This window comes from Pan troglodytes, chromosome 1 (assembly GCF_028858775.2).
Source record: "Pan troglodytes isolate AG18354 chromosome 1, NHGRI_mPanTro3-v2.0_pri, whole genome shotgun sequence".
Lineage (NCBI taxonomy): Eukaryota > Metazoa > Chordata > Mammalia > Primates > Hominidae > Pan > Pan troglodytes.
In genome coordinates this window covers 82,088,254-82,228,963 of record NC_072398.2, presented here as the reverse complement: position 1 = coordinate 82,228,963, position 140,710 = coordinate 82,088,254, and the positions used below count along the sequence as shown (strand labels likewise).

The 140,710-nt window shown below is 40.7% G+C and overlaps 2 protein-coding genes and 1 pseudogene across 15 annotated transcripts; 2 read left to right on the top strand and 1 right to left on the bottom strand.

Annotated features, from left to right (window-relative positions):
- Nucleotides 1-23,393: 23,393 nt before the first annotated feature.
- ILDR2 (immunoglobulin like domain containing receptor 2) lies at nucleotides 23,394-82,519 on the bottom strand. 7 transcript variants are annotated; one of them, XM_513968.9, is made up of 10 exons: nucleotides 82,313-82,517; nucleotides 64,887-65,219; nucleotides 63,851-63,970; nucleotides 46,633-46,689; nucleotides 43,709-43,855; nucleotides 42,420-42,596; nucleotides 34,173-34,286; nucleotides 29,694-29,910; nucleotides 27,786-28,458; nucleotides 23,394-26,468 (listed from the first exon to the last, which is right to left on the bottom strand). In XM_513968.9, exons 1-10 carry the CDS (start codon nucleotides 82,356-82,358, stop codon nucleotides 26,433-26,435), a joined length of 1,920 nt encoding a protein of 639 aa, XP_513968.2. In that variant the 5' UTR covers nucleotides 82,359-82,517; the 3' UTR covers nucleotides 23,394-26,432. The 7 variants fall into 7 exon arrangements, with proteins under 7 accessions (XP_513968.2, XP_054511322.1, XP_054511327.1 ...); XM_054655347.2 differs by lacking the exon at nucleotides 82,313-82,517 and adding an exon at nucleotides 79,995-80,171; XM_054655352.2 differs by lacking the exon at nucleotides 46,633-46,689 and having other exon boundaries at nucleotides 82,313-82,519.
- Nucleotides 82,520-82,620: 101 nt separating this feature from the next.
- MAEL (maelstrom spermatogenic transposon silencer) lies at nucleotides 82,621-129,286 on the top strand. 8 transcript variants are annotated; one of them, XM_063787018.1, is made up of 14 exons: nucleotides 82,822-83,144; nucleotides 86,249-86,346; nucleotides 96,485-96,568; nucleotides 96,821-96,913; nucleotides 98,448-98,547; nucleotides 99,758-99,913; nucleotides 101,102-101,143; nucleotides 111,282-111,406; nucleotides 112,181-112,235; nucleotides 112,361-112,502; nucleotides 123,298-123,360; nucleotides 124,901-125,033; nucleotides 128,157-128,232; nucleotides 128,740-129,286. In XM_063787018.1, the coding sequence occupies exons 4-14, from the start codon at nucleotides 96,857-96,859 to the stop codon at nucleotides 128,925-128,927; spliced, it is 1,137 nt and encodes a 378-aa protein (XP_063643088.1). In that variant the 5' UTR covers nucleotides 82,822-83,144; nucleotides 86,249-86,346; nucleotides 96,485-96,568; nucleotides 96,821-96,856; the 3' UTR covers nucleotides 128,928-129,286.
- LOC112207205 (5S ribosomal RNA) lies at nucleotides 113,064-113,182 on the top strand (annotated as a pseudogene).
- Nucleotides 129,287-140,710: the final 11,424 nt, after the last annotated feature.

The window sequence follows — 140,710 nt, the reverse complement described above, 5'->3', positions numbered from 1 at the left end:
GCCCACTGATCTCCTTCCAGTACTTTCTACTGGCCAAACTGAAATGGCAAGGAAGCACAAAAGAGGCAGTCTGCAGAGCACAGCATGCAGTAGATCTAGAGAGTAGCAACTGAAAATCCCAGCACCATAATGAAATAAAAATTACTGTAAACAATAACTATTTTAAACAAGGTAATAAATGAAAGCATACAAGAGACAGCTGCTGAATTGCTTCACCTAGACAACCAAGGCTAAAAACAATTCATTTGCTGTGGGGCTTTGTTAAATCACAAAAGTAAAAGAGAGCATTAAGATCATCCAACCCAAGTGCTTTCTCATTCCGTTCATCAAGAACAGGCTTGCAGAGATTGGTGACTTGTGCACCTTCAGTCAGTAGGTAAGGGAAGGAGTTGGGCCTGAAACAAGATCCGCCCAAATCTCCATCAGTTTCCCCATGGCTGATGTGTTATTTTCCTCATCTACAGAGATTTCTTTCCATCAAGAACTCCATCATAGTGTTTTTACTTTCTCCATTTTTATGCTGTTTGCAGAAACAGAAACTGTCCTTTTCAGATGGGGTCTCAAGCACAGCCCAACATACCACAGGAAGAAATTGCCCCATCTTCCCTGGAGAAAATGCCACTTGTAGCATCAGGCACCACTGATTTCCTGCAGAACTGTACTATGAGGTGTCCAGAGGTATGGCTGGAGTCAGCATGCTTTAGGACAGCTAGCTAGCTGTCCACACCCTGATTCGCTGATTGAGCACGTGTGCATTAATAGGTGCCAGGCCTTGCACCAGACAATGAAGGTGCAGCACCAAAACCAAACACAGTCTTTGCCCTCAAGGGTCTCACAGTCTAGCAGAGAAGATGAATGGCAAATGTGTGAATTGGGGGGTGGCAGGTGTAGGGAGTACCTACCTCACACAGCTTGGGATTCAGGGAGGCTTCTGAGCCATGGAGAATGTAGGAAACTACTTTTTCCTCAAGCACCACAGAAGCTCATGAACAGATATTTTCCTCATTCAATGGCATTGATTTTTTTAATACAATTTATCTCTAGAACAATTTGGGGTTCACAGCAAAATTGAGCAGAAAGTATAGATTTCACATGTATCCCCTTCCCCCTATATACACATAAGCTCCCTCACTATCAACATCCCCTGTTAGAGTGGTTCATTGTTACAGTGAACCTACACTGATGTATCATTATCGCCCAAAGTTCATAGTTTACATTAGGCTTCCCTCTTGATGTACGTTCTATGAGTTTTGACAAATGTATGATGACATATATTCACCATTAAAGTTTAATACAGAATACTTTCACTGCCCTAAACATCCTCTGTGTTCCACCTATCACCCCTTCCTCCCCACTAACCTCTGGCAACCACTGATCTTTTTCCTGTCTCCATAGTTTTGCCTTTTCCAGAATGTCATATAGTTGGGAACCTACAGTATATAGCCCTTTTCAGATTGGCTTCTTTCACTTAGTAATATGCATTTAAATTCCCTCCACATCTTTTCATGACTTGATAACTAATTTGTTTTTAGCATTGAGTAATATTCCATTGTCTGGATATCCCACAATTTATCCATTTACCTACTGAAGGGTATCTTTGTTACTTGCAAATTTTGGCAATAAAGCTTCTATAAACATTTGCGTGCAGATTTTTGTGTGGACACGTTTTCAACTCATTTGAGTAAATGCCAAAGAATGTGATTGCTAGATCATATGGTAGGAGTATGCTTAATCTTGTAGGAAACTGCCAAACTGACTTCCAAAGTAGCTGTACTATGGTTTCTTTCTGAAACGACTTAATCTTGTACCCAGCAGTACCTGGGTATACACGAGGTATGCTTTCAGCAACTCCAACAAAAAACCTCCCTGCTGGCCAGGTTCTTCCTTCTAATTGTAAGATGTCTCTCCCTCTGTCCTTTATATTTTGTCTTCTTAGTCTAAGTCAGAATGTAAAACCCTGTACAATTGGTAACAGTTTTTATTGTCATTGATTATGTATACCTTGAATAGGAACGAACATTCTAGGAATGTTTTAATAAAGCAAAATGCAGTGAAAGTTAAGGGAAAGAAGAAGCAGCGTACACAGTAGATTCATGAACTTCCTGTCCCAGGAGTATTTGCTATATGCAAGGGGAGAGATTTGTCCCGTTTAATCTAATAAGTGGGGAAGGAGCTAACAGCCACCAGGCATTGAACTAGAACTGGGGATACAAAGGTGAGAAACTGTGTCCTTGAGAAGCTCGCCACTCAGGCATGTACAAACACAATTTCAATATCATATGATAAGTACTATAATTGCAAAAACCATTTTTCCTTTATTTTCAATAGTCTGCCTAGTTGTGAATAGAGGTGTCACATCATGTGTTGCAATCTTTGATGCAGAAAATATAATTTACTCCAAAAGAGGTATTAAAGCACCACAGAAGTGCAGAGGCTTAGAGGAACCTCAGTCTGGAATGCCTGAGATAGCTTCACTGAGGAGGCAAAATCAGGCCTTAATGCTGTAGGGGATGAAAGAATATCTTTTCTTCCCATCTTAAGTTTATGGCCGAGGCCCCTATAATGAAAGACAGGTTTACAAGAGAAAAGCATATACATTTATTTAATATATTTATGAACATGGGAGGCTTTGGAAATGAAGACCCAAAGAAACACGTAGACTTGTATATTATTATGTTTAGGTTTGATGAATCATGGACAGTCATAGAGAAATACAAAGGGAGGACAAAATTGTATAATCTAATGCCAATAAACTGCAGGGAACTTAGCAAGCCCTGTTTGTTCAGATTCTTCTCTGTGTTCTCATGTCTTCAGAGATAAGCACACTCCCTTCTTCTCGGTGTTCCCATGTCTTCATAGATAAGCATACTCCATTCTTCTCGATGTTCCTATGTCTTCAGAGATAAGAATGTTCCTTTATCTTCAGAGATAAGGAAGGGCACCTCTCAAATGAGGGTCTTATGTCCTGCTTCAGGGCAGACGAGTGATGGGGAGGTGAGGGTAGCTTCTGCTTCTGCTGTTTTCTGAAATGCCAAGGTACCATATTTTAAAGTAGCACGTCCTGAACTCCATCAATGCTCAACAATATATGTCACTTTTTCTAGCTCTGTTACTGAGAGAAAGAACTTTTAAGGCAGACAAGTCAGCATCGACAAAGGTGTAGAAATGAGAAATAGAATGGTCTATTTGGAGGAAGAGCAGATGGTTTGGTGTGGCCAGAGAAGGTGCTGGTGCTGCTGCTGTTGGCAGGAGGTATGGGATGGCAGGAGATGGGATACAGGTGGACAGGAGTCAGCATGTGAAGGAGTTGGATGCCACAAGCTGGAAGTTTTCTTTGTACTGTAGGCTTGTGCTATTGAACAAGACAGTCAGTGGCTCTCAAGTAGGTAAAATGTGGCTTCTACAACTAAGCGGAAGAATTTTAATTTTATTTAATTCTGTTCATGTAAAGTTAAAAATGGAAACATATATATATATATCTCATGTTGAAATGATATTTTAGAAATTTTGGATCAAATAAATTATATTACTAAAATTAACTTCATCTACTTTTTTTTTTTTTTTTTGAGACAGATTCTCACTCTTGTTGCCCAGGCTGGAGAGCAATGGCACGATTTTGGCTCACTGCAACCTCTGCCTGCCAGGTTCAAGTGATTCTCCTGCCTCAGCCTCCTCAGTAGCTGGGATTACAGGCACATGTCACCACACCCAGCTAACTTTTTATTTTTAATAGAGATGGGGTTTCACTATGTTGGCCAGGCTGGTCTTGAACTCCTGACCTCAGGTGGTCCACCCACCTCAGCCTCCCAAAGTGCTGGGATTACAGGTGTGAGCCACCATGCCCAGCCTACTTTTTTTACTTTAAAAAAATTAGGCTCCCAGAAACTTTGAAATTACATATGCAGCTTACATTATGTTTCTATTGCACATTGCTGCTATACGCAATTGGGAACCATTGAGAGTTTTTGTGCAGGACAAGAATATGATCATGTTGGGGCTTTAGAATAACAACTCTGATAGCAGAGTAAAGGAAGACTTGGTGGGAAAATACAACTAGCAGTAAGGTGACCAGTTAAGAGGCTATTGCTATAGTCCACATTAGAGCTAATATAGACCTACACAGTGTCAGTAGAGATGGAACAGAGGAGCTGTATTTAAAAGATATTTAGGAGGGGAAGTTGGCTTGGCTTGGTAATGGGTTGGCTGTGGGTGTGTGTTGTATATTAAATAATTTTGCTGGTCTTTATCTCTGGTTCCGGGGAGGTAAACTCTAAACTTCGGGATTTCCTGAGTGACAGGAGTGTCTTTGTTATTTATGCTGGGCTTCCTGGACCACCCCTAATTTATGCTAATGAGGTGATTGACGGTGTGCCACTAGATGATTTCAGGATGGGGGCTGGCCATGCCAGTAAGATTAACTATGTGATTAAAAGTTTGGAGTTTTGAGCCAAGTGAAACCGACCGGACCTCCCAACCTTAGGGAGGGGAGGAGTGGGGACTTGGAGATTGAGTTCAATCACATGGACAATGGTTCAATCAATCATGCCTATTTAATGACACCCCAATAAAAACTCTGGACAACAGTGCTCAGGTGAGCCTCCTCGTTGGTAATATACATCAATGTCCTGGGAGAGTGACACATTCTGAGGACAGAGAAACTTCACATTTGGGACCTCCCCAGGCTTTGTTCTATGCATCTTTCTTTTGGCTAGCCCTGATTTGTACCTTGATAATAAAATTGTAATTGGAAGCATAATGTTTCCCTGAGTTCCATAAGTTGTTCTAGTAAATTATTAAACCTGAAGTCATCATGGGAAACTCCAAAATTTGTAGCCAGTTGGTCAAAAGTGCAGGTGGCCTGGGAACCCTTGAGCTTGCAGCTGGCATCTGAGATAAGGGCAGTCTTGTGATGGAACGTGCCCTTAACCTGTGACATTTGAATTCATTCTGGGTAGCTAGCATCAGGGTTGCACTGCACAATGAAAGAAAACAAGTTGACAATGACTCCACAGTTTCTAGATTAAACAGTATAAGACACCCATAGGAAATGAAGTCTAGTTGGGGCACGAATTTGGTATTATGCCTGTTGTTTTTGAAGAGTCTATAGTCTTCAGGGTTGAGATGTCTAGGAAGCAGTGCAGGTGGAATTCAGGAAAGAGTCCAGGCTGGAGACAAAGATTTAGAAGTGTTCCATATACAGGATGTTGAAATAGAAATATTTCTGCCTCAGGGTTCTCTAAAGCCCCTTGATCCCCACATCCACTTTCCTCGGACTCTGCAGATCATTCTGTGTCTTTGTCTTTTCTACCAAAACTCCACCCCAAAGCTATTCTTTTCTCTTTGTGGTCTTCCCACCCTGGCCCAAAGTAGCTCCCAGAACTCTTCCAGCCTGTGTCCAGCCAAAGGTCCAGAATGGCTGGATAACCAGGTGGCTCAAAGCACACCCTCCCTACCTGGTGTGTAATGTAGCTTCTGCTCTCACCAGTTTTTCATCTGACAATCTTTCCACCTCTTCTGGATAAGGAGGGCACACTCTGAAGCTTTGCATGTTATTTCTCTTATCATTTGTACATGATATGACATGATGAGATCATTTACTTTTCTTAATGCCAAAGACATTCATTTTTTTTCCTAACAAATATTTGGGTCCCTAGTATGTACTTAGTGTTAAGGAAACAAAGACAAAAAGGAGGCCAGATGCAGTAGCTGACACCTGTAATCTCAGCACTTTGGGAGGCCAAAGCGGTAGATTGCTTGAAGCCAGGAGCTCAAAGACCAGCCTGAGCAACATAGGAAGATCCCATCTTAAAAAAAAAAAAAGAAATTAGCTGGACATGGTGGCACATACCTGTAGTCCCAACTTCGGAGGCTGAGGTGGGAGAATCCCTTGAGCCTGGGAGGTAAAGTCTGCAGTGAGCCATGATTGCCCCACTGCATTTCAGCCTGGGTGACAACGCAAGACCCTTCTCTCAAAAAGCCAATAATTATGATAATAATAAAAAGATGAAAAAGACATGATTGGCCGGGTGCAATGGCTCACGCCTGTAATCCCAGCACTTTGGGAGGCCAAGGCAGGTGGATCACCTGAGGTCTAGGAGTTTGAGACCAGCCTGACCAATATGGTGAAACTCCGTCTCTACTAAAAATACAAAAATTGGCCGGGCATGGTGGTGGGCACCTGTAGTCCCAGCTACTTGGGAGGCTGAGACAGGAGACTTGCTTGAACCTGGGAGGCAGAGGTTGCAGTGAGCCAAGATCGTGCCACTGCACTCCAGCCTAGGTGACAGAATGAGACTCCGTCTCAAAAAAAAAAAAAAAAAAAAGAAAAGAAAAGAAAAAGAAAAAGACACGATTGCTATTCTCAAGGAGTTTACAGTCTGGGGGAATTTGAACATACACGTGCTAACCAAATTCTTTGGTTATGTGATTGTGTAAGTTGTAATTGAGTGTAATCTATTTCACTTTACAAGCTGACAGGGGTTAGCAGATTCAAGATGAGCCACGGGCCTTTTTGCTGTCCTCTCAAGAACTTGTTCATAGAAAAAGCTGGATTTCAGAAAATCAAATATTTCTTCATGTTTTATGGCTAAGTTGATACCAAACATTCAAGCATTTAGATCTGCTTTTAAAATCATTTCAAAATATGTATATATTAGCTTTTTTCAATACAACCCTTCTTCTCCTTGCTCTGGTACTTATGTGAATATCTACAAGAGGGCTAGGGGAAGATGAAGAATTATTTTGGGACAAGCTCCATGAGAGCAGAATGCAAACAGATCTGTAAGAGTTCCAAAGATGGCTACATAGGTCAAAGGACAATGCAAGGATTGGCTCTACTCCCTTGATACTTTGAGTCATTCAAAATCCAGCACAATCGACATCATCTGGGAGGCTGTTAGAAATGCAGAATCTCAGGCCCCACCTAAATTGTGCTGAATCCTAGTTTGTATTTTCAACAAGACAGCCAGGTCATTCAAATGTCAGTATATATCTCTCTCCAAAGTTCCACACTCAGGTCAGCCTCCCAGCCTCTCTTCTCTCTATTGCTACCCTTTCATACCCCCCATGGCAGCCTCCTTCTCTCTATTGCTATCCTTTCATGCCCTCCACAGCAGGCTCCTTCTCTCTATTGCTACCCTTTCATGCCCCCCCCCATGGCAGCCTCCTTCTCTCTATTGCCATCTTTCATGCCCTCCACCCCAGGGCTGCCTCACCCATCGCCCTCCTCAAAAACCCTGAGTTGTTCATGTCTGTCCCTTTTCCATTTCCCACTATTCTTTTGCTCTCTGATGTCTTTTCTCATAAGCATCCTACCCCCACAAATAAAACATTTCATCTCATTGCACACACTTTGAGATTGCCATAGATAACAAATGCAACAGATATTGAAAAGGTAAAATCAACAGGACTCAGTAATTGCTTGGATAATTATAATATATTCTAATATTTATTTCTTTCTATGAAGCAGATAGGGTTGTTATCCATATTCAAAGATGGGTAAACCACAGCTCAGAAAGGCTACATAACTTGTTTAATTCACAGACCTGGAAAGTGGCAAAGACGGGATTTGAATTCAGGAGTTCTGACTCTGGGACTTGGACATTTGACTCCTGTACTGGTGTGAGAAAGTAAGAGAAGTCTGTGATGATTCCTAGGACTTATATTAATTAACTGCAGTTGATGAGGCCACCAACAGAAGTAGAAAAAATAGATGAAAGTGTAGAGCTTTTGTTTTGTGGGGTGGTATGGGTAGTTCTAAGTTACTGTTACTTTTATGTTAAAACTCCAGTTTATTTCTAAGGTTAAATGAAAAATTGCTTGCTTTGGATTTTCCCACCTTCTCCATTCGACTTTTGTAACAATTTACTCTGATGTTTAAAATCCCTAGACCAAGCTCTTCCTGAAGGAATACAAGATGACAGGTGGAGCACACCAAAAGCACATTCAAAAGCAGAAGCAAAGCCCCAATAGCTTTATAGCTTTGCCTGGTCTCTTTGGTCACCTTCCATTTTTAGCAATCAGAGTTGGTGGCCTGGAAGTATAGTCTGGGGCTACAAGGGGCTCACACTCTGTATATCTAACACAAACTAATTGAGCAATGCCTCAAATGCTCCACATTCCCCGAGTTTCTCAGGTTCTTGGCAGCAACACCAACGATTGAAAATAAACTCTGCTCCCTTCCTCTTGGGGGAAAACAGATGGCCGGATCCCCATCAACCTTACAATCACTAGGTCCCTCAGGGTTATTACAAATATTAACTAAGTACTTCTCCTACAGCTCCTCTCCATGGCCAACTATGAACAGCTTTTGAACAAGTTTCTTATTCATAGAATGACAAGCAAGAAAGCCCCCCAACCAGAGAATCTGTCTGCCTGGAGAGCAGGTGAGGCTTTGACACCAAGACATTATTCTTGCTGGTCCTCTCCTCTTCTCTCCCTCATCCTGAACCAAGGCTCCTTTTGCCCTCAATGGCACTGTCCCAATTTGTTTTTTTTATATTCAAGGCCTGATTTCTCAAATGTTATAGACGTGACTTCCAAAAGGGAGACAGTTTTAGAATCCTCTGTGATCATTCTCTCACAGGCCAAAAGACTGGATTTCTAAAACACAAAAACCAGGGCCAGCAGGGTTTTATTTTTCTGCCTTCTTCCCTAGTTCCCCTACAGGGCTGCTTAGGCTCATTGGTTGCAGACAGATATCTGTGTTAACAAAATACAGCCACTGACATTCACATTACTTCATCCATGCAGCAGTTTTGTCGTATGGGTCCCTTTGATATTAGGAGTGACCTTCCCCCTTGGTGCCAGAGAGATTTTAGCTGGAGTGCAGTGGCGTGATCTTGGCTCACTGCAACCTCCGCCTCCCGGGTTCAGGCGATTCTCCTGCCTCAGCCTCCCGAGTAGCAGGGATTACAGGCATGCGCCAGCATGCCCGGCTAATTTTTCATTTTTAGTAGATATGAGGTTTCTCCATGTTGGTCAGGCCGGTCTCAAACTCCCGACCTCAGGTGATACACCCGCCTTGGCCTCCCAAAGTGCTGGGATTACAGGCATGAGCCACCAGGCCCAGCCAGTTTCTTTCTTTTGACAGATGCAAAAGTCTCTCTTTTTCTGTGAGATCCTGGACCTCCTCTGTCTGCCAAGGCTGCACATATCTCTCTCCCCACTTTACAGATTAGGAAGAAGAAATAAAAAGCTAAAGTGCATAACATAAACTCTGAATCAACCCTTCTTCCTGTCCTTCCCAACAGAACCTGAATTTGCCTGGGTGTCATATACTGCACTCTATGCAACAGCTATGACTCAGAGAGCAGTAACTCCAGGCCTATTCCTTATTCATCTAAGCCAATCAGAGGGCAGTTAACTCCAAGCCTATTCCTTATTCATCTAAGCCAATCAGAGGGCAGTAACTCCAAGCCTATTCCTTATTCATCTAAACCAATCAGAGGGCAGTAACTCCAAGCCTATTCCTTATTCATCTAAGCCAATCAGAACATGACAAGCTAAGTCAGAAAGTTCAGGCTACAAAGACTTGTATTATATAATTAGAGAAATGACTTCTCTCTTCCTTGTTGGAGGTGAGTGAGGAAACACATTGTCTCAGTCACCGACCACAAGAGGAACCAGCATTAGAATGAAGCTTAAACTTGAATGGCAAAGAGTAGAGTTAAAAAGATATTGGCAACATATTTAAACTTTTGGAAAAACCAATTATTGTAGCCCATTCTACATTTTGTAGGCTAATAAATGTCCTTATTGTTTTTGCCAGTTTATGTCAAGTTTTCTGAGTTTTGTTTGTTTTGCAGTCAAAGCATCCTATCCTACCCTGCACTTCAGTTTTGTCCACCTCAAGAAATTCCACTGCTGTTTCATTAGTTATTCAAGTCAAAGACCTAGGAATCATTTTTTTTCCTTTTCCTTCACTGTCTCCAAAATTGAATAAATCAACAAGCCTATTTTCTCTACCTCCAAAATACATCCATAATCTATCCTGTATATCCTTCCCCACTGCCATCGTCTTATTCCATTGTCCCCCACACAAAATCTGCATTCGCCCTCCAACAGTTCTCACTTCTTCCACTCTCGTCTTCCTGTAATCTGTTCTCCATACAGAAGTCAGAATGGTCTTTTTCAAACATAGGCCACATCATTCATCTGTTTGAAACTTTCTAATGGTTTCCAACTTAGAAAAAAGTCCACATTTCTCATTGATTTAATTATAGTAAAGACTATATCACTATAATAAAGACCTCAAAATGCAGTGGCTTAAATAAAAGAGAAGTGTATTTCTCTTTCACTTAGTCCAGCCAGGCAGGCCAGTTCTCCATGAGGTCATTTGGGAGCCAGGTTCCTCCCATCTTGTTGCTCCACCATGCCTAAGGCTAGTACACTGTCCTTATTTGCATGGTTGGTCACTCAAGGGAAGGAAGTTAAAGGCAAGTAATTTCCCTTCAGTCAAGTAAGGTGGGTGTTGCACGTATCTCTTCTGTTCACATTCCTTTGGCAATAACTCTAGTCACATGGCCACAACTCACAATAAGGAAGGCTGGGAAATTTAGTCTCTGGTTAGCTATCCAGATAAGAATCTTTTTCTAAGGACAAAAAAGAGAAGAGATTTGGGGAGGGTGCCTAGCAGTCTGGCATCTTTATAATGGCCTTCTCAGCCTAAATGATCTAGGTAATGTTGGGGGCCCCTGCAGCCTCTTCAACATCAGCTCCTACGTCCTTCCTTGTTCACTAATTTTGAACCATGATGGCTTGCCTTCTGTTCCTCAAACATTCTGAAATCATGCTTACCTCAAGCACTGTTCACTTGTTCTCCCTTTCCTTGGAACTCTGCCCGATGGTCCTCTCAATCTCAGTTTCTTCTTATCCTTCAAGTAACAGTTTGAAAATGTCCCATCCTTTGAGAGGCCTTCTCTGACCACTCTTCTAATATTTTCCTCCTCTTAACAGTCAATGTCCATGATCCTGAGTTATTTTCAACACTGATCCTTTTATGAAATCATTTGAGTATTTGTGTATTGGCTGTCTCCCTCGCTGGAGTTTGAACTCCATAAGGGTAGGGGGCCTTATTTGTCTTAATCTTATTCACTGCTGTAAGCTCAGTGCCAAACAATTGTATAGACATAATTAGTGCCCAACAAATACTTTTTAAAATAACTTGAATAAAAGGATAAGAGTATCCTAAGCAATATCTCCCCATCTTGTCCTTGTGCAATTATCTCTCAGATCAAAATGTGAGATTTTGCATTTATCCCTTCTCATTTCATCTTGTTAGATCTGGCCCATTGCCCTCATCTATAGATCTCTCTTGGGTGTGACTCTGAACCTGCCCCCTGCCAGTGGATCTGCAGGCCCTTCTTACCACTGCATGTTAGTAGGCAGGCAGCCACATGGCTTGCACTGTATCAATTGACACTCAAGGTTCCACACTTCTTTAATCTACACTTCTTGTTCATTGCAACCCCTTTTCATATGAGCTTCTACAATCTCCGTAGTTGTTTACAAAGCAAGAACTGAGTGTCATGGGGAATAATGAACAAGGATTCAGGAGATCTGGATGCTAGCTCCAATTCCACTGCTGTTTGTTGCTATTTTCTAAGTCACCTTGAGAAGTCATTCCCCTCTTTGTGGTCTTGACTATTGGATCTGTAAAACAGAGAAAATCATGCCTGTTTTGCTTTACTCAGAGGCTCAGATAACAATGTACATAAATATACTGTGGAACAATTTAAAATTCTGTTGGAGTAGAGGGTAGTATTCCAGGACAGCCAGGGCCAGATCACAGGAGTCAGAGAGAGTCTGTGCAACATGGGGAGATTGTGGGGGCCCAGATGCCATTCTCTGGAGCACATCTTCCAAAACCCCACTTCACTGTACACAGTAGGGCATCTTGTATTTTCCTCCCCTGGTTTTCATGCCAAGCATGGAGACACCTCCTCAAAAAAACTGCAAAAGAAAAAATCCCTTTGTGCTAGGTAACAAGATAAAGGTCTTACTCAGAAGGGAGACTTAAATATTGTTATAACCAGTTTAACCTATGGCCCTATATTGCACATTCTAAAGTCTCTCAAAAATCCCAAAGGGGATTGTATTTGTAATAAAAGTTGAAAAACTTTAAAAGCTTCTTTTTATCTCTCAAAATCTCATATAAATACTGGTTATACTCAAAATCTACTTTTTTTCCTCTCCAAACTCTGCTAGCCCATTCTGGCCATGATCTCTTTCATCCTCTTCTCTCCCACGGTCAGCTGGTTCCATGTAAATCAATTGAGCCGAGCCAGGTTCCACTGGATTCTTTCCTTGTGAACCCATTAAATCGTTTAATACCACAAAATTGCAGAAGCTGAGCCAGCTGTTCAGCATTTGGTGTGCACTGAAGGAGAAAGTGTTTGAGGAGTGCTCATAACATTTAAGTCTTCTACCTATCACACTGATTTGTTACCTTTTAGACTAAATGAAACTGAGGCTAAGATATGGTGGAAAGGGAGCAGACCCAGGGTCTACCAGAGATTAAGTAGCTTTCTCTAGTAGTTCAGTGGTTTACCCTCCCCTCTACCTCAACAGGATGTTTTCCAGGCCCCTCTGAGATGTCCAACCCTGATGTCTCTAACTTATACACATAGCTTATACTTTTTTGTGGTTCTCTGGAGCTTGGGAATAGTAATTGTATGTGCTGATAAAAACACATACAAACACCTTTTGGACTGGTTGCCTCCTTCATGTCCCAGCCACAGCATCATTTAGAACCTCTATAGCTACAAATAAATCATCAGTTGGAGTGAGCAGCCAAGGTTGGAAACTGATAGAGGGCCTCTGGTGTTTCTACTTCCAAAATCTGTGGCCATACTCTATCTCAGAATCTCTTTTGCCCACGGCTTATAAGTGAAAACAATCCTCATCGCTTGCCTTCCTCACTCCTCCAGGTTTTTATGTGAAAGGAATCAGTTTTTTGGCAAGTCCCTTTGAAAAGTTTTCCAACCTCTGTTCTAGGGTATGACTAAGCTGAAAGTCTTAAAGTGACTGAGATCATTTGTACTGGCTGAGATGTGACCTGGATGTAAAAGTGTTTGCGCTTATTCAACCTGCATGGGAGTGACTGCTCCGCAGCCTTCCTGAGGTCAGAGCTCTCAGGATATCATAAAATGATCTCATTTTGGTTTAGTTAAGCTCACACTACAAGACCTACTGCGTGCCACATACCACAGTGGTATGAAGGATACCAAGAAAAAGAATACTTTCAAAGAACTTGCATTCCAGTGGGCAACCAGACACAAAAATAGATCATTTTGTGTTTATGCATTGAACATGGTGACAGGGCGAACACTGCAGGGGAAGCATGGACCTGGGGCTCTTAGCTCAGCCTGGTGGGAGTGGGGCTTCCTAAAAGATGCAACATCCAAGCTGAATCTTAAAATGTATGTAAGAAAGTGCTCAGAGAAGGGGAGGAAGGTATTCTGGAATAAAGGAACAGAGGTATAGAGCAACACAGTGTAGTCAAGCTCTACAAATGTTTCTGTGTATTACAGCATAGCAAAGAAGTAGAAAAGAAGTAGAGGTAGAGACTGGCAATGAAGCTGTGATGGCAGAAAGGGGTGGGATCACAAAGAGTTTTGTGTGTTCTAAGGCACTTGACAATATGTGAAAAAGACTATGGAGAGCCAGAAGGGTTTTAAGCAGAAAGTGGCAAAGTCAGACTTCAGTCTTGCCAGGTATCTTAATTTCAACTGAACCACTTGTTATTTGAGTTTTCTGCTTAGGAAACGTTTGGAGGTCTGGAATTTCATGACTAAGAGTCCTTATCAAGATATGACGTGGCTGTATGTGAGAGTTCAGATGTACCCTCAGGCTCACCCTCACGAATAAACTGTGTGATGCTCTAGGGTTTCGCCTGGACCTAGGGGGCCCAGCCACCCATCAGTTCAGGGCCTCCATGGCATGCAGCCCAGTGCCCCATTGCCCCTGTCCTCTGTGCAGGTCAGCACTGCCCACTGCCAGACTGCCCTCTACCAAAAACCAGGGTTAAGTAGCTCCCTTTCACCACTTACAATTCTTACAGCGCAAGTCTTTAGGTCAATTTTTTCTTTCTGATACTGTGAGGATAATTTGGCAGCATTATCAAAGCTGCTGGTCTCCTTAAGTCAAGAATTTAAATCATTCCATTTAGTTCTGAACTTCCTTGAGAGAGAGAAAAAAAAATGTGTTGATGAGTTCCTTGGAATGAGAAATATATTTGCTGTGATGAACAGCTGTTTGCCAGTTCTTCAAGACGTTTCTCTCTGAAGCAATGAAAATATACACAAGAGCCCTCAAGTGTCTGGAGAAGAGGTTTCCTTTTGAAAATTCCCCATGGCCTACTGTGACTGACTTGAGTATGGATCACTGTGAAAATCCACCTTCATGTGAGAGAGTTATTTACGTCTCAGGAATCGCCATGGAACAATGAGCACTCTCCAAGTTCTCTTCATGGAGCGTGCTGTAGGCCTGTTCATTTCTTTTGAGGGAACATCTCTTAATAAATGGAGTCTCCCCACTCCACAATCTGTTGCTCTAAATTTGCTAAAACATTTTCAATATTTTGTCTGAATTCCTGTATCAAATTCTGGAATCGAAAGAAAGTTTAGTATCATGGGTAATCAATAATCAGAGGAATGTGAGATATCGGTTGCTTGGAAGCAATTAACAAGTTTTTTTTAAGAAAACATATTTTAAAAGTTATATAATGTAATGTAAAAATTATACATATTTTGAGTGACATAGTCCTATTCTTCCATGACCAATGCTGTACATACATAAAGGCTACGAATTAAATGGGAGCTCACCAAAGAACAACCAACTCCCAAAATGCAGGGTTTCTGATAACCATGTTAGAGAAGGCCGCTTTGGTCTGAAGCTGAGATGCACAGAAAGGACTCTGCCCAAGTCACATGTTCTCCTTCACATGAGAGAAGGAAGCACAAACGTGCTGGCCATCCCTGAGAACAGGAAGTGAAAGGTGTAGGACCAAAAAAGAGAATGTGGGGTGCGTAAACGCTTACTTTACACTGGGAAATGTGGCATGATGAACTTCAGACACTCAAGGAATCCAAGTAGTTCTCCTTTCCTGTTTATACAGAAAGGAATGAAGAGGTGGATAGGTGTCTTAGTCACTTCAGGCTGCTGTAACAAAAATACCATAGACTAGGTGGCTTAAATATCAGAAATTTATTTCTCACAGTTCTAGAATCTGGGAAGTCCAAGCTCAGTGCACCAATACATTCAGTTCCTGGCGAAGGTCCTTTTCCTGGTTTGCAGACAGATACCTTGCTGTATCCTCACATGGCAGAGAAAGAGAGGAAGTAATCTCTCTCCTGTCTCTTCTTATAAGGACACTAATTCCATCATAAGAGCTCCACCCTACTGACCTAATCACCTCCCAAAGGCCTCATGCCCAAATACCATCACATTAGGGATTAGGATTTTGACATAAAAATTTGGGGAAGACACAAAACACTCAGTCCATAGCAACAGAGAAGCAAAATGTCCCCTGTTCTATGGAACTTAGAGAGGAAGGGAGAAGCACCTTGCCCAGCATTAAGTATTTTTATTGAAACTGTCTGGAACCTCTAACAAAAAAAGTAGAAGGTGAATAATTAGGAGACAACAGGAAGTAGGAGACAAGAAATGAGGGTACCGGAAGAATCCAGGGAGGAGACGAAAGGTCCTAATGAAGGCAGTGACACAGAGATGGATTTCTAAATTCAGAACGAGACAAGTATAACCAAGGACATTCACTGGTATATGGAAGGCTCTGGTAGGATTGGTCACTGAACTGTGGTAAAAACAGCCTCCCTGAAGCCTTGGGTCGGAATAATACGTGTGAGGGAATTGGCAACAAAAGGAAGCCGGAAAGGCTGGTTGTTCAGGGCTCTGTGGCTGCAGATAAAGAATCTTTTTGGATGCAGTAGCAGATAGCTGTTGGTGTTGTGTATGTGTTTTGTCTGCCCAGCATCACTATTCTCACTTCTTCTATTAATAACAACTCTCTTCTCTCTTTGGAGAAATCTTCCTATCCCACTATCCAGTCCATCGCAGTCTCACCTTCCTGGTCATAAACAGACTGGCCACATCTCTGGCCACATGATTAGCTCAGATATGGGCACATGACTCAATATGAGTTGACCGCAGTCTTTCTCCAGGATTGTTCTCATGAGTAAAGCCTTTTGCCTGCTTGGTCAAATGAGCTGGAAAGTTGTGACTCTCAGACTGCTAGTGGCTATATTCCTGCCTTTTGGAGTAAGTCTATCCTCACTGAGAAAATGTATTGATGTAAAAACACAAGTAGGTGTGGATGATGGACAGGGAATCTTAAATCTTACTACACTGAGACCCAGGTTTGTTCTCAGTTCCTACAGCTCTTCCAGCCTGTGAGCTACTCCAGGATCTCTCTAATAGATGAGCTCCATTTCTCCTTTTCTTGTTCTTAAGCTAGTCTGAGCTATCTTCCTGTCATTTGCAACCAAAAATTTTTTTACTAATACAGCTGCCAAAGGAATGAAACATAAGAGGCTATCGCCTTGGCCTGAGGGAATGAGAAAAGCTCGGTGCCTAAGTCATACCAGCAACAAAAAGAGGCTGGGAGGGTGGGGTTGTATATTAATGTCCATTATAATTTAACTACATTCAGTTGAACAAAGCGTTTTTCCAAAAACAAGGTTAATAGAAATTGACATATATATATATGTGTGTGTATACATACATATGTGTGTGTATACATACATATGTGTGTGTATACATACATATGTGTGTGTATACATACATATGTGTGTGTATACATACATATGTGTGTGTATACATACATATGTGTGTGTATACATACATATATATATATATATATATATATCCTTCTAGCTTTGCTCTACTGGACATTAACGTCTCAGAGAAAGAAAAAGAGCCAGAAAAAATCCACTGTGGCTATGCTTCTACACAAAATTTGTAACAAAATGTGAGAAAATATCTCCAGAGAGCAAGGATTGTTTTAAAAAAAAGTAAAGTGTTTTAACATGTCTGGAATTTTCTCCTCTGCTTGGTTTTTAGAGACAGTGAGAGAGAGAACAAGAGACAGAGAGATTGATTCATCTTTGTACAGCTAAAGACTAGGGAATGGACTATTTAGGTCCTTTGGTTGTACAGTTTGATGACACGGTTTTTGCTTGTTAAAGAGAAACTGGCTTCACCATAATTCTGCAGAATCAGAGTCCTGACCTGACTTCAGAAAACAATTGTAATTCCATGGTGTTAAAAGCACACTTTAAAATAGCTTTAAATCACAAAAGGCATGTACCTAAATCCCACTTGATCCCAAGCAAAAACCTCATGGTTTTCCCCACATTATATCCACAGAAGCCTGCCTCAAAAACATAATACGGCAAGTTCTAAACTTGCAAAGTGTAAGAAAAACATATCACTTTTAAAGAAAAAATTCCTAATGCACTTAATTTGTTTTTCAAAAGCCAAATTCATCTATATAAATTCATATATAGCATTAAAATAAGCTATATAAATGCATATGTAGCTTCTCCCTTATGTGAGGCACACCTCCATCCAATACTGGAAGGTTAGCAATAGAGTCACTCTCTTGGATGTGTGCCACTAGATGGCGTGTCAGACCAACTCACTCACCTCTAAGCAACTTCCTAGCTACTTCTACACCTCATGCCATTTTTGGTGAGTCATCTTAGGCCACCTGATACGTATTCAGGAAATGCTTATAACCAATTCAGCAGAAAATATAATTTTCACCTAAGTGGTGTGATGAGTATGATTAGGATGTCTCTGCCAAGATTTTCTAAGAGAACCTGAAATTAGCCTACTTCTTATTTCTTGAAATGAAAGCATATAAAAATTGGATTAGAATTAGATAATCATAGGGAAAAATGAATTATTTGTTTTGCCTAATTTTAATCCATCCTATGAGTCTAGTCCTTCCTTGCTGCTTCTTTTTTTTCTTGTCTTTTTAAATTTTTACCTTTTTGTGGAGGATGGGATCTCACTATACTGCCCAGGTAGGTCTTGAACTCCTGGCTCAAGCTATCCTCCCACCTTTGTCTCCCTAACTGTTGGGATTTCAGGTGTGAGCCACAGGGCCCGGCCTTCCTTGCCTCTTGAATGAAATCTACATCCATAATTTATTTGGCCACTCTTAACAATTAATAGCCTTCTGTTCACTCTTAAACCCTAAAACAGTCTATGTCTATAATTAAGACAGCCATTCTCTTATATTATCAAACTCTAAAGAATATGTAAAGTTAAAGCCTCTTGCCCTCCCCATCTTAAGATTTTGTTTGCAGTCTACAGGTTGCATTAGAAAGAAATGCACGATGCATGTATGTGTGCCTTTTTCATTTTTTCCCATTTAGCACACTTACTTCTTCCTTACTCAATCATTCACTCTTCCTGGCTCCCCCAGGGTTGCTGTGTATATATAGAGTCATTATGGAGAAATGTAAGGCAGATAAGGAGCAAGAAAGGTTTTTCTTAACAATGTAATATGGCATTGCACCACACATGAGCTTAAAATAAAAAACTATAAAACCCATAAAGAAACAAAAAACTGTAAGTGAAAGTTAGCAGAAGTAACAAACTCTAAAAGTAGACCCACAAAGACTGTAGATATTGGAATTACTGGATATAAAATTTTAAGTTAGTATCTTTAAGATATTCAGATAAATAAGAGGGCATTGTAAAAAAAAAAAAAGAGTAAGTCACAAGACAACAGGGACTATGTAGATTTGAAAAAGAACTAAACTCCTAGAAATGAAATACATATTAATTAAAATTAAAACTCAAATAAAGGAGATTAGAGCTAGCTGAAAAGAAAATTAGTGAGCTGGAAGATAAACCTGAAGAAATTTACCTGAATAGGGAATAGAAAACACAGAGAGAGGAAATACAAAATATAGATTAAACAATATGGGGCATAGAATGAAAAAAAACCTAACACTTAATTGGAATTCTCAAGAGAGAGTTTAAAAAGAAGAGGAAATATTTGATGTGTTAATATAGCTGAGAGTTTTCCATATTTAATGGGAAATCCAATCCACGGATTTAGGAAACACCACAAATCCTAATTTGGATAAATAAAAAGAAATCCACACCTGGTCACATGTTAATTAAACCAAAGAACACTAGAGACAAAAAAATCTTTAGAACAGTCAGAGAGACCTGACAGATTAGGAAGAATAATTAAACTGGTAATTGACTTCTTAAAAGCAAAAATAAAAGTCAGAAGGGAGTGTAATAATAACTTCAATGTCCTGAAAGAAAATAACTATCAATCTAGAATCATAATCAGTGAAATTATCTTTCAAGAACAAGAATGAAATAAAGACTTTTACATCAACAAAGACTGATGAGTATCCTACCAACAAATCATTACTGAAGTAAACTTCCTTCAGAAAGAAAATATTTCAAAAGGAAGATCTGAAATATAGGAAAAAAAGATGTGTAGAAAAAACATGTGGGTGATTCTAAACAAATACTTTATAAATAAAAACAAAAATATTTTATAAAGCTGAAAAACCTAAATGGAATTAAAACACAAAATAATACAAAATCCAGAGGTAATCAAACTGTTTTAGAGTCTATCTTTAAGTTAAATCTACATGTTAACATTTTTAAGTTAACTACTTAAAAAAAATTGAGCCCAGATGCTTCAAGCAAAAACAGATTTTCTGCTTGACAAGGCCACTAAAATCTGGAATTCCCTTGAGAGGGCTTAGCCATCCAAAACAGGATTAATAGTTCTCAGAGGTATTTATCACTTCTCTTGCTAACAAAGGTTTTTAATTGCCTCCTCTTAATTATGGTGCTGTGGAATTTCTCAAATCTTAACAGAACTTGAAATGTCCTCCCACGAATAGCTTCCTTCCTCCCTTCCCCAAGTGTAATTTCTAGCAGGCATATGCTTGTGCCCATCTTCGAAATGAGCTAGGTACCATCACCTTATCCAACCACCTTTCCTACCCTTCATCTCCTTCTGAATGTTACAGTCTGTGGAGAGCAGTAAGAGTGACAACAGAATTTATCTAGCTTATTACAATCTGTAAAAGCATACCTTTTGCTCTGTCAGTACCAGCCCCCTCTGTAACCCCACAATATGTATTCCTCTATTACTGTACTTACAACAATCAGAGAAGGACATGTATCATATGATTCTTTCTCTTGCTGAGGTCATTTAATGTCAGATCATGATTAACCATAGTTGTGTTAATTATGAGTTCTTGGTAACAAATGTAGGTAAGAATTCTTTATTACGTTTAAAACATTACAACCAAATTCAATTTGTATGTCTGACACAGAAAAAAAAAGTCATGGACAACAGTAATACAAACATTTCAGTTTTGATGTCACAAACAAGGCACAAAAACAACTGACAGGTGGCCCTCACGAAGCCAACTTCTCACCCTTCTCTGTCCCACCCTCCTACTCCCTTGTTCTTTATTCTCACAAAGCAAATTTCTTATGCAGTCGTGTCTACTACTTTTGTTAATAAAACGGCTTTTCCTTAAAGCCAAGGTAAAAGAGAAGCTATCTGTGTCTCTTTTAGCCTTCCCAGAAGAAATGAGTCAGACTAGTTACTTCATGGCCAGCCCCACCAAGAAACTCTAAGAAAAATTTAGCGAAACTACTATATCTTTTTCCTTCTCACATTCCTTATTCCTCTATATCTGATCCCTCTTAGTTCTACCTAAAATCTTAAAATGTAGTGAAGATGCCAGATTTTTGCTGTTAAGCAGCTTCTGCTTGGAGTTCTGAATCCAGATGAATCTGTCGTTTCGTTCAGAAACTTCTCTGCAAGAAGGATTCTCCAGAAAACCTGAAGCACATATTACCCCTCACAGCACAGCTGATGAAAGTGAGGCTCTCAGCTGGGTTCAGTGGCTCATGTCTGTAATACCAGCACTTTAGGCAGCCAAGGTGGGAGGATCACTTGAGGCCAGGAGTTTGAGACAAGCCTGGGAAATATAACAAGACCCCATCTCTACAAACAAACAAAATTTGCTGGACGTGGTGGCATATATCTGTAGTCCTACCTACTTGGGAGGCTGAGGGAGGAGGATTGCTTGAGCTAGGAGTTTGAGACTGCAGTGAGCTGACAGCACCACTGCACTGCACTGCACCATGGGCCACAGAGCAAGATCCTGTCTCAAAAAAAAAAAAGAAAGAAAAAGAAAACAAAACTCTCCTTGAGTGAAGCCACAACTCCCTCTTAGATTAGCATTTGAGGAATGAATGGTCCTTAGTTGGATGAAGCAGCAACGGTATCTGTCTTCATAGCTTCGCCACATCCATGACATATGAACAAGCATCAAGTCTACGGCTCTTCTCACCAGATGTCTGGCTGTGAAGAGAAACTGGAATCTGGAATACCCAGATTCCAGTCCCATGAGTATTTAAGGAATTGGAAAGGACACTAGACAAGACAGTCAGAAGGCCTGGCTTTATAATTTTAAAAACCATTTGACTACAGACAAGTCACTTAGTATTTTTCAACCTCAGTTTTACATTCTGTGTAATGAGACCACAACATCTGCCCTGCCTCTATCACAGCAGTTGATGTTGGGATCAAATGAAAGTGTTCTGTAAACAGTAATATATCATAAAAATAACACAAATATTATTAGTATTAACCTTCTCTCCTTCAAATAGTGCTAAAGCTCAGGCTGCTGCTTAAAGCATCTCAACACTGCCCTTGCACCACTCTGATGTTAAATGCCCCTTCTTCAAGCTTCATAGATCAATTCCCCAGATGACTAGGGGGTAGGATAATGGCAGAAAAACGAGGCACTTTTTCCTTCTAGGACTTTATGTAGCTGGCCCCCTATTTTAGTGAATTTGGATTTCTACATCCTATCAATCAATTTCAGACTTCCATTAAGATGCTGGCAGCATTTAAATCTGATTTTGGAAGGATATAAAATGAGGACTTTTATTATTCTTGTCCACCCAACTTTAGGTAAGACCAAAGTGGAAGTGCTATTGGCCAGTCATCCTTATGATTTGTATGCTTTATAAAATGATTGAGTTTTTCTATTTCCCCAATGGCATCTTTTCCTTCTATTCATGATTTAAGTTTTGCTAAAAATATATCAAGAGAATGAGAAAATTACCTGTAATTCTTGTTGTCTGTTCTGAGACTGTCACAATAGATCACTGTTCTGGGAATGGAAATATCTACAACAGCCTCCCTGGGAGTGCTCCTGACACTCCTTTCTCTCTGCCTGTTTTCCCACTACCACTAGCGTACTCTGGTGAGCCCATCCAGGTCACAGCAAGACTTCTGAGTGACTCACCACAGCCAGCCCCAAAGGATTGAGAGGGACCTCACCAGGACATTTGAAGAAAAAATTCTAAGGCCCAAGGAAGCCTCAGGACTAGCTGTTTGGAGTACCCAGAGGTATGACTTAGTGCAACGATTTCCAAATGCATCTGATCACAGGAGTCTCCTGGAATGCATATTAAAAATATGAATTCTGGCTCTAGACCCACCCAATCTCCAAAACAGGGTCCAACAATACCTTTTTAACAGCAGCTATCAAGTTAATTCTTATGGTTAGGCAATTTTGGGAAACACTAATCAGCAGAAAAGATCCAGAGGTTGGGAGTCTAAAGACCTAATAGGTTTGTGACTTCATTAATGGGAGTGATGGTTTCTTCACCTATTAAAAAAAATTGGGTGAGGGGCGGTGGTAAATTACAACAGTATCTGTGACTTCAGCTTCTCTCAAAGGCAAGATCTAATCAGACTACCTATGTGAAATTTTGTGGACTATTCAGAAATATTTACAGATGTGGTCAGGTGCCTTGGGTTTGGGTGGCAGCCTTTTCCCATCTCCAGTATGCCTAATCCTATGTCAAGTGCACAGTGAGGATCATGAGAAGGGGGATGTGAGGCCTAGCATCTCCGTGAGACCTGCCCTGTGTTGGTGAATATGGGCAGCAGCACTCACAGCTGCAGAACTGAGCCCCAGGAGCAGCTACGCTGAGCTCCCCTGTGAACGTGCTTGGATGGAATAGCTGCCATGCACCAGGTCCATGGCCATTGTCTCCAACTTCCTAATGAATCCATGCATGGCCTAGAGAGGCAGCTCATCTACCAGGGGACACCTCCCTGCCACCTGCATCCACACTCCCTCCTCCAGCGTGTTCCTGACTCAGTAGTGACTCACAGGCAAGCACAGCAGCTTATGCATCATCCCTCTGGGACCCCTGCTGCTCACCCTTTCCTGATCCTAATTCACCTCTTTTCAGTTCAGACTTTTGAGTATTGGCTTTTCAGATCACCGAGTCTATGTTTAAATAAGATGATGGACAAACACATACAACACTTTAATATCAAAGTATTCTCATTTAAGTTTTTAAAAAAACTAAATCTCTGGTTTTATTATAATTTATCCATAGCACTATTTCATACTCTATGTATAAAATCTCCTTTCTTGAGCATGTCTTATTTCCCCTATTAAATTACGGGGTCCTAGTGGACAGAGATTATGTCTTACACAAGATTTACTTTGTACCCCAATAAGACCTAGGAAAGAAGCTAACAAATATAACCATTTCCTATTCAGGACACACTATTCAAGGGAGAATAAACAAAAGGACACATAGAGGAAAGTCAGGGGTGCTGAGGACAAGAAGTTTTGACTTGTCAACTCAGCCTTAACTCCTGTCCATATACCCAGAAACAACTGCTTTTTCTCTCTACTGAAAGCCTGGAAGTCTGAATGATTTATCCAGTTCTACAAAGGACAACCTGGTCCCAACTCCCAAGGTTAATTCAGTAGCCTGCTATCTTCTTTGTACTTTTCAGTCTATCTGTAGTTTTGTTGTCTTTGGAATTGCAGGTTTCCAATTTTAATAATTCTTTAATTCTTTCCCATTGCTACCCTCAACCTTCACCAAAATCATACGTCTGTAGCTTTAAAAAAAACATTATTTTTGGTCTCTGAAGCTGGTGCTATGAGGCTCTTTGGTGGTGAAAAGCCTGACACAGTGCTCAGTATAAAGCGATAATAGCTACCACAGCTACCCAATATTCTCCAAAATTGCCTGAGCAAGTTGAAATCCAAAGCTGGTGACTAAGAAATGTTTTTTATCATCTTTTCCATCTGAACTGGGGTCCAAACAGACAGGCTAGACCTAGGCTTTCAGAGGCCAGGGACACCAGCAAGTCTAAAACTCAGCACCAGGGTTATGGCTTGTGTCTTCCAGCCCTTGGAAGTGCCAGCACTGGGTTCAACTGTTCTCCCGATTTCTCTGGGACTGGCCAAAGCAACACGGAAGTCCTTTGGTAGGTCAATTCTCCAAGCAATGACACATACCAGCTCATCCCTCTGACCCTCACCCAGCCACTTTCTTATTTCATTGCAAACATAGGACTTTTTTTGGAAATGTCATGAAGTACAAATGGATACTAGAGGAATGGTACTTTGAGAATAGGGTCTAGCTCCAGTCGGGTGGCTCTGGAGAAGACCAAAAAGATGGTAAAGAAGAGATCTTCAGAGGTTGTCCACGGATCCACAGACAGGGAAGAAACCACTGCTGGATTAAGGGATAGCAAAGTCAAGCATTATCCTCCACTCCACAAGAGTGCAGGGTGAAAAGCTTTGATAAAAATCTGTCAACAATAGTGGAGGCTATGAGAAACACAAGTTTGGATGGAGTAAGAGGTTCAGGGATGAACATTCAGACAAGAACGAGTCAGGTTTGTTCTTAAAGAGAAATGAACGTAAAGAATGCATCAACTTCTCATGCCTCGAGTAGGAATCAGAAATTTGGGCTGGGTTCAGCTAGGCAGTTCTTCTATTGGTATCACCTGGACTCACCCATGTCTGCATCAGCTGGAAGTTGACGGGCTGTCAGATAGGGTGACAGGGGTAACTGGGCCCTTTTGTTTTGTCATGCAGCAGGATAGTCCAGGCTTGTTCACCTGATGGTAGTTGCAAGGTTCCCAAGAGCAGCAAAAGAGGACAAGCCCCATGCACAAGAACTTTTCAAGTCTCTGCTTGTGTCACATTTGTTGGGCTACTGGCTAAATCAAATCACATAGCCAACTCCAGATTCAAGGGGTTGGAAAAAAGATGGCACCTCTTGATGAGAAGGAAAGAGTTTGTGGCCATTTTTGCTATCTACACAAACGATAAAATCCAGAGATCTAGCTTTGGGATTTAGGCAAAATCTATCATTTAGGCAAGGGTGGGAATAGGAAGTACTCCTTCCTGAGAAAGCAGTATCTCTAATCTCTTGAAAGCAGCCATAGTGGCAGTCTAGTCAGGCCAAATGCTGTATGTTCCACATCCCCCATGTCCTAGAATGGCAGAACTGGGATGGCAGAAACAATTAACGGCAAGTGAAGCACAAAACCAGAAAAGACTGAGTGAAGTTTGTGGGTGAAATGGTCCACATTCAAAATATAATGAGATGATGTTATTTCCCTTTTAAATTCCTTCTCATTCTTTTCTATATGCATTACTGCTTTCTCCTCTTTCCTCCCTCTTCTCTTTCATGTGTATATTTTAAGCATTTATCACAAGGCATTCAATGACAATCTAATCAGAGTGCAGAGGGAGGCAGGGCTCTGTGTGTGGCACCAACCTGTGGGAAGTCCAGGAGAGGGGAGGAAGAGAAGAGCCCTTAATGTCTAAGACTCAGATATTGACATGTGCAGCAGAAAAGGAAAAAGCAGTTTACGTTCTCAGAATGGAAAAGGAAATACCACTTAGACAGCTTTTCAAAAAGGTATACTCGCTTTTGCTTTGTCCTAGCCACTTAAGAATTGTCATTCAGAACAGCAGTGAAGTCATTTCTGTGATTGTCCCAGAGGTCACTGTCACTGAGCTCACCAAAGGCCTTTTGATTTTAGTGTAACAACAGTCATTGACTAGTGACTGGAAAGTGATGGGGATAAAAGGTATATTTTGACTTGAAGCTATCTTCCCTTGTCAGAAGAAGGCCTTCTAATAGTAGTAATAAATTCTTCTGTCTCTAAGTATAGCACAGGAGGTATAGAAAAGCATATTGTAGGCATAGGCAATTTCTGGAGTTTAGCAGTCCAGAGCTAACTCTCTTTCAGAATTGCAAATGGAGTCCTGGTTCTGTTAAGGGAGGAGGCTGGGCAGGATAAACGCTATAGTTGAGAAACTCTGTATGTAGGAATGTTCTCACACATTCTTGCTTTCTTGGTAAGCTTCTCAAACTAGTTAGATGGGCACAGAGGTTTGAAATCAGCCTCCCTTAAAGGCTGCCTGCCATCCCTTGCCAAAGCAGAGATCAGCAAATCTTCCAAGGTGATGGCCAGAGAAGGTCCTGGGCCTGCTGGTTCTTGGATTTATGTCTTGTCCCCGTAGTCCATGTCTGATTTCTCATTATCCAGAGAAATGTTGACAACATCAGACCACAAGGGACATCCTGGTTGGAAAGTCATTCTAGGAAAGAGCAGAAAGAGCCCAACATTAAGCCACATGCTAGTTAAAGAAAACAACGAATAACAGATGGTTCTCTGGGCAGAGTCCACAACCCGTTCAGTGCCAGGCACCCCTGATTCTCAGAACCTTTCATTAGACCTGTGATGGTTGATCCTAAGCCTCAGTAGAGGCTAAAGCCAGCGTACATCTGATAGGCTTAGTTCCATGGTCACAGAATAACTTCTCACCCCCTTTAGGATAACTACTATGTTTAGAGCTCCACAACAGCAAGTGTGGTTGGTATTCCATAAACCTGAAATCGCCTGAAAGTTTCTTCCCTACTCATAGTACTTTGGTTATTGCATTTTTTTATTTAAGGAAAAATAAAATACACTGAATTCCTTTGGAAGGGTTAATAATTGTGTCAAAACCTTTTTCTGTTTATATTCCTTCTCCCCATACTAAACACGAAAGAAAACGTCCAGCTTGGATTCATAAAAAACGGAATGGTGGGGAGGCAGGGTAATTGCGAAGGGGGAGAAGCAGTTGTGCTTGGAGAGTGATCTCCAAAGCATGGGGGTCAGAGGCCCTTGGTACCCCACAGCGGACATTTGTGACTGTCCCCCAACATTTCTCTGAGGTCCAGGGCTCCCATTTTGGGGCTGTGGGATGGAGTAGGCAGCTCTTGGCATTTTGAAAATAATGAAGTCTATATAAGACCACTTACAAAAGAGACAATGAACTGGGTAGGGACCAAAGGATTTCCTTCACATATACGGGCACAATGCAGTTTACACTCAATAAAACGTCAAAAGAGGACAGACATGAGTTGTCGTTTGCAAACAGCAGTGGCTCTTAGCCTTCTCTGGGATGTGGATTCTTGGAAATCGGATGCAAGTTACAAACCCTCGCCCCAAGCAGGGCTGGGGAGGAATGCACATAGAAGGATGCATTGAAGATTCTGCACACAGACCTCAGAAGCCCACTAAAGGCCGGTGGTGGTGATGGCTCCTGGGATCCCTGATGCTAAAGGCTTCTGAGTTGGTTAAATACCTAATGATCCCTGTAAAACCATGTACACGCCTTCAACTTTCTGCCTGTTTTTCACCTCTCCCAGCCCTTGCTTCCTTCCTTCATCTGGCCTTGGACAGAGTGAGGCTGAAAAAGCCCCTGGCCTAGCATCCGCGGACGAACTCGCCCAGGCAGGCCCCTGCGGCCTCTCCGGGAAGGACCCTCACGCCTCGCCACCTCCCCGGCCCCCAGACAGCGACACTGCCCGCCCTGCCTGGAGGCTCCCGCTCAGTCCCCTCGGAGGAGGGGAGGCAGACGCAGTCTCACGGTTTTCTTGGCGGGCTCCTTTTTCCTCTTCTTCTCCGAGTTGCTGTGGTAGGGCAGGTCGCGGCCGCGGTAGGACGGGCCGCGGGTCAGCTCCAGCTCGCTGTAGGGCGGCAGCGCGTCGTCGGACGCGTCCTCCTGGTCGTCCTGCGACGAGCCGGCCTTGTAGGTGCCGGGCGGCGACCAAGCGTAGTAGGAGGCGCTGCGCGGGCCGAGCTGCGCGCTCCGCTTGGATGGCGTCTCCAGGCTGCCACCGCGGCTGGCGCCCTCGGGCCGCGCCTGGCGCTCCCGCGCGCTGCCCAGGTACGAGTGGTCGTATTTGGGTGCGGTGCCTGGCGTGCGGCTCACCAGCCGCGGCAGGTGCGCGTCCTCGGCGGGTCTGCGGCGCGCGGGGCTGAAGGCCCAGCCGCGGTCAGCATCGGTCAGGGGCTCACGGCTGCGGCTGCGCTGACCGTAGTACTCCTCCAAGGAGTCGTCCTGGTAGAAGCCGCTGTGCGCCCGCGACTCCGAGCGCTCGAAGCGGCTCCCGCCCCGCGCCTCGTGACTGTTGCCGTCGGCCCGGCGGGGCCGCTGGCCGTAGGAGTCAGCGAAGGCCGCCAGCTCGTCCATGGAAACGGCCGGCACCCCCGTGGCGAAGTTCTTCCGCGACAGCATCTCGGACTTGGAGCGCGGCTGGCTGCGGGCAGAGAAGGAGGGGGTCAGACGGCCGGTCCCTCCCTGGAGCTCGAGGTAGGGCTCCCTGGAGCTCGAGGTAGGGCTCCCAAGAGCACCCATCGTGTCCTGGGGCCACGCTCAGGAGACCTCGGCCTGAGCCTCAGCTCCGCTCCAGGCTGGATGAAGCATTCCAGGCTCCTCTCACACCCCAGAACGTCAAGTAGGGGCAACCGAGTCTATTCCACTCGTGTGCCACGCATCAAAATGGGGTTGTGTGGATAGAACATATTCTGTATCCTATGGAATACTGACCCACTGTGGGGCTGCCTTCTGGTCATTATGTTGTGACCTCTGGTTGACAGCCACACGTCTCCACCCTCAAGGCCAGCGCAGGTGTCAGTACACACAGTTATGGTCCCAGGAGTCCCTGTAATGTGTGGTGACACACAGAGAGGCCTTTTCTTCCCTCAGAGCCAAGGGCCAAGTTACCTACTGGGGCAGGAGGGGAGAAGGACACTTGCAATTTGTAAGGGAAAGGCAATGTTCACTGTCTTTTAAGGTAAAGGACAGATGAGTGGTGAAGGTGCTATTTAGGGGGAATAGCAAATCTTAGCCTCCCACAATTGTTGTGGGAGGCCACATCACCTGGGTAAGTGCCTTAGCACCTAGAAGTTTCCATTTTCCCAGCTTAAAATAGGGGCATTAATAGTAGCTGCCCTTTAGCGTTATGAGAATTAAATGTAAGAGAAGTGTTTGGCATTTTACCTTTCATATACTAAATGATCAAAAATGAGGGAGATGGCCAGGCATGATGGCTCATGCCTGTAATCCCAGCACTTTGGGAGGCCAAGGTGGGTGGATCGCTTGAGCTCAGGAGTTCAAGACCAGTCTGTCAACGTGGCAAAACCCTGTCTCTACCGAAAAAAACAAAAAAAAGATGGAGATGATGGGTGGGATTTTTTAGAGGTTATAGGATAAAATATATGAGAAGGGCAGAGATATATTAATGTTCATTAAAGGGTCTAGGGGACCCATTTCAAAGGTCTTGAATAATTACTTCTACACATGTTGTCACAAGTGTTCCCTGTCTTGACAAATGTGAGATGTTCAATATCCTGTAGAAAGAGAGATGTGTCAGGATAACCTGGAATGGGAGACAGAGATGCTACTGGATGGCATCTTCCTTGCCTCCGATCTACCCTGCCTTCCAGCTCCTGCCCCCTCACACCGACCAGACCTGCCCCTCACAGCCATCACCTGTGCCTGAAGCTCTCTCGATCCTCTTTGTTATACTCCATGGCTGAGGGCCCGCGGCTTGCCCCACTGCTGCCTCCCATGACACCTGACCAATAGTCAGGATTGCTCTCCAAGTCCCCAGACACAGGGAACTGCTTGCTTCTCATCTGATGGAAAGACTGGCGGAAATTGCTGTCCTCCTCATGTAGGGAGCTGAGTTCTGAGATGGTGTTGTTATCTGCAGGGACAAAATCAGGCATGATAGAGCTTTTTGTGTTACTCTGTTTTAGACAGGAAGAGAATCCTGTTAAGGGCTGAGACCCTAGGCTCCAGGAAACTCCTGCCTCATTCCTGTCCAGGGTGGGTTGTAAACCTGAACTAGTGGTGTTTGTATTCTTAGCTCAGCAGGAATTGGCTCCAGTTTGAAGCCTACTTGCTTACAGAGAGGGAGGTTCCTACATGCTCTGTTCTTGGAATAGGAGAACAAGTTTGTTATTGTTGCACCTAAGGCAGGCTTTCCAGAACTCAGGATCTCTGTTGCTGGCCTCCTCCTAGTACATCATCATCCTTGTTCAAATGTTTTCTTCTTCCTTTATAATTCTGTGATGAGCTGTGTTGATCCTAGACATGTTAAGCCAAAAACAGAAAAAGAGAGACAGAAGCCATAGATCACAGCATCTTCCTTACTGCTGGCCCAGTCCTAAGATGGACCTTCAGAGCCAATACTGCCATATGCTGTAGAGGCACTGCATTCTGGCCTCCTTTGGCTGTGCCCCTCCCCACAGAGCAGGAAGTCCACAGAATAGTTGAATAGTCAAGGGGAAATCTGTACCTAGTATCCATATACCCCCTGCCTTAGCCCATGCTCATTTAGGAACCTGGAAGATCCTGCTCAAGTAGCACCAAGCCTACTTCCAGCACTTGGGCAGACCTCTTCCCCTCTCCCAAAAAAGTTTTCCAGGGGTATGTGTCCATGAGTGGCTAGGCCAGCATTTTGGAAGTATGGAAAGAAGAGGAGGGTGTGCTGTACTTATACCTGTGGGCCTCTACTTATACTCTGGCCCCAGCCCAAAAATACAAATGGGGGTATCTAGTCACAGCTTTCTAATTTCCTAAAGTGGCCTAAGTAGCTTTTTGCAAAAGCACTTGTGAACAAGGACCAGAATCACAGTCTGGAAAGGAAAAAATAAGCAAAAACTCAACTATTTATTTATAAAACTTTGAAATGTATTGAATTTCATTGTACTTAAAAAATAAATCTACTGAATCTATTTGCAATGTAACTGAATCCATTGGTTTTCTAAAGTCCTTTAATTAGAACTTCAAAATATTATCAAAAACAACATTTACCAAATTTCAGGCCTAGCTGTTGAGTGAGAGGTGGGCCAAGATAAGATGTGGAAATATGTGCCTCAGATTCCCTCTACTTTCCCCCCTCGCTATCCCCAAGAGTCCTTGGAGGAACAGGGGATTTTTGCACAAAGATGAGGGAGGGTCTCCCAACACAGCCTCCTAGTTCTGTTTCACCAGGGGCAGAGCGTTTACCACGAATGCCATTCAATTTTATCATGCAATCAGTTGATTTTTAATTATAATTTAATTTTTAACCTTTTCTTCCATCTAAGAAGAAGGGACTATGCCTATTTTAAGGAAAATAACTCAGATACTATTGATTAATAAAATCTAGAACTTTCCCTTTCTCATGATCCCCATGAATTCCAGTATCCCAGGGATCACACAGAAGAGGCCTTTAAAATGCACCAAATGACCCTACTGAAAAATAGCATTGTTGGCTCAGAACTTTCCTTAAACTTCAGGGAATACTTGACTTTTTTTATTTATCTAGATAATGAGGACGATCTATGTTTCACTATTCACAGTGATGGATTGTCTAAGTTGTATATTGTGCTAAAATTTCTGCCAAGTTGAACACAAACATCGACCTGCCCCCATCTCACAGACATCCACAATGTAACTCTAGGATAGGGGTAAGCAAACTTCGTTTTGTAAAGGGCCAGAGAGTAAATATTTTAGGTTTTGCAAGCCATACTGGCACAAATATTCAATTCTGCCACTGTAGCATGAAAGCAGTCATAAATGCAACATAAGTGAATTGGCATGGCTATATTCCAATAAACCTTTATTTATAAAAATAGGAAGTGGGGCTGGGCATGGTGGCTCATGCCCATAATCCCAGCACTTTGTGAGACCAATGAGGGAGGATTGCTTGAGCCCAGGAGTTTGAGACCAGCCTGGGAAACATGGCAAGATCTTCATCTTTATAAAAAATTAAAAAATTAGTTGTGCATGGTGGCACATGCCTGTGGTCCCAGCTACTGGGGAGGCTGAGGTGGAAGGATCCCTTGAGCCCAGGAAGTCGAGGCTGCAGTGAGCTGTGTTTGCGCCACTGCACTCCAGCCTGGGTGACAGAGCAAGACCTTGTCTCAAAAAAAAAGGAAGTGAAATATATTTGGCCCGGGAGATATAGTTTGCTGAGCCCTATACTAGAACTTCCCAGACTAAAAACATCCCCTAAACAACCCCCACCATTTAGAAGGGCAAAGCAAATGAGGACCATACTGGCTAGCAAATTCATGAGCCTGGACCTCAAACTCAATTCTTACAGAATCTGTTACTCTCCTGCCCCAACCTGAAACCATGAGATCCATTTTATAATGAGATTTCAAGATTGCCCAGTTCCATGATCCAGCCCATGGTTTACTATGTTCTTCAGGAACAGGACTTCTCAAAGTAAACAGTATTCCTACTTTATCTCTATGCAGTTGTTATAATATTAACTTGCAGGTTCCAGGAGATCAGGGTTCCAGTTCTGGCACTGGCACTGAGTACTGGTGCTTGTTACTTTCCCTTTCTACCTTAGTGAAGGGGACGGATTCAACAACCTCAGAGTCCCTTCCAGCTCTGGCATTCTAAAGTCCTACTAGCTAGAAGGCTGTGGTCTCTGAACAGAATGGAGCCATGGAGCCATCCACATTACAGCCATGGAGCCATCCACAGTTTGCCCAAGAGTTTCTTCTGGAAAGACCACAGGACTGGGAATCAGAAGAGCTGGAATCTGGTCCTAATTGTTTCACCGCATCCCTAGGCTTCTGTTTCCTCACCTGCACACTACAAAGGTTAACCTAGGCCATCTCTAAGACCCCCTTTGACTCTTAAGAGTCCATTACCTTATGACCATTAAGCCCCTAGAGACCATTTTAATCAAGTAGAGAGACAGGAGACATCACCTAAACCAGAATTCTTCCTTTAGTTTTAACCTTAGCTGTTAACTTTTTCTCTGAGCTGTGAGATTCGCAAATTTCCTGCACAGACTCCTCTGTGGTCCCTGACTCACTCTGTCTCTGGCCCCTTACAGGGATCCATGACAACATTGTTACAACTAGCTTGTCAAGTGCAGTGACATCTGCATTCCTGACATTCCAATCTGGAAATGGTCTTTTTATAGTCGGTGTGGTGGGAGGATACAGCAATGGATACAACGCAGACAGGATGAATTTAGAATTGCAAACTGGGTGGAATATGTTGTCCTTAATCTGAATAAAGCTCCTCTAGTCTGGGACTGTTTCCCCAACAATTCCGTCAAGTCTCTCGTTAGTTCCAAGAAGAGGAGGGTAAAGAGACAGCATAATGACCTCACTTCCACACCCACCAGCACCCTCTGATAATGAGCCTGTCCATGTGGGACCTGCCCGGTGTTACCTCCCATGATACATAAGTTGGAATCCACCCCAAGAATCAGCTGTGTCAGTTGCAGAGTATCCAAGGGCTGGGGGTGAGTTAAGGGTTGGGGCCCGGCCACCTCAGACTTAGTATTCAAAAAGTTCTTTTGACAAGAGGATCAGCCTCTTTGCTTGCCCCTTAATCTCTGTTGTTTGGCATCTTCAAGGAGCAACAACCTCTTTTTTCCAGATTCACGTGCCAGACTTGTTCTTTCACTTTCAGGAGGCCTCCATGCAGCGAGTTGGTGGTTGTATTATCCAAGGCTAGCACCCTTCACGTTGGAAAAAACTGATACTTAAGCTTCCACATCTTAAGACATTACTTTGAATATATTTTAAAGGGAGTAGAAGGGAAAGACTATTTGGAATGCTTTATTAAAATAGTCTTTCCCTTCTATTCCTTTTAAAATATATTCAAAGAAAGTTGGTTCTTTATTCAAAGAAAGTTTGAATAAACTATATTCAAAGAATGTTGGTTCTATCCATGGGGCATGGATAACACAGCCCCAGAAATACTGACTGCCCCATGGAGAAAACCAACATAAACCAAGATGCTACCGAATTGCTCTACTCGTCACACCAGAAGACCTTTTTTTCCCCTCTGTGTACTGAGAGCTACTTTCTTCAGTAGTGTCACCAGCACCCCTGCTAATTCTAAGCCTGCAAGCTCAGGGCTGCCCAAGTTTGGTGACCCCCAAATCCCCTTTACACACTAACTCCTGCATAATGCACAGATCACAGAAAACTAACAGATGCTCACATCTGCCTCTCATCCTTCTGGCTGGATCAAACTGAGCCAGCTCCTTCTCAACATAGTACAGGACCTTCATGGAGTCTCTCTCTTTGTCAGCCTGGATCCGGTAACCTTTGCGAACTGTTGAGAAAAGCACAAGAAGGTGAGCTGAAAAAGGAAAATATCAGGAGAAGGAGGCCTCCATTTATTTTACCAAGTAGAAAATAGGGTTTCCAATTATAACAACTCTTTTTGAAATCACCCAGAAATAACGATCTATATTTATACATATGGGACCATATCTGTGATCCCCTTTATCAGATGGCGCCACTGGAATGGAGGACCTAAAGGTCAACAACAAAATTCCATTACAGTCTATTTTTAGTCATTTGTTAACTTCTGCTTCCTATCTTTTGACCTCTTACAGCTCCACTTAGCGCTCATCTTCTCAGCGCTTTTGCGTTCCATTGGAGGAGCGTATTCACACTAAAAAAAGACCACTTTCTAGATTGAGGACATGCGTCACTCTAGCATCTGAGGATCCCACCTTCACTTTGTGAGAGCACAGGTAACTTACAGATACTCAAACCTCAAGGACCTTGACAAAGTTGGCCTGAAAGCTTTGAGTTGCCTAGGAGATAGTGCAAAAGTTCCTTAAACTGAGTTTTGTATAAGAGCTAATATTAATTTCTAGACCATATACATAGTAGTACAAAACAAAATTCAAACTATGTGGATTTTTAATTATGGTTCCATTTCATTTCTTTAGCATTTTCCTTTTAGGAGAAGGAATACTGTGTTTTAGACATGATTAATTTGACCTGCTGCGATGTGGTTACAAGCAGCTGTTATTTTCAGGGCTTAATAAAAAACAAAACTAAAGCAGGAGAGAGAACATCTCTTACATCTCTATCACTCATATTGTCAGAGACAAAGGCTATTTAAGCCCCATATCACTTAAGTATCAGTCTAGCCCAATACCAGCCCCAAGAGTGATAGATACCAGTGGGCCTAATTTACAGATAAGAGAAAGAGGAAAAAACGAAAGAGAGAAGGGAATGATGGGATGGGTACTGAAAAATAATGGTAATTAGTCAGTACTTACTGGGCACTGAAATTGTGCTAGGTACTGTGCTAAATGCTTTACATGGACATTTGTTCCTCAGAACCACCTAAAACAGTACTGTTATCAGCCACATTTTATGTTTGAGAAAATTTCGGGTCAGAGGGGTTTCATAACTTGCCCAGGAAAAATTTAGCAGTGCCAGGGCTGGAACCATGTAGTCTGATGGAAGCTTAACCATATTTGGGCATCTTGCCTCTCTAGAGTCTAAGAAGAGAGGTAGTGAGAAGAGACAGGTGAGAAAAACAAGGAAGGAAAGCCCAGAGTAAGAACTGCTTTAGCTATGCCATGGGTTGTATGGTCTGCACAGCATGGTCCTATATTCCAGCTATTAAGGACTTTTCAATGGGATGTAAGCTAGTGACCTAACTCCAACATTCCCTGTTCCCAAAGTGGGGCAAACACCATAAAGAAACCATATGACTGCATGTAAATTCAGAGAAAACCCTGCTGTATAGTGTCTGGCCATGTTACCCTGGCTGCGGACAAAACCCTCCCACGCAAGCTATTTACATGGAAGATTAAAATATAAAATTCCATAGCACTCTAATTGTAGTCCAAGCACTAAAAACAGAAGTCACCCACACACCCATTTGCAGGTACACTGATTTTCTATATGAGAATATACTGGGCAGTCCACATTCATCTCAAATTGTGGCATTACTTAGAAAAAAAATTAATGAATCTCAGCACACACTTTTTAGTGGCACTTTCTCCCAGAGGTTAGATCCATAATCCTTGTGTGGAAGCAATGATTAGCAGAAATAATTTTATTTATCAAGCTAAACATTCTTCCATCTCTACAAAGGCATTTACTGAGTCGTACAGACAGTTCAATTAAAATGCAATTATCCCACAGAACTGCTGTGTCTGTTCTGGAGGCAGTTATGTCTGATGGATGAGACTCCAGCCTGGGAAGTGGGGAACTGGGCAATGTGTAGGCATGCAGTGCTATTTATTGAGGGACCTCAAAGAAATGGTGACCTATGTAGGACTCAGTTATCATGTCTATAAAATGCAATGAATACTTGCCAACCTTTAAATAATCTCTTAAAGATGAGAGGACAACTAAGACCAAATCAGTGGAGCACTTTGAATTCTCTATCATTATCAGGAGCTGCTCAAATGCTGCCTCAGCCAAAGGGCTTTCTTTGATTCTCATAGCTTGAAAAGTTCTGTCTCTCTCTCTCTAACTTACAAATCATTCAGTTTGAATTTTATTATGGCCCTTAATATATTCTAGTTTGTTTCAAGTTATCTGTATAAATGTCTAATCTTCTCAAAGATTCCTGAAGGAAAAGAATCCTTACGGTTCTGGATCTCCATGTGCCTAAAACCATGCTTTACACATAGTGGGGAACTTAAAAAATGTTCGTTGCATTGCTGTCAGCCTGGGAATTGGGGCAGGGTTAATGGTTTCTTTAAGAAGTGCATTTTCAGTAGAGTTTTCCCCTCTAGACTGCAAACTTCCTGAGAGCAAGGACTAGGTTCACTTCTGTATCCCCAGCACCTAGCATAGAGCCTGGCACATTGTAGACATTTGAAATATGTGTGTTTGTAATGAATGAAGGAATGAGTGAATGAATGAGGAGAAACTGGGAATAGAAACCATATTATAAGAGACTACAACATATAGCAGATGAGGCCATATGGGCGGTTTATTGGAGAATTTTGACCAGGAAGGGAAAGGCTTGGATCGTAGAAAAGTTTGGGTAAGTATCATGATTATTATTATTATTAATTTTTTTAAGGAAAACTAGCATGTCTGTATGCATTATGAAAAGGGCCTACCCTACCTGGAGCTGTGGTTTTATCTAGGTGTTCTAATTTCTGAAGCACTGTTATGGTAAACATTCGGTGATACTGCGCTAGAGGTCATGGGGGAGGGGGCCCATAAAGTTGTTGCTATATGGAACAATGTACCAGCTGTGCCCTGGCAGACAGACATGGTCGGTGAGAGATGGCTGCCACCCTGAGAAGCAGCTGGAGGATCCTCAGTTAATTGCCACTTGGACTAGAGCATAGTTTTCTATGTCATTATAACAAATTACACTCCTCATTATGATACAGATTTGATTGTGTATGCATAGGTTATCATGTCCCTGAAAAGTTACAGTAACCATTTATAGCCTCAAATGAAGATGATAGTTTTGCCTTCAGTGCTGGCATTATAAAGAGACTCCACTGTACCAGATACTTTCAGCCTTGACTTCTTAGTCACAGCAGCCCATGACTTCAGAAATCTAAATTCCTCTAATTTGTCAAAAAAGACAGAGGCAAAGTATTGATCTTTTGACTTTAGGAGTATCATCCATTTGGTTTCAGTAGCTAAAAACCTGGGCAATTCTCCTTCTAAAAGCTATTGGACTTTTTAAAAATGATAAGCTACAAGTTCAAATATACTAAACTATTCTCTGATCCTGGTAGAATCTGGCTCTATGTCACATACATTCTGAGGAGCATATGAAACACCAGAAAACCTTTCCTGGTCCCTCCTCTCCAAGGATGAGATTTTCCTTTCTGAGCTGGCATTATGGATCAATCTTATACTGCCTTGTATTACTTACTCATTTTATTTCCACTTACAAGCCCCAGCAACCACCTGGTAGACTGTACATTCCTTGACGGCAGGTAAAATTTGTTAGCATTCATTAAATTTTTCTTGATTTGAAAGCAAACAGCATGGTGTCAAATTGATTTTTATCTGTAATTTGTCTGAAGATCACAGAACTGTCTGGGACGTATGGTGATGTTTTAATAAGAAATGTCCTAGACTATTGGCCAAAGTTCAGCATATTTGGAAAATGACCTTTTTCCCCAGTGATGTTTCAGTTTAAGATTGATGGATGATTTATCTGTTTTCAAGTTCAGTCTGGCCCAAGTCATTTGGTTGCTGTGGCTCTTCATACTTCACCTCCTCTAATTTATTAGCCTTGCCAACTTCAATTTTACTGGAGAGGGGATATTGGGATATTCACTTTGATGCCAAACTATAATTTTAAAAATTCTTATTGTTAAAGGATTTTTGCTGATACTTTTGACCCAATTAAGGTTTAGGTAGTTTTCAGCTAATTTCCTCATTACAGCCAAAATCCAACTTGTAAAACTTGCAAAAGAAGTCTCCGAGGCAGATACTCATGGATATAGCCTTGTTCTTCCTGTCCTATCTTAATAAGCTAAGTAAAGCTGTTTATGGATGATGGAACAGCTGCCAGATTCCACCCCCAAGGTGACAGCAGCTCAGCTGTGGGAGAAGTGATTCTTAAAATTTGCATATTCTCTGTATACATACAGTAGGCATATATATAGATACACATCCTTATTAATTTTGAAAATGACATTTCAAAACCCTACTTGCCTACTCAATTCTTTTGCATGAAGAATGGGTGGAGGACAGGTAGATGTGGAAACAAAATGGATTAGAGCAAAGCAGAGTAGATGTGGAAGGACCAGGTGGGAGATGATTGTGTTAAGCAAGGTGGGAGGTAATGGCAGCAAGGACTAGGACAGTTTCAGTAGAGATGGAGAAAAGGAAACCAACTCAAGGTTATTTTGAGTTACAATCTAAAGGACTTGGTGACCAATTGGATGAGGGAAGTGGGGGAGAAGGAAGGGATAAGGATGAAGTCTCTGCTTCTGGTTTGGGCTAAAAGGTGGACAACAATGCCATCCACTGAGATAAGATATGTAGAAGCTGGTTCGAAGTGAAGAAGCAGCAGATTAATTCAATTTCCTAGGGGCTGAGGTTGAAATGCCTGCAAAACACCCAGGTGGAGATGTCCAGAAGACAGTTGGATATACGGTATTGAGGAGCAAAAGAGAGGCTGGAGATAATGATCAGAAGTCATCAGCATATAGATGATGATTGAAGCCACAGGAGTGAATAAGGTTGCCCAGGGAGAGGACCTCAAACAAAACAGGAACATCTGGAGGATGTACAGTGGAAGAACACCCAGCATACACAGAGATAGGTAAGAAAAATTACAAAGTACAGTGCTGAGAAAGGCAAAGAAAGATGAGCGCCTCAGAGTGGCAAATGCTTTTGAGAAGTCAAAGGAGGTAATGATTGAAAAGGATCCATTAAATTTAGCAATCAGACAATCTTAGCAAGAGCTGGTTTCTGGAATGGTGAAAGCAATAGCAAGATGGAAGGGAGCTGGGGAGTTGGTGAGAGCAGAGGGAAAGGAAACATTTAATATTCAAAAACTCTTTCAAGGAGTTTGGCTGTGAAGAAGAGTAAAGGGACAGGAAAGCAACATCTGAGGACCACAGGATTTTTGTGAATTGTTGTATTTTAATGGGAGAGACTTTAGCATATTTTGAATGCTGACAGGAAGGAGTCACTAAAGATGAAAAGAATGGAGATGTGAGGTGGGAACAGGGCAGAGTGTGGGTGTTCAACACAGAGAGAGCCTTGACAAAGCTTAAAGGGATGGATCCAGAGCAGCACAGGAGCAGGCAGTCTTCCTGCATGGTAACAAGGTCTCAAGTAGCTGCCTTGAAGAATGGGAGAAGGAACTAGAGTGCCTCTTACCTCTTCCATTCAGGAACCAACTGGCTATACTATACATAGTTCATCAAAGATGCCCTTTTCAACCACACAGTGTTCAACAGACTATTGTGTACAAATGTAATCTGAAAAATTACTGTTGTGAAATAATTACCCTAAAACTGAAGTAGTATATAAATATAAAATAGGCTAAATTGACATTTTTGTAAATTAACATTTCTTAACATTTTTAATGTTCTTTAAAGAATAATCTACATGGAACACTGGCACAAGCCACCTTTGCTAAAGGAGGACTAGCCAAACACCATCACTAACACTCCCCATGGGACCATGAGTACAGAAGCATGCCTGGTGAGGATCATGAAGAAGTCTGTCCTGGCTCCACCAGCCAGACCATGACAGCATGGGCCAGACTAGCTGCGGTGACACTGATTGCCACCCTTCCTCTTCTTCCTTGCTAACAGAACCGTGATTTTGTTCACTTCCAAAGTAAATAGTTGTTTAGGACTAAGAGGTGCATCTTGAGTAGTTCAAGCCAATTTTGTTTATGAATGGGCATGAGCCCAATTCTTGCTGATAAAACTAAAAGGGAAAGTCTGCTGGAAAAGTTTTTCTCACTCTTGAGAAAAGTGATACAAGGAAGAGAATACCACTTTCAGTCTCTGAATTTGCTTAATTACCTGGAACTATGCAGTCATCAAGAGATCATGAGGTAAGCCAGCTGAGGAGGACAGGGGATGTGCTCAGGATAACAGAAGAAAAGACAGAGGAACTAGGTCCTTCAGGGCTGCCACCTGAACTGTTCTATTAACCAACCCTGGAACTACCTTACCTTGACATTTCTATTTTAATGCCACTTCTAATTACAATTGGTTAGTATGGCAGAATGAGACCAAAATGGTTGAACTGCAACAAAGAGAAACTGGAAAAAGACAGAAAATGACAGAGAGTAAGTATTTGCTATTCTATGAATAAGAACAGTTTTATTAGATAATCCATTAAATAAAAAATAAGGGGGAAAGGATTCTGGTGGGAAGAAAGATTAGAAAAAAGACAAAGAGTATGAGATAAGTTCCACTAATGTCTCTTTTGCCCACTTCATCTTTCATGGAAATGGACTATATCGTCTTTATTTCTCTAATTCTCTGTGTGTCACTGATCATTAACTTTTACTTCTCAGTCTGTGACTCATTCTGTATCAGATGTCAGAATTCTACTAATAGCTCCTGGGAGAGAAAAATACAAATCCTAATTACTCACTGAGGATAGCCACTCATTCTACAATCAGGCACTGGCAGCTCATTAGGTGGGCTAGATACCCTTCCCCACTTCACAATGGAGGCAGTCCAGATACCTCCAGGGAAGAAATGTCTGTTTTACCAACTCCAGCGGCTCATCTACATCTAGGGATTTAAAAATCACCTTCTAAATCTATAGCACATACAATCCTAACCTTCACTGCCCTGTAATCCTGTTCAAATGCCTCAAGAAGAGCTATATTTTAATGCCCCTCCACCTCTCCACCCTACCCTGCCCCTCCACCTACACCTCCTACCTACCCCTGCCTATAACCACAAATTAATAGTGCCTCAAATGGGGCTAACCTTCAGCTAAATCAGCTCTCCTTACCACTTATTTCAATTCTGTCTTATGATCTATGATCTAGACAACTTGGGGTCATCCTGAAGCCTCCTTTTCCTTCATTCCGCAATATCTCATTATTTCTTTCACAGTGTCTCTCAGCTTTACCCACACATTTCACTCCCATTGTCTCCATCATAATCTAGATGCTCACATATCTCAACCACTTCAACCACACCTTAGCTCATGGTCTCTGGCTCTACTGTCTCCCACTTGCCACTCCCTTTGTCATGGTGCCACCTCTGCCCTCAGGAGCCTGCCCACAGTGGCTCTCACACCAAGCCCCAGATCTTCTGGAGGGGTTTCAAGGCCCTCCCCAATCTGGCTCCGTCATATCCTTCTACCTTCTTCCAGTCAATCTGACAAATTGGACACTGTCACATACTCACACTGTGTTCTCCCAGCTCTGGGATTTCATCACGCTGACCTTCCCACTTGGGGTGCTCAGCATCCCCTGAATGTGCTTTCCTAAATCCTATTCATTCCTCTAGGCTCAGCTCAAATTTCACCTCCTCCCTGAAGATTCTGTGACCAGTCCAGTTCTTTCTTCTTCGAACTGATTGTCTTTAGCATACTCTTTAGCATCTGATTATCCTAATAAAGGTCCGTTCTCTCCCTGACCAGGCCATGCTGCTTGTCAGAGAAACCATGTCCTACACTTCTTGCAGGCCCTCACAGTAGTAGTGGACTCCTATAGGTAGGGATGAAACAACTATTTGCTAACTGAATAATCAACATTCAAGGGATATCTTGTCTCTTTTCTTACAGTTCTAGTAATTGAGGAGTCTAGGGAGGAGGCAGGGGTCAGCAATGTCCTGCAGCCTTTGGAAAGCATGAATGTACCCTAAAAGATATCTGACATAGCTGGAAGGATCCCATTTCTGGAACAGAGAAAACTATTTTCCAAAGACACATCACTGAACTGACTGTTCTTAACAACAAGGAACCACTGTGGGGGCCCGAGACAAGCATGGGCAGGGCAGTCTGGAACTACATTTACCACTGTGGCTTCCTCCAGTGGAGTCACTTGGTGCCAAGGGAGGTGGATGCGGCTTGTCCATCAGCATGCCAGATGAGGGGGCTCCTCCCAAAGGGACAGAGGGGATGGAGTAAGGGCCGGGGACACCGGAGACAGAGGGAGGGTACCCGGCCTTTGCTGCTTTCCCTGCTTCATACACTGTGGAGGGAGATCAAGAGCAAGAGAGATTACGTCGTCCCACCCTCCACAACCCTCACACCAAAAATCCCTGAGGATGCACTTCAGGGAGCTCCTGGATGTGTGTATGTGCATGTGTGAGCGTTTGTTCTTCTAAAACTGAACTGATTCATCAGAATCACTCTCCCCCACTCCCTTGGACTCTCCAGCTCCACCAAACGGCAACGACAAAAGGAATTACAATGTTTAGTACCTGGCAACTAAATAATTAAGTGGTTCTGGGAGCTGTCACAGCAGCATCCCCAGTGACAGCAGCAGCCCACTCTTACCACACTGTCTGGAGGCTGCCTCGGCCCCTCTGGAGGCAGCCTAGCACAGGGACTGCCCAGGGCTGCTTCAAGGAGAATCCTGAACCTTCTCTTGAGAAGGAAAGCAAGTAATGGGCTTGCACATGGTCCTTGCTCTGTGATTTCAAAAGCAGAGCAAATAACCTGAGTCTTCCTAGAAACTGCTTTATTCCTGAAGACACTAAAGATAACTGGTGTGCCTCTCTCTTTCAAGATGTGTTTGGTTTATGGGAGGGGTACCAAACTTAATGTCTATATGGGCTTGGCCAGTAAGGTAAAAATTGTGAATCCTCAAATAAGAACTGGGCCCTATTGTGGCCCATGTCATCATGGGAGTAAACAAAACAAATCTGTGGCTGGGTGGGTGCCCAAAGGCCACAGTTTGCACACTCTTCTTATATAAAAAGGAAGTTCTCTGCATAGGAAGGGAATGACCAGAGAAGGTTTCCTCTAGTTTGAATGCCCCAGGGAGAGGGAACAGTCTTACACCACAAGCTCACCACGCCAAACCTGCCCTTCCATTTTATCAATAGTGTCCATGAGAATTCCAAATGCATGGAGTGATAGATATGGATAAGAAGTGTGGAGAGGTGTATGTAGGTGAAACGGCAAATGAGAATGGTCATCCCTGAGGCCAGGGGCACCCAGCGGAGAAGAGTCTGGAATGACCAATCTTGGGGGTGGCAGGACAGGAGGTGGAGGAGGAACCCAGCGCACACAGCTGTCAGGTAGAGAGGTAGACATTTCTCTCGATCGCTCTGTCTCCCCAGCGGTCACTGTACTCACAGGCTTGAGGGCAGCAGCAGGAATCTGGGCAGCATGGGCAGCGGACATAGCAGCAGCAGCTGTGAGGGCAGCACTGGCACCAGCAGATCCCCACCAGGACGAAGAAGAGGAAGACGCCCAGGAGCACCAGGCCAACAAACACCCACTCTGGAAGGATGCACAAAGAAATCCACACTCGAGGCAGCCCACCTCCAGGGCAGGGTGCACTTTGATTGGCATCTCCCGGTGAAAGGGGGAGAGGAGGAGGGACCTAGGGAAGAAAGCTTCTCTTAACAGGAGACAGAGCCCCCACACTCAAGAGGAACTCTGAGAGTCAGGAGTGCAGACCCTCAGTCCCGGGGAATGGAGAAGAGGGAAGAAGGTTATCTATGTTACATTGGGTACATGTAATAACCGGCACAAAACAATGTGGGGATTTCAGAGTCCTATACTGGGGAAAGGATTTACACTATTGACTGTAGCATCAGAATAAGGATGGGACCAGAGCTGAAAGAATCCTGGCTGGGGGGAAGGAGAACCTTGTCTGCTGGGCTACGAAGTGGTGGGTTCTGTGAATACTTATTTTTATTTTTGTCAAGTTAATCCTCTCTATAAAAGTCTAAGTCCTGAGGAAACAGTCTCTATGTCTAGGGGTCTAGATGTAGTTTATAGTTAGGTGGTTCCAGGCCCCTTATGTAATGTATTCACCTGCTTTCCCTGCTGATTGTCCCTAGAACAGCTTTCCTGTACTCAGCACCAGTTCTGAGATCCAAACTTTTTGCTTATACCAGGACAACAATCCATGGCTAGAGAAAACTAGAGACATGGTCTCCATAGAGAAGACACTGTCCCCGTGAACAGAGAATGAGTTTGGTTTGATCACACTCAAGCTGCCCATGTTAGGCAGCCAACATAGCCAAGGGCTCAAGTGGCTCTGAGCTTGGATAAATGGCAAGGCTGACATGTATGTCTGGGTATGTTTGTTAACTCCGCCTCTTCCACAGCTCTGCCAGAAGCTGAATGTGAATTCCATTTCATTTGCCCATCCAAAAGATTAAGAGAAAGGAAACAAATTGCGAGTGGCTTAGATAAAAATTACTGTGGCCCACAGGTGACTTGTCTCAGCATCATACTTTAGAGACTTGGCTACAGGACCCAACTTCCCCCTGGAGGCCTGGACAGACTGGGGAGAGCCATGCTTTCCTTTAAAAGCCAAAAAGACTAAAGCAATTCATTTTGGTTAAAAGCCATCTATCCCAAATCCCTTTACAATGAAACTCAAGCACACATTGTTTTTCTTAGATTTTGATTATCAAATATTCCTTCAATTAAATGGACATTCCTGGGAGCTTGAGAATATGATATTTTTATTAAATAATGGGTTGTATAATAATGGTTAACAAAATGACTTTGTTTAGATCATAATTTCCTCAGAGAGGAAACAAACAACATGTTTCCTGAATGTCCCTCCTCACTAATCTTTCTGAAATACATTCAAATTAAACAGGTCAACATCTCTTCAGTGAGGGAATGGGAAGGCCTTCTGCCTGGCTGGAGTGGCCTAGAGAGCATTCATGCCGAGGACAATCGATAGCAGAAGGCTTTGGCCTAAGCCTTAGTAACAACACAATAATGCAACATAGCCTGAGATAGATATGAGCTCTTAGGTTTAGATGAGCTGTATGAAGTGGTGGCTACAACTTGGGTCAAGCAGTCAAGGATAAGACTGGAAAGTTATATGTGAGAAACAAAAGAATATTATCTGTGAAAGGATTCTTGGAATCAAAGGGAGGGAAATTTAGCCATATGGGGCCAGATATGAAAAACACAGTAACTCTTTCTTGAGACTGGGACATGTAACATCTAGTTTCAAGCACTGCAATGTAACATTGTTTTTGTGATGAACAAATGCTTACAAATTGAGGGAATTCTGGATAAGGGGATTACAAAGAGGCATACATTTGTGTCCTTGGGAGCAACATCAGTAAAAAGAATGTCTGTGTTTGGGTTGGCCACCTAATGGAAAGGGACTAGAATTCATAGACGAATAATTAGTGAAGCTCAATGGTGAAGAATCTGGATGTTTTTAAAAATTTGAATTAAGCTAAAAACCAATACCCGGGAATATTTTATATCTCTGTTGCTATTAGGCAGCTCTTAAAACTTTGGCAGAAACCCTCCAAGACAAGACTAAATCATCCCTTTTCCTACTGTTTGAGTTTAGATATGTTCTTCCCCACAGTTCATTCTTGCTTCTCTCTGTGCCTCCCTCAACTGCAGACCATAAAGCTGTACCAAACTGATGTTGTCTTGTCTAGGTTGGTGGATTCAACTGAAGGTACATAAAAAGACAGAGATGTATATTTGTCCCAGATGTCCTTCACATATGGTCCGTGGACCCATAGGGATTCGAAGGGACTAATAAGTCCCTGAAATTGTGTACAAAGTAATGTAGGTCTGCAAATTTGTATTTTTCAAGGGAGGAGGGGTACATAGCTTTCCTAAGGTTTGAAAAAAAAGTTTGATGATGTTATAAAAGGCAATTCAGAGTAACATGGTTGTACAATAATGAACCAGTAAACATATAACTTAGGAAATAAGGAAGGCAGATAAATACTGATTCTATTAAAAATACTTTTAGGTATATGGGTACAGCTGAAATACTGAAATGGGCATGGAGATTGCCAAAGAGCCTGCATGCCTGACACTGAAGGACTGGGTTGCCATCTCAGCCTATTTTTAATTATCATTATTCTTTTAAGGCCTAGTAACAGAAGGAATGCAATTTAAAAGCCCTTCCAATGGGTTTAGTTAATCCTGGAAAAGATCAGAGACATATAGACAAATGTGGCAATAAAGTAAAGAAGCAATTAGTGACTAATGCAAAAGCAAGACAGATGGAATAACAGCAAATCAAGCAAATAAAGAGTTAAATGACCGAATACCTGGCATAATCTCCACAGCAAAACTGGGCAAGAGATCAGCAAGCAGCCCTGTCCTGCCTAGAAGAAGTGGAAGGAAAAGAAGAAGGAAAGTGGTTATTCCAAAGGAAAACGTAGCCTAAAGCCTGGCTCCAGTTGGTACCATCCACACGTGGGGCCATTAGTGCATGCTCTTTGTGATATGAGAAGCACATCACCAAAGCTAGGCTGAGACAAGAGAATGACTTTCCCTGTCAATCTTTGGCAGCCATCTAAGTGAACTCTGCACCTAAACTAAGCGGAAGCAGAAACAGAACTTTCTCTCCAACTATTTATAGGAGGAGGAAATCTCTGCTTGAGCAGACTGACATACACTATCTCCATTCATTTATACATCCGTCTCCATACACTTCATTGGAAAGTCAAGCCCGTCTGTATCCAAATGTTCAATCTACATTTTCATACATCCATACACAGTCCTATGTCCATATAAAAACAAAAGTACATATTTGGTTTTAACTCAGAATTATCTCACTACATGATTCTATTTGTGGCCTAAAGATATTTCAATGATTAAAATTTTCAAAGGCAAGGGAAAGATAAAACTAGATCAGTTACACATTCCTCTACACTCCTTCTGGCTTCTGAAATACACTGTACATATGTAGATGGTATGGCTTTTCCATATGGCACCCACAGCTGGCATTATATGGACCCAAGTGCCTTCTGCGTAATATGGCAAAGAAACTTAAAAGCTGGATTCAGAACAGGTGCCCCTCAAGGACTCTGGGAAGCAAAGAGCTGTGCAGGAAACAAGAGGCTGGAAGACATAAGGGAGCAGATTAGTCCGTTTTAAAACTAGCCTGATTTACAGAAAGACATGATGAATGCTTTCATCATGTTCTCATATCAAGGTGAAGTCCTGTTATGAACTTCTGCCCCTGATATTATATCTCTACCACACTGAAGCCTTGCTAATAAACTAGTAGTACTGTAAACAACTAGCAAATTTCCCTCCTTTCAGACTTGTGATGGTGGTAAAAAGTCACAGTAGCACCTAAACACGCAACTAAATTCTACTTCATTTAGGTACCTGACATATACCTCTAGAACAGCACCAGCCAACAGAAATATAATGCAAGCAATGTGGATAATTTTAGCTTTTCCAGGAAGTACAATAAAAAGTAAAAATAAACAAAGGAAATTAATGTGATACTATTTTTAGCTTATGTGACTATCACTAAAATATTGTCATTTCAAGGACTTAGTAGACACATGTTGCTATTGGACAGCACAGCTCTGGTGATCTGTTTCATGCATGTAGATATGGCTCATTTAGAAAACAATTCCTTCATGTTAAAGTTTGTTGAGGTGCATTAGAGAAAAGTTTACTCATATGTGTGGTTCATATTTTAAATCTAAGGTCATGGTTGGTCACTTGTCCCTTCCTCTATCAAGTCACCCACAGAAAAGAAGCTCTGACAAAGGTCAAAGAAAAAGGGGCTCCTCCAGGACACTAGGGGAGTATGCTGGAGCTGGGGTAAGATTTAGTGAGCAGGGTAGAGGGGTCTTTGCTCACTTTTTCTTGGCTCTCCTCAACTCTACAAGGCCAGTGTGGTAACATGTGTCCTAGTCTATGTGGGTGATGGTCCCATATTTAAAAAGCTAATGGGGACCAGAGTATATTCCAAGGTAAGGAAGTATGGGATGGGTGACTTAGGCCAACTCTGCTTTTGGCCTTGGCAAATACAGCTTCCTTCTTTCTGTCCCCCATCTCATGCAGCTGACACGGTAAGATTGCTCTGCTGCTTGCAAGGTCTCTTGGAAGGACAAGTAGGAGTCAAGTGGGACATTGGAAAAAGGTGTCTTCTCAGGCTAGTCTTTGACCTAAGCCTTCATAAAAGACTAAGAGATGCCCCTAAGGCTTACGCAGTTCCCTAGGGTAGGAAACTAGTAAAGATTTGGGGCCAAAGCTTGAGAAAGTGATTAAGAGACAGCATGCATTGGTCTCCTCTGAGTGTTCTCTATAAAAATATCTCTTGGAAACTCAATGAGGTAATAAACACCTAATCAAAGATTTGGGAATTTGGGCTCCTGGAGATTTCTTGAAGACCAGGCAATAATCAATGATCAAGAAGTCAATACATACTGTTTTTTTAGCAATCCAGTTATCAGATATGTACTTGATGGTGGATTTTTGTTTTTTTCAATCTGCATAATTAGCACTTGTAAATATATATCTTGGTGTATCTTGTAAAATCAGAAACTTTGCTAGTGTTTACTCTCCACTTCTCAAGATTACCAATGTTTTAAACATCTCTGGATATGCTATGATCCAAATCATTACTTAAATTCATGATAGAAATGTCACTGATGATATAAGCTACCAATTCGTGGGCTCCTATAGCAAACTGTGATAATTAATTAACTATAAAAATCCATACATTCAAGGAGGATGTGGTGCTTATACATATTATATAGAGCATGTTATATTGGAAAAAGCAGTGAACTGGGAGTCAGAATACTCAGGGCAACTTTATCATTACTTCACTTGGTGATTACTACAGGCAAATTACTTTCCCTTTCAGGGTCTCAGTTTTTTCATTAGTAAAATGAAGGGGTTGAATGGAGTAGTCTACAAACAGAAAGACCATCTATCTTGGTTTGTCTAGGACAGTTGTGGATTATGCCTATGGTCCAGGTGTAATTTTTAATAGCACCCCTTTTTACTCTCAAAGTATTCTAGTTTGGACAATTAATTATGTGGTCACTCTATTTTATATCACTTTTAGTTCCCAAATCTGATACTCAGTGATTGGAGTTAAAAACTCAAATGTCTATGGGCACCAGCAGGTAATGCAAATGAGTGCAGCTGGCCAGATATAATATAACAGGGAGTAGCTAGAGATGTCATCAGGAGGCTGCTACTAGTCACCTCTAGCCACTTGTGGCCCCATAGAAATGTGTCTTCAGGGTTTCAGATCATCCTATTTTTCAATATTTTCCAGGCCCCAGATTTTATGTGAAATAACTTGATTTTCAAATGTTGGCAACCAGTTCATTATTTTTAAAACACTGGGTGAGCCATACACAGTATGTCTGCAGGCTGCATAGAGCCCAGAAATCATGAGTTTGCAACCTCTGAAGGGTATACACACACAGATAAATTTATGGGATGGTAAAACACAAAGCTGCATTTCCCCACAGGCTGTTTAGGTTACCTTGATGGTGTTCTAACATTACTTCCACACACAGAATAACAGTAAATACAAGATCTAGTCACCTATGTTCAAATTAAAATTGGAAACAATAGTATTATGCACGAAATTGATAGCCCTTCTTATTTCTAGGGAGCTAGAATGAGCAGCATGGAAGAACAATGAAGGAACTTGCATTTTTTTACTTTAGACTTTTTTACTTTTGTAATGGAAAAAATTAAAATAAGGAAAGGGTGTATCAGACATATGGACAGGTGATTCACAAAGCTTTTCACTCCAACAGGAAGACATACATCAAGCTTCTCATTCTCCCTGAAGCAACAGTCAATATCTGATGCTTCAGAAGGTGAAGCCTTCCCATAATGCACCTGTGTAGTGTTAGCCACAGGGTAGTGTAGGTGATATGTGCAGTAAAGTGGGTGAAATTAAATATCTTCAGAATTCAAAACATAGTAGGAGTTTTGGGAGAGCAGACAATACCAATATATCATGTCAACAGGAGGGACGGTGCAAAGCTCTATAGCTTTGGCCGGGCGCGGTGGCTCACGCCTGTAATCCCAGCACTTTGGGAGGCAGAGGCGGGTGGATCATGAGGTCAGGAGATCGAGACCATCCTGGCTAACACAGTGAAACCCCGTCTCTACTAAAAATACAAAAAATTAGCTGGGCGTGGTGGCGGGCGCCTGTAGTCCCAGCTACTCGGGAGGCTGAGGCAGGAGAATGGCGTGAACCCGGGAGGCGGAGCTTGCAGTGAGCCGAGACTGCGCCACTGCACTCCAGCCTGGGCGACAGAGCGAGACTCCGTCTCAAAAAAAAAAAAAAGGCTCTATAGCTTTTACACCATTACTTATATTTTATTGGAGCTAAAGGCATTTTAAAAAGTGGATTTATGCTGAATATTTATGCTGAATATTTCTGAAAATATTCCACTTCCAACTTCTTCCCTAACAATTCCTAAGAAATGTTATTGCTAGTTAGAAATGCTTTATCTTTTCTTCTATCATATCCAATGAAGGCCTGATCTTACAGAGTCTAAACAATTGCAGTAAATACATTCCAGATTTCAGCAGCACTTTACCAACACTTGTGAATCGCTGTCATTCTTCCAGGATTCAGTTTAAGAGTGGCAATTACAAGTCACTTTAATGTCTGAGGAAAGGATGGAAAGCAAGCCCTGCAAATAGAAGGCCACATTTACTCTTTTCAAACCACAGCTCAAACTATCCGTGGAAAATACAGTTTTTATGTAAGCGCTCAAACAGTTTTCCCCAAATCTTGCAGAATCCATTACTTTTAAGAAATTTCCACATGAATAGACCAAACGAATCAGGCATACTAATACTTTGTACATGCACACACACAAGTGCCAGTTCCATATCATACTGTCACAAACTCTAAACACATTCACACGCTTCGGATGAAATGATCAGGGTAGAAATATGCATTGTGAATAAAATAACTTACCTATCTTACCCATAAAATTCCCCATTTCAGTTGTTTTCTGCCACTGCCACTTTTGAAGTTATCCTCAACTGAACTCTTTGTACACATTCCTGCAAACCAGCTCACTGTTGGAATGTCTCTCATTTATTCATTCATCATTCATTCATTCAACAAAGAAATTTATATTTAGCTAGGTGGAGACACAGGGGACAAGATGTGTTCCCTTGAGACACTTGAGAGGCTCACAGTCTAGCCCGCACAGAACTCAGCTTTAGTTATCTGCTTCTGTGCCACAAGAACTATTAAATCTTCCCGCCAAATTAGTTTTCATCAGCCCTCTTTGCATTTTTGACATCAGGTTCTGCCTGGTCATGGGGCCTTTCCCTAGAGACCTAGTCCTTGCCTGGTTTCCCACTTCTACTCAGAACATTATCTTTGCACATTTCACAACCAATTATGTCCTAGTGGCATTTCCCCAAGTTTTTTTACACCTTTTTCTTGGTAGGTTAGCCCCCTCAAAGCAAACTTGATTTACTTTCTTTGCTCAGATAAGCATTTCAGTTGCTTTGTTCAATTCCTTACCACAAAGACCACAAGACTGAGATATGTTCTGACACAGCCCTGTAAGAATGCTGCACTAAGAAGGTGCTTCCTCCTCCATGCTCCCTAGGACCACTGCACATGCCTTCACTAAAGCAGTTATCTCGTGGCTGCAATGTGCCTTTACTTTTACGAGTGCCTCCACTACCAAGATGGAAACCCCTCCAGAGCAGGGACTATGCTCTACGCTTGGCATCTCCAGAAGCCCAGCGTGAGGAGGCACCTCACCCACCCATCAGGAACTTGAAGTGTTTCCAAAAGCAAATCCCCTTGTTCAGTATGCAGGGTTTCTAGCTGGACTTATGATTTGCTGCGCATTATAGTGACTTTATCAACCTCAGGTGGAAGTAGGCTTTTAATGAAAATATGAAAGAACTATTCATTTATTCATGCAGCATTATTCTATATACTGCACAATGTTTAACACTTCTGAACTCAGGGAAGAATGCCAGGAGCATTCTCCAGTCATTGGAATATCCCCAAATGCCATCTTGCTATCTAAGGAGACAAAAGCACCACCCTATCCCACACCAAAAAGTTGAATAGACCAAACGAATCAGGCATACTAATACTTTGTACATGCACACACACAAGTGCCAGTTTCATATCATACTGTCACAAACTCTAGAGCTAAACACATTCACACGCTTTGGATGAAATGATCAGGGTAGAAATATGCATTGTGAATAAAATAACTTACCTATCTTACCTATAAAATTCCCCATTTCAGTTGTTTTCTGCCACTGCCACTTTTGAAGTTATCCTAGGGTATTTTTGAGGAAGTCATTACAGAGATAAAATACACATAAAACTTTCAGCCAAAAAGACTGTTTTGGTCTCTACTCTTCAAACTTAAATCCAAGCTCTAATCATTTCCAAGCCTTCAAAGTTACAATGGAAGGTAAAGAAGTTCAGGATTTAGGACAAACCTGTTTTCAGAACCTGCTTACTCAATCACTTGATAACACATTGTTTAATGCATTGGAACTTAGGAAAAGGAAGTATAACATTTCCTTTATCTTTATGACACCACTGCTGACAGCAGAGTTACCTCCATTTCTTTAAACTTATTAAGTTGGAGTCCTTCTAGGGTTTGCCAACACACTATACAGATGAACTTTCTGTTTAGGACAGTGAGGAATGCCTTTCTTCCCCAGCTCCGTGTGGTTCCCCTCTTCTCCCTTATGTTTAATGCACATCTCAGCTTCATCCCACTTTCAAGCTTTCCTCAGATGCCCTAGATCCATTTTCAGGGATGTACTGTATCCACCCCCTGTTCTGTCAGCTCCTAACCCTCCAAAATGTTTCACTCCTATGTCTTTGAGGAGAACAGATGCCTTTCTCTGGCCCTTTTAAGTGTAAAGATGTTTCTATGGCTATGCTTTTAAGTGTTAAGTTGTTTCTATGGCTATTTGGAATCCCAAATAGATTGGAAATTTCCCAAGGGCACACACATCCCAGTTTTTATTCTATATTCCCATGGTAACCATGCATTTAATAAATATAGTTTATGACTATCACAAATGTGGATATAGCCCCCTTTTCTTTTATATATATTTATAAACTATGTTCTTAAGCATTTCATATGTTTACTTTTTCTTTCTGTGTCCTTTACAGTTTAGTTCACTTTAAATTATAGTCTTAAAGGAGAATAATTCTGAAACCGAATTCTATCCATAAAATAACTAGTATTGGACCATCTACAATTAACTGTTAATAAATGCTTTGAGGTTGGTTTTTTGTTTTTTGTTTTTGTTTTTGGCAGTAGTTATAAGCTTGGCCTAAGGAGCTGACTTCTATTCCCACAGAATCCTAGAATCAGATTTTATAACTAGAAAGGATCTTAGAGGTCATCTAGTCCATATTCTACCCTATGTTTCAGGGATCTGAGGCTCTGAGAGGTTAAGAATCTTACCCCAAGTCACACAATTCACTAATGATCAAGCCAAGAATACAACCAGGTGTACTCACCCCAATTCCAGTTTTTTTCCCAATATCTCACCACCCCAAAACTTTGCTTATCTTTCATCTAGAAATGTGCACCAACTGCTTTCTAGTCTCCTAATATTTGTAGTGAATGACCCTGAAATGTGTTCATGTTTTTGGCACTACTGCTCTACTTATGTAATTAAAATACAATTTTTGGATGTAGGAAATGTTGGAGATAACTGAAATTTTCAGCACCTTTTAAAGTTGCAACCGGAAAAAATGATCACTGAATACATCATAACACAGTATGGGCTAATTGAAAGGCATTCACCATGCTGCTACAAACTAATAAACAACAAAAATGATTGCAAAGTAATCTGACTTCACAAAGTGCTATAGTGATTCAACCTCCACCCCCAGAGAGCGAATAAATACAAAATATTATTAGAAATATAACATGGTCGACTTGGCCTGAAGTGAAATGCAGAAGACTGCTAGATTGACTTTAAAATGCCGTGGAGGAGCGTGGGATGTCATGGAACGGGGAAAGTGAGTTTCTTGGAGCCCAGTGTGGTGTCTTGAAGTCACCGTGCTCCATCCATCAGACTGCCGCAGATACAAAGATAGCAAGAATGGCCACTTTCTTTAACCAAAAAAGGCCCTGGCGGTCTCAGGCAGACACAGAGGGGCACACACTTGGTAGGTCTCAAACTGTCAGAGTTCCTGCCCTTTCCTCCGTGGCCAGCCCCCTTAGTGTGAAGGGGTTGGCCATGGGGCCTTTCCCAGACCCTCTCATGGGAAGCCAATTCAGCAAAGTCGGAGGCACAGCCCCCGTGTGAACGCAAACCTGCACGCCTGAATAGCGGCAGCTGGCTTTGGAGAAAAATGGGACAACTGTCTCCTGCCCGGCTTTCAAGAGCTGCCATTCTTTCTTTCCAGGGGCTGAGCCGATTTCTCGGTGCCACCCACTCTCGCGCCTGCCCCCCGCCCCCGTTTCCTCCCCCGCTTGGGCCGGCGCGGGTCCACCCGACTACAATGCAGCGCGCGGCTGACCCAGCTGCTCCGGCTCCTGCCCGGGGTAACCACGGTAACCGCGGGCCGCCAGGAATGCGCGCTAATTGAAGGCCGAGTTTCCTCCCACAGTGATGAGCAACAAGTGAAGCAAAAATAGTGAGGCGGAATAAAGGCTGCGAGGAGGGGGCGGCGGGCGCGACCGGGGTGGCTGGGGGCTTAGGGAAGGGGAAATAGCGCCTGCAAGACCGCATTTGTTCTCTTAACACAGGGCAGTGAACGGCCGCGAACGACGTCATTTATGGTTCAAAAATCTTAGGGCAAATTTTTCAGAAAACAACTATTACGTCAAACCCCCACCTCTTTGCTGGACCCCTTTGCTCGATTCAGGTACCTAGATGAATGGAGATGTACGTGCACATACATAGGTCCCCAGGAACGAAATGCCAGCTAGCAGCAGGGTTCAGCAGGTGGAGGTGAGCCGACACTAATTTCCCCCCCAACCCTCTGGATCTTCTGTTCTCTTCAATCTATGGGAGACCCTTCAAGGTGGTCAGCAGCTAAAGATGGGTGACCATCATACCAGTTGGCCTAGACAGTTCCAGTTTATGCCTGTTGTCTTGCCAGAAATTATTAAAAGTCCCCCCTTTTCACTCTCAAGAGTATCCTAGTTTGGATGATAAGTTGTAAAGTCACCCTATCTAAAGTCTTCCCAAGCTCACCCAGATCCTAATCCAAGTCCAGTGTTCTTCAGATCCCTCCAGACTTCATCAAATGGCCTGGCCTGTGTGACCTAATCCTTGTATTTAGGTTAGGCAGTAAACACCCTGCAATTAACTAAGGGTCATCCACTGAGAAATGGGGGCTTCCAACAGCAACCAAAAGATAGCATGCTGGGACAGAATGCTTTCAAACCCACTAGCAGGAAGATTTCCACTGGGCTGATTAGGGTCACCACTGGCAAAACACAGTACAGATGTCATTGAGAAAATGTGAATCTATTAGCAATAGGATTGCCAATTCACAGACGGCCATTAAAGCCTCTGCCCGTGGAATGGGCTAAAGGAAAATCAGCTCTTTAGCAGGAGTCTCCAAATGTAGAATTCCCTAAAGAGGGTTCCCTCAGATTAGGGATGAAACACTGGCGATGTGGTGTGGGGAGTGGTAAGGGGTGGGAGAAGGGAGCTAACATTTACTAAGTTCTTTGTGCATTTAATCTTCACAATAGGTCTTCCGTGTAAATTTTATTACCCCTCCCCATTTATTCAGCTAAGGAAACCCATGCTCATAGACGTTGACTTGTCCAAGTTCATATTGCTGCACTGAGTCCAGGGCTGTCTGACCCTGAAGCCTCTGCTGTTCACAGTGGACTTTATCCAATATCCAGAGAGACCTTTGGTCAAGATCAGTTTCACAGCCTCAGCACTATTTCTATCTGGAGCCAGATAATTCCTTTGGGGAATGGGAGAGCTGCCTTGCATATTGTAGAATGCTTAGCAGCCTCCCTAGTCTCTACCCACTAGATGCCACAGCATCCCACAAGTTGTGACAACCAAAAACTATCTCCAAACATTGCCAAATATCTCCTGGAAAGGCAACAATTGCCCCTTCTTGAGAATCAATGGCCTACATATTTAATATCCAAATACAGCTTTAATATTTTCTTGTATTGTTCTCTAACTGCTTCAGAAATATATCTTTTATCTTCACCAAAAGACAGTAATTTTTATAGAGACAAGACACTGTCATTTATTTTGTATCCTCACTGTGCTAGGGATATAATATGCAAAAAATAATCATTTTTTAAAATCATAATTTAAATACAAATCATACTTGAAGCAAAACTGACTCCACTCCATGGTGCCTATCAAAGAGCAAGGTTGAGATTATGGAGTAGAAAGGTCTGAAGGCCAAAGGAAGATTCTTGCAAAGAATGAAAGGCATGATCCCACATCTTTGAAGGAACCACAAGCCCTACTCCACTCTTCATTCAGTAGAATGAATGTTATTGGCAGTCATTAACCAGAATCAGATTCTAGCTGACACTTGGCTAACTTTTCTGGCTCTTCCCTCTCCTCCATCCCTTCAGTGCATTTTTTTCTGGTTCTTTTTAAAAACAAGACCAGCAGAGGCATCTAGGTAAGCTCAGGGCAGAGCAGGCCAAAGCTAGGAGAGAGTGCTGGGAGAAAAGGCAGTGGGGCTGAGGCCTGAAAAGCCACTCCTCATTTGTTTTCTGTCTCTCATGGAAAACTATGGAGTTATTTCAGCTGTTCTGGAAACCTGAAGGCACAGGTGTCTGCTGATGATAGAAAGGATGATTCTGCTTTCTTTGGGGAATCAACTCTACTGACGCATAATCTGAAGCATATCTGATGCATAATTGAGTTTACAAATGAAAATGTAGGTACAGCTCAAGTCAAAAGATGTTCCAAAGAAGTAGCCTCCAAATTTATGGCGAAAGTGTGGCTCTGTAATTAATTCCTTTTCTCCCTTCTGCCAGGAGTAAACTTTTTCTTCCTTCTCCCTCATTCTTTTTCCCTCTTCCTCTGTTTGCAAATCTTAGAAAGAAACAGCAGCAGCCACTCTCAGAGATCAAAGTTTTAGCAGGCAACAAAGACCTCCAAGGAGGCTGTTGCCATGGGAACTCTGGGAGCTGAGGCCCTTTTAATCGTCAAATCTCCTTGGTTAGCAGCACCAGGCTGGGGCTGGCAAAGAGAAGGAGAAGGAGAAAGGGGAAACATTGGCAACAAGTAGCCTTTCTGAAGAGACTGAACTAAAGTCACAGGGGTAGGGGGTGGACAGGATTCAAACTGAGGCAGCAGTAACACAGGGGTAGGTGCGGGGGCATTTCTGCATAGCCTTAAGACACATGCTCCCATTAAACATCCCTAAAGTCAACTGCAAATTCTGAGACGTCCCCTCCCAAGAATTCACTGATTTTATACTATATGGCTTTTTAATACTAGTGGATGGAGAAGTTTATTTTAAAGCAGAATAACAATTTCAGGCACAGTATTGTGAATAATTTGATCTAAAATACACACACACACACACACACACACACACGCCTGCCCATTCCTTTACCACTTATCTATGTAATATAACTGTACTTCTGGTTAAATCACAGGAGGAGATAGAAGAAAAAAATAGGAGCGTGACAGGAAAACAAAGGCAATTCTGTGGGCTTACATTCATGGGGAAGAATCAATCCCAAATGAGTGCCTTACTCACAAGGACCTGCTGGGAGCATACCTATTTCTGGCCTCCTGGATTAGCATTGCATTTGGACCATAAAGAAGCACAAATGGATGAATTCCCCAAAATGTTCATGTTTGTTATTTGCCTGCCTGACATTGTTTTCTTCATTTGGAAACAAATTGCCAGAGTTTCCTTTAGGAAGTTACTCTTTTTCACTTTTCCCTTCAGTTCATAGGTTCAGTTGGGGTTGGGTGGTATACTACAGTCCTCTCACACACAGGCCACCCCCAACAACAGGACTTTTACTGAAACTATGGGGAAAGAGGCACTTTATCCTCTTGAGATGGAAGGTGCTAAAGACCATGGAAGGGTGGATCTGCTGGGGGCCATCATCTCTGCCCCATGCAGAGAGATCCTGACTGGAAATGATGCTAACACAGAGAGTGCAGAGCCAGGAGATGGAGATGAGGAGACAGAGATTCTTTAACACATAATCTGAAAACCAGGACTTAGCCATGCTTGAAGCTAGGAATACCCCCAGATTTATCTGTTACGTAAATCAAATTATCTGTTACCAGAGTTCCCCTAAGCCAGTTTGAGCCTCTATCCCTTACAATAAAAGAGTTCTGAAAAATACAACAGTTACCTTTGGATAGTGAGATCTTTAGGAGATACTTTCTTTTGTACTTTTCTGTTTTGTTTGAAATTTTTACAATAAGCATGTATCTTTTTTTCTAAAACAGAAACAATATTAAAACAACACAAAACAGCAGTATTTGAGGTATCACCCTCAACAGGGAATTAATTCTGCCATCTATGGATCTTTTAAATAAAGCCAGAATCATAGAAAGTATTCCAAAAAACCATCTTGTTTATCGTAATATCCCCGACAAGAGAACCTGTTCCATATTAAAAGTTCATCAGAGGAGTTTCTTATAATTTCCCTCAACCATCCATAGTTTCCAAAAATTGTTATTTACCATTAGGAATGTCTTCCTTAGGATGAATCTAAACACCCCTTCCCTCATATCCTCTTATTCTATTCTTGGCCCACAGGCAGGGGTGTTCATCCAGTCACATTTCCTCCCAGGCCTTTTTCCCCTTTTTCTAATTAAAGGCCTTTAAAAAATAAGCTACCACATAGGACATCAGAAAGAAGGGGTCAAGCCCTCAGATTGTACATCGAAAGACATAAGAACAAGGAGAGCTGCTTTTAGATTTTAAAATAACTTCCCTGTTTGAGCCTTCCTGAAATGGTGAAGTCCTTTGCCTGCCAGCTGGAGATGCCCCAGGGAACTTTATTCCTGTCCAAACAGTGGCGTGGTTCCAGATTATAAACAGCCTGTCCTTACCATGGATCCTAGACAAATTCCTAATCTTGGATGGCAGATTTCTAGACACTCCCATCTTCTGTGACTGCTGGTATGGCCCTGTGATCCCAAATGACTGTCTAAATATTTCTAAGGTACCTGTCACTGTCATCTTAAAGCACCAAAACACTATGCATTTCCATCTTCACAATGACTTTACCTTCTGAATCATCAAAAAGACATTAAAGGGTGTTCAGTATAGTTTTTGTGTTTAATGTTGAATCAGTGGTTGTCCTCCCATTTCTGTGAATCACATATCTTTGGATATTTCTGAAACCACTGAAAGAGCCATCCATAGCGATTTGTGGATGGTCAGACGTATAGGGTGGAAGGAGGGGTGAGTCATGCTCAGTGGGAAGGAATGCAATCTAGACAATAACAACTATGCCTTTGAAGTTAGAGCTTCGGTCAATGGTTGTGGGCAGTTTGACTAAGAAATAAAGTGAAATACTGAAGCAAACCTGGAACAAGTAACAAACATTACCCACGGCCTCAAGCAGTAACCACATTTTTTTTTTAACATAGCTTATTCTATAGCTTCTTCATACAGACAGGTCATGTGGTATTGTGGAAAGAGATAAGGCTAGGAATCAAAACACTTGAGTTTGATCGATGACACTTTTTTAACTAGGATATTAGGCATAAAACACAGACATCACTTTTTTCATTTGGAAAATAATACCTGCCCTCCTACCTTACAAGATTATTACAGAACAATTTTATAAACTACAACTTATTTTCAGTGTACATTAGTATTAGTGCTAGATGTAGTAATGGCATCCTCTGGTAGACACATATTGTTTTTTTGGCATCCCAAATCTATTCTTCTTTTATGTAACAGTGTCTTAATTTACTTTGGAGAATTAATTCTTCTCTGTGTCTTGATAAAGTAACTATGAAGAGCCCCTGGTCTCAAAAGGCTAAGCAGGGGACAACTGACCAAAGTGAGTCAACAGGAACTTCACCTACCCTGCTTGCTAATAATTGTTCTGACCCTAAGATCTAATCCGATTCCTCTGTTAAGATTTCTTCACTGGTTCCCCTAACTCTTCAGAATCTAGTCCAAACTTCTTAGTCTTGCATATAAGATACTTCACAATCTTGCTCCATCAACTTTTCCATCCTTACCTTTCTGAGTATAATGAAGAAACCAAATTCTTCTTAACTTTGCCTCTAATTTACATCTTTAACCCATCTTTTCTTACTAATTAATCTTCTGTAATTTCAACCTGTTTTCTGCTCCCCATTTTGTGATCATCTCCAAGAAAAGCTACAGCAGTTGACTCTTTCAAGCCACCATCAATAGTTTTTTTCTTCACTCTTGAGGGATTAGTCCTCTTAGCCCTGACCTACTGCAAAAGACCACAGTTTATTCTTCTGGGTTCCTTGTGAATGAACATCAATCACCCTGCATGTTCTTGTAACCAATCTGTTACTCTGTTTTTCTCTGTCATGAGGATTGATTTCCTGGGAGATCATTTTCTTATTCATCAAGGGAGTCACATCAACCATGTTCATCTACTTTTTAAACCAAGAACTTTACAATAGAAATAAAGCTCAAAAGTAACTTAACTGAATACCTTTTCCTGTGCATAAGTACCTCCAGGGACATAGAACTCATTTCTGAGAATACTTATTCCATCTTTAGATGTCTCCAGTTGTTAATGTTAGATGTCGCCAGCTCTTCTTTTACAGTGAGATAGACTCCCTCCCTTTGTTACTTCCACTCCTGATTCCATTTTATCTAGCCAGACAGAGTATGTTTCCATTCTCTCTTCTATATAATTTCACTTCAAATATTTGGAGACACTTCTCATGCTCACTGTTCCAAGTCCACTTTTGCTAGACCAAATCCTCCAATCATTCCTCATATAAAATTCAATGACTGAGCCAGTGGTTCATGAACATTATAATTAGCAAACTGTGGGTCCCAGTTATCTTCTCACAGAGGTCTTCATCTCCTTAGAAATAAACTCAGAAATCAGCTTGCTCTCCTGGTCTCACATAAAAAGAATACTTAACAAATAGGCCAGCAGGATGAAATAATCCCAAAATAAGAAATTTTACAACTGTGATGGCATTTTGAAATATTGTATAAAGGGATGTGAAGACAAAAAAGACTCAGAATTTTGTATTTGGAAAGTAAATACAGTGCTTTATGGACTCAGAAAAATTTTTGTAGATTTCTAACTAACCCCTTTAAATAAGTAACACAGCTAGTGTTGCCCTAAAAAGTTTCCATGACAAATTTATCATGCTTTGAATATCTCTAATGTTGAACAAAAGAGAACAATGTGTTTCTTCCCTACCAAGAGCCCTAGCATGTCTCTGTTTCATAGACAGGCTGCTTCTACTGCAACGAGTTTGGATTTGCAGCCTTGGTAAGTTTTCCTTTATGATTCCTTTAGAGTAATACTGATTTTTTTTCTTCATCTTTCCTCCCATAATTGGCGACTACTGTCATCTGAACTTCTGTTTTACTCACCTCTCTGCTGCTGGCCCTTTTTTTCCTTGAGAATAGCATTTTTGCCCAAGTTGCTTTGCATGTTTTGATCCAGAGGAATGCCCTTCATACACTTCAACACATCCTCAGATGACAAAGCTTTCACTCTATTTATTTCCCCATGTTTGCAGAACAACTGGGACCAAATTATTTAAAGTGGTTTTTACCTGGCCTCCTTTTCCTGCACAGGCAACTACTTCTCTGCAAATGGCTGCCCTGGCCAAATAACTATGTTCACAATTAGCTAATTGTGGGCTCAATGAGCCACTTGTTCCTTCAAACTTGGCTATTAGGGTTGTGATTAAGCAAAAATGTGTCTTTTTATTCCTTTTTGATTTATAGAGTCACAGCAGATCCCAGATCTGATCTCCCTGTGTTCTTTACAATGTCAATATAAGCCTTTTACTTTTTCATTTCCTGCTGAATATCAGTCATATTTCCATTCTTTTACAAGTCACAAGTTACACTTTATATATTGGACCCAAAGACTTTGTTTGAATTAAGTCAACCTTCTAATAAGGCAGACCATTATCACCTTAATCCAATTTACAAAATATTATGAGGCTGGGTGGGCGAGGTGGCTCACACCTGTAATCCCAGCACTTTTGGGAGGCCAGGGTGGGCAGATCACTTGAGGACAGGAGTTGGATACCAGCCTGGCCAACATAGCAAAACCCTGTCTGTACTAAAAAATACAAAAACTTATCAGGGCATGGTGGTACACGCCTGTAGTCCCAGCTACTTGGAGGCACGAGAGTCACTTGAACCTGAGAGGCAGAGGTTGCAATGAGCTGAGATTGAGCCACTGCAATCCATCCTGGGCGACAGAGTGAGACTCTGTCTCAAAAATAAAATCAAATAAAATAATTTTTAAAAATAAAACAATAAAAAACATAATGCTAAGGCATCAGAATAGTTGTTTTGCCAAAGTCACACAATCATGATAAAGACTAAAACTAAAAATCCTAAATAACAACTGCCACTTTCTCCCTAGGGATTGAGTTTCTACAATTTTTATATAGGGTACAAATCTACCTTCAACCTCATTTACTTTTAATAGGAGGCACCCTTACAAATTACTCCAAATTGCTATCACCTGGTTTCTTGGAAGCTATAAAAATGTAATTTCTTTTGAAAATGGCTTTAAGTGTATATCCTGAACTACCTTTTTCCCTACAATTATGCAGTTTCTTTTCTTATTTCTGTATGTTCTAATTTTCTTGTTCAAACAACATTAATAGAGCACAAAATATGTGCTCAATTTTCAGTTTCATACAGAGGTCAGCTCCCACTGACATTCCTCCAATCCACAAAAAAGGAAAGTAGCCAAAAATAATGAGTTTTCACTTATGAGGAGATTAATATTAATAAGGATTAGATGTATTTGCTTTGAGCATAACTTGGACACTTTCAGGTTTCAAGATATCTGGCTTCCAATTAAACACTAGTACATCTCCCAAGCAGCTCTTTTTATTGGGCATCTTTTATTACCAAACTCTCTAGTTTACAGCTGTCTTTTCTTATGATTGTTTTAAGTGGAGATAATCCAGTGGGAAAAGATTCCTGATGTCTCCGGAGGTTCTGACACATCAGTGAATTCTTATCTGTGTAATCTCTACCTTGCTTCAAAGGCCTCTAGCATTTTCTTCAAAATTAGCATATAACAAGACAAAGAGAGAAATCAAGGTTAAAGGTGAAAGTAGAAAGGAGAGAAAAAAATGAAGAAAGCAGAAGAAATATTCAGGACAATGATAAAAGGTGGGGGCGGGGGGTCATAGCTTTCAAGAAGTAAGACATAATAAGTACAGCTACTGCTCATAAAGAGCATATTCTAAAAGGGAGTGTGCATGAAAGATAAGACTGTGTATGCAACCTGCTAATGCACACAGGGGAGAAGTGAGAAGAGGGATAGGATACAGTGCAAGTGCAAGCGGTCTAAGATGAAAATGTCACCTGTTGTTTTCACTTACCCAACACCAGCAGTTCCACTGAGTCCTCATTTTTCCCCTCCAGGTCATCTGGGGTGGTGATAATACAGTAATAGAGTCCGCTGTCTCCCCACATAAGCTTTCCAATTTGAAGATCTGCATCTGTTATCACAAAAAGAAGGACTCAGTCCTAAAACTCTGTCCTCTGAAAGAAAAACACTAAACAATGGGGGTTAGGAAGGGAGAAACCTTCTGGGGTATCTGCAGTATTTTCTTTCTTTATCTGGATGGTGGTTGAAAGATGTGTGCTTTGCTTAAAACAAACAAACAAGACCAACAGAACCATAACAGAAACTAGCATCTCTAAGGAAGGACAACTAGAGCCTGTCAGAAACCAGTCTAGTTCTAGTGCAGTTTCAGGAGTAGGAGATGGCTTTGAACCAGGCCTGCAGAGGCCCCTAAGAGCCAGGAAAATGCCAGAATTATTCTGAACTCATGGAAATAAGCTAAAATCACAGGAGTTCTTCAAAATTCAAATAATCGAATAGATCATATCGGACTCTTGGGACCTTTTGAGGTCCAGAGCTTTAGAGAGCAAGAGAAAGGGTGGAATTGATGCAAAGCCACCTGGGGCTTGGGCCAAGCATCTACCTGGCTCTGTTATTTGTATGCATACGTCCCTTCTCCCAGCAAAAAAGTCTGCTTTCCACATTTGGGAAAGGACCCTAAAGGCTGATGTCAAGGTATAGGATGTTTGGCTGAAGAAGTTTTTCCCCTAAAACCCGTGTCAATTCAGCTCTAAAAACAAGCTCCTGAGGCTTGATGCTGGGCTCTGTAAAGACTCTTTCCAAAGTTCATCTGTATGTCTTCAGGAGATTTTACACGATCCACCCTTTTCCCCCTCACCATCCCGTTAGGGCAATGATAGGTCTCTTGATGCTCCCATTTCCAATAAAATAAAAGTCTTGAGGGTCTGAAAGGGTGAGAGGCTAGAATATCACCATATTGACATAAGGGAAGGGAAGAATGAAACTAACCTCCCTCCCATTTCCTAGACTCAAAATAGGGGCATTATTACCATGAACAATCGTGATCTCTCTGCCCCTGTAGAAATCTCCCAGGGTGACAGTCGAGCCCTGTTTTGAAGCTACTACTCGAACAGTCCTCCTGCTGTCCAAACAATCCAAGTAGGGGTCCCATTCCAGGTTTCTCTTGCTGAGAGATTGGGCCCGGGTAGAGGACATGCCCAAGGATTCTCCCATGCGATCCTGGCAGTAGGACTTGAACTTCCACTGCACAACTGCAGGCTGATGGGAGGATGTTGAGAAGTGGCAGCGAAGCACAGTGGGCTGGAAGAGCATGGCCACCTTCTTCTTGTCGGGCACTGTGACCTGAAGGCCTTCGACCATGGCTGCAAAACAGAATAAACATGTCCGAACAGTGTCCATATCCTGGACCTCACCTTCCATCACATGATCACACCTTTCCATTTCAATTCCCTAACTTGTGTCCCCTCAACCTCATTTTCACAATTATAATTAATGGCATTAATATCCATCTGGTTGCTTTGTGCAGAAATATGCCCTCTAATACAGTTTGGATTTGTGTCCCTGCCCAAATCTCATATCAAATTGGAAGAGTGGCCTGATGGGAGGTCACTGGATTATGGGGGTGGGTTTCCCCTGTGCTGTTCTCGTGGTAGGGAGTGAGTTCTCACGAGATCTGATGGTTTAAAAGTGTGTGGTACTTCCCCCTTCACTCTCTTTCTCTCCTGCTGCCATGTGAAGAAGGTGCTTGTTTCCCCTTTGCCTTCCACCATGATTGTAAGTTTCCTGAGTCTTCTCAGTCATGCCTCCTGTTAAACCTGTGGAACTGTCAGTCAATTAAACCTCCTTTCTTCACAAATTACCCAGTCTCAGACAGTTCTTTATAGCAGTGTGAGAGCGGACCAATACAACCTCACTCCCTATATCCAGTCACGCATTAAGTCACATCAACTTAATCTCTTAACATCTTTAATATTTCTTCCCTCCTCTTTAACCCCATTACTATTGCCTTTCCTTAGACTCTCTTCATTTCCTCCTCGTAATATTACAATAATCTTTTGTTTGGTCTCCCTGCCTTTAATCTGTCAACATCCAGTACACTCTTCTTGCTACAGTTCAGATGATCTTTCTAAACTGATTGTTACGGCTCTCTTTCTTAAGACCCTTCACTCATCCTCCATAGCCCTCAGGATAAAACCCAAAGTCCTTGGCAAGGTACTCCGTCATCTAGTTCCTCTTACCTCCTCAGCCTCACCTCTCACCTCTTGAAACACCTCTCTTTGAGCACCAAGCTCCAAGAATATCAAACAACTAATAGCTTCCCCAGTGGGATATCCTGTTTCATGCCTCCAGGTCTTTGCACATGATGTCTCCTGTTTCTGGGATGCTTTTTCCTCACTTCTTTGCTTGGGCAACTTTTTGCATCTTTTAAAACCCAGTTCAAGGGCTTCTTGTAAAGCCTTCTCTGACCAATAAGTTTATCACTTCCTCCTTTGTGCTATCAGTACACCCAGCATTTTCTTCTAAACATTTACTCTCATAGTCTTCCGAGTACTTCTTTTCATGCCTGTCAGGCCTGTCAGACTCGTCAGGTGTGGAAGGTATCTTCCCTTGCTGCCCTGGCTTGTGAAGCCCATAGGTACTCAACAAATATTTGATAAATAATGACAATGAAGCCAGGAAGTATCACTTCAGGAGGAAGTGACTTCCCTTCCAGTGGTGACCCAGCAAAGGGGACAGAGATGAAGAGGAAAATAAGTCTTTGAGAGAAATGGAGGATTTCAGATCAAATGCAGTAGACTAAGTTCAAAGCTTTGAAGGATAATCAAAAGAAGGAAAAAAAGTGGGGGCTAAAAAGCAGATGAGAAGTTTAAGTGGTAAAAAGATCCAACCTGATGCTTGGTGACCAAGAAAGAATGAGAAATTTCAGTGAATGAGAGACGAGAGGAGTGTTTGAGAAGCAAAGGTCCCACATGAACTCAATGATAAGATCTAGAAATTCCAAGCAAAGGGAACATAACTTTCTCAGTTGAATGGGACAGTCAAGAGTTTCTAGCTTGATGTGAGGTTAGAAGCAGAAATAGAAATATGATGAGAGGCAGAAAAAACGAATATGAAGATATGATAAAGAAGTTCCAAATTGAATCCAGGAGACTGCTAAGTCAGCTTCAAGTAGCTTGGGGCAGAGACATGCAAAAAAGGACTACTTTCCATGGAGTCCTGTCCTTTATTAGTGCCAGTGTTCACAATGACATCCTGCAAAGCCAATTCACTCCCACAGCTAAAGCATAAACTTATTTATGAATATGCCTCTTTACTGAAGGACCCTCCACAAGGGCAAGATACATATTTGTACTCATATCTTCTGACATCCAGACCAATGTCTCTATTCGATGAAAGGAACAATGAAAAAGTAGGTCCTAATTCCTGTTGGGGAAAAGGGTTTCTGCATTCTGTAACATCTGGAAGTGAATACAACAGAGTATTTGAGATTTATCAAATCTCAAAGCATTTTGGACCTACCCTGTGCTCAATAGCTACCTACAGAATAAATGAAGAAATGTATGAGCAAGTGAATGGCTATTAATATGGGAATTTCTAGGACTTTGCAGATGAAACTAGTTAAATGAGTCAGAATTGTAGTAAAATATTGTTGGCATCAAATAGGAATGGCTTTGAATCTCATCTGACCATACGCTAATGATGGTTTCTTAAGCAATCTGAGACTCATTTTCCTCACCTATAGAATGAGCACCATAATGCTTACTCTCAGAGTTGTTAACAAACATTCTTTCATTGGGCACCTTCAGAGAGGAGACTCAGTAGAAGAGCACTGTGACCGGTAAAGAGTAGGTCTCAAATGCTAATTCTCCCTCACCTTGCCAAACTTTCCCCTCACCTCCCATCCTGAATCTTGATAACCATACATCACCACCAGGCTTGATTACATCCAGATTATGTAGATCAGCCCCATCAAAAGGCAAACAATTCCATCTGGAAGCTCATTGAAGAACCCTAGTTCCCATGCTTCCCTTCACCACCACTAAATGTTGATGTGGCTAATTCCATTCTCCCTCACTTATGAAGCTAGATTAGGAAAATAAATTTCTTTATAGTTTCTCCTTAAATTCTAGCGCATTAATTTTTTAACCTTGTAATTATTCTTCAAATAGTTACACCTCAATTTTTCAGGTAATAAGAATGGGACAAGAGAGGTGAAATGACTTCAATTAGCAGTGGTTGAGGCTGGATAACCACTCACAGGCACCATTCCCATACAAGGCTGTGTGCTTGACCACACCCCTTTTCTGCTCCACTGCTATTCTGGCTTGGGAAATCACATTTCTTAGCCTATCTTTTTTTCTTCTTTCCAACTTTTGTTTTAGGTTCAAGGAGTACATGTGCAGGTCTGTTACATGGGTAAATTGTGTGTTGCAGGGGTTTGGTGTACAGACCATTTCATCACCCAGGTGGGTGCTCTACAAAAGTGTAGTGAGATTTATTTATTTTTTTAGAGAGGAAGTTTGGGGTTTTGTTCATTAGATAATTACTAAGAATAACCTCCTTCCAAGCTCTGTTCTCTGTTAATGAGATTAGCCACTTGAGCAAGCCACTGGACTCTCTTAATCAATTATTAATAGAGGTTGGTCAATTCTCAGCTTCTATGACATAAACATAAACTTATGCTCCAAAAAAATAAAAATAAAAAATACATTCTCAGAAACATCTGCCTTTTTATAGCATGATACTTAAAGGCATGGATTTTGCAGTCAGTCCTAAGTAAGAATCCAGGCTCTACATGACCTCAAGCAAACTACTCAACTCTGATGAGTTTCAGTTTCCTCACTGGCAAAACCAGAATAATAGTAACTACCTTATGGAGTTGTTTGAGGGTTAAGTAAGATTGTATCCTAAGTATTTAGAATAATACCTGGTATACAGTGAGCATTCAATAAATGTAGTTGCTAATGTTGCTGAGGCTATCAAGAGCAGTCTGCTGACTTCTGTGAAGCTACAAACCTAGAGCTACGCAAGTACAGAGATCAAGGTGTCAGATGCCGAGTGTGTACAGGGCAAAAACTGCACAAGAATGCTAGAATACATCATTAGGAGTTCAATAGTGACAGTGCCTGGGTATGCTCCTCACTGCACATCACTTATGCACCTCCTGGAACTCAGAAGTAGAGAGTAACCCTGCACGTGTGTGCACACATGCATACACATGTATACATGTACAGGCACAATGGGACTCTAAGCTAAAGGTAGATCTGGAGAAGACAGGACTAGAATTCCAAGTAAATGTGAGTTTATTGGATCTTTGAGAACCACAGAGTGAAGTGTTGGAGATAAAAGTAAAAATGCCAATCCCTGCTTCCGCACTACAGGTTTCAAACTGTTAGATGAATGCCATCCAGTCCCCAAACTGCCCTGACCAAGTTTATCGGGACCCCCATTCCCACTGGAGGGTAGGGTCTAGAATTGCTCTTCTGGCCCTAACCCTGGATCCCTGGTGTCTAGGTTTCCTATACCACTGGGCAGCATCTCTTTCTCTCAACCTGTGTTTACCTTATTTAGAGACTGTTTTTCCACCTTGGTATCCTGATTTGCAATCCAGTTGCTCCACTGGGTCTGAGAACCCTTGCCCTGAACTCTGGCCTGCTTGTCTGGGGCCCTAATACCAGCCCCTTCTCCTGAGGGTTGGGTATTGTTTCCTATACCTTCATGCATGGCTGATCCAAATCTGAAACTGTGATGCTGCCATCCATCCAACTTCAAAAAATACCTCTCATGGGACCCACATAGATCAGGCCCCTCAGAACTAGTAGCTAATTTGGGTGGGGACTAGGATTGCCAGTCTCCTGTGGACACTGAAGTTTGACCTGGAGATACCCTCTCTCTGGCTCCCATTCCCAAGAGGTCTGCCCTGGGAGTAGGGGAGTATCCTGAGCTGGGGTCGTACCTCTTAGAGTTTTGTTTTTGTTTTTCAATTTTCCTACTTGTCAGATGCCAAAAACCAGGTACCAAGAACAAGTACTTCTTATGCTGGAGTCTATACAGGCTAACAAGAATATGTAACTATACATTTGAATTCCAGATAAATTAAACATTTTCAGCCTCTTTGTAGTGATAAGCTGTGCATTTGATCTAAGAAATCTGATTTACTCCCAAGGTTCCAACTACCAGTTATGTCTCACACCCCCAACTCCCTTAAGCCTCATCTGCATATTTAACAAACACTTTAAATTAAACATGTCTAAACCTCATTCATCATCTCCTCTTTTCCCACCCTAGCTCTTTTTTTATAAACTCATCCTTTCTCTATCCCTTGCTCTTTTGCCAAAATACCACTTAATCTATTGCCCTAGATAGAAATCTTAGTTTTGATAATTTCCTCTCTGTCCCTGACCACATTCAGTTGGTCGCTAAGTCTAAATATCTCTCAAATTTTATCTTTCTCTATTCCCACTGTCACTCCCTTAAATCAAGTTTCTATTTCTGCTACTAGAAAATAGCTGTAAAATGCTTACTGTGTGTCAGGGATTGTGCTAAGCACTTTTCATGTAGTATCCTAATGAATTCTCTCAAAATCCTATAAAGTAGGCATTGTTATTACACCTGTTTTATAGACGAAGAGACTGATGCTCAGATAATGTATGTATGTATGTATCTTGCCTAACATCTCAAGGTTAGCAGGTGACAGTTTAGGTTTGAACCTAGACTGACTGGCTCCAAAGATCTTCACCATCATTTTACACAGGTCCTCACCACCACCTGGGTTTGAGAATAGCCAACTAAATGGTCTTCCTACTTCCAACCCAATCCACTCTCCATATTTTTCTAGAATACCGTTTTTAAAACACACATCAATCATGTCAGTTCCTGCTTTAAGGCCTCCATCGATTCCCCATTCCCTCCAGGACAAAATTGAAATACCCCAACAAGGCATATAAGACTTTCTCCTTGACATGGCCCCCAGTATGCTCCAGCCATACTGAAATATTTCCAACCCTTTGACTATAAGTATGTTATCCCCTCCTCCTGGGCAAATATCAGGCCATGTAACTGAAGGAGTTCCTGGGAGGCAGACATAGAGAAGCACTGAAAAAGGGTCTTGCCCACACGTAAACAAGCACACGCTGGTACAACAGGAAGGCTGGGCCTCCAAGTCCAGGCACTGGTAACACCATATGGGACTTGAGTTTCAAACTCCTATAAAGAAATTTACAGAGGTGCAGAAAGAACCTGTGCTTCACCCTATAAACTAAAGCAGGTATTCTGGAAAACTAGAGAGAGGCACCTTAGGAGAGAGAGCAAAAGAGAGGAAAAGAAGTGAAGCAAGGTAAAGAATTATACTGGAGAGAGTATACCTGTAAAAATTAGACCTTCTAAATCTTAAAAAAAAAAAAAAAATTTAAGAATTCCTCACTAAAAGCAGCACTAGAATTGAAGACCACAGGTGGTTTTCTGCTTTGCAGAGGAGGGAGTCATCATTCTTAGACCACCAGACTATTCTTTTAACTGTTTTGGTGCCCTGACCTCCAGGAAAACCACCCTTGACTATCTAATTTTAATTCGACCAAAAATGTATTTTGAAACACTATGCTAAGTTCTGGCAAAACAGATTTAAAAGACCAGTCCCTCATCTTGAGAAATTCAATATAAAGTTCATTTCTAACTATAAGGTCCCTGAGGGCAGGGGCCAGGATTTGGTTGACTTTGTATCCCTAGTATACAGCAAAGGCAAAGAATATAGGTGAAGCTAAAAAATGTGGAATGAATTAATGAATGAATGAAAACCGAACCTGTCAGTCTGAGGGGCCTTTCTTAGCAGGTGGTCCCCAGCTCAGAGAATGGATTCTGGCCAATAACTAGGAAACCTGCCTAAAGGTAGAGTGAAGAGTGACAGCTCTTCTCCCCCATCTCAGCCCCCATCTCAGCTAATCTCCAGGTGTAGGTACCTCGTCACCAGTCACCAGGCTAGGGAAGATCAGCTTCAAGTGCAGACAATGTCTCGCTGCATGTGCAAAAAAAGGTCCTGCCCCAATTCTCATGTAAAGAAAAAGATTCTATATATGATGAACTGTGTTCTTGCAAGAATAACAAACACAGACTCTAAGGCAATGCTATTCTTATTTTTAGCACTTTCATTTTTTTCAAAGCAAGTTCCTTTCCCCCACTAGTTGTAAGCTATTCCTGCCAGCATCTTTGGGAGGCAGATCTATAAGCACAGCCCCATTTTAGAGAAACAAAGATTGCTGCTAAAGGTCATGGAAAATTATCATCATTAGAGACAGGCATCTTTAGAAATATTGTATAATGCTCACCCACCCCTTAACTCTTTGAGTACCAAAAGTAGGATTTGACCTCAGAATTGCCCATTCCTCAGCATACCTTGGCCTTCAGATTCTTTCTTCATTCAGTATGATAATATAGTTTGAGTATCCCTTATCTGAAATGCTTGGGACCAGTAGTGTTTCAGATTTCAGATTTTTTTGGATTTTGCAATATTTGCATACATATGAAGAGGTATCTTGGGGATGGGACCCAAATCTAAACAGAAAATTCATTTATGTTTCATATATACTTTATACACATAGCCTGAGGGTAATTTTATATAATATTTTTAATAATTTTGTATATGAAACAAAGTTTGTGTACATTGAACAATCAGAAAGCAAATATATCAGGTACAGAATTTTCCACTTTTGGCATTATGTAGGCACCCATAAAGTTTCATATTTTGGAGCATTTTGGATTTCAAATTTTCAGATTAGCAATGCCCAACCTGTACAAATCTTTCTTTGCCTGCCTTCAAGTTAGGTTTTTTTTTTTTTTTTTTGACAGGGTCTCTCTCTGTCACCCAGGCTGGAGTGCAGTGGCACCATCTTGGCTCACTGCAACCTCTGTCTCCTGGGTTCAAGTGTTTCTCCTGCCTCAGCCTCCCACGTAACTGGGACTACAGGTGCGTGCCACCATGCCCAGCTAATTTTTTTTTTTTTAGTAGAGGCGGGGTTTCACCATGTTGGCCAAGCTGGTAACTTAGGTATTCTTTAAGACATTCATCTTTTGTTTTTACAGTTTTAACATGTTGTCCCAATTTCCTAAGATACTTTTTAGGAACAACCAATGGGCAGGTTTTTTAAGTGTAGGAGATGAATAGGGAGATGAGTAAACATCTCCTCTGAGTTTGGTCATAATTCAGACAAGGAAAGAAAGCTTGTTCAGCCCTTAGTAGCATTGTCAGGATGAGAATAAAACATTTTGGGAAATATTTAAAGACAAGGCTAAAGGTATAAAGACAAAGAAGATGCAGCTTGAATCTTTTTTTCTTCTCGAAATAGGAACTATTCATCGCCTTGATAAACTTGTGTTAAAAAAAAACCTAAAAAACTAAAATAAAAAGGCTTTACCAAGAATAGTAGACATTGCCTTGGAATCTGCCTATTTTCTGAGCCTCATTCTCCAGCTTTGCCATTGATTCTGTGAGTTAATCAACTTCTTTCCAATAAAGTCCTTTCCTGCTTAATTTGGCCAGAATCAGTTTCTTGTTGTTACCATGATATACCTGATTGCTCAATCCACTTTAGGATTAGGGTAACCAGATGTACCATCTTGAAATTTTTAAAAACATGATAGTGTTTTCGTATGTTTCCCCCCCCCAAGAGTCTCAAAAGCAGCAATATGTCACTCTTTTCCAAAGAGCCATGGTAAATACCAGTGCTGCCACTGCCCAGGTGGATTTTTGCTCATGGCATAGTTATTATTTGCTGCCAATAACTCTGGTGTTTGTTTACACAAATCTTGCTATTCATCAAGCATATTTTCTCTGTGTCCAAGTGTGCCATCCTTTCTTGTACTCTGCCATCACTGCCTAGGTAAAAGCTAGAAACATTTTCTTTCTGTCTCATTTGCCTCATCTTCCACAGATCTGAAATGAGTTCATAGGTGTTGTCTAGCTGGCTTACACGCAGTTCCAATGGGACAAAGCAGTGCTAAAAGAGGTCAGTCTTTACCCTGCAATGTGGAGGTACTTTGAAAACTGTCTTGGTTTCCAAGTGGGTCAGACTTCTGGGATGGAACAGCCACTTAGACAGGAAAAAACTCCTCTAACAAAGCTCTTATCAGCCTTTACCAACTTGTTATCTGTATCTCCTGTCTAGATCTCTTTCCTAAGCTCCAGAATCAAATATACAACTTCACTGTCTATCAGGATGTTATGCAAGCACCTCAAACTCATCCATCTGTAGATGGAGACACTAACCATCTCCTTCTTCCTTTCAGTAATAGAAATTCCCAGGTTTAATTTGGCCAGCCAAGTAGTATATATTTCCTAGCCTCTCTTTTAGCTAAGTGTGGCCATGTGACTAGGCTCAGGACAAAGGTATGTTAGGAGAAGCGATGTGTGTAACGTCTGGGCCACTTCTCTCAAAACAAGTGGCTTGCCCTGGAACTCTGCTTTTCTTGCCCCTTCCTGCTGAGAAATGGCTATGAGCAGTCTCGGAAGCTGCATGTTGGAAATGGTAGGCTTATCCCCACAGATTTGGACTCTTACAGGAGAGAGAAATACACTCTTTTGTGTGGGTTACAATATTTTAGGATTTCTTAGTTATAGCAGCTTAGGCTATACTTTAAATGGGAAGGAAGGACGGTAGGAAGGTAGAAACGGAGGGGGAAGGGAGGGAGGGGAAACTTCATCCTCTTTCCTTAACATATTTCTCCTGGCTGGATGCGGTGGCTCACACCTATAATCCCAGCACTTTGGGAGGCCGAGGCAGGCAGATTGTTTCAGGCTAGGAGTTCGATACCAGCCTGGCCAACATGGCGAAACCCTGTCTCTACTAAAAATACAAAAATTAGCCGAGCATGGTGATGTGTGCCTGTAGTCCCAGCTTCTTGGGAGGCTGAGGTACAAGAACTGCTTGACCTGGGAGGCAGAGGCTGCAGTGAGCTGAGATCATGCCACTGCACTCCAGCCTGGGTGACAGAGTGGGACTCTGTCTCAAAACAAAACAAAACAAAACACATTTCTCCTCTTGTGTTAGTTCATGTTGATGAATGGCATCTCCAGCAGTCCCCAGCCAGAAACTTGGAGGCACTTTGACACTCTCTCCCCTTCAACCACCACATCCATCCAAGTCAGTCCTATGTGCTCCACCTCTGGTCACTCTGTCCAATTCTCTCATCCTCACTGTACCATGTGAGTTGAGGATCTCATTGTGTCTCGCCATGCTTTCTGCAAGTGTCCCCTAGTTGATTTCTGCTACAAGCCTTGTCCATGTCTAATCTACTCTCCACACTGAGGTTCACATGATATTTCTAAAATGCACATCTGATTGTGCCACTGTCTTGCTCTCATTCTTAAAATATTCCCTCTAGCCTTCAGGAGCACAAAAGCTCCTTTCAGATGGGGCCACTACCTTCCATTCTTCCTACAGTACTAAATACTCTAACCATACTAAAGTATTTCAGTTTTCAGAAAACATCATGCCCTCCCCTGATTCTTGGCCTTTGCACAGGCTGTTCTCTCTGCAGATTCTCCTTCCCCCATCCCACTCTTCTCTGGCCAACTCCTACTTATCCTTCAGGACTTGCTCAGCTATCACTGCCTCTAGAAGCTTCTTCCTGTTCTTACAGCAGTCACAGTACCCCAAAGAATCACATCACTTTCCCTGAGAATTTCTTATTTAGCCATCTATCTCCCCCACTAATAAAAAGCTCCCTCTGCAGACTTCTAAAGACTGATACATGGTAAGTACTCCATACATGTGTTGAATAATTTAACCCAGTTGACAGATTATAGTATTTATTCCCAATGATTTGTTTCCTTCCCATCCTTGCATTGGTCCCTGTAGGCAGAGTATACTTACCCCGTAGACTTAAGCTTGGCCACATGACTTGCTTTGGTCAATGGGTTGTGAGCAGATGTGCCATAGATATGGCCAAGCAGAAGCTTTAAAGGCATTTGTGTGGTTTGGCTCTGCCCTTGCCCTGACCCCCTTGAGCATTTGCCCTCCACTGTGAGAACAAAATGCTCAGATAGTGGCTGCTCCTTCATCCTGGGTCTTAGAGTAAGAAGAGAATTGGAATTGAGCCAACCCCATCAAACCTAGCCAATCCATAGCTACCCACAGCTGACTGCAGGTCTCATATAATATGAGCAAGAACTAAGTGTATGTTGTAAGCTATTGAGATTTGGGCGCTGCCTGTTTCTGCATCAAAATACTGACAAATACATCTAGTTTGGGTTCATAATCAGTACTGAGGGCCTACTGTGTGCCAAATATTGTGCTAGAAGTTTTATATAATTTAATTTTAATTATCACAACAACCCTATAAGGTAGGTTAGCTTTCCATTATTAAAGCAACAACAACAACAAAAAAAGACAAAATCCTAAGCTGGCATCAAATCCAGTTCAGTTTGAGCCTCAGCATCCCCCCTACACGCTGCCTCTTGGTGAGCCAAGGGCATGGAAGGAGTGATGATACAGGGTCTCAGCTGAATGCAAGGGCCCTACTCCTTATTCAGCACCACTTTCTGTAGGGTTCCACATGCTGAAGGAGAATAGAGGAAGCGGCATGTTCTTCTGAGTTCTTCCTTGTTCCTTGGCCTGTAAAGAACTCTAGTCATCCAAAACACTTTCTTTCATTTTCAGAAAGCCAAAAACTATCTTGAAGACTGAGACTTTAAGCATGCATATGCTGTAGCTACATCCTGTGTGGCTCCTGAGAGCACAGCAGCAGCCCCTAGTCCCAGATGGGCTCTGATGTGCCATCAGTTTCTGCTCTGTCACTGGGGCACATCCTCTGTTCTCACATGCTTTGCTGGAGTCCTCTTCATTCGCTCCTTTCCCACTAGATCTTAGGATTTCATTACGAAAAACTAACTGCCATTCTTTCTCACTTTTCTTGCACTATTTCCCTGAGTTCTATGAACTCTGTGCCTCAATATCCAATGCCCCATAATAGACACCATGTATGTTCACCTAAATCAGGAGTTACAGTTTGATCTACCTTAACCAGAAAAGAATGTTTCCCTGAATTCAGGCACTTCAAATAACCAAGTCATATTAAGGCAGTGACATTATTTCTTATTCTTTTAACCAGTAAGATATCATGGGCTTGGACAAGTCATTTATTTCCTCTGAGCCTTGGTCTTCTTAAGTGTAGGTAGGCAATACCAGCCTTACTTACTTGGCAAGATCAAATGGGATAATGTCTATGAAAGCCATTTAACACATAGAAAAGCATCATAGCATGTAAATAAGTGAGAAAAACATCGGGAAAAAAGAAGGCATAAGAGTAAAAATAGTTGGAAGGGGTGAACAGGTAAGTCCCAGAACAAAAATTTGGGACTAGAAGGGACATTCTAGGACCAGATTGGCTGGAGTAAGATTCATCCCATCTCGTCCAAAGTACTTGCCTCACTTTACCAGTTCCCAATATGACCACATTTAATTGTTCAGAGTAGAACCTGTCCTGTCCAGCAACAGCTCCATTTGTTCTTCTGAAAATTTGAGGAAGAGCTCTTCCTTTCTACCTGTTTTTCATTCCAATCATTAATGGTCTGAGAAAGTCTGAAAAAAAATAAATAACTGGGTCTCCCTTGATGGCTCTTCCTGGGTAAATTATAAAAGGAATCATGTACCTGTCACTCTTTAGCTTTCATTTACAACTCATCAAATTTTAATGGGGAAAATTTCAGAACCCTAGAATCTTAGAGCTGAAGTTAACTTTAAAAATCACCTTGCTCAATATTTAAGACCAAGATCCAAACCCATGGTTATACAGTGATTTATGGAGGAGGTGGGACTAGAACCTAATCCTCAGCTCCCAGGTCAGGGCTCTTTCTACTTACCGTGTCCTGGTACTAATACTAACACTGAACTAAGCACTAGGTACTTGCACCATAGTGCGAGTAGTGCAAGACTACTCATACTGATACTCAATTCTATATAAACTAGCCACCCAGAATACTCCTATGTCTAAAGTGTAAACAGTGATGAGGATATTCAAATAACTTCCCTCTCCTAGTCCAGAGAGAAGCATCCAGGCTGGGGGACAATGCCGAGCTGGGAGAGCTGTGCTAAAGTGACGAAAGAAGATGAACGAGGTACGTTCCACAGAGAAAAGTAGAACAGAGGAGGAAGAGAAATTGGAAGATATACAGGACAGGAAAAGAGATAACGGAAGTTGAGGTGTCAGCAGTCTCTAAAAGTGATTCTTCTTTCTCCAGGGCTAATAACATTTTAACTCTTTACACCCAAGCCTATCCTTCAGTCACCAGGTGTCTACCTGAACATGAAACCAGACCAACTAATGATCATTCCCTATACCTCCCTTCCCACTGCAGGCTGGGTTGGGGGCCCCTTCAAGGCACTCCAGAGTACAGATCTGTATCACTGCTTTTGCACAATGCTACTCCATAACTGGTGTCTCCACCACCAGACTGAGTACCTTAAAAGCAAGGACTATGACTTACTCATCTTTTCGACCCCAGCATAACTTCTGGGACATAGGAGTAAGTCACTCACTGACTATTCATGAACAAATATCTTAACTCAGCCATCACGTTTTCTGGGAATTTGTTTCAGAGCTGCTGCACCAGTCCTGGTTTGGGTTGAGTGTGCTTCCTCTACGCTCTCACAGCAGGGGTGTGGCTCTCATCAAAGGACCTTTAACTACCACGACAAAGTGACTGGAAAACTTGGTTTTTGGTTTTTGTTTTGAGACAAAGTCTCACTCTGTCACCCAGGCTGGAGTACAGTGGCACAATCTCAGCTCACTGCAGCCTCTACTTCCCTGACTCAAGCAATCCTCCCACTCAGGCCCTTGGGTAGCTGGGACTACAGGTGCAAGCCACCATGCCCGGCTAATTTTTTTGTATTTTTTGTAGAGATGAGGTTTCACCATGTTGTCCAGGTTGGTCTCAAACTCCTGGGCTCAAAGAGATCCACCTGCCTCAGCTTCCCAAAGTGCTGGGATTACAGGCATGAACAACTGTGCATAGCTGAAAACTTATTTGAATCACTGACTAGACTGACAACGCTTTGTGGGCAAGGACTATGTTTTTTAGTGCCTCATTCTCAGCACTTAGTATAATACTTAGAAATCACAGGAATTTAATATGTGCTTGTAGAATAGACAAACAAGTGAAATCAAAAGAAATGCTAATAAAGGGCCGGGCATGGTGGCTCACATCTGTAATCCCAGCACTTTGGAAGGCCAAGGAGGGCATATCACCTGGGGTTGGGAGTTTGAGACCCACGTAGCCAACATGGTGAAACCCCAACTCTACTAAAAATACAAAAATTAGCCAGGTGTGGTGGCGCGTGCCTATAATCCCAGCTACTTGGGAGGCTGAGGCACAAGAATTGCTTGAACCCAGGAGGCAGAGGTTGCAGTGAGCCGAGATGGTGCCAATGCACTCTGGCCTGGGTGACAGAGTGAGACTCTGTCTCTCAAAAAAAAAAAAAGAAAAGAAATGCTAATTCATCAAGCAATCTTTGTCATAGAGATACCCAAAGAAGCCTCCAGGAAAACACATCGCTTGCTCCAGGAGTGTGTTCCCAGAGTGTCGACACAGCTCCAGCGTTTCTCACAGCCTCTGCTGCCAGGAAAGGATAAAACACCACCCATATTCAGGAACAAAGACAGAGTGAACCCTCCTTCAAGTCTTATTGCTAGATGGCACCTGTTGCTAAAATAGCAGCTGGTAAGCATTTTGTTTTGTTCAAAATAACAACAACAACAGCAACAATAACAAAACCAATATATTACAGGAAGCAACATCACAATGGCAATAAGGAATCACAAGGCTAAATATATAACAGGAAGAAATACAGAATTTTAGTAATGAAAGACAAGGAAGAAGCTGCTAGAGCCTGGAGGAAAAAACTGAAGTGCTGATTAGAAATCGCTCAGCTTGCATTAAAAAAGAGAAACAGGAGGAGAGGGGAGAGGAGGAGAAATAGAGAGGGAGTGGGAGAGAGATGGTGGGGAAAGGGAGGGAGAGGAAGAATGAATGTGGTTTTTTTCCTGGCTCTCTGTCTCATTTTTAATCTGTTCTTCCCTGTCTCCCTTCCTTTCTACCACCCCCTCAAAAGAGAATTCATTGATTGGGCTGGACTAAAATTTCTCACCTTTCCTCTCATGGTTCTCTGCGAAGAATGAGTCTGAATTCATCTCCTCCTTGTCTGCTTCTGTCTCCTCCCTCCCCTTCCCAGCCGCCATTGTTGGCTCCTCTACTTTGCTGAGGCTGAGAGGCAGCTTGTCTGTCCACACCTCTGACAGCAGTGATGGGATGAGGAGAAAGCAGGAGCAGGGAGCAGAGGATGATCAATGGGATCCCAGGAGTCAGTCTCACTTTCGGAGCAAAGAATCCCCAGCCATCTGACAGCTGAGCTGGTCCTGATAACTAACCTGTTGCCTGATTCCAAGCAGAACAGCCTCTCCAGGTGCAGGTGGCAGAAGGCACAGACAAAGCCATCACCTCCCTCAAAACAAAAATAAAACAAAAAGCCCTCCAGCAAAAAGCCCAGAGAGGCAGCTTAGGAGAGGGCAAATGAGACTGGTCTGGAGTTTGAGAGAACTGGAATCTAGTCCCTAATCAATCATGAACGTGCTATGTGCATATTGCCTCTCTAGGACTCCATCTCTATAAACTGAGAGGGCTGAACTACAGTTCCTGTAGTACCCTCCAGTGATATGATTCCATTTCATAAAAAGCTGTGAGCCATCTAAAGAGAGCTCTATGTTTCCCTTCTTCTCTCACTCCCTGCAAACCCCCAGAGTACTTCTTTTAGGCAGACCCCAGCGTGTCTGTAAAGAGCACCTCTGACTCAGGGACCCCTCCCCCCCCCCCCGATGCCTGGCTGACTTCAGTGCTGTTGTGATACAGGCTCAAGGACTAAGTGCCCTGAGAATATTGATAACCGAGAGTAGAGGCAGATTAAGGATGTGAAGAATCAGTGAGGGTGGGAGTGGAAGGCACTGGGAGGCCAGGGGAGCGGGGTGGCATGGATCAGCCAAACCCTGAAATTAGAGATGATTCATATCTGAATAATGTGGGAGGGATGAACTCAAAGCAGCCAAAAGAAGAGGCTAACTCTGCTGAGGATGCCTCCCCCAGCCTAAACCCAGCAGTGGGGCAACGGCAATGTTAGGGGCATTTCATTTGAAATGGGAAAAATATTTAGGCAATGAAGAATCTTATTCTGAAGCTAAGGGAAATGGGGTATTTGCCTTTTCTTGCTAAATGTATTTTACCCCCTTTACATGACTTGTTTTCGCTATTTTAAGCTTGTTCCCCTTTGCCTAGTGCCTTGATTTTGTCCAGATCTTCTGGCTGGTGACGCTAGAGGTGACAAAACTTCTCATGTGGTACTATTGTTTCTCTTCTCTCCTGCCTTCCACCCCCATCCTGTCCTCACCTTTCTGATCCCTTTTTCCATCTCTTCCATCATTCTGCCTCCACCTTGATTTGAATGGTTGCCTCTGACCCAGTCCAAGCTATCCAGACATTCCTCACCCCCATCCCACTCCCTTCAGCAGGGCTGCTTTGTGAATCTCTCAGGGCTGGCCACCCCAAGGCCCTGTATCCCTATGGGAATCGGAATCCTCATGTGGGGAAATGGGTTAAGAACAAGAGCATCTACTGACCCCGGCAGAATGGGGAGAAAGTTCACCAAAAAGGAGGGGAGGGCACAGAGGACCCAGCTAGACCAGTGACTTTGATGCTGGGGAGAAGCCCAATGCCTCTAAATCTCTCTGCAAATTATCTTTTAGGGAGCGGAGAGTGAACCTATTAGAAAGGCTCTTCTGCTTTCTAATTATCATTTGGGACCACTCCCCAAATGATACCAAGTAAGAGAGAGCCAGGCTCTAAACTCCACAACCAGTGAAGGTTCCATCCCCATCTTCTTCCCAACCTCCAGTTCCTTGCACCCTCCAGAGAGCCACAGAGAGAATGCCCTGGGTCCCCCTCCTTCTCTAGGGAAGAAATTAAGGAGACAGTCCTCTAGCCTCCACCTCCAGAAAACCAGTTCATTTAATTAATCAGCTCCCTCTGAGCTTCCTTTATTCCAGCCAGGCTTTTCACAAGACTCACAGCATTACAAACTCAGGATAAGACCGAAGGAGAACCGTTTTATGGAGGGGAAATGCATTCGAAAGGACAACCTCAGCGTCAATGAGTCAAACACCTGCATCTAGATGCGTCTCACTTGTCATTGGGCTTCTCCCCCGCCGCCCCCATCATTCTCTCTCTCTCTCACACACACACACACACAAACACATACACAAACACACACGTTGCCCCCTCCCCCACTTTCCACCAGACCGCTAAGCAGCTTTAAACATGGTCAGTAAGGAGGAAAATGGGGGGGCGGGGGGCGCGGTGAGAACAGAACCACTACAGGAATATACAAAGTTATTCGTTTCTGTTGAAAAGGACTCTTACCTGTTAGCCAGAAGAGAGAAATCCACCTCAGCAAGACCCTATCCATCTTCCCCAACTTCCCAGCCGAATTACGGAGTGAGGAAAGTGGGAAACGGCTGGAACAGAAGGATCGCTGTCACCCCGCGGCAGCGGGCGGCGGGCACCGGGCGTCCCTGGGCGCAGCGCCCGCCGGGCCGGCCGCGCAGGCGGGGCCGGGGGCTGGATCGCGCCGCCGGCGGAGCGCGCGCTGCCGCGGGCTTCCGGGGTCCGCGCAGCGCTCGGCGGCGCATCCGCACGCCCAGGCAGCGCGGCGCGGGGCGAGCGTCTCCCCGCCGCAGAGCCCGCCGCGCGGGGGAGCTCGGCCGCCGCACCGCCTCCCGCGCCTCCGCCCCGCCGCCCGCGCCGCGACTGCCAAAGTTTCTCGGTCACGTGCTGGCCCCCGGCGGCCCAAAGGTCAGCGTGGAGTGATTGAGGCCACGCGGGGAGAGGGGGTCGCTGGGTGGCAGGCAGCAAGAGGCGCGGGGGAGGCCGCCCCGCGGGCCGCGCCGAGCGGGGAGCGACCATCGCGGCTTCTCCCAGGGACGCCCGCGCTCGGGAACCCCGGCGAGAACGCTGGCTGGGGACTCGAGCAGGGGAGCCTGTGTCTGCGGGCAGCCACAGCCAACCTGAACGGGGAGAGAGTGACAGCGGCGAGGGTGGGGGACGACGGGGACTTGGCGTAACTTCTTACAGGACTTAACTAGCAAGTCCTCTAGGCTAGAATGTTCGCTTCTGCGGTACCCCCGCCCCTCCGTCTGGTTTCCTTTTTGACAGTTTAAGGAACCAGGCAAGAGGATCCGCAGAATTGAAAAAGGTAGGCGGGAATCTCGCGTCATTACTTTTTCCTGTTAAAATATGAGGTAGAATAAGGGCATCCGGCCCTTTAACAGAAAATATGTAAAACCAGAATGAGATAAATGATTATAACGGCTTAAATCCATCCAACACTTTATAGATTCCAGCACGCATTCACATGGATTATTCCTATTTGTCAGACGGATTTGTCTTGTGTCTCAAAATGTATGTGTTGAGAGAGAACTGAGAAATGTATGATTTGCTTAAGAAATATATTTATGAAGCCTCTACTAGGTGCTAAGAACTAAGGTTACAAAGTGGAATGAGATAGACTTCCTGCCCTTAGGAGCCTCATCTTGGGTCGAGGAAAGGGAGGAAGGTCAGACCATTAAAGACATGATACTTATTCCTAGTGAAACGGGGCAAGTGCAATAATGGAGACATAGAGAAAGTGCCTTGGGAACATAGAGGAAGGACTAAGTTAGTCGTGGGTGGGGAGGGGGCACCACGATAAAGGAGGGGTAACATCTGAGCTGGCATTTGCAGAAAGCACAAGATTTGAGCCATTCAAGGAACCCTGGTGGAAAGGGGGCAGGCGAGGGCATTCTGGGCAGAGGAAAGAGACATAGCAGAAAGGTCTCAAGTAGCATCTGAAAACAGAGTGGTGCCAGGCTGGAGGGGAGTTCCTGGAGCAGACAGACTCCACACCTAAGAGTGAATGTGTACACAGACAGGGAGAATATGTATGTGAACATGTGAGAAATGGTAAGAATAGACCCTGGGCAGCCGTCTTTTATGGCTGCCTGACATCTCAATTCCCTTCTTATTCTGAGAAATTCCAACTGCAGAAGCCAGAAAGTCTAGAGCCACCTCCCTGACCATCCCAGCTGGAATGCAGGCCCGGGCCCCTGGCATAGCCAGGCTGACCTCTCCCTCAGAGCTTTTTGATTCTGGAGCAAGTGGTGGATATAAGAAACAAGGACAGCGGAGAATTGATTTTGTCACTGAGGCAGCAGCAGCATCCAGTGTACACGATCAGCTGTGGCAGAGGTCAAGACACCAGGATGCTCCAAGGTGTGATTTTTGGCCGTGGTCTTGCAGGCTCTCTGGGTTCTAGCCTCTCTTCTACACTTGGCTCTTCACTTCCCCAGCAATTCTTTGAGCCACCCAATATCCTTTCATAAACTCTTTCTTTGCTTATTTTGGCCAGGATGATTTTTTCATGCTATGTACTGCATGAGAGAAATTTGAGGACTATTTCCTTTCATATACAGAAAAATAAAAATATAGGAGGTACCTAACATTTGTGGGTTTCCTTTAGGTTCTAGGCAGAGTTCTACATGTTTAACAAACCTTCTCATTTAACCCTAAAGAGGGAACTTAGGCCCAGAGCATTTAACTAACTTCTCTAAGATCAGGCAACTAGTAAGTGGCAGAGCTAGGATTTGAATCTGACTCTAAAGCATATACTGTTTGCACCACAAAAAGAACATCTACACCAGAAGATTGAGATGATATATTTGTATTATGCTGTGCCATTTACTGCATCTATGTGTGTGTGTCACACAGTGCACAAAAAAGCTTGAATAGTGTTTATTATCTAAGCACACATAACAGTGGCATTTTGGCCAGGTGCAGTGGCTCACACCTGTAATCTCAGCACTTCGGGAAGCTGAGGTGGGCAGATCGCTTGAGCTCAGGAATTTGACCAGCCTGAGTAACATGGTGAAACCCCATCTCTACAAAAAATACAAAAATTAGCCAGGCGTGGTTGTACATACCTGTAGTCCCAGCTACTCTGGAGGCTGAGATGGGAGGACCACTTGAACCTGGGAGGTTGAGGCTGCAGTGAGCTGTGACCACGCTACTGGACTCCAGCCTGGGTGACAGAGTGAGACCCTGTCTCAAAAAATAATGGCATTTTATGCAAAACTTGGACATATGAGCAAGTTTATACATGTGAAAAATGGGAGATGGACTGAGTGAAGGAAGCCTGGATGTGTATATGAAGTGGAACGTGAATGCCCACAGAAATGAACTCATGTCTGCTCAGAGGAGGTGTCTATGTGTAGTTGAATCAGGAGACTTGGAGAAGAGCTTGTGCCACAATGAATCATAGAATGCAGTTGCCTTGTCCATCATCCCAGAAATGTGTTTTCCATGTAGTGCCCTGCATGTCTACTTTATAGCCAGAGAGGTACACATGGTGTATCCTGAATCTTCCTGAGTGAGTGGCGCCCAGGCCATCCTGAAGGGGATGCTAAACTGGAGTGAATCACAATGTGTGCCCCTCCATCACCTTGCACATGTTGTTACCAAGGTGATGAAGGGTTAATATAAATTTTGAAATATATGTAATGATTCAAAACATGTAGCCTAAGGGATGGAGGTGGAAAGAGGATGGGAAAATGGTGTTATTTTGCCATATTGGTGGTGGGTGATGGGATATGGCACCCAGAGTCCCAATGTGGTTTCTGAACTTCCAGTATCAGGATCATATTACTGTGTTTGCTTAAACACAGATTCCCAGGCTCTACTAAGAATAATGAGCTCAGAAACTCCAGGTGGAGCCCATAAATCTGCAGTTTAACCACTTTCCCCAGGTGCTTCCAATGCACAGTAATGTTTAAGAAGCAATACCTATCTTTTTGTTCTCCTGAGAAGCTGTTGAGCTGATGTTTTCTAATGAGCCTTGTATCTGGTTAAGCTCCAGTTGTTCATTCATTCTGACCTAATAGGACAGGACCCCAAATAGAGAGATTGATTCATCACAGCCAAGGAAGGGGTCTGGCTCTGCAATACTTCAAACTTTCTACTGCAATGACACAAACATGTCACAACAATGACCTGTATGGGACCAGAACAAGATTCCCAGGAAGCCACAGCTGGGATTGTATGTGGTGGGGGGACTAACAGGCTGCTTCAGCAAAGCTCTACACTAGAGAACAGAATTAGGACACAGAGAAAAGAGAAGTGAACCACCACAAGGAGACATACTGGTAGCTGGTAGCAACCACATAGTTATAAATATAATGTAGCTGAATCCTCTTTAAAACATGATTTCATTGCAGACACACAGGCATGCATGCACATGAATACTGCTTAACGTGAGTCTGTTTAAAGCACACAGATAAAATCATATTTCTACTTCTCCTCTCTGATCCTGCATTCCAAGAGGAATATATGAAGTATGACTCTGAAACAGATACCATTTTTCTCACGTAAGTTTGGTCCATCTTTTTTTTTCTCTTGCTACCTTTTGGGTTTGTTATCTTTCCCATCCTCCATACCTTCAAAACCACCCTCAATGAATTATAAGTTAAAAAAAAAAACTAAATTAAACCAAGGAACTAAAAAAACTGGAACCCAGAAAACCAAGGAACTAAAAAAACTGGAGACTCTAGGCACCCTATACTGAAAACCAAAAACATTTTCAATCTTGAAGTCTTTTCATGTTGAATAAATTGTTTCATTAAGAAAATGCTTTAAAGAAAGGAAATGCAAGTATACAAATGCATTATGCCAAAACAAAACAAAACAAAATCTGAACTGGCAAGAACAGTGGACACTAGACACCACACTATCTAGAAATTTAAAAAGGTAAAAGCCTGGGATAATGTGTTGAAAATTCCATGTACTTCCAGCAGATTTAATCCAAGAACCTGCAGTCTCAGGCTTCAAATCCAACTGCAGTGGTGCTGGGTGCTGAATTAGGTGATGCTTTGTGTGCCCCATCCTAAAGCTAGATCCTGCTCAACAGTGGGGGCAGCCCTTGCCTGAATTAGCTCTCTACCAAAGCATTCCCTAAAAAGGTCCATCCAAGGATAATGTGCAGAAGAAAAGAACATAAAAGTATATTTAGAGCTTGGTATCAAATATGAAAAAATACATTTAAAAGGGACAAAGGAAATAAATGAGTAACAATGGTTATCTCTGGGAAGATCATCATTCATTTATATTTTTTCTTTATAATTGTCTTTCTTTCTTTTAGAGACAGGGTCTGACTCTGTCACCCAGACTGGACTGCAATGGTGCCATCGTAGCTCACTGCAACCTTGAACTCCTAGGCTCAATGCTATCCTCCTGCCTCAGCTTCCCAAGTAGCTGGGACTGCAAGTGCATGCCACCATGCCCAGCTAATTTTTAATTTGTATTTTTTTTTTTTTTTTAGAGACTGCATCTTGCTATGTTGCCCAGTCTGGTCTCAAACTCCTGGGCTCAAGCAATCCTCCAACCTCAGCCTCCCAAAGTGCTGGGATTACAAGTTTGAGCCACTGTGCCCAGCCTATAATTTTCTATACCCTCTATAGAAATATTTCTATAATATAGGAAAAGGTGCTGGACAAAAGCTGTGCCCATGCCAAAATTTACTCATTGTGAATTTGTCCTCCAGTCTCTAGGACATCCCTGCAGAAAGGAGAGAAGCAAGGAGAAGGAGTGACAGGTGTTTTGTCAGGCCTGTATCTTCAGCCAGATACAAAGCCCCCACATGTACACCTGCTCTCATTATGTCTCATTCGTGAGCAGTTAATCAAGTTAATTATGAGCAGTTGAGCCCTGGGAGCTTTTACTGACAGTGCAACCTATAATTTCTTTGAAAGTTACAGAGCCAGAGATGAAGGTTACTGCTCTTTTAGGAGCCCTGTCTCCAGTTTTTGCTTTTGTTTCTGTTTTTATTTCATTGTTAGCATCCTTTGGAGACCAGAACAGCATTGACAGCCCCCCAGATGAGCAGCAGAGCAATTCTTATACTAGTGGTCAAGCAGCTTCCTACAGCCAAAAGGCTATAGGAAGAAAGGGTAACTGGCTGCTCTACAGTTTACACGATGAAGCTGCCTTGGGCTCTGGGTCTTGGTGATTTAGCCAGAAGATTGTTTCTCAGAGCTCAGCCCTACACATTCTCCTAAAGGCCTTCTTCCTGGCATAGGTCAAAGACAGAACCTGAGAGAGGGAAATGAGCCAGAACAAATATGTCATCCGATGACCTCACCCCCAGCAAATGGGCAGGGAAGAGAGCTAGAATGAGAAGGCCAGAACATGGAGCACCATGAAAAGAAACTGCTCAAGCAAGAGAAGTGGCATGTGGGCTTTAAAGACCAGGGTTAGAAAACAGCAGCCCTGACCTTTGTGTTGAAGTAGCAGGGCGAGGATCTCTCATAGAAGTGTTAATTCTGTACTCCTTCCCCAATTCTGAGTAGGTGCCTTTTACATAGAGATGATCAATGTGTACTTGTCTAATTAATTACAAACTGCCCCCAGTGTAATCATCTTCCCTTTTCGTCATCTCTCCTTTTCTTTTCCCTGAATTCATTCATTTATTCCACACATTTATTGAATACTTACTATATTCTAGACACTATGCTATCTAGAAATTAAAACGAATATGAATTCAAAGATGAATGAATCACAGCCCCTTATGTCAAATAGCTTACATTTGAGTTGTCTCCATGTGTGTAGAGAGGGAGGGAGGGAGGGAAGCAAATATGTGGTCTTTATGATGGTGTGACAGGGCCTGTATTAGGACATGTACCAAATATGGTAGGAAAATTAAGTGGGGGAGGGTCAATTAGTTATCAGTAGTCCTGGTCAGAGATATCTTCATGAAAAGGTGACCCCTGAGCTAAGCTTTAACATCATCTGGACAGAATTTCTAGGGGCAGAAAGGGAGCAGGAGGTAGTACAGATGCACAGGCAATAGGCAGAGGTGAGAATAGGAACTGCTGCCCAGAGCATAGGTTTACAAAAGGCAGAGTCAGCAATAAGGCTGGAAAGGTAGGCTGAGGTTGAACCAAGGGAAACCAGGCTAGCAGATCTGGATGTAATTCCACCGGCAATGTACCATCCATGAGAATTTCTAAGTAGAACAAGATCAGACCTGTGTCCCAACCAAGTTATTCTGGCCACAGGGTGTAGGATGAATTGATGGAGACAGAGACAACAGATTGAGGTCTCTTCCATGGGAGAGCTCATTACAAGAGCTCAAGAAGTAACAAGCACCTAACAAGGGGCAGCACGAAGAGAATGCTAACATCAATTGAGAAAGACATTGCAAGGAGTCACAAGAGGTAGAATTCACATGTATATTGCAAGCAGGAGGAATCAACCAGACATCAGGTTGAGTTACTAAAGATCTGAGAGCACATTCAAACAATGTCTAGATGGTACTCAGAAATGTATCACTTAACTTTGGCAAAGCATCAGGTAATAAACAACCTTGAACATCTAAGATAGATTGGAATGAGTGTTAAGTTGGGATCTCATAGATGTCAAAGTCACTCAAAGGCTGTGTGGCATGTGGAAGTCACTTCACCACTCTAAGCCTCAATTTCCTTTTCTGCAATATGTGGATAATCATGGAATCTATTTCATAGGGTTGTTGTGAAGGGGAGATAAGATAACCCTTGTGGAGTGTTTAGCAGAAAGCTGGATGTAGCTTGCAATGAATGTCACCTATTATTACTACTATTATTATTATTAGCACAGGAGGGAAGATGCACACTGAATAATGTTGGCCTTCACTTAAACTACCATCAGGAAAAAATTCAGCCACATTTTCCAAGAACACTTGTGGTGCTCTTCAGTGGTTTGCATAACACGTACTTGGTTGAAAATCACACCTTATACTTAATTAAAAAAAAAAAAGTAATAGTCATCCAAATCTCCAGTGGTTTCCCCCAATTTAGACAAAAATCTAAAGTCCTTATGGAGGCCCTGTAAATCCTGTATGATCTGGCCCTACCTCCCTCTCTAATATTCTCTCTACTTTCCCCCTCACTCACTTTACTCCAGCCATGTGACTTACTTTGCTTTTCCTCAAACATACCTGATATGCTCCCACCTCAGAGCTTTTGCACTTGCTATTCTTTCTGCCTGGAATGCTCTTCTCCAGATATCTTCATGGTTTGCTTGCTCTCTTCCTTCTAGTCGTTGCTCAAATTTCATTTCTTCATATAGGGCCTTTAATAACCACCCTAAAATTGTACCCTCTAACTGTTGCTATTCCCTTATCTTACATTATTTTTCTTCATTGGACTTATTGTCCAAAAAGATGTTCTGACATCTTGTTATATACATAATAGTTTATTTATTTATTACCTGGGTTTTTTTCCACTATAAGCTTTTTTCTATTCAACCTATTGTGCTTAAAATAGAGGCTGGTATTCAGTGAGCTCTTAATAAATATCTATTGAATAAATGAACCACTTGCTACTGGAATCACTCCCCTCTCTTGGTTTTCCTGCCTTTCTTCCTACTTTTTCACATGTTCTTCTCAGTCATCTTTACTGGGTCTTCCTTCTCTGGCTTCTAAACGCTAGTGTTCTTCAGGACTCCATCCTGGATCCTTTTTTTCTCTCTCTTCACTCTCTCCTTAGATGATCTCATCTAGTTCATGAATTTAAATGCCATCTTTATGTGGCTTACTTCTGGATTCTTTCTCAAGCCCAGAACTCCAGACTTACATGGTCAATTGCCTACTTGACATCTCCACTTGAATATATAGTAGGCATCTCAAAATGAACATGTCCATAATAGAACTCTTGATCCACCCCCTCCACATATTTCAACCCAAACCTGCCACCCTTTAGAATTTCTGAATAGAAAAAAATCAATCTGGTTGGAAAATGGGGAAAGCTGTTCTGTTTATGTAGGACTTAAGTAAAATAGAAAAAAAATCAATTTTATCAAAGAAGGAGAGGAGCAGTGGCTCACACCTGTAATCCCAGCACTTTGAGAGGCTGAGACAGGCAGATCACTTGAGCCCAGAAGTATGAGACCAGTCTGGGCAACATGGCAAAACCCCGTCTCTACAAAAAATACAAAAATTAGCTGGGCATGGTGGCGCACACCTGTAGTCCCAGCTACTCGGGAGGCTGAGGTGGGAGGATCACTTGAGCCCATGGGACTGAGGCTGCAGTTACCTGTGATTGCGCCACTGCACTCGAACCTGGTTGACAGAATGAGATCCTGTCTCAAAAAAAAAAAATGGACCTATGAGGAGAGGAGCAGATAATAGAAATTATTGGGAGCTTTGGACCTTGGACCCTCCTTGGCATTAGCACTGTCTCCCTCTGCCCCAAAGTCCTCCCTATCTTAGTAAAAGCACTAAGTGCCCATGGGTTACTCAAGCCAAAATCCTAGGACTCCTCCTTTTTTCTTACTCCTACAACCAGTCCATTAGCTAGTTCTATTTTTCCCAAAATACAATTTGAGCCCAGCCTTTCCTTTCTGTTCGAGGTTGCCATCATCACCCACATGGACTCCTGAAGGAGCCTTCTAACTGGTCTCACCATGCCCATTCTTAATGCTTTGAACCCTTTCTCCAAATAGAAAACATGACATGTTTTTTAAAAACCCTTAAATAGAGTAGATCTCAAGTGTTCTCACCACAAAAAAAGTATAAGTATGTGAAGTACTGCATATGTTAAGTCATTTGATTTAGCCATTCCACAACATATACATATTTCGAAATATGTTGTACACAATAAATATATACTATTTGTATCTGTCAATTAAAAATAAATAAATAAATATAAAATAACCCCCCTAAATGAACAACAATTGTACTTAGAGCAATACTCGAACCCCTTACAATGGTCATGGTCAAGCCGAAATCCCTGTTGATCACTCCAACCTCAGCAGGCACCATTCTTCACCTGACTAGATACAGTACAGCAACACTAACTAGTCTTCCATCTGTTCTGAAGAGACACCCAATTCTTTATCACCTGAGGCTTTTACACATACTGTTCCCTCTGTCTAGAACTCTCTTCTTTCAATTCTTCACATGACTAGCTCTATTCCTTCCATCCTTTCCCATTATAAAAGCCACCTGCTCCTCATAGAGGTTTGCCCTGATCACCCATCTAAAAATTTGGTAGTTAAATCTAGATATGGTTTTAAAAATGTTAAAATATGAAAAAGCCATCTTGCCCAAGGTGGAATAACAGGAAATGAATGTATCCAGTAGCTTGAAACAAAACTGCAATTACTTTTGCACCAACCTAATAAAAAAACTGGTCAAAATATATGAAACAATGTTTCCAAACACTAGACACTGGGGAGTAGAGATGAGTAACCCCTGAAAGAACCACAGCAAACAAGGTGAGCTCTGTGATTGCCACAGGTAGCTGCCTGGAGAGAGTACCGGAATGCAGTATCACAATGGGTTACCTAGGCAGAGCCCAGTGGAGTCTCCTTGAGTTGAGGAGATGGAGGTGGGTGTCAAGGTGCGCCACAGTGGATAGAGTTTGCAGGGCAGAGTACCAGAAACAAGGGAACAGCACAATCACCAAAAAAAAGGCTCTGGAGATATGGTAAGGATCTCCCTTGAAGCCTGAGCTGAATACTGATCAGTGCATGTGTGGGAAAAAACTACACAGAGCCAAAGAAAGAACAACCTGAAAGGATTACAAGTCACCATCCTTGGAATTCACATAGGACTAGAAATAGTTTATATTCCCATCAGCCAAAGTGGAATTTGGCTCCAAATTTTATGGAATATCAAGTACAGTACTCAGAAAGATGTTATATCAGTAGAGGAGAAAATTAGCCTTAAAGATTGCTCTGATCTCAAATAACAAAGCAGAAAAGCCTAAAAAGAGTGAAAACCAGACTCAAACTGTTTCCAAGTAACAGAACTGTGTCCCAAAACAAAGCCCAAAAATGTTTATAAGAATATAGAAATATGCAGCATTAAACAGGGTAAAATTTACAATGACCAGCATCCAATCAAATATTACCAAGCATACAAAAGAAGCAGGACAACATAATCCATAAGAAGAAAAATCAATCAGTAGAAACAGACCCAGAAATGAAACAGATAATACAATGAGTAGACAAGAATTAATGGTTATTATAATTATATTACATGTTGCAACTGTATTCCATGTTAAACAACGTAAAGGAAGGATAGACTATGTTAAGTAGAGATATGCTTAAAGATTTTTAGATTTTTTAAAAAGACCCAATCAACTTCTAGAGATGAAAATAAACAATCTGATATGAAAAATACACTGGATGGAATTAATGCAGATTAGACATTACAGAATAAAGTATTACTAAACACAAAGACACCAATGGACACTATGCAAAATGAAACAGAAAAAAGACTGAAGGAAAAAAATGAACAGAGCATCAGTAAACCATGGGCAACTTCAAGCAGTGTAAAGGAGTAGTGAGGAAACTTTAGGGGATGGATATGTTCATTATCTTGATGGCAGTGATGGTTTCACAGGTGTACACGTAAATTTAAATTCAATAAATTATACACTTCAGATATATTGTGTTTATTATAGTTCAGTCATATCTAAATGTTGTTATAAAAAAAAGCAATGTGAAATTAAAATCCCAGATGATACCAACGTGGGAGACAGAAGTGGGACGGTGGTGCGTGGAGTGAGAGAGTCTGAGTGGGAAGAAGTAATAATTTTCTAAGCTGCTTGTCTGTTTGGGAAGAGGGGATATGAATACCTATTAGCTGTAAAAGTTGTGATAAAAATGTAAGTTTTAAAACAAGTACACTAAAATTTATGGGTAACAGCAGAATGAAGAAAAATAGAATGTATAACTTTAAAACCAGTGGAAGAGAAAGTACAGCAAAAAATACTTATCAATCCAGCTCACGCAGAGAAGGGAAAAATTAGAAACATAATAAACAGGCAAGAAAATAAATTGAACAAAGCTTTTTATTCAAGAAACTAAAAAAAGAAACATAAAACAGCCTGAAGTAGAAACAAGGAATTAATAAACTTAAGGCAGAAAAGTGTGAAAAGGCAAAGAAAAACTGTAAAGTGGATCAATAAAATCAAAAGTGTTTTTTAAAAGATCAATAAAATAAACAAAATTTGGCAAGTATTAAGGAAAAAATCTGGAAGGCATAAATAATTAGGAATGAAAAGGAAGGGTGTGTGTGTGTGTGTGTGTGTGTGTGTGTGTTTAAAATTACAATCAACTGTTACATTTGTTTTTATGCCAATGTTTTTTAAAGTCAACTTTATTGACTTTAAAATGAAACACACCTATTTTAAGTCCATAGTTTGATGAATTTTGACAAATATATACTACTAATAGCCACCAACACCACAATTAAGGTAGAGAACATTTCTGACAACCCAGAAGGTTCCCTGTGTCAGTTCTCAATCTCCCCTCCCCACCTCCTGGCTCCAGGTAATGCTGATCTGATTTTTATAACTACAGTTTTACCTTTTCTCAAGTTCTGTATACATTGAATCACATCCTATGTATACTTTTATGTATGCCTTCTTTCACTCAACAAAATTTCAAAATTCATCCATGTCGAATATCAATAGTTCATTCCTTTTCATTCTTGAGTAGTAGTCTACTAAATGAATGTGCCACAATTTATCAGTTCACCTGTTGATGAACATTTGGGTTGTCCAGCTTGGAGCTCTTATGAATAGTGCTACTCTCAAAATTCATCCACAAGGCTTTGTGGATACATATTTTCATTTTCCTAGAAGAATGGAATTGCTGGGTCCTATGATGAGTATAAGAAACTGTCAAGCAGTTGTCCCACCAATAATGTATGAAAGTTCCAGCTGCTTCAGATCCTTGCCATATTTTATACCAATACACTAGAAAAATCTAAATGAGATAGACACTTTTTCTAGGAAAATATAATTTAAAAATTAGGTGAAGAAAACTAAGAAAACTGAGAAGACTAATAACCATACAAAAGATATTGAAATGGTAGTTAAAGGTGGACGCACCCTCTAAAGATATAAAAGATCAGAGAGTTTTAGTAATAAGCTCTACCAACCTGTCAAGGAATAGATAATTCCCATCTATTATTCTATCTGAACACAACCCTGATACCAATATTTGGTAAAGAAAATACCACAAAATCTATACAGTTCAATATTACTATAATCAAGGAAGCCAAAATTCTATATTATGTTTTTTAAAAAATAAGCAAAGCCTCATGATCAACAATAGTTTATACTAGGAATGGTAGGCTGCATCAACGTTAGAAAACTCTAGCAATATTCTTTATGTTAACAAATTAGGCCAGGTTCAGTGGTTTACGCCTGTAATCCCAGCACTCTGGGAGGCCTAGGCAGGCAGATCCTTGAGCCCAGAAGTGTGAGACCAGCCTGGGCAACATAGGGAGACCTCGTCTCTACAAAAAACAGAAAAATCACCATGGCCTGGTGGTGTGCACCTGTAGCCCCAACTACTCGGGGGGCTGAGATGGGAGGTCCTACTTGAGCCCAGGAGGTCTAGGCTGCAGTGAGCCGGGATCGTGCCACTGCACTCCAGCCTGGGTGACAGACTGAGACCCTGTCTAAAAAAAAAAAAAAAAAAAAAAAAAAAATTTAAAAGATAAAACCGTGTGATTACCTGAAAAGATTCAGAAATTTAGCAAATTTTCAACTGCCATTCTTGATTTTAAAACATATACATACCCCATATATACATACACTTAGAAAGCTGACCCGAGAAAGGAATTTTCTCTGGGAAACGTAATTAGAAAACCGAGAGAACCAACTAGCACGATGTAAACTAGTATAAGAGATCAGCAGTGTGACTATATACACAGGACCAACACTAAAATCAATACCTTCTCTAGACATCAGTAGTAACCAATTAGAAAATATAATTTTTTAAAAGAAATTTTTCATAAAAACTCATATTGTTAATTAGGAATAAAATTGACAAAAAGGAAACAGTTTTATGAGGAAATCTATAAAACTTTAAGGATATTTTAAATCTCAACCTCTTCCTCTGTTTCCTTCTAACACTTATTTTTGAATGTACTTTTTAAAAATTCGAGTTTTGTTGCTTCACTGGTTTTTGTCATCCTCTCCCCTCATTCGATTGTAAACTTGAGGGCAAGGAAGACCTAATTGTCATGTTCCTCATACATGTTCCTCAACACTTTTCACAGTGCTTGGCATAAACCTGGCTGGCCCTTTGTACCTGTAAAACGCGGAAACACCCGCAGCTCCTCTTTTTCTCTACCTACTTTGTCGCACATTACGCAATAATGTACAGAAATTGCTCCAGGCCTCCCATGTGACAATGCCTCCGCCTGCCACGCACCCAGTCGAGCACTTGGCACCTGCGAGGGCGCTCTCCCCCCACCTCACCCGCAAGGCGGCACGAGCCGGAATCTTCCAGTCTCAGGCTGTTTGTTCCCCCGCGGGGCAATGCGACTGCGCGTCGCTTCCTGATTGGCCGAGAGTTGCGGGCTGCGTGCGCAGGCGCCTACCTCTGTTACTTAGGGCGGGAGCCCGGCGAGGGCGCCGGTGCTTTGTTCTGTCTGAGGCCAGGAAGTTTGACCGCGCTGCCATGCCGAACCGCAAGCCCAGCCGGAATGCTTACTATTTCTTCGTGCAGGAGAAGATCCCCGAACTACGGCGACGAGGCCTGCCTGTGGCTCGCGTTGCTGATGCCATCCCTTACTGCTCCGCAGACTGGGCGGTAAGGCTGGAGCGGAGTGAGAGGGCTGGGCCGGGCAGTTGGGCAAGCCGGAGGGTGAGGCGGGAGGGCAGAAGGCCTCGAGGAGGTCAGGCGGCTTGGCCCTGCCAGAGGAAGAGGAAGGCCCCCGTTTGTGGCCCTGGGCAAACCGACACCAGAACCACCTCCCTGTAATGCCCCAGCATCTGCCTGCGGGCCCTAGAGCACGGGATCCTCACGGCTGTTTCTCTTCTTTGCCCCTTCAATCCCCAAAAGCTTCTGAGGGAGGAAGAAAAGGAGAAATACGCAGAAATGGCTCGAGAATGGAAGGCCGCTCAGGGAAAGGACTCTGGGCCCTCAGAGAAGCAGGTAAACTTAACGAGAGAAGAGCCGCCATCTGCCTGGCACATAGGCATATTCAGTAAAGGCTGGATGAGTGAATGTCAAGGGTAGACTGCTTTGGGGGTTCGGTTAGTGCGAAGACGACGTTCTTCTTTTCCCCTGGTGTCAGAATGCCTGTTAAAAAAAAACCAACAGCCTCCACAACTAGGACATGCACACATTGGTGTAATTTGATGGTGAAAGGCCTGGGGAATTCCTGTTAGGAAACCTGTAGACAATACACTTTGATCGGTAATGGGAGTGTAACATCTAGGGGTTGTACTAGATGACATCAAGGTGTCCCTTTCAACTCTTCTGTGATTAATGAGCCTTGGCGGGGGGTGGGGGGTGGGCAGTGGGGGCTTAAAAGTAGTTTAGACCATTCTGTCTTTTTTTCTTTAGCAAAATATACCATTCTTTTAAAAATGACACCTGAAACAAAGCCAGCTGCTGTGTTTAAAATATTGAAATAACAAGACTTGGATTAGTTGGTGTATGTGTGTATGTTTTACAAGAGTTGAATAGGCTGGGCACGGTGGCTCACGTCTGTAATCCCAGCACTTTGGGAGGCGGAGGTGAGCGGATCACTTGAGGTCAGGAGTTTGAGACCAGCCTGGCCAACATGGGGAAACCCCAACTCTACTAAAAGTAAAAAATAAAAAAAGCTGGGTGTGATGGCAGACGCCCGTGGTCCCAGCTACTCAGGAGGCTGAGGTGGGAGAATCGCTTGAACCCGGGAGGCAGAGGTTGTAGTGAATCGAGATTGCGCCACTGCACTCCAGCGAAAGAGCAAAACTCTGTATCAAAAAAAAGAAAAAAAAAAGTTGAATGAAGTTTATTTGGGTAAATTTCTGTGTAGTAGAATGTTAAAGTACTAAATAAAATTTGTTTTCTTGTTGATTTGTATCAGGAAAGTGCAAGGTAATTGTTGGTGCTACCCTACCCTTTGTTTTTTCCATTCTTACATGGTAAAATTCCATTCTTAAACTGTCAACATTGGATTGAAATTCAAGAGATAGTTTTATTTTGTGGATTTATGAGTAGAAGCTCAGTTGAGCTTGTACTTATACTTGCAAGCCTTATTCTTACAAGATATCTCTCCTCAAAACTTAAGCTATGTTGTATGTGTTCCTCATGTGAGACTTGGAGACAACATAATCTGGTTTTGACTTTAAGTGAAAAACAAGCAACATTAGAGTACTTTGGGGCATAGTGTGCTTTTGGCCACTGGCCTGGCATGTAGTAGGTGGCTCAGTATAATTACCTTGGATAATCAGTAGTGGGCAAAATGGCTTTCAGTAGTAGTGGCATTGGTTATTTACCACTCCCCTTCTGATTCAGAATATTTATAATTTGTTATTCTGCCTTTGGGTGTTGGTATTATTGACAGATATATTTATTCACTGGATTCATTGACCTTGGTAATCTATAGGCTGTTTTGCAGTTATTTAGCTAAATTTTAATGTATGGTCTAAAGTGCCCAGCAAGAGTTTATGTGGCCAATCATTCTCTTCCTCTTTAGAAACCTGTTTTCACACCACTGAGGAGGCCAGGCATGCTTGTACCAAAGCAGAATGTTTCACCTCCAGATATGTCAACTTTGTCTTTAAAAGGTGATCAAGGTAGAGTAATCCTGAAATATTTTGCTTAGATAAATTTGAGTGCCCAAAACACTATATTTGTCAGTAAAAATATTTTCTGTTCATTTTGATCCTCCGTTTCAAAGTAAATAACTGCAAGTGTTAAATATTGTGGTACTGACATTATAAAAGATTAGGTAATTTGTTGAAATAAAATAGGAGAGTGGTTTTTTTTTTTTAACAAAAATCTGTTCTCTGTTTCTACCACTTTATATGTTGTTAAACATAGGTATTTTTTAGACTTGTTTATAATTGGACACTTAAATATACTTAAGTTAAAAACAAAAGTAAACAGGTGGAAGAACGTTTTCAGATCTGTTCTACAGTGTGATGACTATGTTAATGTATGTTTCAAAATTGGTAAGAGTAGGTTTTACATATTCACACCACAAAAAGTGAGGTGATGGATATGTTAATGAGCTTGATTTAATCATTCCACAATGTATACATGTATCAAAACTACATTGTACCTCATAAATATGTATATAATTATTATTTGTCAATTAAGAATAAAATATTTAAAAATCCTGGGTGGTGGAGGGGGCTTATAAAGATACAAATGAATTATGGAACTTGCCAAGAAGAGAACATAGTTAATAAGGGTTGTTGCTATTCCTTCTGGCTGTTTTTATTGTGTTCTGCCTTTGTTGAACACTGATAAACTTTTAACAGTCTTAAATGTGTCCAGTCTTGGTAAATAACACTTCACACATTCTCACATTCCTTTATTCCTTTAGAGGATTTATAGGTGGTCTTATATATATTGGTAAAAAGTGAAAAAAGAATGAACTAAATTGTTCATAGTTTATATTACAATCTTTCTACATTGATTCTGCCCAGCTTCGTTTCCCAGACCTATATATTTGTTGAATATGGGTCACTGCTCTGTGTCATTCCTGAGATTCAGGGCTTATCTATGGCCGAATTATGTAGAGCTGGCTGCAAGTTGGAATAATTTTGTTGCTTCATGCAAAGAGTGGTTACTTTAATCCTTGATAATTGTAATTATAAGAATTTTGATTTCTTTATTTGGTACGGCTGATTGGTTTTCTCTTTTCCAGCTCATTTAGGAATATAGGAACAGAAAGAAAATTGTTCTAAAACATTTTTTCCCTTCAACTAAAGAAGCTTTTGTGGAAGAGGTAAATTTGAGACATTCATTTATTCATTTTATCTTACAATTTTTTTTTAGCTCTCCTTGGAGGCATTTTTTATTTTTTGAACATTTTTAGCCATGGCGAGCTACCTCCTCATTGTGAACAGCGCTTCCTCCCTTGTGAAATTGGCTGTGTTAAGTATTCTCTCCAAGAAGGTATTATGGCAGATTTCCACAGTTTTATAAATCCTGGTAAGTAGTCAGAGTAGATGCTAGATCTTAAACGTGTATGGTTTTTTTTTTAAATCTTGACTTTATTTGATAATAGTACTTTTTCTTACAAGCTCATGTACAGCTGTGTTGTTAATGTAACAAGACTTCATAATGCTTATTGAAAAACTGTTAGGAATTAGGTGTTGACAAAGGGTTTTTTGGTTTAGGCTTTTAACCTCAAGTTACCATTAAAATCAGATGGATAGACTATCTGAACAATTCATAGCCTGCTATTCACCTACCTATGGCCTTACATCTTGGGATTTTCTAAAAGCCGTGTATGCCATGATCTTTTCTTTCTCTACCTCATCCTTCACCTCAGTGGTGACTAGCTTTTTAAGCTGCTATTGCTTTGTAGCCTTGAAGAAATTACTTCACCCCTCTGAACCTATTAGCTCATCTGTAAGGTGGGGATAATATCTATTGGAGGATTGTTCTAAGGAATAGATGACAAATATGGAAATAGCCTAATACTTAATCAGCTCTCAGATATTATCAGCATCTCTTCTTCCTACTGTTCCATCCCATTAAAAAGCAAGGTAGGTATGAAGACATAGGATTTGATACCCTTGAAGGTAAGTAGGAAAAATATATAGGGAGAAGAGATTGGGGACATGACTTCATTTTTAGTTTTGTCAATTATCAATTACTTTAAAATTAATTAGGACATCCCAGCACTTTTTCCTCATTTTTAGATGACAGAAAAGCTAATCATCCTACTCACACTTGTGAGTGTTGCTACTTAGGACAAGTCAAAGAGCTGCTTTTCCCCACATAGGTTGTAAAATATTAAAAAGATAGAATTTGGGGACTGTTTTTCCTCTGAGAAACGCATATACACCTTGCTGTATCAACGCCCTTATGACCCCCTGAGGCCCATTCATGGACGTGGAGCTAAGACTCTTTTGACACATGCTTTCTTTATCTAGCATTTCTTTCTCTGTAAGGAGTAACTTACTTTTAAAAGTAGCTTAGACAGTATACCAAATTCTTTAACAGTTTTCATACCTTTGGTTAAAAATAAACCCTATAAAAGTTTAATCTTTTGTATTTTCATGTAATAAAAATTACCTTTCTGTGTGATAACTTGGTCATCTTGTAGAGTATTACTGTAGCACTAGAGAACTTTAAAATTTCTGCTTCTCAACAAGATATTGTGTATTACAGGTGAAATTCCACGAGGATTTCGATTTCATTGTCAGGCTGCAAGTAAGTATAAAGGAATGGGGTAGGATTTGTGACTTGAATCTATTCATACCTGGTTAGACTTATTCCTTTTACACACAAACTATAAAATAAGAGGAAAATAACTTTAGGTTATTGTTAGAGAATCTGCATAGATGTGATAGATGGTGTCTGTGATCTTTAAATTTTTTATAGACTGATAGTATACTGTCCCTTTTCTTTTCAGGGAATTGTTTTATTTTCTGTATATATCCTTTGACCTCAAGGTCGGCTGTTCTTAGTGGCTGGGTACTTAGGAAAACCTTTTAAGAGGTCTCAGATTATCTAGATTTAGGACTGTTTTCAGGGACATCCATTTCAATTGTGTTTTATAAGTTAATACTTCAAAAATAAAGAGTTCTGAATTTTTTAGATGAGGAAAACAGTTTTCTAAGTATTTTGCAACCAAAGGGCATGACTGTGTATATCTAAGCCCTTGAACTAAACCCTTTTTCTGGGAATTAGGTTTTAAGTGATTTTCTGCTTAAATAGAATGAAAATCGGAATAGGTTTGTTTTTAAATGTATATTAAAAGTGTCAGTGCATAGGGACTATTTAATGATTCCTGTCTGTAAGGTAATTTTTTTTTTTTTTTTTTTGAGTTGGAGCCTTGCTCTGTCACCAGGCTGGAGTGGAGGGGCGTGATCTCGGCTCACTGCAATCTCTGCCTCCTTGGTTCAAGCAATTCTTCTGTCTCAGCCTCCGGAGTGGCTGGGACTACAGGCACATGCCACGGTGCCCAGCTAATTTTTATATTTTTAGCAGAGACAGGGTTTCACGATGTTGGCCAGGATGGTCTCGATTTATTGACCTTGTGATCCGCCCACATCGGTCTCCCAAAAGTGCTGGGATTACAGGCAATGAGCCACCGTGCCCACCCAGTAATTTTTTTTTTTTTTTTTTTTTTTTTTTTTTTTTGCTTAAAAACGTGGACAGCTAGCCTCTAGAAGTGTTTGAAATTAAAAATAAGTTTTTCAAATCTGCCACAACCAGCAGCTATAATACTTACAACACTGTTCTTTATAAATGAACATATTTTGGACTTATATTTGGTTGTATATTTTGAATTCTTAATATGTACTAATTCATTATTTGTTTGACTGGAATCAGGGCTGTAGGCTATGGAATAAGAAATGTAAGGGAGAATTGTCCTAGTAGTTCCTTTTTTGTTTTTTTTTTGGAGACAGAGTTATGCTCTTGTTGCCCAGGCTGGAGTGTAATGGCACGATCTAGGCTCACTGCAACCTCCGCCTTCTGGGTTCAAGCAATTCTCCTGCCTCGCCTCCCAAGCAGCTGGGATTACAGGCATGCACCACCACACCTGGCTACTTTTGTATTTTTTGTAGAGATGGGGTTTCTCCATGTTGATCAGGCTGGTCTCAAAACTCCTGACCTCAGGTGATCTGCCCGCCTTAGGCTCTCAAAGTGCTGGGATTACAGGCGTGAGCCACCGTGCCTGGCAATAGTTCCTTCTTATATAGCTTTGAATGGAAAGTAATTACAATATGGAAGAAAAATTCTGTACTTGCTTTAAAGTGTGTACATAGCTAATATCCCCAACTGTTACATCATCTGAGGTTATTGAACTAGATGGCAGTTAAAAAAAATAAAAAAAATAAAAATAAATGGAAACTTAGCCGGTGAATTAATTTTCAAGTTTTACTTAGACTCTGTTTCAGGTTTATTCATCTGTTAAATGCATTGGAATCCCTACTATGTGCCAGACATTCATTTCTGAGACTGTCACTGGCTTACTGTTCCTTTGCTATTTTGATTCTGTTAAATCCTTCTTAAAAATCTATTTTTGACGACCTATTTTTACAACCTTTTCAAATTAATCAGATTAACAGAAAGCATGGTTCTTTAAAAAAATCTATTAAAGATTCTAGAAATGTTTTCTTAATTTATTTTTCAACCTAGTCGAAACTGAGTACAATGTTTCTCATTCAAGGAAACTTAAAATGTTTGGAGCTTACCAATTTGAGTGTGTCTTAAATTGCCAATTTGATAATCCCGGGAAATGTGCCAATTAAATAAGATAAAAATGACTATTAGAGTCACACCTGTCACCATAATAACTAAAAATGCCTATGCTAATGTAATTGAGCTGATTTGGAGGAGACCATGTTTTGTATAGTAACACACTGGAACAAATTTACATGTGGATGTGAAGAATTTGAGTGGTATTTAAGGAACATGCATATGGATCTCTCAAATACTCCTGTGCTGTCTGATCTTTTTTGAACTATGAGTGAGAGTATAGGAGGTCCTGGTGCTTCTCCCTCCCCACTTTAACCAGATGAGCTCTGCTTCTCTCCATTTTACTGGTTAATGATTTTTCTTGAGAGAAATTCTGCTTTAAAACATCAAAATTTTGAAAATTGCTTTCAGCTTCCTATACAAAAGGTCCATCAGCTTTTCAAAGGAAGCTTCTACACACAGAACAGATTATAACATTTATTTAAGGTATAAAGAACATTAATAAAAAAGCACCCACAAGTCAACTGAAAAAATAGCACATTTCCAGTGCCATTGAAAGTCCCTGTATCTCTCCCTGATGGCATTCCCTTCCCTCTTTATGAGAAAACTACGATTCTGAATTTTGCGTTTGAATTTTGTGTATTTCTTTTCTGAATAGTTTTACTACATGTACATATTTGTTTAAATGATGTGTTTAATTTTACTTGTTTCAACGTTTATGTAATTAACATATTGTATGTTTCAGGGTGCCCAATCTTTGGGCTCCCGTGGGCCACATTTTTTCTTTTTTTAAGACGGAGTCTTGCTCCCTCGCCCAGGCTGGAGTGCAGTGGCACGATCTCAGCTCACTGCAACCTCCGCCTCCCAGGTTCAAGTGATTCTCCTGCCTCAGCCTCCTGAGTAGCTGGGATTACAGGTGTGCATCACCATGCCCGGCTAATTTTTTGTATCTTTAGTAGAGACAGGGTTTCACCATGTTGGCCAGGCTGGTCTTGAACTCCTGACCTCATGATCTGCCCGCCTCGGTCTCCCAACGTGCTGGGCTTACAGGCATGAGCCACCACGCCTGGCCCCCCTGGGCCACATTGGAAGAAGAATTGCCTTGGGCCACACATAAAATACACTAACACTAATAATAACTGTTGAGCTAAACAAACAAAAATCACAAAAAAATCTTGTAATGTTTTAAGAAAGTTTATGAATTTGTATTCGGTTGCATTCAAAGCCGTCCTGGGCCGCATGAGGCCTGCATGCCGCGGGTTGTACAAGCGTGATATATATATTTCCTTTCCTGTGTTTTTTAACTCAGTATCTTTCACTCGTTTTCTGTTGAATCGTTTTTTTCTTACTGATTTGAGGAAGTTTATCTTATCTGCTGATGGATTTTTAAAAATTGTGTGCAGATACCTGTTTTCAGTTTGTGTCTTGTATTTTTTACTCTCTTTATGGTGTCTTTTAATGAACAGACTTTTTAAACATTTTTTGATTTTTAGAGATGGGGTCTTGCTTTATTGCCCAGGCTGGAGCATGATGGCTGTTCACAGATGCAGTCGTAGCTCACTGCAGGCTTGAATTCCTGGGCTTAAGTGATCCTCCTGCCTCACTCTCCTGAGTAGCTGGAACTTGAGGCATGCACAACTGTGCCAGCTTGTTTTTATTTTTAATTTGGTAAATGTGTCGATATTTTTTATCATTTATGGGGTTTTGTGTCTTATTCAAGAATTCTTTACCCCAAGGTTGTGAAAATAATCTCTATTTCTAAAAATTATAGAGCTTTATTTTTTGTATTCAAGTTGTTATTCTACCTGGAATTGACTTGTGTATAGTATGAGGGAGAGATTCACTTTAATTTTTAACCATGTGGATAATCATTTATCACAGCATCATTTATTGAATAATCAATTTGTACCCCAATATGTAGTGCCACCTGTATCATATCATGTTTCTGTTTGTGTGTAGGAGGATCTTTTGTTCTCTTTATTTTGTTCTGTTCTACTTTTTTGCTGTCAATATCATATTCTTAAACACAGTAGTTTGATGATATAGATAAGCCCCCGACCTCATTCTTTTGGAATATCATGGCTGCTTTGACCCTTTGTTCTTCCATACACTATTTAGAATCAGTTCTTCATGTTTTACATTAGGTCATTTTGGAGAAAACTGGTATCTTCATTATATTGAATCTTTATATTTGTAAACATGGGGCTTCCCTCTTATTTTTTAGATCCGTAATGTCTTTCAATAAAATTTTATAATTTTCTCCATTAACAATCTGAATATCATTTGTTAAATTTATAGTTTATCATGCCTTTTGTTGCTGTTACAAATGATATCCCTTGAAATTATATTTTCTAATTGTTTACTTTTATATTTTGGTTTTGTCCCACCCATTGGTAAACTCTTGAGTTTTTAGCAAATTACTTAATCATATCTGTTAAATCACTTTGTTCTTTCTAATCTACATATCTTCATTTAAAATTTTTAAAATTTGCTTTGTCTTAGTATGCTGACCAGTACCTCTAGTTTCTAGTGTTTCTCCAGTGAGTATGCTATTTGCTGTAGTTTCTTCTTTCTCTCCCCACCCCCGTTTTTGGTGTGTGCTCTTTATCAGGATAAAGATGTTTCCCTCTACATGCACACCTTGTTTTATTGCATTTCACTTTATTGCACTTTGCATATATTGCATTTTTTTACACATTGAGGTTTCTGGCAGCCCTGCATTGAGCAAGTCTATTGGCATCATTTTTCCAGTGGCATGTGCTTACTTTTCTCTGTGTCACATTTTGGTAATTCTCGCAATATTTCAAACTTTGTCATTATCATCATGTTTGCTATGGTGATCTGTGATCAGTGATCCTTGATTACTATTGTAATTGTTTTGGAGTGTCATGAACCATGCCCATATAAGATGGCAAATTTAATCAATAAATGTTGTATGTGTTCTGACTGCTCCCCTGACTGGCCATTGCCTCATCTCTTTCCCTTTCCTTGGGCCTCACTATTCCCTGAGACACAACAATATTGAAATTAGGTCAATTAATAACCCTACAATGGCCTCTCAGTGTTCAAGTGAAAGGAAGGGTTGCATGTCTCTCACTTTAAATCAAAAGCTAGAAATGATTCAGCTTAGTGAGGAATGCATATCAAAAGCTGCAGTAGGTCAAAAACTAGGCTTCTTGTGCCAAATGACCAAGTTGTGAATGCAAAGGGAATGTTCTTGAAGGAAATTTATGTACTACTCCAGTGAACAACCAATGATAAGAAAGTGAAACAGCCCCATTGCTGATATGAAGAAAGTTTTAGTGGTCAGAATAGATCAACATTCTCCAGTTACCACATTCCCTTAAGCTGAAGCCTAATACAAAACAAAGCCTTAACTCTCTTCAATTCTGTGAAAGCTGAGAGAGGTGAGGAAGCTGCAGAATAAAAGTTTGAAGTTTGCAGAGTTTGGTTCATGAGGTTTAAGGAAAGAAGCCATCTCTATAACATAAAAGTGCAAAGTGAAGGAGCAAGTGCTGACGTAGACGCTGCAGCAAGTCATTCAGAGGATCTAGCAAAGATAACTGATCAAGGTGGCTACAGCAAATGGCAGATTTTCAACGAAAATGAAACCACCTTCTGTTGGAAGAAGATACCATCTGGGAGTTTCATAGCTAGAGAGGATAAGTCAGTGCCTGGCTTCACAGGACAGACTGATTCTCTTGTTAGTGACTAATGCAGCTGGTGACTTTAAGTTGAAGCCAGGGCTCATTTACCCATTCTGAAAATCTTAGAGCTCTTAGGAAATTATGCTAAATTGACTCTGCTTGTGCTAGTAAAAATGGAACAACAAAGCCTAGAAGACAGCACATCTGCTTATTGCATGGTTTACTGAATATTTTAAGACCACTGTTGAAATCTGCTGCTCAGAAAAAAAGATTCCTTTCAAAATTTTACTGCTCATTGACATTAGACCTAGTCATCCAAGAGCTCTGGTGGAGATGTAAAGAGATTAATGTTTTCATGCCTGCTACCACAACATTCATTCTGTAGCCCATGGATCAAGGAGTAATTTCAACTTTCAAGTCTTATTATTTAAGAAATATGTTTTATAAGGCTATAGCTGTCATAAATGGTGATTCTTCTTATGGATCTAAGCAAAGTAAATTGAAAACCTGAAAAGGATTCACCATTCTAGATGCCATTAAGAACATACATAATTCATTGGAGGAGGTCAAAATATCAACATTAAAGGTTGTTTGCAAGGAGTAGATTCCAGCTCTCATGAATGACTTTGAGCAGTTCAAGACTTCAGTGGAGGAAGTAATAGAAGAGAACTAGAATTAGAAATGGAACCTGAAAATGTGCTGCAGTCTCACAGTAAAACTTGAATGGGTAAGGAGTTGCTTCTTATGGGTGAGAAAATAAACCAGTTGCTTGAGATGGAACCTACTCCTAGTGAAGATGCTGTGAACACTGGTGAAATGACAAAGGTCTAAGAATATTTCATAAACTTGGTAAAGTAGCAGCAGGGTTTGAAAGGATTGACTTAAATTTCAAAAGAAGTTCTGTGAGTAAAATGTTATCAAACAATATCACATGCTACAGAGAAATTCTTCATGAGAGGAAGAGTCAGTCAATGTGGCAAACTTCATTGTTTGATTTTAAGAAATTGCCACAGCAACTGCAGGCTTCAGCAACCATGACCCTGATAGTCAGCAGCCAGTAACATCAAGACAGAATCTTCCACCAGCATGGGAATGTAAACTAGTACAACCACTATGGGAAAAAATATGTGGAAATTCCTTAATGAACTAAAAGTAGAACTACCATTTGAAAATTCTAACAATCCCGCTACTGGATATCTACCCAGAGGAATAGAAGTCATACGAAAAGGATAACTTGCACACACGTTTATAACAGCACAATTTGCAATTGCAAAAATGTGGAACCAGCCCAAATGCCCATCAATCAACAAGTGAATAAGGAAACTAGTATATATATGTGTGTATATATATGATGGAATACTACTCAGCCATAAAAAGGAATGAGTTGATGGCATTCGCAGCAACCTGGATGGGATTGGAGACTGTTATTCTAAGTGAAGCAACTCAGGAATGGAAAACCAAACACATGTTCTCACTCATAAATGGGAGCTAAGCTATAAGGATACAAAGGCATAAGAATGACACAAGGGACTTTGGGGACTTGGGGGCGGAAGGGTGGGAAGGAGGTGAGGGATAAAAGACTACGAATTGGGTTCGGTGTATACTACTCGGGTGATGGGTTCACCAAAATCTCACAAGTCACCACTAAAGAACTTACTCGTGTGACCAAATACCACCTGTTCCCCAAAAGCCTACGGAAATAAAAACATTTTTTAAAAAAGATCTTTCGCCAGCAAAAAGATTGTTAAGTCACTGAAGACTCAGGTGATCATTAGTATTTTTAGCAATAAAATATTTTTATATTAAGGTATGTTCATTTTTAAAACAATGCTACTGCACACTTAATATAGTCATAACTTTAGAGTACAGTAAACATTTATATGCACTGGGAAACCAAAATATTTGTGTGACACTTTATTTCAATACTTGCTTTATTGTGGTAGTCTGGAACTGAACCCACAGCATCTCCAAGATATGTTTATATTCCCTATCTGGCTAGGGAGATAGCAGTTGCACATTTTAATGAATGCTTTTTCTGCATGTCATATGATTTTTATCTTTTGTTCATGTGGCCATTTATTTACTTTTTGAGACAGAGTCTCACTCCATCACCCAGGCTAGAGTGCAGTGGCATGATCTCAGCTTGCTATAGCCTCTGCCTACCAGGCTCAAGTGATTCTTGTGCCTCAGCCTCCTGAGTAGCTGGAATTATAGGTGCACGTCACCACACCCAGCTAATTTTTGTATTTTTATTAGAGACAAGGTTTTGCCATGTTGGCCAGGCCCATCTCAAACTCCTGATCTCAAGTGGTCTGCCCACCTTAGCCTCCCAAAGTGCTGGGATTACAGGCGTGAGCCACTGTACCGGCCTCATGTGGTACTTTACTGGTGTTAAACGAACCTTGTCTTCCAGGAACAAACCCAGCGTGGTCACTATATATTTTACATATAATATACCGAGTTTGGTTTGTTACTATTTTGTTTTAGGACTTTTCCATTTATGTTAAAGACTGAGATTATCTAATTTTATTATCAAGGTTATTTTGCCATTATAAAATGGGTTTGGGAATAGATTTTAAGATTTTGAATTTGATTCTTTTTTATGGCTCTACAGAAATTACTAATATTGCCTTTAATTTCCCTAAACATAATAAGCCTAGTTATTTTAAAAGTGTTATGTTGGATAATCCTCTTATCGGGATCTTCTTTTTGGAGTTGATTTTATAGTCTGTTGGTTATGGTGATGTTCAGTCAAGCTAACAGAATCTCTTCATATGTCTAGTTATTTTCGAGTGCTAAACAGTGTATATGAAATCTTATTATTTCTCTCCAAAGAAGATTTATGATTGTGTCTGTCAGAAAGCTGGAGTCACTAGCATCTCAGATTACCCTAATGCATTTTCATGGATTGAGGTGGTTTTAAATTGGGTTTCAGACATCACAAAAGTTAATTTGTAGTTGGCCTTTACTAGAAAAGGGGGAAGGATGGACAGGTAATCACCAAAGGATTATTAGTAAAATTTACAGTTGACTTCACAGCATAAACAATGGAAGCCAGAAGACAATGGAATATTTTTTTAATTATAAATTTTTATGTAAGTAATATTGCAATAAAATATTTAGTTCTTACCAACTCTGAGTTTATTGGAAACTCTGTTCTGTTTCTCAGCCTCTAAATCTCCTCTTCCAGAATTGGTAACGCCCTGGGAAGAAACAAACCCAACTGCCAGCCAGATTCAGCTCTCTAAGATTTCTTCCTTTCCAAGATTTTGGGCCCATGATTCATTCACTGCATTTTTGTCTCTGCAGGTCTTTGAAGAAGGTGTTTTATTTGTTCAGCTTTTCCCTAATCTATCATTAGAAGTTGAACAACTCCTGCATCTCTTTGGGGGAGAGTAAAGGGGAATGGAGTTCTTGCTCATTCACTCAGGCTGGAGTGCAGTGGTATGATCATAATTCACTGCAGCCTCAAACTCCTGGCTCAATTGATCCAGTCTCAGCCTCCCAAGTAGCTGGGGCTGCAGGTACACACCACCACACCTGGCTTCCTGAATCTTTTTTTAAATATACATAATTAACAATTTTATGCTAAAATTGGTAATTTGATCGCCTCAGACATAATTATGTAAAATCTGTCTATTCAAAATCTGGAGTACCTGTGGGTATCTTTCTGTCAACTATATATTTGTTCTCATTCTTGTTTTATTGTGTACCTGATTGTTCATGGAGTATTTGGTGGAAGTAATGATTTCAGAGTCATTTGAGACTTATGATAATGTTAACTTCCTCTGGAAAGGGTTTCAGTTTGCTTTTTTAAGATACCTGGGGGCCTAGAAGGCCAGGCCTAGAAGCTGTTAAAAGCACTCTATTCAGTCATTCAGCTTCCTCTTCTGGAATTGGCAAATGATCCAGAGGAAAAACTTCCCTAAAGCTAATCTCACCTCTCTGAATTGATATATTCTCTAATCTTAACCCATTAATTCCTTAATGCTCTATGTGATCTTAATATCCTCACGCTTTTTTATTTTCTGTGGGAAAGTTGGTCTAAATTACTTGGTCTTTTTTTCATGTGAAGTGGGTGTCATCATATAACTTTTTATAAAGCAGTCATTACTGTTAAGTTCTCAAGCCTTACTAATAAAAAATTTATGAAAGGCAGCATGGGAATAGTAAAACACCGCAGGCCTGGTTACTGAACAAACCTGGGTTTAAGTCATGACTCAACTGTTTACCAATTATTAACTTACTGATTTCTGTGATTCTCAGTTGTCTCTCATACACACACACACAAACACAGACACACACATCAAATCAAATCATAGAATGGCTGTAAGACTGTGGGTTAAAATATGTAAAATCCTTAACAAAAACAGGGCTTTGTACAAGTACTTAACTGTGTGTTACCCACTACTCTCTTCTTGTACCCCGACTTCCATACCTACCCCATAATATTTATCTTGCTCAAAGTTTGAACTTCTCCTTTTTATTTCCCTCAGGTGATTCTAGTCACAAGATTCCTATTTCAAATTTTGAACGTGGGCATAACCAAGCAACTGTGTTACAAAACCTTTATAGATTTATTCATCCCAACCCAGGGAACTGGCCACCTATCTACTGCAAGGTAATTTCAGGTTCAGAAGTTCTTTTAAGGTATCAATTTGTAGTACCAAAAGATCCATAAAACAAAGAATTTTTGCCTTGCCTGTGTATTTTTGTCTGTATATTGTGTGTCTTAAAACATTCATTTTGAATTGTTTTGAATGTAATTAGGTATTGTGCCTATTTTAAAAATGTCTCCAATTTTGGAGGGATTTTGAAGACTGCAAAAGCTAAACATATTTCTATTTTGGTAGAGTTCATGTTCTCTGAGTTCTTCTTTCTGAAATATCTGCAGTATCTTTTTACCCTTAAGAATGGATGCTCCATTCTATTCTGTACACCTATCTTTCGAAACAAGAATACCTTTTCTTCAAAACTGTCTTTGTAGCAATCCCTTCCTTCTTTGTTTGTAATATTTAGAGAGATTATATTCTTCCAGGCTTGGAGTTGAAAAGTTGGGTTTTAACCTTGCTACTTAGTATAACCGTGAGGTGATTATCTGATCTTTTTCTGAACATTGGTTTCTTCATTTGCATACCCTAGGTCTCTCTTGCTTCTCATAAAGTATCTTAACATTTCTGTATAAATGTAACTGACTAATAATAGCTGTAGTCTTTTCTAATATATGTCAATTTTTTATAGTTTTCATTTCATTGGCACAAACTCTTCAGTCTTTCTCCTGTGCCCCCTACCTCCCAACCCCCGCATTTTGAAAGGACAGCATTAGAAGTCATTCAAAGTAGGAGAAGATACAAGTAGTTTTTTTGTTTTGTTTTTTGTTTTTTGCTTTCTCCAGTCTGATGATAGAACCAGAGTCAACTGGTGTTTGAAGCATATGGCAAAGGCATCAGGTAAGTAAAACTCTGGGTTGCTGCAGAAGTGCTTTATAGTTAATATCTGTATTTGTTTCCACTTTGATATCTTCCAGGTATCTAAATTTACTAATTGTATGTGTTTTTCCATTTACTAATGGAAGAAATCAGGCAAGATCTACAACTTCTCACTGTAGAGGACCTTGTAGTGGGGATCTACCAACAAAAATTTCTCAAGGAGCCCTCTAAGACTTGGATTCGAAGCCTCCTAGATGTGGCCATGTGGGATTATTCTAGCAACACAAGGTATTGCTAGCATTTTTGTTTTAGAGTCATTTTGACTTATTTTCTAAACTAAGAAAATATGGTAGGACTATTTTTGCCTTTTTATGCAATATTTTCCCATGAAAGCTTGGAATCATTGTATTTCCCTGAATATAAAATTTCATTGATAGTAAGATATATTGTTACTTGTGTATCACTAAAAACAAACCTGCCAAATAAACTGTTCTTTCTTATCACTTAGAATTTCTATACTGATGAGAGAATATCCCTAAATTTATTTAGACAGATTTTTATTACATAGAACTCTTGTACTTACATGTAAAAGAATATATAAGTGAAATAAATTGGCAAAAGTATTTTTTATTTTGAGATAATTTTAGACTTACAGAAAAGTTGCAAAAATAACACAAAGTTTACTATTCTCTGTTTCCTTAATTGCTAACATTTTAATACATTTTCTTTATAATTTTGTTTCTAAATATATATACACTTTTTCAAAACCACTTGAGGGTAAGTTGCTATCATTATGCCTCTTTATACCTAAATACTTCAATATGTGTTTCCTAAGAATAAGAATGTTTAGTCTACGGCCATAGCACCCTGAACACACCTGATCTTGTCTGATCTCACAAGCTAAGCAGGGATTGGCCTGGTTAGTACTTAGATGAGAGACTGCCTGGGAATACTGGGTGCTGTAGGCTTTTACTGTGTGTGTGCGTGCATGTGTGTGTGTGTATAGAACATTTATATTACCATAGTGTAATGATCAAAATCAGGAATGTTGCATATAGGACACAATACTATTATCTAATCCGAAGACCATATTCATATTGTATTAGTTATTCCACTGTGTCTTTTACAGCCAAAAAAATTCTAGAGTCCAGTCCAAGACCACATGTTGCACTTAGTTATTATATCTCTTTAATCTGGAACAGTTCTTCAGTCTTATTTTCACTTTCATGATCTGGACATTTTTGAGTACAGGCCAGTTACTTTATAGAATGTTTCTCACTTTTAGTTGATCTGTATTTCCTCATGGTTAAATTGAGATTATGCATTTTTGGCAGGAATACCACAGAAGGGATTATGTGACTGACTGCTCAGTGTGTCATATCTGGAGGTATATGATGTCAGTTTGTCCAATTACTGATGATGATAACTTTGATCACTTGTTTAAGATAGTACCTATCAATATTTCTCTATTGGAAAGTTACTGGTTTTTTACCATATATATATATATATACTTTTTTTTTTTTTTTTTTTTTTGGAGACAGAGTCTTGCTCTATCACCTAGGCTGGAGTGCAGTAGTGTAATCTCAGCTCACTGCACCCTCCACCTCCCGGGTTCAAGTGATTCTCGTGCCTCAACCTCTCGAGTAGTTGGGATTACAGGCACCTGCCACCATGCCCAGCTAATTTTTGTATTTTTAGTAGAGACGTGGTTTCACCATGTTGGCCAGGCTGGTCTTGAACTCCTCACCTCACGTGATCCGCCCGCCTCAGCCTCCCAAAGTGCTGGGATTACATGCGTGAGCCACTGCTCCTGGCTTTTTACCATATAATTAATAAATATTTTGTGGGGAGATACTTTCAAATTGGGTAGGTATTCTCTTCCTCAAACTTTCATATACAAATTTTAGTATCAAGTGCTGATTTTTGCCTGAGTCAATTATTACTATCATTGTGAACGGTGATTTTTCTAATTTGATTGTTCCTTCTGCATTTATTGTTTGGCATTCCACTGTAAAAAAAAAAAAAGTTTCTCCTTTTTACCCATTTATTTATTTTTTTCATTTATATGAGCATGGACTCATGGATTCCTATTCAGTACATTTTAATCTATTATTGTAACTTATTTTTATGATCAAATTGTTCCATATATGGCCAGTGGGAGTACCTTCAAGCAGGGGTTTGTGTGTCCTTTTGACATTGCTTCATTGCTTTCTATCTAACAGTGCTTCTTTGCTTTCTATTTGGCACAATATGTTCCAGGCCTATCTTGTACTTTCTTTGTTCCAGCCCTGGATTAGCCATTTCTCCCAAGAATCTCTGGTTTCTTTTAGTGGAGCATAATAGTTAGGAGATAGAATCTGGGTGGTAGGTGTGCTCATTTCTTACTAGAGTATCATTGATTCTAGATCCCCTTAGTAGAGAGCTAGGAAATATATGTTTGTGTGTGTGTGTGTGTGTGTGTGTGTGTGTATGTACACACACACTCCATATACATCTGTTTGTAGCTAGGTCTCTCAATCTTTTTATCCATCTCTATCTTATCATGAGTTCACACTTAACCTGTAATTTCAATCCAATACCATAGAGTTCTCTAGTTTTTTTACTTTTTAAAAAATTTCCTTTCTCTGAGAATGAGAACCCTGGCTGTCAGTATTTTTTAGAATTATATGGTACCACTATTTTTAAAAAAAGACATACAACTGTTTAGAGTTTGTTTATAATCGCTTTTAGTCTGAAAGTATATAGTCAAAATACTTTGTTCAGAAGTTATTTAGGTTCTTTTTTCCCCTTTCAGTACAAATTACTATTTTGAAATATATTAATAGTTAAGTTCATTTGCTTGTTTGTATTCCATTTTTGCTAATTTAGCTTTTGAATGTCTAAAGCATTTCCGTTTTGTAAACAAAAATAATATTCAGAAGTGTCACTTTATTCTAGCTTCATTTAAAAAAGCTTGTTAGGATTGCATTAAATTTATAAATTAACTTGGGGATAACTGAAATATTTATATTGTTGAGTTGTTTCCAAAGACTAGGGACATCTTTCCATTGTTCAAATCTACTTTTGTGTCTTTCAAATATGTTTTAAAATTTTTCTCACACAGATTGTGCATCTCTGGGACTGGCGCATTTTTGTGGGAGCAGTTCCTTGATAACTTTTTCTGTTCTTCTATGGAAATTGGTTTTATTAGGCTTTCTAATTTTAATGGGGTAAATTTTGGTAATCTGTATGTTTCTAGAAAATGATACATGTTATATAGCTTTTCAAAGTTATTTGTTTAAAGATCTGCAAGGAAGTGTGGTCTCTTAAAATTTTTTTAAATTTCATCTGTTTCAATGGTTATCTTGTCATTGTATATTTGTGCTCTCTCATTTTTTTGTAAGCAAATGTGTTGTCTTTTTTAATTTTTCAAAACAATAGGATTTTAATTTATTAGACCTGTTTTTCTATTCTCTTCCTAATTAATTTTTGCTGTTATTCTCTTTGTATGTTGTTGTTCTTTTTCTAGTTTTGGGGGCTGGAAATGTAATTTATCTTTTGCCTGATTTTTTTTGATGTGTTTAGTAGAGTGAATTTTCTCTTAATCATTGTTTTCAATGAATTTACGTAGATTATTGCATGCAATATTTTCATTGCCATTTTAAATAAATTATGTCATTTTAACTCTCAACCACCATCTCTTTAAAACAAGGCTTTTAAATGTCCAGGTGAAAAGGACTTTCTGCATTTTGTTTCTTTTAGTAAATTCCAGTGTTTTTACATTGTGATCAGAAAGTGTTTATAATATTTTTACTTTATGGAAGTTACTGGTCTTTAGGGGTTTTTTGCTGACTTAATATATAATCAATTTTTGTGACTGTTCTCTTGGCATATGAGAATATACTTTCTTTTCAGGATATAGCATTTGAGATCCACACACATACATCATCTACATTAATTGTATTGTTTACATTTTCTTTAGTTATATTTTATCCAGTTGATATGTCTTGTGTTGACAGTAATCTCCTATTATTACTGTGTTTCTGTCTGTGTTTCATTGCATTTCCTGTAGTTGTAAGCTGGCTGCTGTGATATTTGATGCCTTAAAAGTTAAAGTTTGCTGAACCTTGATACAGTAAATTGATCAGGGGCTCATGGAAGAGTATTCCCTGTGTTCTTGCATGTAATGGTGTACACCATATTTCCTTGAGTTTCTAGAAAATGCAACTTCATTTCATGGCTTTGTGTGTTCCTTTTGTGAAATTTGGTCAGTTAATTTTCTTGGCCTTAGTTATCTGATCTTTTTGACTGGAGTTAGTTGATCATTTTGCCTGGAGACTTTAGTCTTTTTTCATTTTTAAAGTCTAATACTGTTGCTAGGCTATTTCTCTGAGTTTATATGCAGGTCCATTTTCTAAGACATTTGGTGAGCCCTTTCAATATGCAGAATCAGGTTCTATTTCTGGAGATTTTTTTTTTTTTTAGATCATAGTTTAATGTTAGTTTTGTTCCACTGTTTAATGTTTCTTCTTAAAAGGAGTCCAATATATATGTATGTTTGATCTTCTTTGCCTTTCATTTTAATCACTTTTTCTGACCCTTTTTACTTTGTTTATTCTCATGATAGTTTCTGCTTTCTTCAGTTTCTCTTATTAACTTTACAAATGAATCTGTTCAGCCTTGGGCAGTTGGTAATTTAGTTCTTTTCTGTAATGTTTTTGTCTTTTTTTTCCCCTCTCTTTCTTGAGTTAAGTAATTTCTTCATTTTTTGTTTATTTCTGTTTCTAGTTTTGAAGTTTCTCATTCAGGGTGTGTTTTTATATTCTCACATTCTTTTTGAGGATATTTAATTTAACATGGAATGGTAATTGATATAGTTTGGCAGTATGTCCCCACCCAAATCTCACCTCGAATTGTAATCCCTATGACCCCCATGTGTCAAGGGTTGGACCAGGTGGAGGTAACTGGATCATGGGGGCGGTTCCCCCATGCTGTTCTCATGAGATCTGATGGATTTAATAAGCATCTGGCATTTCCCCTGTTTGCACTCATTCCATTCTGCTGCCTTGTGAAGAAGGTGGCTGCTTCTCCTTTGCCTTTCCCATGATTGTAAATTTCCTGAGGCCTCCCCACCAATGCAAATCTGTGAGTCAGTTAAACTTCTTTCCTTTATAAATTACCCAGTCTCAAATATTACTTCACAGCAGTGTGAGAACAGACTAACACAGTAATGTTAGGTTTTTCCCCTCCTTCATATTTTTTTGGGGGGTGGGGGTATGAGAAATTATCAGCTAAAGTGTTTTGATTCTCCTTTTCTGTTTTCTTTTCTTTTCTTTTTTTTTTTTAAGAGAGTCTTGCTCTGTCACCCCAGCTGGAATACAGTGACACAATCATAGCTCACTGCAGCCTGGAACTCCTAGAGTCAAGCAGTCCTCATGCCTCAGTCTCCTGAGTAGCTGGTACTACAGGCATGTGCCACCATGCGTACCTAGTTATTTTTCATTTGTCGTGGAGACAGAGTCTTGCTGTGTTGCCCAGGCTGGTATCGAACTTCTGAACTCAAGTGATCTTCCTGCCTCAGCCTTCCAAATTGCTGGGATTACAGGTGCAAGCCATCATGCCTGGCTATTTTCTTCTTATAATAGCTTGTTTTCTTCCCATAATAGCTTTCTGTAGATGAAGATACATTGCTCCTTTGCGTTTCTTGGACAAGGCTGATAATTTAGCGGGAGGTTTGATTGAGAGTCTTTTTTCCAAGAACCTTCCTCTCTGTCAATGTGACAAAGTACAGGTTCTTTAATGAATGTTTTCAGGGTGGTGGGAGTCTGGTTGTAGGTTCTTAGAATTTTATTTCCTGCATGATCTTAAATTTCCCCCTTTGCTTTTTTTTTTCCACCTAATTTCTAAAGGGCCCTTCCCCCTTCCTCTTTCACTTAGCATGGGACTTGCCTATAGTCAGTGCTCTGATCTACTAGGACTGTTTGAATATTTACGTAAAGAATGGGCTTCCTCATTGTAAGAATGATTTTAATTTAATCTTAGGCTCTCCATTTTCTTTCTTCCTTGCCCAAGTTTTTTCTGGACTCTACTGCATATAAAGGTTGGGGTAGGAGATTGAGAAATTGCTCCATTGGAAATTACAGTTTTCATTTTTCTATTTATAGACAACTGAGTTTTGTAGTGTTCTTCTAGTTATGCTGTAGGTGTAGATTTTGTTTTCCCCACGTTTGTTGTTGTTCTTGTTAATCTGTAAAGCTTATGAATGATGTGTTAAGATATTTGGATTTATGTACCATTGCCTCAGTTACAGGCTGAAGTATTTCTAAAATTTCACATTGAGTCATTCATTGTCCATGTTTTTATACATTATTGTCCTCTGTGCCATTAAGAGTGTTGGCGATACAGCATTTCTTAAAAAATAACTCCACTGTTGTCTCTGGGGTTTTCTTCTAAGCATATCCTTTCTGCAAGTTTTGATGCCAGTTCTTTCTTGATCTTTTCAGAAGAGGTCAAAAGAAAGTTTTCAGGGACAAACTAATATGTCCTCAAATAATCTTTAAATGGTTTATTGACTAAAATGTTGAAGGATTACAAATGTCTGGTTACCATCAAGATTAATAATTAAATTTGTACATGGTTAGGCAATGGCAACTATTTCTAGACTGTCAAATAGACATTGTGCAATACCTTCAATTGTAAGATGCATTCTAATTTTGGTTAAAATGTCAAGAAAATGTGTTTTATAATTGAAGAAATACAGTGTTGAGTTCAGCAGAGTAGCTATACTCTACAACAAGACTAGAGTAGCTCTAGTTTGAGACATTATTTGAGGTCCATGCCGTGGGATTTTGTTAAAGGTAAAACTCTTACATAGTACTGTAGGCACTTTACTAAACTACTTTGGACAGGATGGATCTACTTTTTATTGAGCTTCATAACATAATAAGATTCAAATGTATGATATTTTACAAGGGAGTTTGGATTGTAGTGTACAATAGAAACTGTTAGAATCTGTTAATATAAGCAAATGAAACTTATTCCAACCACTGCTCTTAAATGCTTACTAAAAGACCTTAAAGTTTGTAATAAATTTGTGATAAATGTTTTGTCTAGTTCTAAGAGAAATGGGTAGATTTTGTATTGGTGAAATTGAGTACAGTTAGGCAAATTGAATATTAGAATCTTAAGTAAACAGTCAGTTGATAACATGCATTTTGGAGGCTAGAATATTTATAATTTTTATAGGTCCCCTAGTCTCCTGATGCTTCTTGTCATAATTCTTCTTGGACTAATTCACTGTCTATGATCAGCTGACTAAACATGGCAGCCTTTATTTAATCAACAAATATTTATTGAGCACCTCCTCTGTGCCAGAAGATGATCCAAAGGTGAGCAGAATTAATGTGGTCCCTGCCTTCAAGAAGCTAACAGTTAAGTAGGAAAGAAACATACGGTACATAATAAAGAAAATGGTAATTTTAGCTTTTGATAAGTGCTAAGAAGAAAATCAACAAGACACTGTGACAGAGAAGAATGTATAGAAAAGTAGACCACTTTATAGAATGGTCAAGAAGACTTTGAGGGTGTGACATTAGAACCGAAGTGGGAGAAAGATGCAGCCATGCAAAAAATGGTAAGAAGAGCACCCTGGACAGAGATAGAAAAGCCTTGAGGTAAAGGCTTGGTGTTTGCTAGAAATTGTTAGACAATCAGTGTGACTGGGGAGTAATGAGTGAAGAGGAGAATGCACAAGATGAGGTTGAAGCAGTTGGGGGTCATAAACCATTAGAAAAAGTTTTAAACGTGCAAGAACACAGGGAGAGATGGAAAGGAATAGGTTGATTTAAGATAGGTTAAAGTCAGTAGACCTTGCTGATGGACTGGACCCAGGGAGAGAAAACGGAAAGAAATAATGAAAGATGACACCCAGGTTTCTGGTGTATACTACTGGGTAGATGAGGAGGAGAGGAGCAAGGTTACAGTGTTCTGAGGTCCTGGTGAGGCATCACATCACATCTGGAGATAGCAGGCAAGCAACTGTCGTCCTGCTAGAGCTCAGTGAAGTGGTTTGGGTAGTGTCAGCATTCTTTTCACTATGTGCTGGGCACTGAAGATACAGTACAGGAAGACAAGTCTTCTGCCTTGATGGACCTCACAGCACGTAGATGAGATCACCTCGGCAAACAGCAGAAAGAGAAGAGGACTCGGCACAAGCCCTGACGAGCTCTGACAAGTTAAAATGTGGGCAGAGGCTTTTCAAAGTCTCAGTACCTCTCAGCCTGTAAGTGTTCCTATGTTATACAAATCATCATAGCCATCATCAGTGTCGATGAGGGTTGAAGACATGAGAAAAACTGGGATTCTGGATGTAATAATTTCATAAATCTCTGTGAAGTATTTGGTCTTCTTTACCACTCTGTAAAGTGCTCTGTCTTTCTACACAATCTTCTATATCCTGTTAGGGCTATTAGTTTGCTTTTGTTCCCTGGATTATCTCATTCTTCTGGATTGTGAGTTGTGGTCTCCCTGTTTTGTTCTTTTTCATGTTGCAGGCTTTTCTTGAATGCCTGATTATCCTTGATTGCATTCATATTTAGAAATGAGGCTACAAAGCCGAGTGTTCCATATTGTTCAGTGGGGATTGTTAACTGATGAGGCTTTCCTGTAAGGAAAGCAGACAAGAGAGATGTTTAGTTGGAGGCAAAATCCTAAATGCTAGAATATGAAAGGCTTTGCTCTAAGGTACCAGCAGCCATTCTTGCTGCCTGGTTTTCCAAGAACAGTTTACTTTTTTTCATGGGGGTTCAGGGAAGTAGACTATTCTTTTTACAGAAGTTCAGCCTCATGTCTTCTCTTTCTGCTCTGTGAGTAGAGACATGTTCACAAGTCCAGAGCCTCTCCAGAGTTCTGATAGGCAGACCTTCTTCTGCTGCTAGCCTCTTGAGCACTGAAGACTGTGACTTCTTTCCAGCTTCATCAGTTACCATTTATTTTATTTGCCACAGATTTGTTAAAATGTCTTCCATGGAGGCCTCTTCCTGCTTTTTTCCTTTATTGTGGACATCTACCATTTTTATTCTTTGACTGTCATCTTCACAGCGTCTTGGGACCAAGAAGAGATAAATTTGTGCAGGTGTTTAATTCACCATCTTGAACCAGAAACCCCAGCAATAGTAGTATTAAGAGATGCAGTTTTATACTTTATCACTTTAGAATAGTTTTTCTTAGTCCATTTTAATGAGCTTTTGATACTTAGCAGGATTGGAGCTGCTCTTGTACATAAGGCACTTGTATGGGAAAGTTTCTGTGGGAAATATGGGAGTGACACAATCATCCTTGGCCTCAGAATCTCCTGTCCAATAAGACTCTAGTGTGAAGATACTAGTCATGTATGGTAAATTCTGGTAGAATTCCAAAAGAGTTTCAAAAAGTTATGAAAAATCATATGCAGAAGACATCACTTAAGTGTTGTTAGGGTTTAAAAACTGTTAACTAATATATGGAATAAATGTTTTATTTGTTTCTTCTGTGAAGATAGAGTTTCTTAGAGCAGAGATTTGGGTTGAAAGCGGGGACCTTTCCAATAAAAAATGGCCTGAATAGTGACTCAGAGAAATGAAAGCCTGCCAGGCGCAGTGGCTCATGCCTGTAATCCCAGCACTATGGGAGGCCAACGTGGGTGGATCACCTGAGGTCAGCAGTTCGAGACCAGCCTGGATAACATGGTGAAACCCTGTCTCTACTAAAAATACAAAAATTAGCCAGGCATGATGGCACATGCTTGTAATCCCAGCTACTCAGGAGGCTGAGGTACGAGTTATCATTTGAACCCTGGAGGTGGAGGTTGCAGTGAGCAGAGATCGCGCCTCATAGCTAAATATGAACACAATTAAGGATAATCAGGCATTCAAGAAAAGCCTGCAACATGAAAAAGAACAAAACAGGGAGACCACAACTCACAATCCAGAAGAATGAGATAATCCAGGGAACAAAAGCAAACTAATAGCTCTAACAGGATACAGAAGAGTGTATAGAAAGGCAGAGTACTTTATAGAGTACTATGCCCAGCCAGTTTAGAGTTTTTTTGTTTTCTTAATTTTTATTTTTTGCCAGTACATAGTATGTTTATATAACTTAACTTTTGTTTTAATCTAAGGCTTCATGTTACAGTTTTGTGAACTACCACATTTATAGGCTCACTTTTCTTTGGAAAAACAGTGGGAAATTCTTAATTTTATTTTTAAGTAGTCTTCCATTCATCCATGCATGAAATAACTTTCATCCAGTGCAAATAATGGATTTTTACACTGTTTAGTGTGTTTATAATTTTAAATGAAGACTTTTGCTAAGTTTAAGCAAGCTTTGTATTGTACAAGTAGAGCTGCTCTGAGTCTTAATAGACTGTGTACTCATTGGAAAGATATACACAAGTTTATAACAGCTCTTGTCATGAAAGTGTGCTATTTTAGTGTTTGTAACCTTGTATTGACTTACACAAATTATTTCCGTCATTTCCTCACCAACATCACCTCCTGAGATCTCCACTGAAACACCACCTTCTCAGTGTTACCTTTCGTTGACACTTTATCTAAAATGTTGTTCCTCTCCAATATTTTATATCATCTTTTTATTTTTAAATAAAGTCCTATCCTTAGAACTTTCCCAATTTTCCAATTTACTGTGTATTATGCTTGCATATCTTTCTTGATCTGTCTTTCCCTCTAGAAAGTAAGTTTTGTGTGGACAATAATTTCTATTTTTTCAATACTGTATTTCTAGTGCCTACCACAAGGCCTAGAAAATAGTGTACATTGAATAAATGTTTGTTGAATGAGTGCATTTTGTCACTAATGTGCCAGAAGCACTCATTTTATTTCAAGGTAAAATTTGACTGTATGGTTATGTGTAGGTTGCGTAGTATCATGAATTTGTATCAGAGAATGTAGCATTAAAATCTGTTTTTTAAAAATCTTTGTGTTAAATTTGAAGTTTTAGTCTTCAAGTAACCTCATTTTTTAAAAGATTTCAGATAGAAATCTGGCATATAAAAACCTTTAAGCAGTGCTACTTCAGTTAGGATATTAAAGTCCATTTTTTTGTACAGGTGCAAGTGGCATGAAGAAAATGATATTCTCTTCTGTGCTTTAGCTGTTTGCAAGAAGATTGCGTAAGTTGGGGAAAGGAGTTTCTTCATAATACTGTATTCTGATTAAATTATTCTGTGCCATTTTGCTTGCTATAGCTTTGGCAATCGGGGTAACTCTGTTTCCACAATGCTCTTTCAAAACAAAGGGGGTCAAATCAAAACTACAGTGAGATATTATCTCACCCTGGTTTAAAATGGCTTATATCCAAAAGACAGGCAATAATAAATGCTGGTAAGGTTGTGGAGAAAAGGGAACCCTCATACACTGTTGGTGGGATGTAAGTTAATATAACCACTATGGGGAACAGTTTGGACGTTCTCCAAAAAACTAAAAATAGAGCTACTGTATGATCCAGCACTTCTACTGCTGGGTATATCCCCAAAGAAACGAAATACATTGAAGAAATATCTACACTCCCATGTTTGTTGCAGCATTGTTTACAATAGCCAAGATTTGGAAGCAACCAAATATCCATCAGCAGATGAATGGATAAAGAAAATGTGGTACTTATACACAATAGAGTACTATTCAGCCATTAAAAAAATGAGATTCAGTCATTTGCAACAACATAGATGGAACTAGAGGTCATTATGTTAAGTGAAATAAGCCAGGCACAGGAAAATAAACATCTCATGTGCTCACTTATTTGTGGAATCTAAAAATCAAAACAATTGAACCCATGGAGATAGAGAGTAGAAGGAATGATTACTAGAGGCTAGGAAGGGTACTAGAGGGGTGAGGGGGAAGTGAAGATTGTTAATTAGTACAAAAAATGGTTTGAATGAATAAGGCCTAGTATTTGATAGCACAACAGAGTGACTATAGTCAATAATAATTTAATTGTACATTTGAAAATAACTAAAAGAGAATCATTGGATTGTTTATAATACAAAGGATAAATACTTGAATGGATAGATATACCACCTTCCATGATGCGATTACTACACATTGCATGCTTGTATCAAAACATCTTATGTACCCCATAAATATATGCACCTACTATGTACTCATAGAAAATAAAAATAAAGGTGGTTTTGTACATCATATTACTTTTATTTTCTGTCCATGTCACCTCTCCTAGCAATATGGGTGAACCTTCAGAACCACTTCCTTATTGGGGTACTCTAACACATAGGTCTTTTGTTCTCGTTTTGTAGTGAAAGTACCTGGAGCCCCAGATAATCTGGGTGCTCTGGTAGCCCAGTGGGTGATATTAGTTCACAGGATAGATTAGTGTTTGTGGTTGTAGTGTTATTTCTGCCGCTGCCCTCTCCTTGCCTTAAACATTTGGGAATCCTGGTAATCTTTATCTTCATTGCCATGCCCTTAAAATGAACCTAAAATTTTATCTGGCAATCAAAAGATTGCTTAGCAGTAATAATCTGTTTTATTATATGTATTGCTATTTATTTATATGTCTTCTCTGAATCTCCAAATTTATTTTTTCCCAGTTTATAACAGTACCTCAGATGCTTTCTTTTTGTTAGAGATTTGAAAATACAAATACTTTTAGATGAATTAAATTAGATTCTGATAGTGAGATTTTTATTTCTTTTAAAGGTACTGCATCAGTAATTCTCTGGCCACTCTCTTTGGAATCCAGCTCACAGAGGCTCATGTACCACTACAAGATTATGAGGCCAGCAATAGTGTGACACCCAAAATGGTTGTATTGGATGCAGGGCGTTACCAGGTAAGGAACTGACTTTTAAGAGCTGCTGGTCTCTTTAGCTGTTCTACTCAATGTGATTCTGGCCAACAGCAGCAAAAGATCAGCCTTTGTTTGGTTCTTTCCCTCCCCTTAAACATTATTTTGAAGTACTTCATGGAATGTCAAACAGTTCCTAATCCAGTTGTGTCTTGTGTAAAATTCTTTTTTCTCTGGTATATTTCCTACCAATTTAACAAAGTTTTAAGAAAGTTAAAACTGGTATTTAATCTTTATGTAAAACATTTCCAAAGATTTATTCCAAAAATTAAATATCTGAATGTAAGTAATATAAATATTCTAAACATCTACCTCAAAAATACTTAAGACCTGATTTAGGATTTGATTAAAAGCTATCTAATTTCTCTACCACCTTCCTTCCCTCCCTGCCGTTTACTTATTAGTAGGCCTCTAAACCACTAAGTGCATAGCAGTTAAGAGTATGGGCTCTAGGGTCAGAATTCCTGAATTTTATTTTAGGTTCTGCTACATACAAGTTTTGTGACTTTATGCACAATACTTGAACTGTCTGTACTAATTTTTTATGTATTAAACAAGAACAATAATAGGGGCTAGTATTTGTTAGGATTAAATGCAGCAATATATGACAGTACCAAGGCCTCCCTGCCTTAGAGCTTAATAGATAATAAATATTGTTATTTTAAAATAAACACTTACTGAAAAGGAAACTCAAAAAATGGCATGAACTACTGATGAAAACAGCTAGATTCATCCTAGTTAATTATGCTGAACAAAAGAAGCAGTCTCCAAAATTACGTACTTTAGAATATACTGTATGATTCCATTCATATGACATTTTTTTGAAGACTAAACTATAACAAGAACAAATTAGTGGTTCCCAGGAGTTAGGGGTGGGAACAGGGTGTCTGTAAAGGGATTGAGCATGAGAGAGGTTTTTGAGGTGATAGAATGGCTCTGTATCCTGATTGTGGTGTTTACACAATTCTGTACATACGTTAAACTTCATAGATGTGTACACCAAAAAAAGTTTTACTGTATGATAATTTAAAAATAAAAACGGAAGGACTTCAGAGCTCTCCATATGTACTCTGGGCAAGACCCTTCTCTACCCTCCCTTTAAACCTTTGGCCCAGTGGTTCTCGACTCCATTTTGTGTCCTCCATGGGACATCTGACAATGCCTGGGGACATTTTTGGTTGTCACATCTGGGGAGGGGGTGCCCCTGGCATTTAGTGGATAAAGGCCAGGAATGCTGTTAAGCACTCTATACAGGACAGCCTTCCACAACAAAGCATTTTCCAGCCTAAAATATCATTAGTGCCCAGGTTGAGAAACCCTACCTTAGCTTCATCACCACTATCTGTGTTCACATCATCAGAATTAATCTCAATAATGTGCCTTTTCATTGTTTATATCAGTTACTATAGGAAGCCTAGGACTCTTAGATTCTCTCTCATCTCCCAGACTCATCTTATTTGGCTGGTCCTATTTCCCAGCCCTTCCCAACTCCTGAGAAACCTTCCTGTGGGTTTTCTCAGCCTTAGTTATCAGCAAAATTTCAGGTATCTTCAGTGTCTTTGGGGCAAAGTCTATTTACCTTCTTGGTTCTAACTAAAACTTGAGCCTCCTCTAAGGACACTGCTTCTCTATTAACCTTTTCAAATGGTGACATCTTTTGCTTCTTCATGTGTCATAGGGCCTAGATTTGAAGTAGTTGTCCTTGATCGTGGCCTCCAGACTTCTTTATATAGTCTCCCCAAAATTCCTAGGCATTGAATTTCCTGTTATCCAGGATGTAGTACCTTTTTGGAATCAGTAGACTCCAAATGGCCTCTTTTTGGAGTCAGTAGACTCCTGAGTTGGTTCCCCTCGTTCTTAGAGCAACACCAATCCAGAAAACTGGTTTTTCCATCAGAATTATTTATTTCAATTTCCCTACACATAGTCCTTCCAGCTGCCTAACCTCTCAGTTTGATTTCCTCTCCTTCAATAATCCTGTCTTCTACCTAACAATCATATCCTGGACCCCAGTGGTACCTCCTTCATAATCTCAATTTCAAACATCCCCCTCTCAGACTACCACCATCTTCTACTACCCCTGTGCCAACAATTATTTAGTCTCTACTGGGATATACAATTCATTTATGCCTCCACTGTTTTATACTCCCTTACAGGGCCACTTCATTGCACAACTCCAGGGCACCATTCACACTAGTAATGCTGTAGACTCATGTCTCCTCCTTTACCACCTTTGTCTCTACCCTTCACCTCCTTCCTTCCCAACTCAGATTCCTTGGCCTATCTTTTCCACTGCCTTGCATGCACTGTCAACTCCATTGGCCCTCTTTTTTTCCTCATACTTGACAGATACTAACCCTGATTACATGTAACTCTTCACCTACTCTCCTCCTATGCCTGTGACACTAAATGCGGCTGGAAAGGAACTACCACGCTGACCGATCTTACTGACTATTCATCACCACCAACTTCAAGGGGCCTTTATTGTTGCCTGACATACCCATTTCTCTAGTCTGATTAATTTCCTACTCTCCTAGACAGTTATTTCTCACCACCTTTTTCCTTCAGATTTCATCATCTCTTCCCTCACCTTTGCTCTAGCTGATTCCTTTGCCTCCTACTTCTCTGAGAAAATAGAAACAGTTGGGAGAGATTTTCTACATATTCCTACCACTCATCTACGTGCATCTACCATATCCTCTGCTTTACTCCTATTTTAATGAATGAATTTTCTGTGTTCCTATCTAAAACCAATCTGTCTGCTTGTATATTAGATTTCCTTCCCTTACCACTCAAGGACATGGCTTCAGTAATTTTCCCCTCCTGTATCATCAGGGATTCCCTCTGTTCTAATTCATTATCAGCAAACGTGCTATAATCTCACTTTAAAAAAAAAAAGGCAAACCCTTTTTTGCCCTGTAATTCGTAATCTCCCTCCAAAGTCTATCCTATTTTCTCCCCCTTTGCAGCAAAAATTGATAAGACATTGGAAAAGTATTTGAGTGTTAGTTTGCATTTTTAAAGAGTAATATGAAATTGAAGACAGACCATCCAGTAATGGATAAGAAATAAACATTTTTCCCCCTGGTATTTTCCTGTTACTTACAGAAGCTAAGGGTCGGGAGTTCAGGATTCTCTCATTTCAACTCTTCTAATGAGGAACAAAGATCAAACACACCCATTGGTAAGCAACTTATATTTTACAAAAATGCACCTAAAGGATGTTAGAGCCTATTACTAAGATCCCAGGTGTGGTATTTAAACAGTGATATCTAAATTAGCTTTAGGATATAAGAAGCTTGTTGAATTGAGGGTTTTATTTGGCATTAGCACCTTAAACAATTTAGATGTGTACATTTTTGGGTCACTTGGATACATTGTAACTTCTCAGAATTTGTTAGGGCATTTAAAAGAAAACCTGTTTTTCTTGTAGCAGCAATAGCTTTATAGTTTTGATTTTAATGGTATCTTTTGTGGGGTGAGAAACTTTAAAAGCTAGTGACATGAAATTTCAAGTGGTGCCTAAAGAACTTCAATTAAAAGTTTCCTGGGCTAAAAACAAAAACATTTTTCTATTGAATTATGGCTTAGTGAAAGGCCTACAGTAGGATGAGTCAGTTAATTGAGGCATCTCTTTGTAATAAAATTATAAAATTGCTGTATCTCTTTTCTTGTATTTTCAATATCCTAGGTGACTACCCATCTAGGGCAAAAATTTCTGGCCAAAACAGCAGCGTTCGGGGAAGAGGAATTACCCGCTTACTAGAGAGCATCTCCAATTCTTCCAGCAATATCCACAAATTCTCCAACTGTGACACTTCACTCTCACCTTACATGTCCCAAAAAGATGGATACAAATCTTTCTCTTCCTTATCTTAATGATGGTACTCTTTTCAATTTCTGAAAACAGTAACAGGCCCAACTTCCTTCTTACTACAGTCATATTAAACAGATCACATCAATGACAAATGTCACTACTATAAAAACTACTTAATTTGTAAGGAAATTGTTTCATAGATTTAAAAAAATTGTGGTTGGAGAGCATCTTGGCATTTGTGCTTTTTTTCTTGAGGGATTGTTCTGCTTCCTGGCTGTATGATGGGTATATCATTAAAGTTTGGAGTCCTGTATGAACAAAACTGACATTTTTAGAGTTGTACTTTTGGGAATGTTATAGATTGATCATTCTTTCTCCTGATAATAAAGGTATTGAATATCTGTTATGAAAGGTTCTAAAATAGTGTTAATCTGTTTCTTCCTGTCATGAAATGGGAACCTTACACTGGAGACCTGCAGGCTGTCTTTATTGCAAATAACTAAGAAAATTAGCCTTTAACAAACACAGAATTTTGCTACCTTAAAAAGTTTTTGAAATATACTTACTTTGGCAAAAGAAGGCACTTGAAAGATGAGAAGGCAAAATTAGAAAGGTTAAGTAATTTACCCTAAATCACATCACCTGGCTAGATATTGAATGAATTTCTCATCCATTGGACTGCAAAGCAAGCAGGTATTATATTGAGTCAGGTGTTCACTCTGTGACTGACTTAAACTGGCTTATGTTCTCAACCTGGGGTAATATATAACCTAGGATGAGTAAAACAGGTATGGTAACCCCTTTTACTTTAAACCACAAGCCAAGACCACACATGACATTGACAGAGGCAACAATTTGGTTTAAGTCTGTCTGACTCCAAACTCTGGTCCCTCTGATTACAGAGAATGATTGTCCTGGGCCTCTGGTTTTTATTAATACCCATATTTTCCTTTACTAACTGTTGAGTACCTACCTTGTGGACGTTTTATATGTGTCATCTTATTAAATCCTTATTACCACTCTGAAGGAGGCGATACATGTTAGAGACCAAAAAATGCTCAGGTCACATAGCTCCTAACTGAAGGAACTGTTGTTATTCCAAGTCAGTCTGACTCCAAAGACCATGTTCCTTTTTTTTTAATTGGCTGACCTTTTGTATAGATCATGTTCCTAATGCACTATATTATCCTCCATCTCGCATTCATCTGTTTCTGATACCAGATCTTTGAACGAGAACAATTCATAGACTAAATTTATATGTTATATTTTCTAGTAGTATATTTTTCTTTAAAAACTTCATATCCGAGCTTTGAAACCATTGTGTCTTTCTTAAAAATCAACTTCTTCAGAGGGTGGTGGCTCACACCTTTAATCCCACCAGTTTGGGAAGCTGAGGCAGCAGGATCACTTGAGGACAGGAGTTTGAGACCAGCTGAGGCATAATAGCAAAACCCCAGCTCTACAACAAGTTAAAAAGTTAGCCAGGCATGTTGGTGCATGCCTGTAGTCCTAGCTGCTAGGGAGGCTGAGGTAGGAGGATCACTTTAGCCCAGGAGTTCAAGGCTGCATTGAGCTGTGATCATGCCATTGCACTCTAGCCTGGGTAGCAGGGCAAGACCCTGCCTCTACAAAACTAATAATAATAACTTTGAAAAACTCAGCTTATTAATAATTGGATGGAGAAGATGAGGAAGGTCTAACAGGCTCATGACTTCAGATGCCTAAGTCTTGTTCTCTGTCACCTGAATTCAGTCCTCTGTGAATTGTTCAAGTTAATTTTTTAATTTAAATAATAGTATTGGTTGTACTTTTGAGGTATATGTCAAATAATGAAAACAATTCAATAGGCCCCAGGGATTTATTTTAAGAGAACAGCTGGTCTTTCCCTTCAAAGATAATCAAAATTCCCAAACCATATTATTAGTAAAATTCAAACCCTGTCTCCTCTTTAAAAAAAAAAAACCTTTTGGCATTGAATTTGAAGTATTAATTGCCCTTCAGGAAGACTAGGTGAGCGATTGGTATACTCATGGATATCCTGGTTGACAGTGATTTCTGCCCCCTCTAACTCCAGTAGTATTTCCTTTTTATTATAACATTTAACGGTTTTTAATTACAGCTATTTTGGTTCATGACATCTCTCTTTCTCAATTGCAAACTTTGTGGTACCCATATTTCTATATGAGAAGGTGTTCACTACATGTTAGAATCAATAATTGCCAATTTGAGTAACGGAGAAGGGATGTCAGAATTTCAAAGCCACTTCATAAGGTAAAGTACTACATGGGAAAGGGAACCATCTTTATTGTAGACTCCATTCCCATTCTTTTCCTCAAAACTAAGTGGTTAGTTTGATTTGTTCAGTGAACATGTTTTGAGAGTCTGTTAAATGCTGAGTTAAAAATACTAAGATGAATAAAGATGTGGCTCCTGATCTCAAGGAACTCACAGTTTAATGGGGGAAGTAAACAATTACAGTGCATTAATAAAAGTGGTCTTAAGTATGAGGAGAGATGTATGTAAATCATTGGAATAGAATTGAGAGTCTATTCCAGAAATAAACTCATGTATCTGTGCCAAGACCATTCAATGGAGGGAAGAATAGTCTTTAAAACAGTTGGTTCTAGGGCAACTGGATATCCACATGCAAAATAATGAATTTAGATATGCTATGGTTTGAATGATGATGTCACTTCAAAATTCATGTTGAAACTTAATCCCCAGTGCTACAGTATTAAGAGGTGTAGCCTTTTGGAGGCCTTCGAGCAGAACCTTCATGAATGGATCAGCACCCTTGTAAAAAGGCTCAAGGTTGAAGGAAGCACACTCTTGTTCTTCTGTCCCTTCCACTATGTGGGGACACAGTGTTCCCTCCAAAGGATGCAGCAACAACGTGCCATCTTGGAAGCAGAGAGCAGCCCTCACCAGATACCAATTCTGCCACCACCTTCATCTTGAATTTCCCAATCTCTAGAACCATGGGAAATAAATTTCAGTTCTTTATAAATTATTCAGTCTCACGTATTTTGTTATAGTAGTACAAATGGACTAAGACAGGGACCCTACCTAACACAAAAATTAGTTCAAAATGGATTAAAGACCTAATGTAAGAGCTAAAATTATACAACTGTTAGAGGAAGAAAATACAAGTGTAAATCTTCATGACCTTAGATGAGGAAACAGTCTCTTAATAGGACACCAAAAGAACAAACAAGAAAAAATAATTTGGAATATATCAAAACTAAGTCCTAAAAAGCAGACTTGTGTGTTAAAAGATACTATCAAGAAAGTGAAAAAGACAACACACAGAATGGGAGAAAGTATTTACAAATCATTTATCTGATAAAGGTCTAGTATACAGAGTAATAAAGAACTCTTAACAATAAAAAAGATGACCCGGTTTCTAAATAGGCAAAAGATTTGAAAAGATATTTCAAATATCTGTTCCAAAGAAGAAATACAAATGGCCAATAAGCATACAAAAAGATGTGCAACATCATTCATTAATCATTAGCATATGCATATCAAAACAAAAAAGATACTACTTCATACTCACTAGGATGACTATCATCAAAAAAAGGAAAATAAGTGTTGGTAAGGATGTAAAGAAATTGGAACCCTCATACATTGCTGGTGGGAATATAAATGGTACAGCTGCTATGGAAAACAATTTGGCAATTCCTAAAAAAATTCAATACAGAGTGACCATATGATCCAGCAATTCCATTTCTGTGCATGTTTCTACAGAAACTTGCACATGACTGTTCATAGCAGCATTACTTGTAATAGCCCCAAAATGGATACAACCCAAATAGCCATGAATTGATAAATGAGTAAACAAGAAGTGGTATATCTACACAATGGAATATTATTCAGCCATAAAAGAGAATGAAATCATGTCATTTGCAGCAACATGAATGGAACTGGAGGCCATTAAGTGAAATAAGCCAAACACAGACAAATACTGCATGTTCCCACTCGTGGAAGCTAAAAAAGCAGATCTGATGAAGATAGTAGATTTGTGGTTACCATAGGCCAGGAAGGGGAAGGGCATGGGGGACATGAAGGAGCAAAAGGAATATAAATGTATTTATTACCACTGAACTGTACACTTATGGTAAAGATGGTAAATTGCATATGTCTATTTTACCTCAGTAAAAAATATAGACTGGGTAGGAAGATGAATAAATTATCAAGATGACTAGATCAATGAATTGGAGGTAAGATTGAAGGATAGATAGAGATTTTGTGGTACCAGGAGGAGTGAGCTAGAAAGACAGGAGGTTGGTGGTCAGAGAGTGCAATGCATGAAATTAAGATTATAGAAGGTCGCAGTTAATGACAGTGAGATAACCTGGGTATTGTTTTATGAATGAGTTCCTGAGGGAGGTAGAGAACAAGATGGTTGGAGGAGAGGCGTTTAAGGAACTGAGAAGTCAGCAGTGAAACAGAATAGAGAATCCAGAAATAAACCCAAATACTTACAGCCAACTGATCTTTGACAAAGCAAACAAAAACGTAAAGTGGGAAAAGGACACCCTATTCAACAAATGGTGCTGGGATAATTGGCAAGCCACATGTAGGGGAATTAAACTGGATCCTCATCTCTCACTTTTTACAAAAATCAACTCAAGGTGGATCAAGGACTTAAATCTAAGACCTGAAACTATAAAAATTCTAGAAGAGAACATTGGAAAAACCCTTCTAGATACTGGCTTAGGCAAGGATTTCATGACCAAGAACCCAAAAGCAAATGCAATAAAAACAAAGATAAATAGCTGGGAATTAAACTAAAGAGCTTTTGCATGGCAAAAGGAACAGTCAGCAGAGTAAACACAGAGTGGGAGAAAATCTTCACAATCTATACATCTGACAAAGGACTAATTTCCAGAATCTACAACAAACTCAAATTAGCAAGAAAAAAAATCCCATCAAAAAGTGGTCTAAGGACATGAATAGACAATTCTCAAAAGAAGATATACAAATGGCCAACAAATATATGAAAAAATGCTCAACATCACTAATGATCAGGGAAATACAAATCAAAACCATAATGTTATATACCACCTTACTCCTGCAAGAATGGCCATAATCAAAAAAAACAAAAAATAATAGATGTTGGCGTGGATGCAGTGAACAGGGAACACTTCTACACTGCTGGTGGGAATGTAAACTAGTAGAACCACTATGGAAAACAGTGTGGAGATTCCTTAAAGAACTAAAAGTAGAACTACCACTTGATCCAGCAATCCCACTACTGGGTTTCTACTCAGAGGAAAAGAAGTCATTATACAAAAAAGATACTTGCACACTCATGTTTATAGCAGCATAATTCACAATTGCAAAAATGTGGAACTAACCCAAATGCCCATAATCAACAAGTGGATAAAGAAACTGTGGTGTATATATATACAATGGAATACTCAGCCATAAAAAGGAATGAATTAATAATGGCATTTGCAGTGAACTGGATGAGATTGGAGACTACTATTCTAAGTGAAGTAACTCAGGAATGGAAAACCAAACATCATATGTTCTCACTAATAAGTGGGAGCTAAGCTGTGAGGATGCAAAGGTGTAAGAATGACACAATGCACTTTGGGGAGTCAGGGGGAAAGGGTGGGAAGGGGGTGATAGATAAAAGACTACAAACTGTGTGCAGAATATTCTGCTCGGGTGATGGGTGCACCAAAATCTCACAGATCACCACTAAAGAATTTACTCATGTAACCAAACACCACCTTCTCCCAATAACCTATGGAAATAGAAAAAAATTTTTCTCTAAAGAAATGAGAGGTCAGGATTTTGGAAGAATCATCTCCATGTACATTGAAATTACCAGTAATTAAGACTTGGAGAGAGTGGTAGTATCCCAGGAGCCAAAATTATTGAGAAAATGGAGGGTGGAGGTGGGGTTAACCCAGGAGTTGATAGGTGACATCAAAATGAGGGTGATAGGTGTTAAAATCTGATGACATGGAAATCAAAGCTGAGAGTTTTAGAGAGAAGGAAGATAGAAAGTAACAGTGAGAAACAAGGAGGCACTATCTCACCTCCAGGCCCAGTGGTAACAGAGGTATGAGAAAGAAAAATAGCCAGTACTTGAGAAGGCTACAAGGGAATACTGCTCTCAGGAAAGAGCCAGATTTAAGTTTAAGCAAGGAAATGAAGGGAGAAATCAGAAAAATGCTTGAGGCTGGGCACGGCGGCTCACGCCAGGAATCCCAGCACTTTGGGAGTCTGAGGCAGGCGGATCACTTGAGCTCGGGAGTTCAAGACCAGCCTGGACAACATGGCAAAACTCCATCTCTACAAAAAATACATAAATTATCCAGGCATGGTGGCATGTGCCTGTAGTCCCAGCTACTGGGGAGACTAAGGTGGGAGGATCACTTGAGCCTGGGAGGTTGAGGCTACAATGAGCTGAGATTGCACCACTGCACTCCAGCCTGGGCAATAAAGTGAGTCTGTGTTTCAACAACAACAAAAAAGAAAAGAAAAGAAAAGAAAAGAAAAGAAAGAAAAATGGTTGAAATTAAAGCAGTTTTGCTGATAATGAACCATAAGTTGTAGGGGGTATGGTAGAAGAGTTCAGGAATTGGTGAGGAGAAGAGGCTGCAGTAGAGATGACAGAACCTTAGGGAGATTTGGGTGTGGGAGATGAGCAGTGACTTAGGAGTCTGGTAGTTCTTGTAGTAACTGATATATACAAGGATAAAGAACATAAGAAAGTTGGTCCTGGTGGAGTCAAAGCAGATAGGGATGGGAAGGTTACGATTGTTAGCAGACTAGGAGTTTCTGTGACTCTTCACTCATGACAATGAGATTAAAGAGGATATGGGAGTTGTGCTCCTAGAAGCAGTACACTAGTTCAAGTAGACCTCTTTTGAGTGAGTGGTCATCACTCTAAGCATGTCTGCCTCATTTTGACCCCTGTAGATGGACTGAAGGAATTTTAAGGAAGCTTAGAAGTTGGGAAGGGATGGCCTGGGAGTTGGGGGTAGGTGCAAATAGCACTGCTATCATTAGTCTGAGCCTAGGGTCAGCAGCAAAGTAGAGAGCCTAAGCCTAAGACTTCTGCCTCTCAGGGAGGTGAAATTGTATCAGGTTGGTGGCAACCCTTGGACACTGTCAGAAACAGGTAACAATCCTCTCTTAAGAAATGTTTGTCCATTTTCGTTTCCCAGGATTCCTACAGATCAAAATCAAGCAGTAAGCTCATTAAACAAAGCCTTAAAAAAGGTGACACACTGTGAGAGTAGAATCAGCAAGTAACAGTTACCCACTGCAGATACTGAAATTGTCAGACGTAGAAAATAAAAGAGCTATGCATGAAATGTTTACATAAAAGACTCATTCACAAAGAAGAGCAAGCAGATGTATTTGAAGAACAAGAAACAAAAGGAACTTCCAGAAATAAAACAAATTACTCCCTCCCCCTCCCCCTCCCCCTCTCCCGTCTCCCCGGTCTCCCTCTGATGCCACCAAAGTTGTGAAAGCCGAGGCTGGACTGTACTGCCGCCATCTCGGCTCACTGCAACCTCCCTGCCTGATTCTCCTGCCTCAGCCTGCAGAGTGCCTGGGATTGCAGGCACGCGCCGCCACACCTGACTGGTTTTTGCATTTTTTGGTGGAGACGGGGTTTCACTGTGTTGGCCGGGCTGGTCTCCAGCTCCTGACCGCGAGTGATATGCCTGCCTCGGCCTCCCGAGTTGCCGGGATTGCAGACGGAGTCTCGCTCACTCAGTGCTCAATGTTGCCCAGGCTGGAGTGCAGTGGCGTGATCTCAGCTTGCTACAACCTCCACCTCCCAGCTGCCTGCCTTGGCCTCCCAAAGTGCCGAGATTGCAGCCTCTGCCCGGCCGCCACCCCGTCTGGGAAGTGAGGAGCGTCTCTGCCTGGCCGCCCATCATCTGGGATGTGAGGAGCGCCTCTGCCCGGCTGTGACCCTGTCTGGGAACTGAGGAGTGTCTCTGCCTGACCACCACCCCATCTGGGAGGTGAGGAGCATCTCTGCCCAGCCGCCCTGTCTGAGAAGTGAGGAGCCCCTCCACCCAGCAGCCACCCAGTCTGGGAGGTGGGGGGCAGCCCCCACCCCGCCAGCCACCCCGTCCAGGAGGGAGATGGGGGGCAGCCCCAGCCCGGCCAGCCGCCCCGTCTGGGAGGGAGGTGGGGGGCGCCTCTGCCCGGCCACTGCCCCATCTGGGAGGTGGGGGGCACCTCTGCCCAGCCACCCCATCTGGGAAGTGAGGAGCCCCTCTGCCCGGCCGCCACCCTGTCTAGGAGGTGTACCCAACAGCTCATTGAGAACGGGCCATGATGACGATGGCGGTTTTGTCGAATAGAAAAGGGGGAAATGTGGGGAAAAGAAAGAGAGATCAGATTGTCACTGTGTCTGTGTAGAAAGAAGTAGACATGGGAGACTCCATTTTGTTCTGTACTAAGAAAAATTCTTCTGCCTTGGAATGCTGTTAATCTATAACCTTACCCCCAACCCCGTGCTCTCTGAAACATGTGCTGTGTCCACTCAGGGTTAAACGGATTAAGGGCGGTGCAAGATGTGCTTTGTTAAACAGATGCTTGAAGGCAGCATGCTCGTTAAGAGTCATCACCACTCCCTAATCTCAAGTACCCAGGGACACAAACACTGCGGAAGGCGCAGGGTCCTCTGTCTAGGAAAACCAGAGACCCTTGTTCACATGTTTATCTGCTGACCTTCCCTCCGCTATTGTCCTATGACCCTGCCAAATCCTCCTCTCCGAGAAACACCCAAGAATGATCAATAAATACTAAAAAAAATAAAATAAAATAAAATCACACTAAAAAAAAAAAAAATTAGAATTGTTGAAGTGAAAAAACCCACAATGGGAAGTTAATCACAACTGAAAAGAAAATTACTGCGTTGGAAAATAGTTCTGAAGAAACGTAGAAAAAAGAGACTGGAATGGAACATAAGAAAGAGATGTTAAGAGATATGAAGGAAAAAGATGAGGTTTAAGAATAGAGAGATGGATGAGAGGCTATATTTAAAGAGATAATGGCTGAAAATTGTAAGAAATAATGAAAAACATGAATCCTCAAGATAAATATAAAAACCTATCCCAAAGATATTGAAGGGAAAATTCATGAACACCAGAGTAGACTTCAAAAGCAGCCACAGAAAAATATCACCTACAAAGGGACAATGACAGAAAACTCTGGCAGCAGCAAAGGCAGTCAGGAGATGTGAAATAATATCTCCAAAATGTTGAGAGAAAATCATTATCAAACTAGAATTGGGTACCCAATAAATTATCTTTGAAAAAAGAGGATCAAATAAATACATTTATACATTTAAAAATCTGTTGCCACCAATTGAACTAATAATAAAGGACTTCTGAAGTTATCCTAGAAGGACAGTCTGAGATGCATGATGAGATAGGAAGGAGATAAAATGGCAAACGTGCAAATCTAGACAAATATTGTTTGTATAAAAATTGTAATTATTAGTATATTTATTAACTTGTGAGGTTATAAAAGGATGGGACTAAAATACTGGATCTATAATAACATGTAAGTCTGAAGGAGAGTTAAATGAAATTAAGGTATTCTAAGTTATTGAATGGTTTATTAAGAAATTAATATATTATTTTACACTCGATATGATTAAGTCAAATAGGTGTGGCAAAATTTCAGAGGTAGCCATTAAGAGAATATAAATAAAGTAAATAATTCCAAACCAATAGAAAACAATTGGAATAAGGAAAAATGCAATCAACAACAATAAAATTAACTCATACCTCTGGAGGCAAGGGGAAAAAAAGAAAAACATGGGGTTGGGGAACAAGGAAAATAGTATAAAGTAAAATGGTAAAATCTAATGCAACATATCAATACTTAAAATAAATATAAATTGACTAAACTCACCAGTTAAAAGTTTGCCATTCTGAGTTTTTAAAAATCCAGTAACATGCTGCTTATAAGATTTACACCTGAAGCTAATTGCTACAGAAAGATGAAAAATAAAAGGATAGGCTGGGCGCAGTGGTTCACCCCTGTAATCCCAGCACTTTGGGAGGCTGAGGCGGGAGGATCACGAGGTCAGGAGTTTGAGACCAGCCTGGGCAACATAGTGAAATCCATCTCTAGTAAAAATACAAAAAAAATGAGCTGGGCCTGATGGCGGGTGCCTGTAATCCCAGCTACTTAGGAGGCTGAGACAAGGAGAATCACTTGAACCTGGGAGGCAGAGGTTGCAGTGAGCTGAGATAGCACCACTGCACTCCAGGCTGGGCAACAGTGCAAGACTCAGTCTTTAAAAAAAGAAAAAAGAAAGAAAAGAAAAAAGAAAAAGGATAAAAAATATATATACTGAACCTAAAATAAAAGTTTAAAAATAGATAAACAGAGAAATACCAATCCTGTCATAATTATATTAATATCAAATAAAAGAATGTTTAGTATAAAAATCATTGCATTAACCAGGAAATATAAAATACTCAACATTTTTATATTTCCTGGTTAATTCAATGATGTTTCCTTTTATACACCTATTATAATAATTTCAACAAATGCAAAATGGAAACTAATAGAATACAAGGAAAAACAGACAAATCCATCATCATGCCAAAAGATTTAAACACAAGTCTATTATTGATAAGTCAAGCATACCAAAACCCAGTAAATATATGGAATATTTGAAATTTTAAACTAACAAATTTGATCTAATGGACAATTTGTCAATCACATTCATTTCAAACAGACATGCAACTTTTTCAAAAAACAATAATGGACCAAACCATAAATTAAATCTCAATAAATTTCAAGAAGTTGACATACAGTCATGTTCTTTCTCCACTATTCATCTATCAATAAAATTTTTTAATAACATTTAAAACCTGTAAGTCTGAAAGAAATAATGGATTCTAAAACCTTCTTATGACTAAATGATAGTAAAAATTCTTCATAACAACTGTACAATAATCAAACACTACATATTAGAATATAGAAGTATTGAGAAAATACTTATATTGCAAGTAAAGAAGGGCTGAAAATTCAACAATTAAATACCAACTTAAGAAGTTAGAAAAAGAATAAGCCCATTAAATATAGAAGGAAGGTGATAATAAAAAGAAAGCATCAATGAAATAGAAAAGATATAATAGGTTCAACAAAGCCCAAGTTGGCTCTTTGAAAAATATTAAAATAGATAAAACTCTGGTGAGATAAACCAAGCAAAAAGAGGGAAGGCACAAACAACATTATGTTCCAAAAGGGGACATTAAGTTCAGACCAGCAGGGGTTAAGGACATAAAATAATAATATGAACTTTCCATACCAATAAATTTGGGAACTTGGATGAATTGGAAACAAATTCCCAGAAAAATATAATTCACTGGAAGTGTCTCAGGAAGAAAGAAAGCCTATATTTCCTGAAACAGAGAAATTGAAGCAATAGTTTAAAGTATTCTAAAGAATAAAATGCCAAAGCCACAGAGTTTCAGCTGAATTCTAAACTTACAAGGAATAGAGTGTTTCAATATATTAAAAAAGTCAGGTCCAAGTTGAGTTTCTTCAGGAGAGCAAGATGATTTAGCATTCAAAAATCTATAAATGTTATTTGCCATATTAATAGATTCAAGGAAGAAAAGTGGTGCTCACCTGTAGTCCCAGCTACTCAGGAGGATTGCTTGAGCCCAGGAGTCCGAGTCCAGTCTGGGCAACATAGTAAGACCCTGTCTCTTTAATTAATAATAAAGAGAAATTTTATGAGAGGCTTTTTGGTGACTTGGGCAGTAAAATATTGAAGTATAGAGTTTTCTTTCTCTCAAGTTAGGGTATCTTAGTCTTTAAGACAGTTGATTTG

Bases quoted from the DNA above. Each gene is read 5' to 3' on its own strand.
- ILDR2 (XM_054655347.2), bottom strand. From the start codon at position 80,085: ATGGCGGCTGGGAAGGGGAGGGAGGAGACAGAAGCAGACAAGGAGGAG. The intron at 46,690-63,850 runs GTAAGTGAAAAC...CACTTCTTCTAG, and splicing joins AGTGGAACTGCTGGTGTTGG to GCAGGACAGGGCTGCTTGCT. The intron at 42,597-43,708 runs GTGAGTACAGTG...CTCCCTCCACAG, and splicing joins CTGCTGCTGCCCTCAAGCCT to TGTATGAAGCAGGGAAAGCA.
- MAEL (XM_016961325.2), top strand. From the start codon at position 96,437: ATGCCGAACCGCAAGCCCAGCCGGAATGCTTACTATTTCTTCGTGCAG. The intron at 96,914-98,447 runs GTAAACTTAACG...CTTCCTCTTTAG, and splicing joins CTGGGCCCTCAGAGAAGCAG to AAACCTGTTTTCACACCACT. The intron at 112,236-112,360 runs GTAAGTAAAACT...TACTAATGGAAG, and splicing joins GCATATGGCAAAGGCATCAG to AAATCAGGCAAGATCTACAA.